The 144179-nt window shown below is 46.4% G+C and overlaps 5 protein-coding genes and 1 pseudogene across 5 annotated transcripts; 4 read left to right on the top strand and 2 right to left on the bottom strand.

Annotated features, from left to right (window-relative positions):
• Positions 1-19657: 19657 nt before the first annotated feature.
• Kplce (KPRP N-terminal and LCE C-terminal like protein) lies at positions 19658-20618 on the bottom strand. The gene has a single exon (XM_021730561.3). The coding sequence runs from the start codon at positions 20616-20618 to the stop codon at positions 19776-19778; it is 843 nt and encodes a 280-aa protein (XP_021586236.2). The 3' UTR covers positions 19658-19775.
• Positions 20619-54707: 34089 nt separating this feature from the next.
• Positions 54708-70821, top strand: LOC101968448 (late cornified envelope protein 3A-like; annotated as a pseudogene).
• Positions 70822-74259: 3438 nt separating this feature from the next.
• Positions 74260-74556, bottom strand: LOC101968150 (late cornified envelope protein 3C). Its single transcript, XM_005331242.3, has one exon. It carries the CDS (start codon positions 74554-74556, stop codon positions 74260-74262), a length of 297 nt encoding a protein of 98 aa, XP_005331299.2.
• Positions 74557-91603: 17047 nt separating this feature from the next.
• LOC101967873 (late cornified envelope protein 3C) lies at positions 91604-91940 on the top strand. Its single transcript, XM_078024962.1, has one exon. It carries the CDS (start codon positions 91615-91617, stop codon positions 91894-91896), a length of 282 nt encoding a protein of 93 aa, XP_077881088.1. The 5' UTR covers positions 91604-91614; the 3' UTR covers positions 91897-91940.
• An 8368-nt stretch (positions 91941-100308) lies between these two features.
• On the top strand, positions 100309-101883 carry LOC120890567 (late cornified envelope protein 3D). The gene is made up of 2 exons (XM_040287580.2): positions 100309-100823; positions 101321-101883. Exon 2 carries the CDS (start codon positions 101341-101343, stop codon positions 101623-101625), a length of 285 nt encoding a protein of 94 aa, XP_040143514.2. The 5' UTR covers positions 100309-100823; positions 101321-101340; the 3' UTR covers positions 101626-101883.
• A 16534-nt stretch (positions 101884-118417) lies between these two features.
• Positions 118418-119329, top strand: LOC144367816 (late cornified envelope protein 3C-like). Its single transcript, XM_078024963.1, has 2 exons — positions 118418-118494; positions 118998-119329. Exon 2 carries the CDS (start codon positions 119018-119020, stop codon positions 119327-119329), a length of 312 nt encoding a protein of 103 aa, XP_077881089.1. The 5' UTR covers positions 118418-118494; positions 118998-119017.
• Positions 119330-144179: the final 24850 nt, after the last annotated feature.

A 144179-nucleotide genomic window follows, 5' to 3' on the forward strand; every position in this document is an offset into this window, starting at 1 on the left:
CATATGTGTAAACAATGCACAGTAAAAATTCTGCTATGTGCAATAGGAAGGCACCATGACGCAAGTGTGCGCTCCTAGCGAGTGTGCCCATCAGGACAATGTCATGCCTGTGTGCGTGCTTTTCTGCTTCTCCAGATGGAGGACCTGTGAGGGCAGAATTCATTCATCTCCGTATGCTGGGAATACCATCAACAGAACAGGTAGCCTCGGAAAAGGAATGAATTAATTGACCGACTAAATAAAGGAATGAACAACTGGGTGCTTTTTAGACCCATGGGAAGAGGCTTGGAACACCTTCCTTTGGGCTTCAGAAGCTCCTGCAGCTAGGTCCAATGGGATGCGACCCAGGGATGTCATTATCTATCAATGTCCCCACAATATGAGATGAACCGAGAGCACAGGCAAGGAGACAGCCTGGGGAATTGTAGCGCCGTGTTGGAGCAGGTGCTCTGAGGGGCGGTGGGAGCTGGGGAGGGCAGGAGACAGTGCCAGAGGGGACCTGGTCATGAGAGAGTCTGCTGGCCTTTGCTTGAAGGCAGGGTTTAAGTGTAGAGGATGGTCAGATAAGTGAAAATCCATATTCTTGTCTCATTGGTAAATTTGAAATTGGAGGCAAAGAAGGCTTAACTAAGCAGACAGTTAATTAGTTTCTATCTCTATTAAGTACTCAGGTTATAAGAGCAATCCATTTCTGAAGAATTTAGGCTGGTGGGGAAGACGGAGGGGTACACACGTGGTTTCTCTCCCAAAAAGCTCTGGGTGCTGCTGGACCGTGGAGGACACATGACTCAAGACCAGGGAGGATCATAGGGACAAGGGGGAGGCCATTGTGGACACCAGGATCAAAGACAACCGGGATTCCAGGCTTGAAATGTGGATAGAGATGAGAAGAGGGGACAGGCACCGCCTAAAAGGGTCAGCCTTAGTCTAGGAGAAGAACAAGATCAGGACAAAGAAAAGCTATTATTCAGAGGAAGAGAGGATACTTGAAGATGACCACCTTGGTCAAACATTCCAATGAGCCCACTCCACTTGACTATTTTGACCTTGATTGCGACCTCAGAGAGGCTGATTCCAGAGGAGAATGACGAGCAGGAGCCATTATTTAATCTCTTTATTAATGAATGGGCTTAATGAAGACGTAAATAATCCAGGGGTAAAATACAACTTTACATGGGATTAAAAGGACAAATAAAATAAAGGCACTGTTTCTTGAGAGTTTAAAAAAAAAAAAACCTTTAATGGACTATAAAGCAATATCCAATGGAGTACCCCCAAAATGTAGAATTTATTGCAAGAATTTCAAATATTTCAAAGGAAGTGAATAAGGAGGGTTGGGTTAGTTAAAGAGGTTTGCTCACAGAATCAAGGTCACCGTTGGGAGTGGCCGTGATCACGGTGATGATGCTCTTGTTAATGATGATGATGATCTGAATAGGGTGGTGATGTCAAAAGAAGTGTACCCTGTGGAATAAATGTATTTCTTCGGGCTTTAAATTACAATGATGGAAAAACTTACACACACACACACATACACACACACACACACACACACACACACAGAGTACTAGGTGTTTATCCTGGTTCCTGGCACAGAGCTCCAAAATTCTTAGATTTCCTTAGTCGTGGGCGTATCTTTTGTTATCCAGAGCAAATCCCTTTAGGCCTTACCTGAGTTTATGGTCATGAGGTGCCTTAGGATGCAGCTCTGGAGAGCTTCAAGATTGGGGCTGGCCAACGCCATCAGAAGGATGGGAACTGCAAGGTCAGGGATTTAATCAATGATTAAGTAAGTAAACCTGGGTAAACTCCCTAAAGCACAGGGTTCCCTCAGCTTCTGGGTTGAACGCGGTCAATCACTGGCAGAGTGGACTGATGCAGGAAGGCGTAGGAGCTCGGCACCCCTGCCCCCTCATGTACAGGCCCTCATGTGTCTGCTGTGGTGTGGGTAAATGTCCCTCACAGGCCCATGTGTTAAAGGCTTGGTCCCCAGCCTGAGGGACTGTTGGGAGGCGGGGGACCTTTAAAAGATGGGTCCTAGTGGGGGATGTTAGGGCACTGGAAGCCTGGCCTTGGAGGGAATATTGGGGCCCTGGCCTTTCCTTTTTTCTTTCTTTTACTTTTGGCCAAACGATGAGGATTGCTGCTAGGTTCTCCTACCATGATGTGCTGCCTGGCTGCAGACCCAAGTTCAATGGGCCAACCAAACACGGACTGAAAGCTCCAACACGGTGAGCCCAAATCAACCTTTTCTCCTTATACGTTGATTATCTTGGGAATTTTGTCACAGTGATTGAAAGCTGACTAACACAGCGTCTCTCCCACGGGACTGCTCCTGAGTGGTGTCCTTTATAATAAACCTGTAAATAAGTAAAACACTTTCCTGAGTTCTGAGAGTCATTCTCCTGAATTGTTGAACTAAGAAGGGGTCCGTGGTAACTCCTGAACTTGTAGTCATCCAGGCAGATGTATGGGTAGCCTGGGAACCCCTTTTGCAGCCAGCAGCTAAAATGAGAGGCTCTTGAAGAACTGAGCCAATAACCGTGGGATTTAGCCTTGCTCTGGGAGTTGGTGTCGGAATAGTATTGAATTGTGGGACCCTCAGTGAGTGCTAGGGAATCGCAGAATTGGAATAGAAAATCAACATGTCTGTGGTGTCAGAATGTACTTCTCAGCTGTCCAAAATCACTCACACACATTTATTCATTTAAACTTCATAATGGCCTATGACTTAGGCAACTACACTTAAATAACCCCCAGCCCCCGCTAAAAGGAGTATTTTCTAGTGCAGAGAAGCTAATAACTTACTTCAAGTTCACGTAACCAGAGTTTTACTGACATAAGATATACTCTAATTCATGTGTATCAACAATGAAAACCCATTTCAGTGATGTGATAAAAGGTCCATTCCCTGTGTAAATGGAATAATCATTATTTTGTAGAGCAGCATTTTTAGACAGTGGCCTGCGTGTCATTTGGCTTAGTAAAGGCACAGTCTCTTCTTGGCCAAAGCAACCCACAGAAAGAGGTCCACACAGAAGCTCTGAGCTGGGCCCCACGGTGCTCACCTGCAGTCCCAGAGGCCTGACATGCTGAGGCAGGGGGATTACAAGTTTGAGGCCGGCCTCAGCAACACAACTTATCCAGACACTGTCTCCAAATACAAACAAACAGATAAAGATGTCGGGTGTAGCTAGGAGGTGGAGTGTCCCTGGGTTAAATTCACAGTGCCACAAAAAATAAAGCCCTGAGCCCAGGCAGACCAGAGAGGCCCTGTGCAGGCCCAGCCAGAGTCACAGCTCTGGTCTCCATCATCTGATATTCTTTTGCAATGCCCATAGAATTATTTGCTTCTGGAAATAATCCGGGTTATCTTTCTCTTTTTGAAATTCTCTCCCTGCATCGCCCCACATGGGAGAAGAGCCCTCTCACCACGAGTCAAAGAAGGGTTTGCTGCGAATTGCAGTCTGCCGTCCTGTTCCCCTCCCATCCGAGATTCCTGGGGCGTCTTGATGACAGGCTGGTCACACACAAGATGTGCCCCTGGAGACTGTCCCTTTAGCCATCCTCGTGGCTGTGTCCAGTGGGTTCCTAAATCTCTCAGAAAGAACCAACAGCACAGCAGAGGTGGGGGCCGAGTGGAGACCAGGAGGGAGTCCAGGGCTTCCTGAGACTTTCCTGAGACGTGGTGGATTAGGAGGACACGGAGCCCTAAAGCCTGCACACTGGCAGCACCAATGCGTCACGTGCAAAGAACCCCCAGGCCTTCGGATCCTTGAGCCGTGAGAGATGTAAAGCCTGGGACTAATGGGTTCAAACGGATGCTTGGAAAGATTGTGGGCTGCAGTGTCGAGACAGATTGGAACAGAGTAAGACCACAGCCAGGAGACTCCTCTTTAGTGTTTGGTGGTTTAGGTGAGGGGTGGGTTATAAGAGACAAAAGAGTTCAGAATGTGTCTGGCTTCTGGACTAGACAGATAATAATGGCATCATTCACTAAGCTGTAAGTGAGCGCAGGGAAGGCTTACTGAGTGGATACCAGGAGTTGAGGTTCATTTTGTAAAGTTAGAGTTTGAAATTAGAATGAAATTCTTGACTGGTGAAATCTAACTGGCAGCCGGAGGTATCAAACAGGAGCTCAGGGACTTCATTGTTGACGTGGAAGCCATTGAGTTGAAAATAGCTTTTGCAACCCCAGATAAGCCTGCTGTGGGGGCTAGAAAGACTGCAGGAGGCCGGACAGCAACGCCCCTTACTCACATGAAATTGACATTAGAGTTGAGAAAGGCGGAAGGAAAAAAAAAGTAGATAAGAAACCAGTAATCTGTGGTAAGGAAATTAAAATAAATAAAACAGAATGAAGTGATTAGGAGTGACACCGGTGTATTTTAGACTCTAGGGCACTGAGTTCTCTCCGCCATCCGCATGGTGGTGTTCACCGATACCGAGGAGTAGGAGAGAACGCTCAGGACAGAGGAGGAGAGTGAGAGCCGAGGGAGCCGACAGTAAAGGGCAGATTCTGACAGGCCCAGGGTCTTGCTCTTCCTGTGTGAACCTGGGCAAATTCTTTAATTTCTGAATCTCAATTTCCTTGCATATAAAATTAATGGAGGATCAAAATAATACATTTTAAAAGTCGTGAGAACTAGTTGAGAACATTATATGAGGGAATGCACAGAACACTTTCTGCAAAAGCCGGGCCGTGGATGTATAGCATTGGAGAAATCAGGATTCCTGGACCGTGACAGAGCCGTCACTGGTTCATGCACGGTCCCCTTAACTTTTTAGTTAGTTAATCCTCCCATCCTTTCATTCATTCATTTGAAAAGAATGGGAACCCACTAAACAAAAGCTGGGATCTTGAGAATAACCCCCATGCCCAGCCCACTCTCCATCTCTGCTCCTTCCCACCCAATGGACTTATTATTTGGAAACAAATTTTCACCCACATTTTCTTTTTCTTTTCATATAGTAGTCATATATGTAGCAACATAAAAAGAATCATTTTTTCCTGGTTTAAATGTATGAATAGGCTGCCATGCTTTACATGATCTCTCAGGAATTACTTATTTTGTCTACTCATGTTGTTTCGTGTTGATTCAGCTGATTCATTTTAAATGTTGAATCCATCTGCTGAGTGCATATCTGATAATGAATCGTCGGCCTCCCACTTAATGGGCAGTGGGTTTGTCCCCATATACGACTGTTGTGAGGAGTGCTAGCAGTGTCTAAGTTTCCGCTCATGTTAGAAATACTATTGTTGTTATTATTAAGAAAATAGAGTAATAGGCCTAAAGTCAGAGGAAATGCACATTACCCAGAAGAAGACAATGTCCTCCATGGGCACTAGACTGGTCTCTCGGCAGGAAAGGGAGACCACAGGCTGGACTCTGCGTACCCCGTGCAGGGTGCCTGGCCACCCAACCCACACTCCCAGGCCAGGCTTCCGTCCCAGCCCCGCCAGGCTGAGCCCTGGGGGCTACAGGAACCTGTGGGGGTGACGCTGGTGACAATAAGCGAGGGACGCTGAGGTGCAGTAGGAAGACTTTATTATTCTGTGACACAGCAGGAGTGCTGGGGAAGGGAGAAGCTTCTGCAGGAAGGTTTCAGCGTCTCAGAGCCCAGGACCTGGGGGACGAGACAGGGACGGAGGACAGGAGGCGGCACAGGTCTTCTGCACTCGGGTGTCTCGGGGTCCTCAGGGCCCAGGTTAGCAGCAGCCCCCAGACTGCTGGCCACCTCCACTGCTGCTGCCGCAGCAGCCACCGCTGCCACCGCTGCTGCCACCACTGCCGCAGCAGCCACCGCTGCCCCCGCTGCTACCACAGCAGCCACCGCCACCTCCACTGCTGCAGCAGCCACCGCCGCCTCCACTGCTGCAGCAGCCAGAGCTCTGGTGTCGGCGACGGAGAGACCTGCGGGGCCTGTGGTGGCTCAGGCAGCAGCCCCCACCCCCGGAGCTGCAGCAGCTGCCACCGCCCAAGCTGCAGCAGCCCCCGGAGCTGGAGCTGCAGCAGGAAGAGACTTGAGGGCTCTTAGGGGGGCACTTTGGGGGGCACTTGGGGGTCTGGCACTTTTGAGGGCACTTGGGAGGGGGCTGGCACTGCTGGCTCTGCTGGCAGGACATCTTTGAGAGGAAGGCAGTGAACCTAGAGAGATGGTTGAGAAGCCATCAGCACAGTGGCAAGCGGAACTATGTCCCCCTGCACTCTGGTCTCCAGATCCTCGCTCCACAGCAGCTTATTTGTGAACAAGGTCTGCAGCCAAAATCTGGAGGCTAATGTAAAGTATGATGAAGACTCTCCCTCCCTCTCTCGCTCTTTCTCCCCTGACCCCCTTCTCATGGGCCCCGGTCAGGCCCCTGGTAGGCTGCCAGCTCTGCAAACAGCCAGCCTGGGGCTCAGAGCCTCCTTTGCTGGATGGACCACCCTGTGCCTGTCAGGTGGGTCCTCTGGGAGAACTCACTGGAAGAGGGTTAGAGGGGAAGCACCAGAGGCGCAGAGGTCAGCAGGTAACCCCAGGGCTCCTGTGGTCTCCTCCTGACTCCACTGTCCACAGAGCAGTTCTGCTCGCTCTCCCACCCCAAGCTGGGACCCTCACAGCCTGTTTCTCCCCAGCTCCTTACCAGACCACGAGAAGTCGGGAGAGGAGGTCACCAGCCTGGGCCCTGGTCAAGCACAGTCCCTCACACGGGCTGCCCCTACCTTCCTCTGCCCTCCCTCCACGCAGTCCCATCTGCCTTCCTCCCTGTCCAAGGACTCACCTAGTCAGCGGAGGACGCCGGAGCTGTCACAGGCAAGGCCGAGGACTGAGGAGCCTGGCGCTGGAGCCCTTTTATCTGGCGGTCTTTCCGGGAGTGAGGCACAGCCTGTGCATGAAGATCAGTCACTTTCCCAGCCCAGGAGGAGGGCGACTCTCTTACACTCCCAGCCCCGGGGCGCCAGGATCTCCCTGGGCAGGTGCCAGGAGGAATTCCAGAAGCCAGAGATTGCCCAGATATCTGCTCCAGAGGCCTGCTGCAAGCCAGCCATTCCACCTTATCCACTCACTCACTGCTTAATTCCATAGATATGCAATGTCTAGCTGGGGCCCATGATTTTGCAAGCTATCAGTGACACAAAGATGACCTGCTGCTCTGAGGAACTTAGAGTCTTCAAGCATGAACATGGAAGTAATGATCTGCACGTTTATGTGCCAGCTGATCTTGATCTTTTGTTGAGTTCCCTGTAGCTAGCTCTTCCCTTGAGTGTTTGATGATCTGTCCAAGTTATGAACCACTTGAAAATAGCATATGTTTTGATTGCGTCTGCATTCCAAGTGCTTGGTGTAGCCTCGGGCATAGTCATCTTGAGAAGCAGGCAGATATTTATAAATCACGGAGGCAAAGACTCGGGCTGTGGCGTGGAGGGCGTGAGAGTAGGTGGGCAGAGTGCAGACCCACAGGGATCTATGGGATGTGGAAGCTAAGGCCTTGGAAAGCCGGATGACCCCTGGAGAGCAGGGGGCACATGAAGGGGTGGTGCCCCCATCACAGGGAGGGGGAACTCGAGCTGTGGAAGAGTCAGGACAGACAAATATTATTTTGAAATTAGAAGTTCCAATAAGGTTTTGCTTCAGGAGAGAAGAGGCCTGAGAATTAGAACAGCTTCGGCATTGAACTATTATACATCTTTGGGTAGCTATTCACAGAGAAGAGGGGTTTTAAAGTCGACGTTAATTCAGCACCTATCAAACGGGGTCACATTGCTGTGAATTAGGAAATATCCCTAAATACAATGAGCTCGTAATGTATTCAGGTATCGCCAGCTGGCCGGACTGGTGATATGACCTGGGTTCAAAGGAGCAGCGTGTATCAATAACTAGGAAAACAGTGAAGAAACCTCGAAGTACTGAACTTAAGTCTCTAAGGCAGGACGGCTCCATGACCCAAGGGTCAGCACAGCACTGGAAGAAGCAAGAGAGCGAGCACACCCGAAATCTTCTATTTATTGGGGAAAAGACATTCGAGAAAGTTCCACCCAAATAAGGCAAGGGATTGGGTTTGGAAGGGTGGAGTCTTGCTTGGTGATGTCCTGTGGTCAGCAGGTTGACCGACATCTTGCAAAGCCACACCCATCTCAAGTGCTTGTGGGATCACAGGCAGAGCAAGAGAAAAGTTCCCATATGTCCCACAGACCAATCAGGCAGCAACGTCAGGCCAGTCCCCTCATACGCTCAAATGCGCATAGCTCACACACACAGCCCACGGCTGGCTCACGACATTCAGGGTGTTTTTTCAGAGAACAGAATAAGGAGCTGAGGTTGTGGCTCAGTGGTAGAGCGCTCACCTGGCATGTATAAGGTTCGGGGTTTGATCCTCAGCACCACATAAAAATAAATGAAGAAAATAAAGGTTTTGTGTCCATCAACAACTAAAAATATTAAAGAGAGAGAGAGAGAGAGAGAGAGAGAGAGACAGAGACAGAGACAGAGAGAGAGAGAGAGAGAACAGAACAATTTTCTGAGAGACGTCTGCCAGAGTCTAATAGGTATATATCTATAGAGGGCATCACCTAAAACAAATCTAATTGCCTTCTTGATAATTAAACAATGAATTGAAGAGGTACAGAGGTTGAGGTCACTGAAGGAGAGTGTGCATGCTAAGAAAAAGAGACAAAATGGGAGCTGGAACTTCTAATGGGCAGGTGGGAGATGTATCAGTCTGCCTTCTGTTACAATCACAAAACACCGGAGGCCGGTATTTTCTGTTACTATAACAAAATATCTACCCTAAAAGGAACAGAGTCTTCCTTTGGCTCACGATTCTGGAGATACAAGGTTTAGGGGCCACATCTGGTGATATCCTCTTTGCTGGCAGAGTCCCAAGGCAATGCAGGGCATCCCATAGTAAAAGACGGAGAACACACCTGGTTTTGTGTGGTTTCTCTCCATCTCTCACAGAGCCACGAGGACCTACTCACGGCTCTACCCTAACGACTTTAATGCTATCACTTTCCAAATGCCCTGCCTGTAAACATCACAGCTGACTAAGTTTCCACCCTCTTAGTACCTCACAACAAAACATAGGGGGGAGATGTAAAACTGAAGCAGTCTGAGAAAGAAAGTTGAGATACTCACCTGAGAAAAAATCAGAAGAAAAATGTGACATTTTAGAGAAACATGGGAAAAGAGATGATAGACAGCAAAAATAAGAATACTCACAATGTCCAATGCTCCAGAGACAGAGTCCACTGCAGACATTGAAATACTGATTGAGTGGTGAGGACTGAAGTTACTTTATAATAATTTTAGAAAAGACTAGGATATGTAAAGCAGAGACGATCATTTCAAGGAGTCTATGGATAAATAAATGATGAGTTTTCTGAAAAAAATACAGGAACCACGATTTTTATACTACACAATGCAATTTTTCCTATTATAAATTTGTATTAGGGCTAGGGATGTGGCTCAGTGGTGGAGCACTTGCCTGGCATGTGTGAGACACTGGGTTCCATCCTCAGCACCACATAGAAAATAAATAAATAAATAAAACAAAGATATTGTGTTTATCTACAATTAAGAAAAATTTTTTTAAAAATTGTATTATGCATGATCATGATGGCCAACTGTCCATTAGATTGTGGTATTGTGTGGCAATTCAGAAAGCTTAATGTTTGAAAAAAATATTTTTCTTAAAACTTGATTTTTAAGAGTATAGGGAGTCTTAGAAATGATTATTCAAAAGCCAATAAGTGATGAAAGTGGTGATGACACCCACCCTGATTATATCTGTAGTGAGAAGAAGCAGGGTTGACATCAGGGAAAGAGAAGATTGAAAAAGAGCTGAGTGAAACAATGAGAAGCATTTCAGAGATTACTGCTGATCAGTATCTCTTCACATGCTTTGGTATTTAAATGGGCATCATTCTGCCTAACAAGATTCCTTGCCCCAGAGAACTGGTGCCACCTGAGGTGATCAGAAGTCTTTGTTTTGTCCTGTTTTCCTTGTTGGACTCAACAGAGGCCATAGTGGGTATTTATGAAGATAAAGATGGCAAAAGAATGAGGGTTGGGTGTGCCGATAGCTATTGAATGTTCTACCTGCAGAACATGATTCTGGATAATCTGGAAGTTTTGGAGAGATTTGACACCACCCTCACCTTCAAAGATGACTTTAGAAGTAAAGTTTAGCATTTAGGAGGCCAAACAAACAGGTACTCTACTTTTATATCAGGCAGACAGAGCCTAGTGCACACAGGTTATTTTCTGTGAGATCCAGCTGTGACTCTCTGGAGGGAGAGACCATGCAATAAAAATGAACACGGGTGCAAACAGAGATGTGCGAGAGTGAGACGGAGGGACGGGTGCATAAAGCATCCAGGGCAAGGATTTTATACAATTAGAGTGTTAGTAATATGAAAACGGTGAAGAAGAGATTGTCATATAAAGTAATAGGGGGAAAAGAGGTAAAACTCTTTGAACTTAATAGAAACTAGAGAGCCACACGATACTCTCTAATTGAATGACCGATTCTGTGTAGCGTACAAATTCACAGAATATTATCCTATGTGCAAGAAAAATGAAGACTCGTTTAATGGGAATTATAGCTAATAAATACTACAGTGGAATCAATATAGTGGAGGTTACATGTTCTTGATTCAAGGGACTCAAGGGATTGTATCAAATGAGTTGATAATAATCTCCGTATTTTCACTTTTTCTTATGGTAGTAAGGATTGACTCCTTTCTAGATTATCTATTTGCTGGCTGTAGGTAGGAAGTCTGGCTTGTTAGCCACAGTTGTTTTCTTTTTTATTGTATTTGCTCTCTTTGCATATACATGACAGTAGAATGTACTTTGACCTGTTATACATACATGGAGTATAACTTATTCTAATTAGGGTCCCATTCTTGTGGTTGTTCATGATGTGGGGTTTCACTGGTGGTGTGTTCACATATGAACAAAGGAAAGTGATGTTGGAATCATTCTGCTGTCTTTCTAATTCTATCCCCACTCCCTTCCTTCATTCCCCTTTGTCTAATCCAATGAACTTCTACCCCCACCCCCACCCCACACACTCCTTATTGTAGGTTAGCATCCACCTATCCGAGAGAACATTCCACCTTTGGTCTTTTGGGATCGGCTTATTTCACTTAGCATGATAATCTCCAGTTCCACCCACTTACCAGCAAATGCCCTAATTTCATTCTTCTTTATGGCTGCGTAATATGCTATTGTGTGTATGTATATCACATTTTTTTTTATCCACTCATTTGTTGAAGGGCACCTAGGTTGATTCCATACCTTAGTCATTGTAAATCGAGCTGCTGTAAACATTGATGTGGCTGTGTCACTGTAGTGTGCTAATTTTAAGTCCTTTGGGTATAAATGAGGAGTAGGATAACTGGGTCAAATGGTGGTGCCCTTCCTGTTTTTTGAGGAATCTCCATGTTGCTTTCCAGAGTGGTTGCACCAATTTTCAGTCCCACCAGCAATGTTTGAGTTTACCTTTCTCTCTGCATCCTCATCAACATCTACTGTTACTTGTATTGTTGATGATTGCCATTGTGACTGGAGGGAGATGGAACCTCAGTGTAGTTTTGAACATTTTTCACATGTCTGTTGGCCATTTGAGTTTCTTCTGTGAAGTGCCTGTTCAGTACCTGCCCCGTTGGGTTGTTTGTTTGTGTCACCACTGCTTTTCATAGACAAACCACAGCCTTCTCGTCCTCAAGGAAAACTCAACAGCTGGAGAGCTGTACAAACCACACACAAAGGGCAGGACTGGGGATCTACGGAGGAGTCCCTGCTCACCACCCACCAGGCTCCTCCAGCCCATCCTCAGAGCAGCCTCAGGTCCCCCAGCCTCCCCTTTCTCCTGGCCCACCCACACCTGCCCACCCACACCTGCCAGGTAGCCTCTTCTCCTGAGGTCAGACTGTGAATTCCTGCGCCCACACGGGGAAACCCTGCATACCAGGGGCAGCACCGCCCTGGGTCCCGCCTACCAAGCAGGCATCCTGACCCGGGAGGACCAGGGGATGGCAGGATGGCAGGAGTATGGGACCAGAGGGTCCTCGTCACCCACAGAGCAGAGAGCGGAGCCACCCAGCCCCACTCAGTTCCAGGCACTCATTCCTGTTGATCCCGGAGCTTCGAGGAGCTGGGGACAGGAGAGGGTCTTGAGGGTCTGCCAGCCTGCCGCTGGGAGAAGCCACACTTCTCTTTAGACTGATGACTCGCCTTCAATTTTTAGCGAGGTTCATTGGTGACATTCTCCAACAACACTCAGGGGCTGACCACACTTTGCACACATTCCACACACTGTGACATTCACCACGTTTCTGGAACCTTCAAAGACTGCCAAGGAGGAGTCTCCTTCTGGGCCTTCACTGAGTTGTAAATGGAGCTCAGCTTGAGGTTTGTTCTCATAGGTCGCTTAAATACTTGCTCTCTTAGCTCCTTCATGGAAATTTCCGTGTTATTTTTTCTTTGTTCTTTCTATTCCTTTGCACTAACGAAGATAAGGAGACCACAAGGCTGGAGGTGATATGGTACAGGGTGGAGTTTAATCTAAAACCTGTAGCTAACTTGTGATCTTGCCTTAGATTGGACAGTTAAGCTTGCCCTAAAATGAAGAGAGTAGAACAGCTAATAAAGACTTCTTCAAAACTAACATTTTAACTCTATAAATTTCATTTTCTTTCAGATGAATTCCTCTTCATATCTCCCTCAATACTCAGCCCTCCTTGAAGCCATGCCCCCCAACAGCACAGTCCCAGAGGTCATGCTCACGCGGTCAGGAATGTAGGTCCCATGGCATGTTCCCCGCAGGGGACAGCGCCATACTGATAGCTCTATCCCAAGGCACAGTAGAAGCTCAAACTGGGCCTGAACGCCTTTGTTCATCTTCCGTGGTAAAAGGAGAGCAGCCCGGGGGAGTGAAGAGCAGCACAGTGGTAAAGATGGGGTGCCTAGAGAAAGGGCGGGGCTTGAATAAGAATGTAGGGGAGCTGGATGCTGCTGGGTGATTTTTCTCAGTTTCAAATTTTCTTCTCTCAGCCTGGTGACAGGGACTTCTCTCCGTAGTTTTGCTTAATTTTCTAATGTGTGGCAGAAGTCATGTTTTTTCCCACGTGTTCTATACACATCCTAGAATTCTAGGGGCCAAAGAGAGGCAGAAACGCAGACTCCAGCAGTCTTCCAAGTTCTGATTTTCCTGTTAGGCTATCTGTCTTGTGTACAAATGATTGACACCAAGAACACCCATTTAATTAGAGGGAGTGTCCACCTGTCAGTCACAGGACCATGGATAGCTCACGGCTCCTTCAAGACAACCGCATCAGATACCAGACTCCAGTCTCAATCTGCTCATCCCCCCTGCCCCCCTCCAAAAAACACAGAGCAATAACCAGGAACCCATTAGTAGTGCAGACCCCAGACTAGGTCCTAAAAATTCTTCCTGTAGAGATTCCAGGATATAAGCTTTCTGCATAGGAGATAGAATAGAAAAGGGGAAGGAAAGAGATGTTACGCATCAAGGACACAAATGACCATCAAAGATGGCGGAAAGATAAGAAAACACAAAGGTTGAATGTCCACAATGGCTGGTAAAATCCCCATGTGTCATTTTATCTAACCCTTACAATAGAGCCACAAAGCCGCTACTGATATTTCTATTTTAGAAATGAAGACTCAAAGAAGCACACCCCTCCTGCCTGAGTTCACTGGACTTGCTGTCAGTGGTAGAAGTGAAGTCAGAACCTTGAGGTGAACAGAGGAACACGAGAACCAAAGGGATCAAGAAGCAGACGGACGAGGAAAAGAAAGAGAGCAGAAAGAACCAAGGGGCACCAAGTGTCATGAAAATGAGAATGAGAATGCGATTTGTGTGCATAACTCTGTTCTGGGTCCTGCCCCCCACCATGTGGATCTGGGTCCCATCATCTAACTTCTCTGAACTCCAGTTTCCTCATCGGTTACCACAAAGCATTAATGATATTGATCTTTCCCTTACTCTTGCCTACAGCTGCTTTTTAAATGGGATAACAGACTTAAAATTGCTTTGTGATTCCAAAAGACCGTGACAACTAAATTTAACCTTGCTGCTCCCCCTAATTTCAGGGGGATTTTATTCCAACAGGAAAAGCAAAACAATCAACCGATGAATGTGGAACAAAGTATCAGGTAGTAAAACAATCAGGCCGAGTGGCCCCAAGGCAGGGTGAGGGACAGTGCTGGGTCGGGGTGATTGAGGAGGGCTATGCAGAGCGCTTGGCACCACGATGGCTTCGTGACAGTAGACAGGATCTAGCTTGGTGTCTTCTGGTCTCAGAAAGCCTTAGAAGCTGAACCCATGAGTGTTCTCCCGTGTCCCCTGAGTAATCAGAATGGAGTCACACAACATGGGGAACCTTCCACAGGACAGACACAGGAATGGGCGAAGATTCCGTCCTTTATTCGGCAAGAATATATCAAGTGTCACCTTGTGCTTGACCTGGGAGACAACAAAGCAAATGAGGCCTGGCTCCCAGCTCGCGCTGTGCCCAGGCTGGTAGGTTAGGATGAACGGGTCTCCCAGCGGGTCGTCCATGTGGGCCAAACACGAGGCTGGCCACGGGGATCTCTGCCAATATTACTCACCACCGGCCTTTCTCAGCCGGGTGCTGCACATGCTATTCCACCCCCTCTCCGTCCCTCGGGGCCCACCCCAACACCCCAACACCCGTCTGTGTCACCCGGCAGATGTGTAATCAGGTCAGCGGCAGCCTTCCAGGGGCGGAGCTGCCGACGGGAATCAGATCTGATCGGGACATTTTCTCCACCGACTCCTGTCTCAGGACTGTTCAGATTCCCCTTCCCGCCCAGCACCGGGCCCAGGAGAAGGGCTGTTCCCAGGGATGGAGGAGGGGACCCACCAACCTCTGCCTATCTCCAGCATCTCAGGAAGACACCTCTGAACTCTGAGGAAGATCCAAGGAATTGACATGGAGGCTGTGAGAGCTGGAGAAGGCTCCCGTGATGGCGTCCCCCACCGTACCCATTTTACAGAGGAAGAAATGGAGGCCCAAGGAGAAAGCGGCTTCTTCAATGGGATAACAGGAATTTGTGGTAGAGCCGGGCTAAGGAAAAGTTGGGAGACAACACTTTTTATCTGACATGATTGTCACTTTTTACCAAGTCACTTTTCATATTTATTGGCACGATCCTTCCAAGTGAGGATAGGAAAACTGTGTCACTTAGCTAAGATGTGCTAGGCACTGTTTTAGGCAGTTTTGTGGGACACAGTTGACCTACGTGCAGAGATCACGTTACTTGTCTGGAGTCGCAGGCTCAGTAAACACGTCTGTCTGACTCCAAGGTTCAGCTTTACCACGGTGCCAGCCATCTGTCCCCCCATCCCCAACTTGCCAAGTAGTGCAGATCAATCATTTTATTGCTCAGGTAAGAGAATATCACATGTGAAGGGAGCAGTGATGTCCAGCACATGGAAGGCCCTCAACAAATAAAGGGCTCCTCTCTCTGTTCTTCCCTTTAGGTTTCAAGAATAGATTGGAGGGCTTGGGATGTGGCTCAAGCGGTAGCACGCTCGCCTGGCATGCACGTGGCCCAGGTTCGACCCTCCAGCACCACATACCAACAAAGATGTTGTGTCCGCCGAAAACTAATAAATAAATAAATATATTTTTAAAAAAGAATAGATTGGAGTCATTTTTCTTACAGGTACTTAATAACATTGGCTATGTGTTCATACACAATCTATTTATAATAGGTGTAAAATAAAAATGTAGATTACATGAGTATGCTGTTCACGATGGATTTGGGTGGAATAGGAAGTCTACCTGTATGCATTAGCCTTATTTATCAGAAATTATTGCAGAAGCATTTTCCTGGAAGAGGAAACATCATAAAAACTATCCTACTCAGGGAAGGGCCTTAGAACTCTACTCTGCAGACTTCTTCTACCACTTCAGAAAAATTGTGGGGAAGCGCACTCATTCTCAATTCCAGAGAGCAGCCCCTCAGCCTGTCCAAGAGAACTCTCCTCCGTTTCCCAGGGGCTGGATTTCATCTTCTGGACTTACCGTTCTTTCTAAATCACTGGTAGTTCAGTCTTGTACTGTCCATACTGTGGAGGGACCCAGAATTAGGACGTCTGGATTATTGAACCTAAGAAATGGGGCATCAAATTTTTTGAGTTATCAAAAGCAGGCTCATGTTTAACTTTTGGTCAACCTAAAAATGTCCAGAAATGGAATATTCTGAAGGGTACAGCCATCAATTTTGGAAATAAGCATCAGTGTCAAGCAGCAATGGCCTTATGCTGGGAGGCAAAGACCACCGGATACTGGCACTTGAAAGCACCTTATTTATAATAGGGCCCAAAGAAGGGGAGGTGCACCTGGTGGGAGCCAGGAGGGAGGAGGGCAAACGGATGCCATTGGGCCGTTGTTTTGGACTATCCGTTAAATATGCTCTAGAGATATGAATTTCTTTTTGCAGAGAGAACTGTTAAAAGGCCCAACTACTGGGCTGGGGATGTGGCTCAAGCGGTAGCGCGCTCGCCTGGCATGCGTGCAGCCTGGGTTCGATCCTCAGCACCACATACCAACAAAGATGTTGTGTCCGCCGAGAACTAAAAAAATAAAAATAAAAAAAAGGCCCAACTACTGATGTGCACCACCTGCCTGCTGGACACTCCTCAGGGGCCATTTGGATACCTCTGCAGGGGCAGTGCAGCACTTGGCAGAACCTCAGGCCCTCTGGCCCCGTCGCCTTGTCTGCCCTTTTTTCCTGCCACATCCTTACGCTTGTTGGTCCCCCTCCATCCACAGAATCTGCCTGTGCTCTGACCTCTGCCTGGAGAGCGTTCTCCCTCACACTCTGTCTTGACTCCTACTCCACCTGGGGGTCAAGTTACCCTTCCCCTCTCCCACGTCGGGGGCACTCTGGATTCTCCCCTCATAGTTCCAGTCATAGATGCATCTTCACTTTGTTTATTGTTTATTTCTTTATTCTCTTCTCTCTCTCTCTCCTATAAGCTCCAAAAATGGTAGAAATAGTGCTGAGAACAGAGTAGATGTTCTGTACCTACTTATTAGGTGAATGAATGAAAATCTGACACAAGTTGCTTATCCTTCTTCCAAACTGCCCAGGCTCAGGCCCCTCAGTCTCCTGAAGCCCATAAAAGAGAAGGTCCCCACTGTCGGGCGTTAGGGTTCGCTGGGGGGTGCTCCTGGCTGCCTCCAGCGTCTGGTTCCCTTCGTGGCCACATCTCTTTACACTGTCTTTTCTACCTGTCTCCTAAACCCACGGCAGGGCTCTTCCAAAGGTTTGTTCTCCAAACTCAGACCCCCACTTCATGGGGATGGGGGACTGTATTTATTTTCAAAACGTCATTAACTTTCTAGGCTCTAGGTGGTGGTCACACAGGTGCGTTCATTGAGTACTGATTTATAATCTGTGCACTTCTCTGGGAATGTGTTATATTGGAAACATTTTAAAAGCCTTAATAGCCACTCAAATAACAAAAGAGAGAGATGGAGAAGGAAAGAGAAAATCATAAGAGAAATAAATGAAAAAAGAAACATTAATAAGGGAATGATCAGATAAATCATCGACTAGACACATGATAGAAATGATAGAATATCAAAAAAAAGGTATGATTACATGCACTAACCAGAATTCATGCTCAACATTCATTTATTGTAGAACAATATATATTGTGATCCCACAAAATTAAAAAGGGGAATATTAAGTAATCGATTGAGATTTATTAATGAGTCGGCGTTCATTCCCTGCTCTCCCTCACTCCATATTCCTAAGCAACCACAAGAATCTCATGATTTTGTCTTTAAGCTTTACGATTCCTTCCCTTCCTCCCATACAGAATCAATACAATTGGCTAGAGAGAGAATTAGGATAGCGGGAGGAAAGAGGAGAGGTTTTTGTTTCTAGGTCTAGTTCTGCAAGACAGAGACGCCAAGACTGGGAAGAGAATAGAGAAAATGAAGAGGGAGCTGGAAAGATGCAACCCGCATGATTAGGACCAGAGCCTTGGGCAGCAGAGGGCAGGAACGCGGTCAGTGAAGAGAGAGGTGAGAGAAGCCGCAGAGCCTGGATGTTAGGGAATATTGGGGAGTTTAATGAGGAATCACTAAGCAACCGTGGAGGTTGAATAATGAGAGGAATGGAAAACGGGATTTTTAAAAGTATGCGATGGGTGGCAGAGAGGGTTCCCTACAGCATTCTGTGACACACCAGCGCTGGGCTGGACTGCTCAGATGCCATTCTCTGCCGACTAGACCACAGAGGGCTTCAGGAATTACTTAGCTCGTGAGTTCTATGTATAAGCGATACTTAGACCAGGGTCTAGACGGATAAAACCCACACCGAGGAAGGCTATCCCTAGAACAAGTACGGAACTAGAAGCTGACCAGCTTTAATTTTGACCTACAACCTCTGTATGTTCTAATGACATTCTTACATAGCTCTGGCTGGCTATATGATTTTAAGCGATAAGTATAAAAACATCTCATGCTCATGTAAGTTGCAGAATAAGCACATTCCACCTTCCCACTTGGGAATTCAAGAAGAGCACAAGGTCCCCAGTAGGGCTGTCCCTGACTCTGAGGGGGCATCCAGGCGCTGGGCCGCCAGTTTAAGCTGTCTGGATGGGCAGAGGGGTATGATCTGAGCAGCTACGTGTTTTCAGATATCCAAAGGCAGCAAAGGACTCAAGCTGACTTTCTGCTGGGGTCCCAGCACAAACCAGAGACTGCTTCGGTAACACAGTCCCCTTGGCTCTCGCTCATTCTTTTATGCATTTGCCAAACATGTGTTTTCCTGTGCATCAGGTCTGTGGCGTTGTTTAAAATAGTTGTGATCCCACTGCCCAATTTTTAATGTGCGCATTTTAGAGTCTCTTGTTATAAAAGTCCACCCAACAGAACCCTCCACAGATAGCCGTGCAAAGGAGAAAGAAATGCCAATAATGATGAGCAACTGGCCGGGGGGAGCTCTTCCCCCACGTTCAGCTTCCCCGTGGAGGCCCCTCACTGACGGCCAGAGCCAGCCTGGGCAGTGTCTACCCACTTCAGGAGAGCTGTAGGCTCTTTGTTAGGCCTGGGCCCTGTGGCCTAGGAGATAAGAAAATGCAATCTACCAAAGTCCCCTGTGGGTTCAAGCTACAGCCACAGCAGTGGGACCGTCATCTGGCAATGGTTCAGAGAAGACTGGGTCTCCCAATCCCTTCAACATCCAGAAAGATAAACCGAGAGCTTACATATGTTAGTCATGCGGCCATGACGGCCGGTTCCTGGCCGGACCTTCTCCTAAGACCCATCAGAGGGCAGGAAAGAGGCGGCCCCAGCCCAGATCTTCAGCCTAGATCCTGCTAACTTGCCTAGAGGAGCTATGCCCAGCCCTCTAGAAGGCAGGAGGGCCCAGGCTGGGGGTTGACCGGGTTGGTCTGCTGGCTCGTGTTGATGCAGATCATTCTTCTTAATTGAAAAACAAGAGTGAGAAGAGAGAGAGAGCTTTTCGGACAGAAAAGCACAACAATGTGAATGAAAGAGACAGGAAGCCACGGGGCATTGCATTCATGGTTTTATTCTTGCCAAAGTTTGGGGTTTGCGCTGACTTTGGCAGGCTGCCTTGATAAAGAAGCAAAGGACGGAGGTGGAGTGAGGAGGTTGGGCATCACTGGGGTGGGGGCCGGGGAGGGACAGAGCTGGTGAGGGTCTCAGAGGGCAGAGCGGGGCTGTGCGCTCCGGAGCAGGCCCATCCTTTTCTATTTAACAGCAACAGTCATCGTCACGGTCACAACACGCAGGACCTCGGGATCTCATGGGGATGATTCCCAAACAGCAGCACCCAGAGCCGCAGCCCCCGGAGCCGCAGCACCCGGAGCCGCAGCCCCCAGAGCCACAGCCCCCGGAGCCACAGCCCCCAGAGCCGCAGCAGCCAGAATCCTCACAGCAGCCCGACGATCCTGTGCTGCAGCCCTGAGGACGCTGCACCCAGCGTCTCAGGGGACTGACCCCGAAGGTCCGGGGAGCCAGACAGCAGTAGCTGGTGGAACAGGGAGCAGAGCAGGGGTCAGGGGCACAGCCCTGCGAGGACGAGCCACCCCCAGAGGCCTGAGCGTAGTAGGTCTGGGAGGGAGAAGACTGGACGTAGTACGTCTGGGTCTGGCAGGGAGCTGGACATTTCACGTAGGTCGTCTGGCAGGGAGCTGGGCACTTCACATAGGTCTGGCAGGGGGCCGGGCACTTCACATAGGTCTGGCAGGGGGCCGGGCACTTCACATAGGTCTGGCAGGGAGCCGCGCATTTGACAGAGGTCGTCTGGCAGGGAGCCGGGCACTTCACGTAGGTTTTCGTCTGGCAGGGAACTGGATACTTCACGTAGGTCTGGCAGGGAGCTGGGACCCTCACATAGGTTTGAGCTGGGACTGGAGCTAAGTATGTCACCAAGGTCTGAGGCTGCGAGGGAGCAGGGCCTGTCACACAGACAGTCTGGGTCTGGCCTGGACCCTGGCCCTGAACAGCAACACCACCGGACCCTTGGGCAGACCCCAATCCTGAACCCTTCACACAAGACGGAGCAAACTGTGCCTGCTTCTGCTGGTCACACATCTTGCTGTGGCTTTGTGAAATCTGAAAAGAGAGGTCTCATCAATACTGTGAGCCTTGGAGGGCTTCCAGAGAAATATGCAGCTTCCCCTTGAGACAGAGGGACGGGCAGGCGGGGACCTCCCAAATGCTTGGGCACCCAAATGCTTTACCCCTGGCAGCTGCCAACTGTCTCCAGCCAGGGAGCACCCCGAGAAGGAAAACCCATGTCAACAGACCCTGAGCTCACTCCATGCTCGAGCTGAGCCTGACAGGAGCCAAGAACCAGGACCAGGTTGGCTACGGGTCTGCCGTTTGCTCCCTGATCAGTGGACCTCATTTTACTTCCTTCATCCGTGGCCCTAAGAGAACACCCCACAAGCGCACTCAGAGGAGGGGTGTGGGGAGCACAGGTCTCTGGATTCCCTTCCCACACAGAACCACCTGCTGCACCTGTCCCTGGACTCTCGCGTCCCCGGCTCCAGGCTTCCCGCCGGCTGTACGGTCGCCTGTCTTCACGGCTGTCCAGGGTCCAGTCCTGGCTCATCCTTGGTCCTGGGTCTCTGCACCCCAACCTCACCCGCTCTGTTTCTTGACAAGTCCCTACCCCAGGTGGAGAGACTTACCTTCTTTCCTGGAAGAAGCACGACGGCAAGGAGGCAAGGATCTGAGGAACCGGCAGTCGGGAGACTTTTTATAGGGCAGCAATGAGGCAATTTAATGGCATCTAATGAAACACCGCGGACATCACGAGGAGCAGGGCTGATGCTGCATTGGCGAGATTCCTCCCCAGTACGCCTGGCTCCTCAGTCACAGGCAGGGCATGTCTCGGCTGGACTTTGAATTTTCCCAGACAGATAAAATGATTCCTGCTGCCTTCTTCATGAAACAAGTCTACCTTCTTTTCCTAGAAGTTATGAGTGATGCTCATGCAATCCGTCCCTAATGGGGCTGTTTCTAGGCCACGGGAGTCTTCAAAGACTTGTCCAAGATACAGCTAGATCCGCCATGTTGGGTACACTGTGTGTTGCTACCTGGATCTGGGTCTTTGTTCAGGGGGCTTTCTTGGTGGTTTATGCTGGCCTAGGTTTCGGGCACAAGAATGTAGTCCAGTGTTCTCTGGATCAGAATAGCAACAAGCCCCCATGGATCATCAGGTTATTCCAAGTACGTTTGAGAAACTGGGTATGCACTTGGTGATCCTCAGACACCTCTCTTCTAGGACCCCCTCCTCCTTCCCTTCCTGGGTCTCACTTCCAGGATTAGATTCCCAAGAACCCGGAGTAGGAGGAATCACAGCCCAATGAACCCTGTGTGATCACAGTAATAGTAGCATCTAACACCTAGCTCCATGCTTTTTAGGTGTCAAACAATCGACTAGGTGGGTACATTCACAGATGGATGTTACTGAAGCTCGGAAAGATTTAGGGAGTTACTCTCCTCCAAAGTAGGTAGGTAGAGAAACCAGAATTCGTATGCAGAAAACCTGCTTTCACAGACATGATCTTTATCACTACCGTGTGTTGGCTTTTCTGTCTGGGCAGAGCACCATCCTGGAATCCTGCCACCTTTCCTTTCCCCAAAGCAGTAGATGTTAGAAGGAAAGGTGGGATGATCGCTCTTGAGCACTTAATTTGTACCATGAGCTCTCTTAGCCTTTTTGTCCGTGTTTAGTCTTTGCAGTTAGCTTGTGAGCCGGGTTATGTCAGCCTCATTTTTACAAAAGAGGAAACTGAGGGGCTGGGGATATGGCTCAAGCGGTAGCGCGCTCGCCTGGCACGCGTGCGGCCCGGGTTCGATCCTCAGCACCACATACAAACGAAGACATTGTGTCCGCCAAGAACTAAGAAAAAATAAATAAATGTTAAAATTCTCTCTCTCTCTCTCTCTGTCCCTCTCTCTCTCACTCTCTCTTTAAAAAAAAAAAAAAGAGGAAACTGAGACCCAGTGGCATGACCGTCTCAACGGTTAGGTGATGGAGTATCACTGGAACCCAAACCTGTCTATTCCCAGAGCCTGAACTCTCCTTCCTGAGCCATCTTGGGTTGCTCAGGGTAAGAGGCTAGTTTTGAGTCTGTGCCTAACACTGGCTCCAAATGTCACGTAGGATCAGCCAGAGCCTCTCAGGTAAAAGATGCTCCTGTATTTGTCCAAAATAGATCCTGGATTCCCCTGAATCCAAAAGCTTTTAGGCTCACAAATTTCCTAAACAATAATAACAACAACAACAACAACAAAACAAAGCCCACTATTTCAGCCAGGTCTTGTCAAGTACGCTCCTGAACAATTTGGAAGAAATAAAAACAGGAGGTTCTTCCCCAGGCTTGGGAAGTGTCCTGCCTCCTCCTGTCATCCCTGCCTGATGGGCATGTCACACTCCATAACCTCCTCTACGGAGCCCACCAGTCCCTCTCCCAGTGGGAGGGAGGAGTGGGGAGGGACTTTGGTCCAAGTCCCAATCCATTCCTGCTCCTCCTCGAAGCATCTCTCCTCGGGGTGATCCAGGCCTGACGTTCTGTTAATGGAAGGGGAAAGCAGCAACCTCTTAGTGGGGTCAGCTCCTTCCCACGAATAGCTTTTCAAATTTAGTCTTCACAGTGGTGTCTCAAAGAAACAAAAGAATAGCTTGCCCAGGCTCACATAGCTAGAAGTCACAGAGCCAGAACTTGAACCAAGGCATGAGGGACTGCAGATTTAATTGGCTGTTCACCATGACATATCGCTCCTGGCATTAAAGTCCGTCTTGTCTTAGGAACCATACTTTTCAGTCCCTCAGCAGTCGGTCACTAAGAAGCGGGCTATGTTGTATGTAGGATGCAACAGTGCACTTCACAGGAGGGTCCACAAAATAGAAAATAACTCAGGTCCACAAAATAGAAAAGAGACTGGGGGTGCAGATAGGAAGAGGTGAGCTCTTCTGATTCTACCACAGCCCCGTTCTGTGACTCCACAGTGTCCTGCCCTCTCTGGGCATTTCATTTTCCCTTCCAGCCATGCTATCTGTGATTGTAGGAGGCTGTTGTAAAAAGGAAAGGCAGACTGCCACAACCTAGCTCTCCATGGAGCTGTTCCCACTGTGGTTTTCATTTTCAAGCCACCCTCTAGCATCATAAGACCAGGGACACGTTAACTGAGTGAACGAGTTAATGGATGGATGGATGGATGGGTGGATGAGGGTGCTTTGCACTGAGAGTGACTCAGACCAGGCTCCATCCATGTAGGAAGGGCTGTCCTGCAGTGGCCAGTCTGTACATCTCACATCATCTGGGAAGGCTCACTTCCTGCTCTGTGGGGTCAGGATCTCACTAATGGTTTTGACATCTCCAGGCAATGCCAACATCCCTGGTGAGAGACGCTGCCTCCATGTGCCACCTAAACAGGTGGGTGGGTTGTGCTCCACCCACTTTACAGGAGAAGTCAGATGACAGGAGCCAGCTCCAGGATGAGTCACGGGGTTATCTCCAAAAGTCCCTAGAAGTTTCCTCCCATTTGTTTCTTTGGACACCAGCTCATAGAATCACAGACTTGTGAATCCATGCAACAATAGTCCAGCAGATCCACAGGATCACAGCTGCAGACACTCATCTCTGGAGGGAGGGGACTAAAACAGGACCTGGGGATCTTGTCTCTGCCAGGGTGCAGGTGAATACCAGTGTCATTTAGCCCTAATGAGCTGCTCTTCTTAGGAAGATCTACTGTTTTTAAAAGCTCCCTGTAGCCCTCCCAGTTAATTTGTTCCATGATACTTAATAGTTAAGAATATATACTAGATTAACACTCAGGTCCCTTACAGCATCAGCATCCGTGAGACTGAAGCGGGTGGACGGCATGAGGAATAGGGCTCTTCTTTCAATTCACCTGGACTGTACTCTAGAAAGGTTGTGACCTGTCCGTCCAGCCCCAGCCATGGCAGCCACTGACCTTCGCCCTTTCCCACCCCCATTATGTTGTTGGGTGAGCTCCAGAACCAGAGTTTCAGATAGTGTCCTGTGAGTGGTCCCAGCAGGGCTCTCTGGGAGGGCGGAGCAAGAAGGACTGTTTGTCTCTAGCATCCTGAGCCAGCGCAGCTATTTGGCAGGTCCTAGGACCACAACAGGAGTTTGGGTGATGCTGCCGTACCCCTGATGCTCCCAGATCTCTGAGTATCTCCAAGAATTCCTTTTACTTCTTCAGCCCCTCAAAACCCTTGAGGGTAAATAAATCCCCTGCATGGACCTCACTGTATTTCAAAAAGCCAGAGTGTCTGTTTTCATGGCTGACACTGCTATCCTGAAGCACATACAGTTTGTCTAACATAGAGAATAAGGTCCACTCTTCTCCAGGAAGAAGAGAGGCACTTAGCAAGTGAAAAGAAAAGAGAAAAATATGTGACTTTAGCTGGTGGTGAGTGTAAGAACAGGAGCAACAACCAACCAGGCTCATTTCAATGACACTCTGATACCCAGCTCAGTCCGTCTGAACTTGCTCTCAGTAAATGCATCTGAGCTTCCTGCAGGACCACATGCAAAGACAGGTCTGCAAGACCAGCTCTATCAAACCCAATGCTTCTGTCCTGGAAGAGAGCCCTCAATCAGCAGAGCTCTGTGGTTAGAGGGCTCTTTACCTCGAGGACAGAGAATGGAGAGAAGGAAAATGTTTTGCTGGATTCCAGTCCTGACTACTGGGTCTCTGCAGATGGGTTTTCTTTAAAGATTGGGTCTCCACAGTGTTTAACTAAACCATATATCCACAGTACAACCAGTGAGAGCAGCGACAAAGACCAGTGCTTTTCCCCATTCCATTCCCAGATGGACATGGGCAGCTCCACTGCCTTAACCTCAATCTTTTAGCAGGGGGGTGTTGCCTTAAATTGTGAGTGTAAAGCTACAAGTCAACTTTTACTTACATAGGTAGGGTTTTCTGTCTAAAGAATTTGAATGGCATGTCTACTTCATGACCAAAGTATTTTTTAAAGTTAAATTTGTCTGGAATTATAGTCAACCCTTATTTATTAGTTTCACAAATAGCGCAGAACTTTTGATTTTATTGAAGGTATAAACACATGAAGAATATTCCCTGCGTGTGTGATCACGTCAGAATGAACCCCACTATTTCGTATAACTGCAGTGCATTAATAAACGCATTTTAAAAGAAGTCATTTATTAATGTTTATTAGACTGATTTTCCACCAATCCAGTTTTAAAAAAAAAAAATCTCTTTTCCTATCCAAGAAGCACTAGAATTTAGATAAAAGGAAAAAAGTGATTTTTTTTTTTAAGAAAAGTCGTATTGAGGCTTAAAGTAAACTGACTGTTGTGAAGCACTTGCTTCAGGATATTTTCGATGATCTTATGAATGTAGATATTGGCATAAGGCAAAAGAAGACAAGTTCACAAAATGCGCAGAGCTGTGGTGGCCTCTGAGAAGCCAGCCTTGCAGGGTTATTGGATGGATGGAGACAGAGGAGAGCAGAGGAGGGAGGCGGAGGTCACCCTCCAGGCTGGGATAGTCCTTTGCCCTTTAGGTGAGTCCTGTTCTTCAGGGATCTCCTGGACCAGCTCAGCAGCAGCCTCCAGAGCAGCCGCCCGAGCCCCCACACTGCTGGCCACCGCCACCGCTGCCGCCACAGCAGCCACCACCACTGCCGCAGCAGCCAGAGCCCTGGTGTCGGCGACGGAGAGACCTGCGGGGCCGGTGGTGGCTCAGGCAGCAGCCCCCACCTCCGGAACCGCAGCAGGAAGAGACCGGAGGTGGGCAAGGGGCTGGGCACTTGGGGGGACACTTAGGGGGACATTTGGGAGTGGGACATTTGGGAGGGGGCTGGCACTGCTGCTGGCTTTGCTGACAGGACGTCTTGGTGGGGTTGCGGGAGACCTGAGTGGAAAAAGAAAAGAAAGGTACACTGTAACTCAATGTTCAAAGCGGTTCAGTTTTTCCCATTTTGAAGTCTCCCCGCAGGGTGACGGGGGGGGGGGGAAGCTGAAGAATACACTTCTACAGAAGCCTCTCTGAGACAAGGAGTGCGACCCCTTCACTTTTATCTCCAGATCATCTCCATTCTTCATCGACAGATGGTTAATTAGTGGTTCTTAGCTACTAAATTGAGGCACTGGAAGTACTGGAATGGACATCTCGGGCCATTGCAAGGACACGTTTAGTGTATTGCAGTTCTACCCACGTGAATCTATGTACAAATGGAGTCTAGAAATTGGTAGAGAATCGCGTACAAAAGAAATCTGGAATATGCCTAGTCAGAAAAAGCTTCCCTCAGAACAACGGGCCGGGGGCAGCAGGCCAGCCTGAGCCCAGGGACAATCCGGATCACTTACCACCTTCCTTCCTGTAAGAGCTCAGAGGCGGCCCTTCCCAGTGGGCTCCTGCTTTGTCCAGAGCAGACCCTTATTCCCGACCTTTGGCCTTCACTGTGGGTCTCCACCCTCCGCCCTCCAGCGCTCCTTCTCCCAGAGTCTCTCTCCAGCCCCGTCTCTCTCCTGCTCATCCTCTCCCCCACTGGATTTCCTTGGAAACTCTCACCCGGCTCCCAGACACACTGCAGAGGCTTCCCTGAGGAGCCAGCCACAGGGACACATTTATAGGGACCCAGGGCTGGGCTTCAGGGTGAGCCAGGCCTCCGGAAGGAGCAGGATGCGCTGTTGCCTAAGTGGAGCGCGTCGTCGGGGTCACTCCTGACATTCCCTGCCTCTCTGTCCTCCCGGGAGAACAGGGTGTGGGAATGCGCAGGCTGCTTGTCTGGGACAACAGGTGGAGTCGGGTTGGGATGGCTACGTCGGGTGACTCACATTCTTCCCTCAGGCCGGGTCTCCCTGCACCACATGGGAACTTGGACTTCAGGTCGAGGGTCCGATGTTGGGGTGTCTTCCTTCCCAACCTCCCTCCGACCTCTCAGTCCTTTAGGAAGACCTTTGGTACCAGGAATCCAAGACCACCCAGGGTTAGCTTCCACATTTCCAGCCAGGTTTCAGCCAAGGGCGGTGGGTTTTTACCAGATGGCCCACCCCAGGTCTCGTGTACCCTTCTCCACACCTGTAGACCACATCAAGTCTCCATTCCCACCTGGGGACAGAGACACCCTCAGGCGAGGTGCCCTGTCTTCATATTTCTCCTCTGGTAACCATTCAACCTGGAATTCAAATATAGTATTAGATCCTAATGTCAAGTCTTAGAAAAATGGAATATAAACGTGATCTATAACATAACCCATGTCCTCATTCAAACTGGGTTTTTTTTTTGAAGTTTAAAGAAATGTAATAAAATCTAAAAAAAGATACATGATGATTAGAAAGTAGAAAGTAGATACATGGTTATTATTATTTTAAATGTATTAGATTCAGATAACATAAAATATTTCAATGTGCAAACTCTTGGTATTATTAAGAAAGATTTCCTAATGAGATACCATATACTAGTATAACCTAGATTAAAATTAGGAACAGAAATGCCAATTTACATAACAACACAAAGCTTAAAATTAGAAACCATCTTCATAAAAAGGATCAGATCCCAAATGAATAAGAACTACAAAATGTTCCACAGAGAGTTTAATAAGTAGAGAGACATACTATTCTCTCAAAAAGGATGAAATTAATTTTTTTAGACTAATTTAGAGATTTCATTACAAAAAAAAAATTCAGATTTTTTTGTTGAGAACAAAAGTTACTAAAATTTTGAATACCCTTTAATATCATTCATAGTTTTTGGAATTCTGCTGTAAAAAAAAATTTATGTTTTCCCACGTGTGTTATCTTTCTGTTGCTGTGACAAATACCTGAGACAAATCAACTTGATGATTATTGTCAATGAATCTGACTTAAGTGACATTTGACATGGGCCTTTGGAGGAATACCTCATACCCAAATGATAGCACATTTATTTATTCACTCAATCATTGATATCAGTTGGAGCTCATGTATATTTATTTATGTTATACTTTGAGTTATAACTCAATGCTTCATTATCTATTTTTTTTCTGAAAATTTTTCTGCTTTGGCCATTGGAAGCTCTTTCCGTTTGACTTCTATGCCTGTTTGACAAACCATGTGGTTAGTTGTTTTTCCAATAGTTCTCATATCTTTTCCTGGACAACGTCATTTCAAAACTAGGGTCGGATGACACTATTGGGATGTCATTGCTTCCAGGCCTCTCAGCAGTCAGAACGAGGTGATATGCACATACGTCCTCCTCGTTCCAGGCAAGCTCCCCACCATGAGCTGCATCTCCAGCCAAAGCCCATTCTTTTTAAGTGCACTCGACACATTCGTTAACATCGACCTTATTTTGTGCCTTGAAACAAACCATAACACATTTAAAAGAAATGAAATTATATAAAAGATGTTTTCAAACCATAATGGAATAGAAACAAACCAATAACTGAAAGATATCTACAAATTTACAAAACATATGGGAAATTAAACATCACGCTTCAAAAGATCTGTGAATCAAGGAGGAAGTCACAAGCGCAGTTAGAAATCATTTTACATGAATAACAATGAAAGCGCAGGGCACGAGAGGGAAGGACTAACGCAGTCCTTAGAGGGTGACTAGAGCTTTAGAAAAGCTTTAGATGTGTCTCAAGTCAATGATGTGACCTTCTTAACAAAGAAAAGAAAACCACATTAAGTCAAAAGCAAGAGGAAGTCAATAATGGAATTAATAGCATAAATAAATTACCTTGGAAACAGAAAAACAGCAAAGAAAATTTGATTTTTAAAAGCTGATTCTTCTTTTTGGAGGAAAAATAAACACAATTGGTAAACTTCTAAAGAGTGACCAAGAAAAAAGACACAACTACACGTATTATTTATACGAATCCTTTGAGCAGATGGGCTTCTGGCAAATCCTCTTTGGGGCCTTGATTTCCTCCGTGGGAATGCCTTTTCCAGCGCTGTCTTCTGTTGGAGTCACTCACTCCCTGTTTCAGGTCCCTCAGGGCTGCCTCTGGCAGGGACTGTCCCTTGGCCTAATTAGAAATGCAGCGTGGACCAGGGCCAGGACTACCGCGTTTCCTCAGAGGCCATTTGCTTTTCTGACTTTCCCTTCCCTGTTTACCAAGGGAACCAGGAATGATCCAGGAAGGAGAGGGAAAGGGCCCATCATGACATCCCAGAAAGACAGAGCCTGCAGAGGAGGCATGGAGGGAGGGCAAATCAGCTGTAGGGAAATGCCAATTACAACAAAACGCGGTCACATTTTTCCTGGAAAATATTTAGGACATTCGATAATATCTATAGGCCCGGACAGGAACTTTATCTTATCGACTACTGGAACAACTGTGAGTGTGTGTGTGTGTGTGTGTGTGTGTGTGTGTGTGTGTGTGTGTGTGCTGCTAGTGAGAGTTTAAATTAGCACAGTCACTGAAGAAGACAATTTGTGGTTTCTTTCACAAGTAGAATTTTCATACCATTTCCCCTATGAGCCAGTCACCTAAGCATTCCCTTAGGATTTAATTTGTCTTAGTTTTGGGTTGCTGTAGGAGAGGACCTGACTCTGAATCATGTTTAAAGAAAAGAGGTTTTGCAGTCCTTTGACAGACAGACAAAGCAAGAGGATGAGTTGGGAAAGCCAGACTAGCTTCAGACCAACCTGCTCTCATAACCAATCTAGCGCCCTGATGTCTACCCCACTCCTGGAGGTAGTCAGTAACCCCTTTTGGGGGTGGTGTCCCTGTGACCTAACCACCCCTCACCAAGCCCCACCACTTCCCAATGCGACTGCCCTGGGAAAGCCCTGAGCCCTTGACCCTCCGGGGCACGTGGTGTGTGAAGCACAGCAGAGTCCTGTCTCCACTACTTCAAATGCCGATCACAGGTATCACACTCAGGTGATCCTATGGCCTGTTATAGTGCTTTTTGTTCCATGGTTTCCTTTTCCAATATTTGTTTCCTGTATTTTTTTACTTATACATGGCAGTAGAGTATATTCTGACACGTTCATACAAATGTGGAGTCCATCGTATTCTGATTAGGATGCCAGTCTTGTGGCCGGACAGGCTGAGGAGAGTCCCCGTGGTGCACTCATCATTAGGGACGTTTGTCAGAATCATTTCACTGTCTTTCCTCCTCCTGAGCCCCCTCCCTCCCCTTGATTCCCCTTTGTCCAGTCTCCTGAACCTCTATTCATCCTTTCTCCCCTCCTTGCTGCGTCTGAGCATCCACATATCAGAGACAACAGTCTACCTTGGTTTTTGAGGACTGGTTTATTTTGCTTAGCACGATAGTCTCCAGATCCATCCATTTGCTGGCAAGTCATAAAGTCATTCTTTTTTTAAGGCTGAATAATATTTCTGTGTGTGTGTGTGTGTGTGTGTGTGTGTGTGTGTGTGACGTTTTCTTTATCCATTCATCTGTTGAAGGGCACCTACATTGGCTCCATAGCTTAGCTACTGTGACCTGAACGGCTGTAAGCATGGACGAGGCTGTGTCACTGTAGTATGCTGATTTTAAATCCTTTGGTATATATAGAGGAGTGGGATAACTGGGTCAAATGGTGGTTCCATTCCAAGTTTTCTGAGGAATCTCCATACTGCCTTCCAGAGTGGTTACACCAATGGGCAGTCCCACCAGCAATGTATGAGTGTGCCTTTCCCCCCACATCCTCGCCAACACTTATTGTTACTTGTGTCCTTGAATTGCCATTCTGACTGGAGTGAGATGGAATCTCTGTGTAGTTTTTATTTTCATTTCTCTAATTGTTAGAGATGGTGAACATTTGTTGACCACTTGTATTTCTTCTGTGAAGTATCTGTTTAGTTTCTTTGCCCATTTATTGATTGGGTTAATTTTTTTTAAAGTTGTTGATGGATCTCTATTTTATTCATTTGTTTATATGTGGTGCTGAGATTGGAATCCAGTACCTCACACATGCTAGGCAAGCGCTCTGCCATTGGGTTCAGTTTTTATATGGGAAACATTCTGTACATCTCCTAGTATTTCCTATAAATTTTTAAAGCTTGTAAATTTATTATTACATAACTTGACATTAGAAATGCAAAGTTTTTCCTTTTTATTATCTCAAAATTTTCCTAGCTGTAACTAAGTACTGACCTCTTCAAATAGGTCTAGAAATCAGCTTTGCAAACTGTATTTAAAAAATTGGCTTTGATTAAGATTGCTTTGGAATTTTACATTACTTTACATTTATATTTTAATGCATTATCCACAAATAAATGGTATATTTCTTAACATCCATTCCTTTTTTTTTCTTTCAAGTTATAAGTAATGTATTTAAACATTCTTCCCAATTCTTCTTGGGTTTATTTCAATGTTCTTGACAAGAGTTAGTAGTTGTATTAATTGCCTGTAGCTGCTGTAACAAATTACCAGAAACTTGGTAGCTTTAAACAACAGAAATTCAACCTCTCACAGCTCTGCAGCTAGACATATGAAGTCATGTAACTGGGCAGAAATCCAGAGAACCGTGAGTTCTCCCAAGGCCCTGGGGGAGAATCTTTTCCTGTTCTCCTTCACTTTATGGTGGTGGCTAGAATTTGCCCCTTGATCCTCCTCAGTCCAGTCACTGTCTCTGTGGTTGCATTGTCTTCTCTTCCTTGGGGTAACTCTCCCTGGTCCCCCTTTCATAAAGACACAGGTGATGCCATTAAGGCTCATTCCCATAATCCCAAGTCATCTCACTCTCTCAAGATGCTGAATTTGATAACGGCAGAGGCTCCTCTTTGCTAAAGAGGGCAACATTCACAGGTTTCAGGATGAGGACGAGGACATATCTGGAAGGCCATTTTCAGCCTAACACAGTCATATTGGAAGTGGGTGTCTTTGTCTTTAATTTTTGAATCTTCTAAAAAAATGTTAATATATCCACTAATTAGAAGATAGCTATGCATTAAAGGAGATCCATTGATTTCCATTGATCATTATCTCTATCCATTTCCTGAATGTTTTCATTAAGTCTAGTAGTCTTTCATAAATTTTCCTATGTTCCCTAGGTGGAGAATAATATCAAAATGGTAAACTTTTTGGGGCTGGGGATGTGGCTCAAGCCGTAGCGCACTCGCCTGGCATGCGCAGGGCGCTGGGTTCGATCCTCAGCACCACATACAAATAAAATAAAGATGTTGTGTCCACCGAAAACTGAAAAATAAATATTAAAAAATTCTCTCTCTCTCTCTCTCTCTCTCTCTCTCTCTCTCTCTCACTCTCTCTCTGTCACTTAAAAAATGGTAAACTTTTCCAATTTCTATGGAATATTTTTGCGTGGTCGTATTGCTTCAGAATCTGAATAGCAGGGTTGCTTCAATGCTGACCACAGGTTTCTTCCACTGGCCTCTTCTACTTCTTCGTCTTTTTAATTCATTCTTCTGGTGACATATGACAGGAGGATGTATCCTGTCGTGTACACACATGGAGCATGGGCGCCCATCCCGTGGTGGCACACAACGTGGAGTGTCACTGCCATGTACCATGTGTGAACCCAGGAAAGTGACGTCCGCTTCCTTCTAGGGAGCCTCCTTCTGTTTCTCGTGAGTGTGCTTATTAGGGGTGGGTCTGCCCAACACTCTCTGCTCCCTTCACACTGGGTACAACCACTTCCTGCTGTGGTTGGCGCGGCCCCGTCTGGCCCTCCTGGCCCTTATGACTCACTTCCTAACCCTCTTGTCCGGGCCGAGGTTCTGGCCTCTGTGCTGCACTTGCTGATCCCCAGACAAACCAAGGATGCTTATTGCCCACAGCCTTCGTGCTAGCTTTTCTAGCTACTGGAAAACTCTCTTCATTGTATTATTAGAAAACTAATAATTCTGCCATCTCCTCCAGGTCCCCACTTAGACGGCATCGTTCATAAAGCCTTCCCCTTTTTCTCTACTACAACATAAACTAGACATGAACATCATTATTCTCCATCTCCACTTTATTTCCTGCAGCTTTATCATGCGTTACAAATTCACCTATTTCTTTTCTTTCTTTGCTACTTGAATGAGGGTTCCATGAGAGCAGAGAGTAAATCCTTTTAAAACACTAATGTAGAGAAATGTATTTTCTCATGATGATACACCAACCTTGCATTTCTAGATCAGTCAGTGACTGGACACAACACGTTCACTCTTTGAACATTCTACTGAGCGAATTCCTCACATCTGGTTAATGACTCTCACACAGATGTTTATAATTGATATGAGTTTAGCATTCTTTTGAGAGATCCTAGTCACGGAGAGCAGCAGGGACCAGCCCTGGCAGAGGAGTAGCAGCGGCTAACCAGAATCTGGGTGAACAGGAGCCGTTGGCCCAGGGTGGCGGCTGCTGCCTCCTCCCAGGGACCACGTCTTTGTCACTTTGCTTCTCTGGGTTAGAAAAGAAAGTTTTCTGACTTTGGGGAAATAATTCCTTCGGACGTTGCTTCCTTAGTTCTTCCAACACTGATTTAGTGGTTCTCTGTCTGCCAGAGCCACAGTGGTTGGCTCTGCTTTCTGGACTGGACCTTAGGGGAGGTCCCAAACCAGTCCAAGTCAGTCACTGTCACGGGAACATCTCTGTCTCCAGGACAAAAATAAAATCAAAAGAAGAAAGAGAGAGGGAGGGAGGGAGCGAGGAAAAGGAGCACAAAGGAAGGAGGGAGGAGGGAGGGCAGAAGGCAGACAGGCTTCCCCTCCTGTGGGGCCCTCCTGTGGGCTGCAGTCCCAGTCCTCTGTAACCCAAAGTCTCATGATGAGGTTAACTTCAGCCATTAACCGTTTCAGCTTAGTCCCTTGCAGACCAGCAGGTGCCATTAGAATCATAAGTGACTTGGAGAATGGCTTGTCCCTGCTTCTCTCCATTATCTTCCCTGGAATGCAGAACCCAGACGAGGAACGGCAATCCCAGGCCTGTGCCCTTCTGTCCACCCAGGCACCATGACAACCAGTTTGCTGAAAGCCCTTTCTTACCCTTTACATCTACAAAACCAGACTCCTCAGACACCACTCAGAGCACTTGTGTTTGCAGATAGTCACACTCACCTACTCAGGTAAACGCTTCTTACAGAATCTTCTGTGTGATTCTATGTTTTAATTTGATATTTCTGGTGACCTTGAAAGGACCTTGGAGCAATCCGCCCCTTGACCTTGGCAGCTCATTCCAGACTCCGTGTTAAGGGCTGGCCTCAAACCCTTTGTGTTCCCTGACTCTGGGGAAGGGGCTGAAGCAGAGGGTCCTGTTTCTCCTGAGGTCCAGCCCTCCCGGAAATTTTTGGTAAAGGTTGGACTTTATTTGCGATGCCATCCTGTAACGTCTCATGAAGGAGAAGAGCTGGGTTCAGATTATATCTTTAAGAGGGGACTAAAAACTGCCTTCCTTTTTCTCCCCAGAATCAGGGTGACTTTTTTCTTACTGGTAAGGGTTGTCATGTGCAAGTTAAAACAATTAAAGGGCTGGAGGTGTGGCTCAGTGGATTGCCCCTGGGTTTAGTCTCTGGTATTAAAAAAAAAAATGCTGCTGTGAATTTTTATTAGATGTCTCCTTAGACAGTGACCAGTTTTACTCATCGTCAATACCACGTGACAAGGACAGCAGATCCAAAGAGACCTTGTTCTTCCAACTCAAAAAGATGCTCTAGACTAGGGGAGCCTTAGCGGAAGTATTGGGGACATTGGTCTGTGACAAGCAGAGGTCTCAAAGGAACTTCAACCAGAAGAACATGTTAGGGAACTTTAGATCATCTGGAGGCACACATGAAAGCCAATGGCTGGGCACTCTGAGCACACTCCTTATGTGAGACGATTGGGCTTCGGAGACCCATAAACCATGTTACTGGCTCAAGGGTGACACCTGGAGGCGCTATACTCCTTAGCAACACACTGACCTGACACACTTCTAGGCTTGGTCACTTTCCAGGGAACCTAAATCATGGAAAACCAGCCTTCCAAACACAATCTCCTTTCTAATGGGCAGTCACCAAGGGCACTCCGGCTTTATTTTTTCTCCACTCATGTATTTGTTCATTTATTTTTATGCTTTGTAGGTAGAATAAAGGTGGGATTCTCCGTGGTATATTTATACATGCATATCGTGTAATTTTGTCAAATTCACCCCACATTTCCTTCACCATTCCTCAATCCGCCTCTTCTACTCCACTGACTTTCCCTGTTTTTATGATATTCCCCATCCTCACCTTATAACCCCTTATTTTACTATAGCTTCTGCATATGAGAGAAAACCTTCGACCCTTGGTATTTTGAGTCTGGCTTATTTCGCGTAACCTGATGTGCTCCAGTTTCACCCACTTACCAGCAGATGCTTTCATTTCATTCCTTATGGCCGAGTAAGACTCCATTGTGTATTCATTCCACATTTCCTCAATCCGCTCATCTATTGGTGGACACTTGGGCTCTTTTCATACCTCGGCTGTTTATAGTTGGGTTGCTATAAACATTAATGCTGTGTGTCACTGTGGCATATAGATCTTGTTCTTTGGGATAAAATCCAAGGTGTGGCATAGCCAGATCATACAGTGATTCTACTCCTAGCATTTTGTGGAATCTCCACACTGCTTTCCAGAGTGCTTGTACTAATTGGCCGTCCCACCAACAGTGGATGAGTGTATCTTGTCCCCACATCCTTTCCAACTTTTATTATCGTATTCTTGAAAATGGCCCTTCTGATTAGAGTGAGACAGAGTCTCAATATGGTTTTGATTTGCATTCCCCTGGTTGCTAGAGATGTTGAACATCTTTTCATTTACTTGTTGGCCATTCATATTCTTTATTTTGAGAAAAGTCTGTTTAGTTCTTTGCCCACATAGTGAGTGGGTTATCTGATGTTGGTGTTAAGCTTTTTGACTTCTTTATATGTTCGGGATATTATCCCATCAGGGAAGTCGCTGGCAAAGGTTGTCTTCCATTCTGGAGGCTCTCTCTGCACACTCTAGAGCTTTTGCTGTGCAGAAGCTTTTTCTCAATTTAATCCACCCCACTTATGGATCCTTGGTTCTGTTTCTCAAGGGACTTGTTTAGAACGTTGGTGCCTGCACCAGTACGTTGGAGTGCTGAACCCATGAGTTCATCAACATCTGTAACGTTTCTGATCTTATTTGTAGGTCTGATCAACTTTGATTGGGTTTTTGTGCAGGATAAGAGATGGGGATCCATTACCATTCTTTTACATAACCGTTTCCCCAACACTTGTTGAAAGGCTACCTTTTCTCCAACACAGAGTTTGGAAACTTTTGTCAAATATTGTGTTTATATGGGTTTGTCTCTGTGTCTTCTATTCTGTTCCCTTGGTCTTCATGTCTGCTTTGATGCCAATACCATGCTGTTTATTTCTACAGCTCTGAAGTATAAATTGGAATTAGGCCTCGTGATAACTCAGCATTGTTTTTTTTTTTTTTCTCAGAAATGCTTTGGCTCTTCTGGGTCTTTTGTCCCTCTATATAAATTTTAGGTTTGTTTTTCTACTTCTGTGTCATTAGTATTTTGATGGGCATTGCATTAAAGCTGTATATTGCTATGGTAGAATGGCCATGTTGGCAATATTAATTCTGCCTATCCAACAAGGACCTGGGAGGTCTTTCCATCATCTAAGGTTGTCTTCAATTTCATTCTTCAGTGTTCTATGATTTTCATTTTAAAGATCTTTTACTTCCACGGTGAGATTAATTCTCAACTATTTTATTTTGATGAGGTTATTGTGAATAAGATAGCTTTTCTGACTACTTAGCAGAATACACTACTGGAGTATAGGAAAGCTATTGATTTGAAAGCTATTGATCTTGAATCCTTCTACTTTTTTGAATTTATTATTAGCTGTAGAAGTTTTCTGGTGGTGGTGGTGGTGTGTGTGTGTGTGTGTGTGTGTGTGTGTGTGTGTGTGTGTTTGCTCTTCTAGGACACAGGATAATGCTATCAAACAGAGATCATTTGTTTCTTTTCCTATTTGTATTCATTTAATTTCCTTCTCTTGACTGATTACTCTGGCTAGAGTTTCAAAACTATATTGAATAGAGCAGTGAGAAGGGACTTCTCTTTCTTGTTTTTTATTTTGGAAAAAATGCTTTCAGTTTTTTTCCATTCAATATGATGTTGGCTTTGGTTTTGTCTTATACAGCCTGTTAAGTTCATTTTATCCCTAATTTCCCCAAATTTTTAATATGAATGAGTACTAGGTTTTTATCAAAGGATTTTTCTGAATCTCTTGAGATCATATGAGTTTTTTTCTTTAATTCTATTTATGTGTGAATTACGTTTATTGATTTGGATATGTTGAACCAAACTTGGATGTTGGGATTAAAACCCTCTTGGTCATAGTATATTGTCTTCTTTGTGTGTTTTTGAATATGGTTTGCTCATATTTTATGAAGACTTTTTGCATTTATTTTCATCAGGGATATTGATCTGTGGTTTTCTTTCCTTGCTGTGTCTTTGTCTGGTTTTAGTATTAGGGTTACAGGGCACTCATCGATTGTACTTGGGAGTCCCCCACCCCCACCCCATCCCCACTTTCAACTTTATGGAATGATTTGAAGAGAAATGGTTGTAGTTCTTCTTTAAAATGTCTAGCAGAACCAAGCTAAGAAATCATCTATCCCTGGATTTTCTTCAATGGAAGGCTTTTAATTGTTTCAATTTCATTACTTGATATAGGTTTTCTATATCTTCCTGGTTCAGTTTGGGCAGGTCATATGTATCTAGAAATTTGTCAATACCTTCTAGATTTTCCAGTTTATTTGAGTGCAAAATTTCAAACTAATTTGAATGATCTTCTGGATTTTAGAAGTGTCTATGGTGATATCTCCTTTTTAATCACTAATTTTGTTAATCAGGGTCTTCCCTCTCTTTCTTTTGGTTGGTTTGGCTGAGGGTTTATCCACATTTCTTATCTCTTCTAAGAACCAGTTCTTTGTTGCATCCTGTGTATCTTTTTTCATTCTCAGTTTCATTCACTTCAGCTCTGATCTTATTTCATGCCTGCTCCTCCATCTCTGGAGTCTCTCTGTCTAAGCGTCCATCTCCCAATTTCACTCCCCTTCTCAGTCACTTCCTTCTGGGAACACTAGGTCAGCAGAGACTTCTACAGTAACAGCTTCTTTATGGGGGGAGCCACCGGGCATTGAACTCAGGGGCACTGGACCACGGAGCCACATCCCAGCCCTATTTTATATTTTATTTAGAGACAGGGTCTCCCTGAGCTGGTGACAGCTCCTTTGAAGGATAAACTTGTCACTGAAAGAGGAGAGCCAGCTGAATCAGTCTATTAACCTTGAACCAAATCCAAGGTTAACAGAATTGTCAAAGAATTCCCTGATCTGCACCAGAATCTTTGTAGATTTGCTAGGGAATTGGATCTAAATCTTTGCACTTACAATTCTGGTTTCTCTGAGCTTCATCAGTTGTTCATACTCTAGTGTTAGAAATAAGGGATGAAGAATAGATTAAAAATGGCAAATGATAATAATAGGTTAGAGTTTTGGGCAAGATAATAGAACCAAATTGAGAACAAGCTCACCACATAGCAAAGGCCCGCCTTGATTTCATACCCCAGGTCTTTCAAAAGGTTGTGTATAGGAGTACAATCCAGCAATGTAAACAGAATCCAAGTGAGTCCATCACATATTACTATTAATTTTTTAAAAGAAAAAAAAATGGCAGAGACTGGCTTCCAAAATGATAGCCTCTTAAATTCTAACATTTTAAACAGATTGGATGACAACTTGGTTTTATGTTGATCAAAAGACATCAGCGTAGTTGTTCAGCTACTCAAACCCCAAATTTTATCCATCTTTCATGGACTCCCCAAGAAAAGCAAAGAAGTAAGTCTTCCAGAATAATAAATTCACAACTTCAGCAGTCGAGTTGCCAGAGCAGACATTTTGGAAAACCCAAGCCACTTGACAGGAAGACAGTTTCATCCAGGAGAGGATCAAAAGAAAAGTCTGTTGCAACTGTAAGATGTCAGGCACTTTAAAAAGGATTGTAAAAATCTCCAACAACAACAAAAAGAGGCATAGGGCTATTCTGAGAAAACAAAAGGGGGTTTCCCCACTTGTTCATGCCAATACTTTAGGGAAATAAAAGTTTTATAAATGGGGAACACACAAGTGCATTAATAGACCCTGGAGCTACTCCCTCTGTTCCCCTTCCTCAGATTAATGAACTAGAACAAACAGTGGGGATTTCTCACCAACCTCTGATTGCACACACATCTCAACCTAGAAAGCTCCAACTGGGATTTTGATGGTCACATTCTTTCCTATTTCTTCCTTCAGCCCCCTATACCTTCTCAGTAGAGAGGTCTTAAAACCTACAACACACACACTTCTTTCTCTCCAAAGAGAGAAATGATGTTGGAAATGGCACCAAAGAAGCAAGAGCAAGACAGTTAGGCAAGAAGAAAGTGAAATCAAAGAAATTCAAATCCAAAAAAGTTTTTTTTTCTGAGTTTGAACTGATAAATGATACTCATAATTTATTACAAACTTTGCCAGACCATTTGAAGTATAAATCATTCACATTTATTGGAAAAGTTTCATTCAGATACCCCATCAAAGTCTTATTACCTAACATAATACTACCTAAAAGTAGAAACTATTAGAGCATTTGGACTAATAATAGAGAAAAAAACTGAAAAAAACAATTTTTCCTTGCACTAGTCCTTATAACACTCCAATTTTTCTAGCAAGGAAACAAATTGGAAGGGTTGGCACTTAGTACAAGATCCGAGAGCAATCAACACTACTATGATTCCTGGTCATCAGTGGTGCCCAGCCCTCTGATATTCTTTGATCCACCATTCCCACGGAGGCAAAGCCTTCACAATTACTGACCTACATAGTGTTTTCTTAACATCCCAAGAGATCTGAGAGATCAATATTTGTTTGACCTGACCTGAAACAACCTTCAATATATGATGTATTATTCAGCTTTGCATCATTGTGACAAAGTACTGATAAGAGATTCACTTCAGGGAGGAAAGATTTATTTTGGCCTGAAGTCTCAGAAGTTTCTGTGCATGGTAGCTTAAACTGGTTGCTTTTAAGCCTGTGGAAAGCCATACATTATGGTGGACATATGTGGCAGAGGACAGTCACGTATACCATGGTGGCCAAAAAACAGAGAGAAGAAGGACCCAGATACAAAATATACCCTTTAAGTTCAAGCCCCCAGTGACTTACTTTCTCCAAATAAGGTCCCAACTCCTAAAGTTTCTACCACCCCCCCATTAGCCCATTAAGTTATAAATCCGTAAATGGATTAATCAATCCATGATAGGATCAACTCCTAAATGCCCCACTTCAAAACACTGGTGCCTTAGGGACCAAGTGTTCAACATGTGAGATTTGGGTGGGCACTGAAGATCCAAATGATAACACTTGGAATATAATATTCCACAACTCCATAGAAGGCCTCACTTTCTTTCCTTGAACATGGAAATCTGTTTAAGCACACTAAACTTCTGAATGTGATCCACACCAATTCACTATGTAGCTGATCTCCATACATGCTCTCCAAATTTGTAGGCCTCTCAAACTGGCAGCATATATCTTTCGACTCCGTTTTCTCCAAAGGGACACAAATTTTCCAAAGATAAACTTGAATTATGCCAAACTCAAATAGTACTTAGGGACACCTAACTTCAGAATAAAAACTGTTAATAAACCCAGATTAAATTTCAAAGGTGCTTCCTTCCCTGAGCCCCCAACAAAAAGTCAGCTTCTTGGATTTCTAGGATTAGTCGTATACTGCCATAATAGGGTACCAAACTGTTCTCTGATGACTCAACATTGATATAACCTCTTCAGAGAATCCTTCAGAGTAGACTCTTACCTCCTGGTCTGCAAAAACACAGCTGACTCTAAACACCATCAAGGAACGTCTTGGTAATGCCCTAGCACTAGAACACCCCAATTATAACTTTTTCCTGTACATGAAAATAAAGGAAATGCTTTGGGGAGTTCTTGCTCAGAAGTGTAGTGAGCAGAACAGGCCTTTAAGATATTAGAGCCAATAATCAGATGGAGTAGCCAAAGGGTGCACCCTAAATGGAAGCTATGTCGCCCACAGTTCAGTTTCTAAAGATGAAGAAAGAGACATGGCCTCTCCTCTAATTCTTATACTCTTCCTTCTGTTGAAACAGCTTTGAACTTCCATGATATGCAACAATACTCTATCAGCGACACGCGTCCCATGAAGTCCTACCCTTAACGTCACTCATGTCATTATTTCTCATGGCGATATTAGCCCAGCTACTCTCCCACCACTTCCTTTCGACAAGACTCCTCCTGTGTGTTACTTGGCTCAGCTTCTCACTCCCCAACCGGAACTACAGGAAACACCACTGGACAATGCAGACATCATGTGGTTCATGGATAGATCTGATTTAAGAAATGACTCAGGGAAATACAATGCTAGAACTGCAGTTGTCTCTTTTGTGGAAATCATATAAATCAATCCACTTCTTGATGCAAAATCAGGCTAGCAAGCTAAACTGATTGCCTTAGACTGGGCCTGCCAACTGGCAGAAGATAAAATGGCTAATATCTACAAAGACCATATGGATGCATTTGGAGTAGTCAGAGATTTTCAGACGCCCTGGAAGCAACCCAAACCCAGTTTCTTAACCCCTTCAAGACAGCAAATCAATATTAAAAATGGCCCAAAAGTTCCAGATATTTTAAAGGCAACTCAAGAAAGTTTCTTGAACTGAGCTTACGTGGTACGGCTCTCATTCAAAAGAGGTACAAGAAAGACCCTCAGATGGAATTATAAACATGGAAAAGTGGAGGAGTTATATTCTCTCCCCAAACCCACGTATGGTGTGGACCAAATGACAGACCCATTCTGCCCGAGGGACTTCAGTTATCTTTCTTACACAGCAGTTGCCCCATGGAAAGCTGATCCCTATAAAATGATGGCCGGGGAAGCACTATTGAACACCGTCTCCTCCTGTTTCTCCCAGTGTGTATCCCCAGTGCACATCTGACCTAACCATCTGGAAAGGCCCGGATGGATGACAGCGATGCTTCCGTTTTTTTGCCCTTGGATCCGCTTGAGATGTGCAATTAGTCTTAGTCTAGTTGCCGTCTTCTCAGGAATGCAAATATATTTTAAGACAGGACTTGGTGTTCTTTCATTGTGTTAAAGCGTCTAATGGCAGGGAGATGGTAGGGAAATCAAGTTAGGAAAAAAAAATTATTTCCTTCTGGGGATTTCTTTCTAAATTCTACGACAACCAGGGAACACATTTCACTCACCAACGATTTTGTAATATATGGCCACTGTTCCAACCCGTGCCCTATGCCTATCACCCTAACTCCTCGGAATTAGTGTGATGTATCAAGGGAACAATAAAGATACACCTGGCAAAACTGACAGAGGTTTTGTTTGGGTTTTTTTCAATTGTTTTTAGTTATACATTATTTTTATGTGGTGCTGAGATCGAACCCAGCGCCTCACATGTGCGAGGCAAGCACTTGGCCACTGAGCCACAGCCCCCAGCCCCCCGACAGAGGTTTTTAACTTTCCTCTGGTCTCACACAACCTTTCTTCCACCCTGTTTGAAAAACACCATCTTTTCCCCTTTGAAATATTAACAGGAAGTTCTGGGTGCCCAGACGTAGGAAGCTATGAATCCTCTCTCCTCAAGGGAGATGTTCTCCACTATTGTCCGGGTCTTATTAAGATTCTTACCCCCAAATCACAATTAATGAAGGACTCTTTTAATAATGATCTCCTGGAAGGTGAAGATATCCTGGAAATCCTATTTCCTGGAAATGACATCAAATGAAGAACTTCCTTCAACCACATAGAAAGGGATCCTATCAGGTAGTATTAACCAACCCTTGTGCAACAAAATTAAAATACACTGACACAAGTGTCACCTTTCTCATCTTAGAAGTGGACCTCTCATTGGTGTGAACCTTCACATCTATTTGGAGACCTTTAACTAAAATTGAGTTACAACCCAGTTCTACATCTTCCATAGCAGGACAGGAAGCCGTGAGAATCTGGAAGGCCCACTATCGCCATGACGCAGGACCAGGTCAGGACATATTGTATGATGTTTTTGTTTGTGTTGCTTAAAACTCTGTGCCACTCCTTCCAGGAGGAAGGGCCATGTGCCTCTTAATCCCTCCCCCCACCCCCCACCATACCCTGAGACACTTGACAGACAACCTATAAATCTGAATAATATCTCTTTAGGAGAGACTCTGATTGTTAATTATTTGGATAGATCGGGTTAATTGATAGCAATTAGGTAGAAGGATGCTAATGTACTCATTTCATTCAATTTTTATTTTTTTAGGATATTTCTATTGAGAAACTGACATGACTCCATTTTTGAGAAACCAGCCTCTAGCTCAGAGCAAAGCCTGTCCTAAGGAAGGGGGCGTGACCCTTGTCCTGGGAAAAACCCACAGAGCACTCCTAGGCACATACCCATCCTGCTGAGTTGTTTGTCTGTAAATAACAGGAGAGATCTGCTGCACCAGGTGTCCCTGACTCAGTCAGGCTAGGTGAGGACCCATAGCAACCCCCTAGCAGCCACCAATCAGCAGGAGACAGGGAAATACCTGGGATGCCAGATGACCCCCAGTAGTTTATGGTGGTTGATAACATGTTGGAAAACCATGTTGTTCAGCACGTACACTCCTCATGGCTTAAACCAATCAGTTCAAACGAATTCCCCTCTTGTAGTAACCAATCACCCCTCCCCAACTTGTTCCCACCAGTGAATGCCAATCAATGTTAAGAGTTGTTGTTTGATTTTCCCGCAGTATGGAATGATTTGCTGTGTGATGTAGTGACACATAGAGTATCCCCCAAAACCTATAAAATCTCAATGAACAAAGGACCGGATCTTACTCCCTGGGACCACTGTGTCGGGAACAGTTGTGAGTCCAGGCTTGAGCTTGCAATAAAGACTCTTGTGTGATGATTGCATCGGATTCGGCTCCTGGAGGTCTATTGGGGTCCCACGAATCTGGCATTACCCTATTACAAAGGTCCTAACTTAGGAAGGAACTTTCAAGAAATTTTCCCTATTAGAACTCCTAACTGTATGGTACATAATTCTTTTCAACTGGACCACTGTGCTGCTGTTAATACTCCTTGCTTAGAAAAACCCCAATGCTATGGAAAATCTCTAGATATGACAGTCAAAAAGTTGTCACAGCACGCATGCCATGCCATAGCATGCTTTTCCCCCAAGCTGACCACCCTTGTTTTTGTGGATGGAAAACTACTACACAAGAAAAAAAATACTACACACACACAAAATACTACTACACAAAAATAAATATAAAAAATGAGTAAAAGACAGTTGGAATTACCTGGTGGATTAAAATTCTCACGACAGCTAATCAGCAATCAGAACTGCTACTGAGGACATTAAGTTTCCCCCTCCGTTCACAGCTGAAGTTGAAACTAATTGCAAATCCTAACATTCGGAAAGGCAGGGGGAATGGAAATATTGCCTAAATGTACACTTATGAACTTATTTTTTTTTGCTTAAATAGAATATTCAGCCCTATGTATTTCAGAGTTCTATCTGGTAATATTTTCCTAGAAGTTTGAATCATATTGTAATTCTAACACAACCCTATGTGTATTTAAATTTAATTCATTAACAATCCAACGGTTTGTTAATGTTTAATTAAATCAATTGTTAATTGTTTAATTAAATCGTTATTCTCCTCCAGGTAGCAGAAGCTGAAAACTTGTTCTCCTACCAAGGAGAAAGGTTAGGATAGAGTCACAAAAGAAGAGGAGTGAAAAAAACCCCAAAACCTCAGATGATGACTTGACCGTGAGTTTATTGCTGTGAATCCCATACTTAGAACACTCTCCACAGCCTGCTGAAAACCAGTACTGATGTGAGTCCCCGAGCAGCCAGGTCCAGCCCCTGCCACGGGGCCGGCCTCAGGAAGCTGACCTTGCACATCTGTCGATGGGTTGGGTCAGGGAAGGCTGGATGAGGAGGGGGCTGGACTCCAGGCTGCCTTGTGTCTCTGGTCCTCTAATTCTTCAGTTCTGCTCTTCAACGCCCAGGTCCTCAGCAGCAGCCAGAGGAGCCCCCGGATTGCTGACCACTGTGTCTACAGCAGCCGCAGTCGCTGCTACAAGTGCAGTTGCTGCCACACGTACATCTGCCACTGCTGCTACCGCAGCAGCCACCACCGCCCCCACTGCTGCCGCAGCAGCCCGAGCCCTGGTGTCGGTGACGGAGAGACCTGCGGGGCCGGTGGTGGCTCAGGCAGCAGCCGCCACCCCCGGAGCTGCAGCAGCCCCCGGAGCTAGAGCCACAGCAGGAAGAGACTGGAGCTGGGCATGGGGCTGGGCCCTTGGGGGGACACTTGGGGGGACACTTGGGGGGACACTTTGGAGTGGGGGGACACTTGGGAGGAGGCTGGCACTGCTGCTGGTTCTGCTGGCAGGACATCTTAGTGACGCTGAGTCAACCTGAATGCTAAGATAGAAACCTATTAGATATTCAATATCCACAGACATCAAGATTCTTCCCTTTCCCAGGGCCACAGGTCAAGATATAGATATATATTTAATGTGGATCTACAGAAGCCTGCTTCAGGCAAAGAGTATGGATGTCTTCACTTTGTACTTCTGGAATAGTCTTAGCATGTAATGAGCTGGCAAATCTAATGGTACTCAAACATTGGAACTGATGTGCTATTTTGGGGATAAATAAGTCCATTACTGACACGTGTATATCCATAGGCAACAAATTCAAAACTTAGTGGGACCATCATTTTCTGATGTGTGTTTGGGTCTGTGTAACTACGACAAGCTTCCCTCCGAGTGTTGAGCTCAGCCACCAGAAGGAGTACAGAGCACCTGCCCTCATCTCTCAGAGGGCAGGGACAGCCCTGCCCAGGTTGGTCCCCGCTTGGTCCAGAGCAAACCATACGCCCTGTCTTTTGTCCTCGTCCATCATTTCCACTTCCTCCTCCACCCTCCACTTCTCCTTCTCCCAGAGTCTCTCTCCAGCCCCGTCTCCGTCCTGCTCAGCACCCCCCTCTGGATTCCCATCGAACACTCACCGTGGTTCAGACGCAGCCGCAGACGCTTCCTGAGGAGACAGGACAGACGAGGAGCCAGCCGCAGGGACAGATTTTATGTGGGATCCCAGGGCTGGACTCGGGGTGAGTCATGCCTCTGGAAGGAGCAGGGTGTGACTGCTGCATAAGTGGAGTGTGTGTGGAGCTCATGTGAGGCCTACTGTGTGTGAATCATGCTCTTCCCTCAGTGAGACCCCAGTCTGGGAAATCCAGACCCTCTAACCGACTGTGGTCGTGCCGTGGCCGCTGGCATCCTTTCTTGGAAAGTCATGGGTTTCTTCCTTTCTAATCTCCCTTCGGAACCAGCTCTTCTCTACCACAAGACAGAGCCTTCAGGCCACATGGGGTCCAGCAGGCTCAGGAAAGTTGTAACAGAATGCTGTAGTGCCTTCTTCCCAACGTCCCCAAACGTGTTTGGTCTGTTGTCCCAAGTCCAGGGGTGAGCCGTGTGCGTATCTTCTCAAGTCTGCCTTCAGTATCCTTGACTTCAGTCGCTGCTGGTGGGAACGTTTATGCCAGTGAAACTGAAAACATCGTGTCCTTTTCCAGCAGAAATCCCACCGTGGAACATTACCCACAGCCCATTTTCCAAGTCTCAGTCCACTCCCTGGGACTACATGTGTCCCTTACTTTGATTAGGTGGATCTCTGCCTGTCTGTGGGAGCAGACCCCTTTAGTCAGTACCTCAGTTTCTCACATAGCTGCCCAGGAATCCTCAGATTGGCCGGGCACAGTGGTGCCCGCCTATCATCCCAGCAGCTCAGGAGGCTGAGGCAGGAGGATTGCAGGTTAAAGCCAGCCCCACAATTTAGTGAGAACCTATTTAAAATAAATAAAAAGGGCTATGGATGTGGTTCAGGGGTTAAGCACCCCTGGGTTCAATCTCTGTTACAAAAAAAGAAAAGAAAAGAACCACTCAGGTTGTATCATAAGAGATAGCAGATCATACACGGGCTGGCCTCTGGAGTTCAGGGTACCGAATGCTCTCATGTGTGGGAGCACCTGGTTTTTACTGACTGTTGTTCTGTGACTCTACCCTTTCTAACAGAGTCCACAGTGAGACCCCTGGTAGCCCTGTCCATGTTTTTACCAACCTTATAAACATTCTTAGGAAGTTGTCTCCCACACTTTTCTCCAAACCATTGCTCTCTCCGCCTCTTTCCCTCCCGCACTCCACCTCTCTGCCTCCCAACCTCCTCACACATAAATGTGTACACACACACACACACACACACACACAGATACGCACTCAGACACAGACACAAGCGCACATTAGCTATGGTAACCACTAAGAAAATAATTGAGATCTTCTTAACATGAGAGAGAAGGAAGCAGAGGGCATCTGAGAAACCACAGAGCGAAGGTCCTCTCTGGTCTGCAGATGCTAACACACAACACGGTGCGGGGAGGGAAGAACAGAAGTTCACTGGACCGCACAAAGGGGAGTGAGGGAAGCGGGGATGGGAATAGGAAAGACAGTGGAATGAAGCTGAGGTGACTTCCCTGTGTTCATACAAGCACACCTCCTGTGAAACTCACATCACGTGCAGCCACAAGAATGGATGAGTTATCGTCTATATACTATGTCAAAACACACTCTACTATCATATCTCTCTAAAAAGAGTCAAAACTAAAATTTGATTTTAAGAATCAAAAGCAAAACAAAACTTTCCTTCTACTTCAGACCGTAGGCGCCTACGATGAGAAAAGCAGTGCTGGATATTCTCCCATGGAGAATGTTCCCTTTAGTAGCCAACTCTTTTCATATATTTTCATAGGGAAGCATATTTGCCTTCTAACAAGGTCCTTCTAGAAACATCTACTATAGAAAATAAACACCAGATGCTGACAACGTTGATGCTAGTGTTGAGAAATCCGGGAACTATGATAAGCATGATGACTGAATTCCCAGCCTACGTCTCCTTCCTTGACAGACCAGGAACTGGCTGCCATGACACTAACTTCTGCTACCAAGTCTGAAAGCAGGTCTTGGTCAAAGAGTCTCTGTTAGATGAAGACGCCTGTTTTTATGTTAATTATTTTGCTCAGCAAAACAAAATATTTTTATTTTTTGTTACCATGTTTTATTAGTGCATTACGATTGTACATAATAGTGGAATTCATCAGTGCACATTTGTATATGCCCACAATATAACAACAAATATCATTATCATTCCCCAATATTTCCCCTTTCCCCCCCTCCCTTCCTTCCTCTTCCTGGTCTGCTACCTCTTCTCTGCAGATCTCTCTGATTTTCACGGGATACCCCCCTCCACACTTCCTTTTATTTTTCCTCTTTAACTTCCACATGCAAGAGAAGACATAATCCTTGACTTTCTGAGTCTGGCTTATTTTGCTTAATACAATGTCCTCAAGTTAATCCATTTTCCTGCAAATGGCATGATTTTCTTCTTCTCCAGGGGTGTGTAAAAGACCATTGTGCATATATACCACACTTTCTCTGCCCATTGCCAGACATCTAGGCTGGTTCCACAGTTGGTCCTTGTGAATTGTGCTGCTATAAACATGGGTAGGTATGCACTGCTATAGCTCACTGGGGAGTGGCAGAGCTGGTTTATGTGGGGGTTCCATTCCTATCTTTTGATTTCCATCGTGGCTGTACCAATTCATAATCCCACCAAGAGTGTAAAAAGTGTTCCTTTTTCCTCATGTCTTTGTCTTTCAAATATTGAAACTTGAATTCTGTCTTGTCCAATAGGCAGGTAATGACCTTTGTTTCTTATTTGTGTTTTACTGGGTACATTTATCTAGTCCTTGATTCTAGTTCCTGAATAACTAACAGCCTCTTGAGTATAGCCCACAGTTGAATTTTCTTTGTGAACTAATCTAAATCTGAAAACTTTTTTGAGGTGAATTTGTTGTATTTATTCTTTTTTTAAATATCACAAGTATCTAATGCTTTATTTTCCAATATTTCTGAAATATAGCTTACAGACAGCTTCTAGTTATCCTGCTTACCCAGTTTTTCCACCAGACTCTCAATATCAACTCCTTCCTGATGGATACTACTGTACAGGCTCTCACCTCAACAACTTCACTCTTCTCTGTGTACATGTAGTTGTGACTGTGGAGAAATAATAAATCAGAAATCGGGCTGGGAGACCTATCAGTCCTGGGTCACATTACTTTATGGAAATGCTACTTGTCACTATTACCACCACCGCTGATTGGGTTGAACCCGTGATTCCCAGCTGACCCATTTGTTTGCTAAAACTCCCCACCCTCCCCCCATATCCTTGGGGGCTGCCGATCATCTGGTAATTGCTTCAGAAAAAACTCAGCAAGACGTAAACCACTGAGATCCTGAAAGTTCAAGCTGTTTGCTGCTTTTCCCACTTGAAGACTGGCCAAACCGAATCAAGGTTTCTTGCTCGCTCTCCCGCTCCTGAAACGTCTCCTGTCTGTTACTCCCTGTCCTCTGGCACGGACCATCCCGGAGAAGGCTGATTTTCCCTGCCTTAGAGTGACTTGCCCTTTCTGTCTCCTCACTAGAAGATTCTCACTTTATTCTTAAAGTGCCATCATATTACGAGGCTGTGTCTCGTTATTTGAACCTGGTATGCCCCCTTAAAATAGGCACTCAAATCCTTTTGAGAAATATTTTTGAGCTGTATTCTAAAACACCTGCTTCCTTCATGGTTTTGACTCCGACTATCTATGTAACTGGATGTTTGCTTGTCTTGTCTATCATTTCTTTATGATTTTTTACATAATTTAAAATGTCTGTTTTTCTATTTTTTTTCATTTCTAATCTCAATGTTTCTTACTGTGTCTTCCATTGGCTAGTCCTCTTTGCTTTTGCAATTTTGTCTTTATTTCTGAAATAGTTTTGTCATTTTTATTCCACGTTATTCCTGTTTTTATTCCTATTTTGACCTAAAGTGCTACCACTTCTATTTGACCTAAAGTGCTTCACCTCTATTTTCTAGTCATATATCCCCTAATTTTCTAATTATTATCATTAGTATTATTGTTATCATTATCATCGTCATTTGTAGCTTTTCTTTGTAGTTTCAATTGTTTCGTGGAATTTCGAATGCTCACGGTCAGTGGTAGGTTATTCTTTTCATCTGCTTTGTGACAGCATTCGACTCCTCTGCGTTTTTGTACACTGGATAATTTAGTGCACTTTTTCGCAGTATTTTTGTTTTTCACAATATTTGTGTTTGTTCTTTCTGTTGTTGTTGTTGTTGTTACAAATATGGGATTCTTCTTGACAATCTTTTACCAGTCTGTGCAAGAGACTGAGACAGGACGAGAACCTGGCTCGGCATGTTTCTGTGTTTCTCTGTTCCTGGGTGGAGGATGGGTGGCCACGCTTCATCTGACTCTCAGCATCTAGGTGCTTCAGGAGAGGCCTGAGGGGAGCCTGGGTTCCCGTCACTCACTGCCAACTCAGGACCCGCTCTGCATTCCAAGGAGCTCCATTCCCTTTCCCCAAATGCCGATTCTTCAGATGTGCTACTCCAGGGTGCCCTGAGCCATCGCGGCAGTTAGAGTGCCTGCAGACACCCCAGTTCAGCCTTGGCCCTGTTCACAGATGCTGCTGCTCAGAGCCCTGCCCTGGGAGAGGTACTCTCCAGTGACTTCTGAGAACTGTCATTGCCACTCCACGGGCAGAGAGGATCCCTCAGGAGGGGATCTGCAGAGCAAGGTCCTGGGGTGCACAAAGGCGAGCCCCATCCCCATCCGCATCCCAGGGAGAAGCTTTAGACTTAGGTTGTTCTAAAGATTGCCGCTCTGGAAATCAGCAGAGCAAGCGCACGGGGAGGAGCGGGGAAGTGATCAGACCACGTGCAGGTAGAATAGAGTGTGATGAATTCCACCACTGCGAGTAATTACAATGGAACAATAAAAAGAAGGGAAAGATTGCCCCTCTGAACCACTTCTGGCTTGATTTTCCCAGATTTCGCACTTATCAAGAGATCCTTGAAAGTGTGCTTCTGGGGCCCTGGGCTTAAGGGATTTGAAAAGAAGGAAAGGGTCCATAAGAACCAGGCCACTTCACGAACAGGCAACAGAACTCTGTTGTTGCAAGAGATGAAGGACCAGCACCTGGGTCAGCAGAACAGACAGAACCCTTCACAGGCCGGGTCTGCCCCACGGAGAGACGTGTCACGCTGGGGCAGGTCCTGGTGTTGAGATGCTGCTTAGGGGTTTCTCTGGGATGTTCAAGGCCTGGGGCAGCAACAGCCCCCAGAGCCAGAGCTGGGGCAGCAGCCAGAGCCCACGCCTCCCAGGGCTCACAGTCACAGCACTCAGGACTCAGGACTCCCAGGGCCTGTGCCTGTGGAAGGGGCGGGGCCTGTGGTGGCTCAGGCAGCAGCCCCCACCCCCAGGGCTTCAGCAGCCCCCAGAGCTGGAGCCACAGCGGGAAGAGACTGGAGCTGGGCACGGGGCTGGGCATGGGGCAGGGCACTTGGGGGGACACTTTGGAGGGCCTTTGGGAGGAGGCTGACACTGCTGCTGGTTTTGCTGGTAAGACACTTTGATGGGAATTTTCCAACCTGGAAGTTAGTGATAAAACTTTAGCTTTTTAGCAGTATAAAACTAAGGATGGTAATTGTGTCTCCTTAAAAGTAAATCGTATGGGATGGTGAATGAAATGCAACATGTATATGTGTGTGTGAATATATATATATATATTATATATATATATACACACACATATACATACACGCGTGTGTGTGTGTATAACTTGTATATGAGCTGTATACACACTCCTATAACATTTCATTCACTGTCCTGTACACACACAAATGAAAGAGAAACAGCTTAAATCTTACTAAATAACATATATTGTTGAAAAAATTTATGTAATAAGAAACTTTTTATTTATACAGAACCAGGCCAGGCACAGTGGCACATGCCTGTAATCCCATGGCTCAGGAGGCTGAGGCAAGAGGACTGCAAGTTCAAAGCCAGCCTCAGCAAGGGTGAGGCACTCAGCAACTCAGTGAGACCCTGTCTCTAAATAAAATACAAAACAGGGCTGGGGATGGGGCTCAGTGGTTGAGTGCCCTGAGTTCAATCCCCAATACCCCCCCCCCAAAAAAAGAACATAACAGTATTTCTTAATCTTTATGAACGTAAAGCATTCACACTCCAATGAGGTATCCATTACCTAAATAGAAGAATAGATCCTGGTGAAGTTGTGAGAGCCACACTTTTCTCAGCTCAAGACAAGGTGTCCAGAGACCCGAGTCAGACGGACTCTTATTCCTGCTCTTACAGCCCAGGGTCAAGCGTACAGCTCCCCTTTCTCCGTCTTCCTTGCCATCCTTCTGTTCTGCTCAGCTCTCTCTGGCCTCCCACGTTCCCACTCACCCTGCACACACAGGGGAGTCCCTGGGGAGTCAGAGAAGACGCGGTGCTACAGTGGGCATGTCCATCATAGGGCCTGGGTCGGCTCTGGGATGGACAGGCATGGGCTTGGGTCATTCCTGACATCCCCTGCCTCTTGTCCCTGCCTTCCAGTGGCCTTGGGAATGCCCAGGACTCTGCTCTAAGGCTGGGGGTTAGAGAGGCGTTAGCCAGTCCCACTCCTCCCTGCAGCGGGTCCCTCCAGTGCTGCCTGGGAAATCTCAAGGAGCCGATGCCTGGACAGGATCTCAAGGAGCGACTTCGAAGGAAATCAGAGATCCACACCACAGCTTCTGGGGCCCTGGCTTAGGGATTTGAAAAGAAGAAAAGAATTGCTAAGCACCAGGCCACTTCACGAACAGGCAACAGAACTCTGTTGTTGCAAGGGACGAAGGAGACTGGGATCCAGGACCAGCACCTGGGTCAGCAGAACAGACAGAACCCCTCACCGGCCGGGTCTGCCCCACGGAGAGACGTGTGGCACTGGGCAGTCTTATTCCAGTTTCTTCCATTCCCAAGGATAATCTTCCAAGTTCTGATTCCAAGGCCAGGTAGATTTTCTGAGGCATCGGATCAGGGACCATTCATTCGTGACCCATGTAAGATTATTAAGTGGGTCAAGGTGGGTTTCCTCGGATCTGGTGGTGTGCCTAAAATTCTTCACTTAGAAAATCAAAATGCCTATTAGGTAACGGGAGTTTTTATTGTAAGGAAATAATTTCTTGAACTGGGATTAGGAGATCAGAGTTCAAATTATAGCTCTGACTTTAGGAGCTGAGTGACCTCAAAGACTTCACTTAGGACAACAGAAATGTGCAACTACATGATGGGCATATCAGCACCTTCCTTTCCGAAACACTGAGATCAGTAAGTTCTTCTTAGCACATGAGAAGACACAGGGAGACGCTTAAACAAGGCCAGTTTTTAAAAGAATATGTGATACATTTAGGCACTTTGCTTGGGCATTGTGAGATGGACAATATTTAATTCCTGCCCTCAGTAATTCCATTTAAAAATACAAGTAGGCTAGTGTGAGCTTTTAAGGATGTGCAATATGTCATCGGGATTCTGAGAAGCACAATTATTTCAGGTCAGAAGGGCAAGGGGAATCAAGAATTTTTGAATCTTGTTAGTGAGGAAAGATCAAGGAATTTTATGTCATTTGGGATTAGGTGTGTGAGTGTGTGTGTGTGTGTGTGTGTGTGTGTGTGTGTGTGTGTGTGTGTCCCTTCATCGTTTCATTTCATTGATTGATCAGAAATGGGTTTACAACACAACATGAACTTGGAATATAGCTTCTGAAAAAGCTAGCCATCCTTCCTTCTCAAACCCTTTGGCCAACTAAGGCACGCTCCTTCTTTGATTTGTTTTTCTTCGAGTCTCTGGATGTATCTCCCTACCTTTGAGAGTGTTCAGGTCAAGAGTGAAAACATTTTTGATATCTGAACACAGAGCAACTATTCAAGATACTGTATAATCCCCTGTCAGGTGCTCGGTGCACTTCTGTCCAAATCCGTAGGTCTATTGAGGCAAATGGCATGTCTTGAGACCTAGGAACTCCCAACCCAGCGGGCAGTCTGAGGGCCACTGTGACGCCCATGTGCACACCCGGTGAGAATTGGGCTGGGAATCTCCTGAGTCACTGTTTCCCAAGGAGAGTGTTGGGACACTGGGTCATCTGATCATGCCCTAGGTGACACCAAGTGAGGTTCCTCATTCTCATTGACAAAGACGGTAATGACCGTGAAGGAAGAGACCAGAGAGGCGGTGCCTGTTGGAGTGTGCTTGAGCCGTGGCACCTGCGTGAGCACGTTAGCAAGGCCGAGTACGAGCACAGAGGGTGGACGAAAGCTTGGATAGAAGACTGCGAAGGTGATGGCACCTTGCCCCCTTGTCTCAGAGGATGAAATGTTGCCTGCGTTTCTTTCTGTCCAATATGGGCGGCCACTGTGAGGGAATCCGGCTCTGAGCTGTTGATCCCAGTGCACAAGAATTCCTGCCATTCTCAGGTCTGTGTCCCCAGGCATTGCATCACCAGAACATGAGCACTCTGAACGGGGTCTTTTCCCTGTTTCTTGGTCTAGGAATTATAGCAATTGCCTGCGTAACACTGATAACATGAATGGAGGGAGGGTGAAACGTTATTAGAAAAATGACTTGGGAATCATTTGAGACACTCTCTTTACATTGCCTCCTCGTCCCCAGAAGGTCACTGACCTGCAGGCTGCTCCTGTTAAATGTCTCCCAAAGACGCAAAGGGGACTGGGATTGCAGCTCAGTGGCAGAGCACCTGCCTCGCATGTATGAGGCCCTGGGTTGAATTCTCAGCCGCACATATAAGTAAATAAAGTTTCCTCAACAACTAAAAAACGTTAGAAGAAAAAAAAACTATTAAAGGTGCAAAGGTTTGGGTGTGACCTCAAACTAACTCTATCACAAAACCTACTCACCACCAAACCACGATCTCTCCTTGTGGCGTTACCTCTCCTCTTCACCAGACACAGGACTTCACCAACGTCACTCAGCCCTGTGCTCCGTCTTCTATGAACAAGAGAATCTTTTACAGTTTCTCCCTGGAAAGTTCATCTCTTAGCTCATTCCAACCTCTGCTCTCCAGTCCTGAGCTCCCAGCTCTTGATGCAGACCTAGAGGTAAGGGAACCACCTGTGGTTTCCCAAGAGGCGGTGGCCGCACAGCAAGCTGAGCCCCTGCAACCACCGCTCTGTGTCTAGATCCTTCCTGAAGTCATTGTGACTCTGGACACCAGTCTGTTAGACGGCTGGGAGTCTCTGGTGGCCTTTCAAGCAGGGAAGAGAGGAGGAGACAAGAATATCAGGATAGCCAAGCAGGCACCCTTAATGTGTGGGTGCCACTTCTTGCTCCTCTAGAATCCAGGAGGGGCCCTGGAGCCTGCCCCTGGTCCCCTCAAAGGCACCCCTGACCCAGTTCTGCCCCCTTTTCTGCTAACTTCAGAGGGACTTGACCTTTTCCTTCTGCCATCATTGTGTTTCTCCATGGAAGCCATCAAGGGGCTCTGAGCAGGGGAGACAGACAGACAGCCCCATTCAGAGACTGTGTTTTAAGGAAGGACAGAGGGACATGGAAGAAAAGGGCTTGAGAAAAGGGGGTAGTTTGTGCGGAGCAGGAACTAGCCCAGCAACAATTGTACGTGGGCCAGAAAATAAGAGCACAGCGGCTCCGAGCTGATGGAGAACTTACCCTCAGCCGTCTGAACTGCACACGCTGTCAATAGTACAGCCCTTCCTAGCTCCCTCCTAGAGAACTAGCAGAGAACACAGACTCGGAGGCCCAAGCACCTAGGTTTGAATTTTAAAGAACAGGAACTTGCCATTGAAACCCGAGACAAATGTGTTCAAGTGCCTGTGCCGCTGTTTTTCCATCTGTAAAATGTGGATAGTAGCTGTAATTACCTAATAGCAACATCGCTAAATTAATTGCTCCCTTTGTTAATTGAGTTACACATAAAACACTCAGAAGAGTGCACGCCACGGGTGAAGTATGTGTTTGGGATTATATATTCCCATAATTGCATAGCTCTGAGTTAGGCGCGGCAGAAGGAGATGCAGCTTGCATGGTGAAGAGCTTGAGTTGAGATCCCACCTAATGCCTATCTGCAAGGTCAAAGAGCAGCATGAAATGGTGGCAAGGATATGAAAAGGTGTCCGAGTGTTAGGGGCTTTTGACCATTATTATGAGCAGAGAGATAGTTGTCTAGAAAAAGCAGAAGCATCCACGTTCTATGTTTAAACACAGGCTCTACTGTTTAATTGACTTTCAACTTGAATCAATTCTTGTGGAGATAGCGGTCGCAGCAATCCCTCAGGGAACCTGCCCATGTGCCCACCCTATGCCCAGCTCCAGTCTTCCCCTGCACTGTCTCCATAGGCACCATGGGACTCGTCCCTGTGAGCCACTAAATCTGCCACCAGCGTCCGCCTCGTCTCTGGGGGACTGCTGTTGTTCTGAGGGTCAGTGTTGGTATAGGCAAGGTCAAGAATCCATCCTGACTGAGGTCTCTTTTCCTTGTCCACCCTTCCTAGACTGACCCTTTGGGAATTCTCTACTTGATGTGGATTTGAAAGTGCTCTCTGGAGATTCTGGCCCCAATGACCCGAATCCCCTTTTTGCCATTTGTTCTGACTACTGTTGACCCTGCTCCAGTCGGGTCCTATTTCCAACAGCCCAACTCACAGTAGCCCTTCATGGCCCTCTCACCCTCCCACTCACCTGGGCTTCTCCCAAATACAGATTCCGGTATCAAAAAATCTGTCTGCCTTCCCGCTGCGGTGCCTTTCTGGGCTCCTTCGGAGTCCGGGGCTGGAAGGAGCTGGGTTCTGGATAAATGGCCCTTAGTCCAGACTCACCTCTGATTAGAGGCTTTATGGGGAGCCCACAGCACCATCCCTCAGGGGTCCTTATGCCCTTGCTCCACACAAGGGCTCTTCCGCAGCCTGGCCCACACGCTCTCTGAGACTCAGCTGAGCCTGGTCACCACTTCCACGTGATCACCCCTCCTTTCCCACTTGCTTCCCACAGCACTGCTTCCTCTCTCCTCCCTCTGCCTCCAGGGAGTCTCCCAACTCAGCCTCCCTGGAGTCCTGATGGCAAATGGGCACCACTGATTGGCTGCTGGTATTTGGGAAATTCCTTCTCCATCCATTTGGCATTGACTCCATTCCAAGGAAGACTCTGATATCACCTAGGAACTCGGTGACCTTACATTTTGTTCTCAGGTTGGCCTCAGAATGGAATAAAATTGGAAACAAAAGAAAAAATAATTTCTACACGAATTATCTGGAAGTGGGACCAAATCAACAGTATGTCTTAAAGGCTCTCCCAGGTGGTGCTGAAGGGCAGCCGGCCTTGGAACCCTCCAGACTAGACAAACAGCAAGTTCTTGATGCCAGAAAAATTGACCTGGGAAGGCTCTCTACAGGATGGCAGACTGAGGGTGGACTTGGAAAGCTACAGAGGAGTTCCAAATGTGTATTCTTACAGAAAACTGGTATCCTGTGCATATAAGTGTTAGTGTCTAAGAATTAAAAAATAAGTCAGTGTTTACCCCCATCCCTCCAAAATCCCTTAAATCTTCATTTAAAGGTGTTAATTGGCTGAAATATTTTTTCTTAAGTCTATAGTTTTATTCAGTAAAATGACTAAAATGCAAGCATTTATAAAAACATGTTTTCCCACTATACAATTTCTTGGTAGTGGTTTCAAATCTTTCCCAAAGGATTAAAGTCAGCATACTACACTGATTTTTTTGTTTGTAGCAGTTCAATTCACAATATCTAAGCCAGGGAGCCAACCTAGGTGCCCTTCAACAGATTAATGGATAAAGAAAATGTGGTACATATACACAAGGGATACTCAGCTCTAAAGGAGAACAAAATTATGGCATTTGTTGCAAAATGGATGGAACTGGAGACTCTCATGCTAAGTGAAATAAGCCAGTCCCCAAACACCAAAGGACAAATATTCTCTCTAATATGTGGATGCTAACAAGGAAGGGCAGGGAGAGGAAGTACAGAAGTTCATTGGCCTAGACGAAGGGGAATGAAGGGGAAGGAGAGAGAGTGGGAATAGGACAGACAGTGGAATGAACTGGACATCAATTTCCTCTGCACATGACCAGTGTAACTCCACATCATGAACGTATAACTCTGAATTCTTGCTATAAGCAGCGGGAGCCATTGGACTTTCTGAGCAGGAAGAAAGGGAAGCTTTAGAAATCAGTATTCCCCTGGAAATAAAGAGAACTGTGTTCAAGTCTCAACCTTGCCAATCTTCTTGCTTGCAACGTTTTTTGTTTTTGTTTTTAAAGTCACAGAAACAGTTCTGTGGCTGTTTCTTCATCTAAACTTGCCTTGACTCCAATAAGAGTCTATGGTTATAATGGAAAATGCTATTTTCCCATTGATTCACTCACCAGTCCATTGTTTCAGCTAATAATTGTTGAATGCCTACTTTCTTCTTTGTGCTCTAGGGAGCAACAGAAAGCAGACAAAATTCCTGCTTCCCCAGAGCCAACAGTCTAGAGGACATGGTTATCACAGCTTCTCTAAAGAGAAACTTGAAAAAACTCAACACTAAATAAAAATCCACAAGAATAAGCAAGAAAATCCTTGTTTAGTTAAAAAAAAAAATCTCAAACTGACCAGGCACTATTACATAATAGAAAAATAAAGTTTGAAGCTCGGAGGGAAAATTATATTGTTAATAAAAACAACAAATACCTAGAAATGATCTCAGTAAAAATCATCTTAAGAAAAATTACCTTGGGCTGAGGTTGTGGCTCAGAGGTGGAGCACTCTCCTAGCATGTGTGAGGCAATAGGTTCGATCCTCAGCACCACATAAAAATAAAATAAATATATAAAAGAAAGAAAAATCACCTTAATAAAACCTTGAGAACTTATGTCAATGATACTACAAAACTTTTCTTCTAACAGATGTAAAATAAAAGAATAGAGAGGTAGTAAGTCTTTCCTCTGGAAAGGAAGAATAAATGCTGTAAAAAAAAAAAAAAAGTCAGTTCTTCCCCAAATTACGGCTTTGTAAAACTGAAAGCAAAATCTGAGCATCTGAGTACATGAAAAGGTTCCTTAATTTAATATGGAAGTGTAGTTATGTGAATGTGATGTCTATATTTGTAAAAACAATAATGAAAGGACAGGCATGTATCCCACTAGACTTTTTAAATTTCTGCTAACATGTATTGATTGTACATACTGATGGAGTTCAGTGGGATATTTCCATACGTGCAAACAGCATGCACTGGTCAAATCCAGCCTCCGGTTCCTACCCTCTCCACCCCTACACACACCCTTCTCCGCTCTCTAGATGCTTTTTAAAGGTCTGAAGCTATACAACTAAGCGTGCTTGCGCAGTTCTTCTCAGAACTGAATACTCAGGTTCTGCCTCACGTTCTTCTGGCCCCTGAGAGGCTGACGGACACCCTGGTCCTTGGACCTCCTCTGGGAGATGGGTGGAGTTCAGGTGAGAAAGAGGCAGAAGACTGAGTCTGCTCAGGTGTTGGTGTGTTAGGCTGTGTGCCTTCTCCAGGAACTCCCCCGCGGACCTACCCAGGGGAGGTGCTAGGTCACCTCCTGCCTAATAGACCCCTCCACCCACGCGTGCCTTGGGGCATAAGTCTCGGACCCAGTGTGAGGCATTGTGGGCTTGAAGGTCCGCGTTGGTATTTTTATGTAGATGCTTATGTTGAGAGCAGCCCTTTCACAGTTTCAGATATGAATGAAGCACCCCAGAACAGTCTGTGGCACCCTTTCCAGATGACCAGTAACCGGCCATTTCTTCCTAGAAGGTCATGCTGTGCCAGGAACTAGATACGTGCCCGATATCCATACCTTTCATTCTTTCTTAGATCTTTGAATTTTGTCCAGAAAAAAAAAAACGTATGTATTGTCCAGATGTCAAGAGCTGCGCTTCTCCATCCCTGTGGTACAAACAAGCAGCCCATAAAGAAGATGCAAGAAGTTATTAGAACTTTAGAAAAACTCAGTAAAGAGTTTTCCTTCCTGCCTAAACCACAGCTTTTAGGATCAGAACTCACCTGAGGTCCCTGAGCACCTTCCCAGAAAGAACTGGCAGCAATGGCAAAATAACAAGACCAAAGGGACATCCTCTCTGCTGTGACATGAAGCCACCACGTCAGCCAGGAACCAGCTACCTGATTTCACAATATCTGAATGGAAATAGCCTTTTTCAAACAAAATTGCTCTGATTTTGCGTTTCCATTAGAGTAAGAGAATTGCTAACCCACAGCACACAACCAAACACAAGGTAAGACAGACCCAAACTTAATTAGATTTGAAGATACCCTGAGTGTGGAAGGCCAGATGGGGAAGAGACTCTGCTCACCATGAAAGGAAACCCAGCAGCCCAGGTAGCAAAGCCCCTGGGGAAGGGAAGGGCAGGACAAGACCCTTACTTCAGGAGGAGGCTGAAGCTCGCCAAGACCCACCTCCCGAAGCCCACCTCCCTTGAGGCTGGTCTCCCTGCGTCCAGCCGGAGTAACGCAGGCTCCCTGCTTGGTGGTGTCCTTTCTATACTGTTTTGGGGATTAATTTAGGGGATTGTTTGTCTGTTTTAATTTTTTTATTGTTTAAATTAGTTATACATGACCGTAGAATGCACTTCTGACACATCATATATAATGGAGTATAGTTTCCCCACTTCTTGGTTTATACCCAAAGGACTTAAAATGAGCATGCTACAGTGACACCGCCACATCAGTGTTTAAAGCAGCTCAACTCACAACAGCTGATCTATGGAACCAATCTAGGTGCCCTTCAACAGATGAATGGATAAAGAAACTGTAGTGTGTGTGTGTGTGTGTGTGTGTGTGATGAAATAGTACTGCCTTAAAGAAGATTATTTGTTTTTTTAGCTGAGAGGTAGGACAAGGGGCCTGGGGTGTAGCTCAGCGGTACAGTGCTTTCCTAGCATGTGCAAGGCCTGGGGTTCAGTCTCCAGCACTGAAAAAACAAATAAAGAAAGCAAAAGCAAAAATAAAAGCAGCAAACATGTGGACAAGGGAAAACACTATGGACAAGGACATCCATTCATTATTCATTTATTTGAAAGAGCTGTATTGAGGATGAACTTAGAAAACATCATGCAAACTGGAATAGGCCAGCCACAAAGGACCCCAAATTGTACGACTTTAGCTACAGAAACTATCTAGGATTTGCAAATCACACGGAGAGGAGAGTGAGGGTCTTCCAGGTGCTTGGGAGAAACTGAAGCATAATTGCTAAAGGTACAGCATTTCTTTTTTGAGTGACGAAATGTTCTGAAAGTAGTGATATGAGAAGATCCTTAAAACCATTGAATTTATGCTTTAAACTGATGAGCTGTATAATATGTGAATTATATTTCAGTAAATGTCACACAATTAGAGATTTAAAAAAAAGATATGTGAATACTTCTGATTAAAACAGAGACCCAGACCTTGCCCTCGCCTGGTATAAACCTTATTTGGTGTGGGCAGGGGAGATTGGGCAGAGTGCAGTCTGCCTCTGCCTGCTTCTAAATCACAGGCTATTCTCTTCTATGTCCAACCCTATTTTCAGGCCTGGTTCCTGCATTGGGGGGCTTTTAATTCAAGGAGAAAGTCAATCAACCATGTGACCCGTGCATTTCATTCAAAAGGCATCTGTGGGAAACCTACCACATTCTCAGAGCGTGTTTTCTAAACACAGGGACACAGAGGGAATAAGTGGCCCGTGAGCTCCAGGACTGCAGGATTTGGTGGCCTCTCGGAAGATGACTGCAGAAAACCCTGGGCATCCAAAACGAGCATGCTTAAGCCTTACCTCCTGAGTCACCGTGTCACAAGGAGACTGAGATACAATGTCAGTTCATTCCACTATCATGGTGACGTCATCCTCAGCTCCCTCATTCTCTTTGAGAAAGATGTTTGTAATGATCGGGGAAGTGGGGAAGTGAGGGAAGCTAGGCTGTGTGTGTGTGTGTGTGTGTGTGTGTGTGTGTGTGTGCACATGCACACTCGCTCACACTGTATTTACCATCTACATGAAAGTGCAGGTGAACATGAACTCTCGTGCACAGCATGAGAGTCTGCATTGAGGGACTGGATACGAGGTGCAAGACCTAATGGGATAAGCAGATCTGTAACATGCAGCCTGTGTCCCTTTACATCTCAGAAAAACCTGAGATTTGTTCACAAATTACTGCAGAAACACCTCCCTGTAGGCTTTCTTGCCTCTGCCTCTGCAGTCCTCACATCATCGGGTGTGAGCTCCCTCATCAGCCCTTTCTATGACTTCCTGGTGTTCCCCAAGAGTTCATGGGTTGCAAACCTGATCCCCAGATTCATATGCTGATGGTATCTGGAGGCGGGGCCTTTTGTAGGTGATCGGGGTTAGATAAGGTCGTGGGGCTGGCCCTGTGATGAGACCACGGGCTTTATAGGAAGAGGAAGCGATGCCTGAGCTGGCCCACCCGAGTGGGCACACCCCACTCTCTCACCACGTGACGGCCAATGACCCCTGAGGACAGAAAGAGGGTCCCACGCTGGGAGCAGCGTCGGCCAGAGCCACCACTGGTTCCACTCCTGGAGCCACTGGGTTGTGACTGCTACTGACCACACCTGTCAGGAACCAAACTGCCAAGGCCCAGCTCCTCAGCCCTGGGCTTCTCCCCTGCTCCTGCCCTCCCAGGGTTACAGCCCTGTCGGGACTTGGGGGCTGCCAGGTAGAAGTTTCTGTTTCCCCAAGTGCTCTTCAAAGGTCTGTGCAAAAATTCGCCTTTGCCCTCAGTGACAAGAAACTGTCATTTCACGTTCCCAGTGCATTCTCACCCCCGCTAGCCCCTCTCGAGTCTCTTGGGCCATACTTCTAACATCCTTCACTTAGCTTTTCAGGCCCTGTTGAGGCTCACTTTTATGAGTTAATTTGACTGGTGGTACCCAGATTTTTAAATAACTGTGTGGCTCTTGCTGTGTACATATTTTTTCATGTGATTAACTTTCCATAATGTGATGGGCCCCATCCAATCAGCTGGTGCCCATAAGAGCAAAGTCAGATTTTCTAAAGAGGAAGGATTTCTCCTCAAAACGGCAACATAGACACCCTATCTGTGTTTCCAGAATGCCTTTCTGCTTGTGTCTATTTATATCCCATCTTCATATCCGTTTAGTCACTGGAATTGCAAGATATTTTCGACAGATAGGGACTCTGTAATGAACCATTACCAATCATTGCATACTCACGCTCTGAAATGTTCTTCAATCAAGGAACTATTTCCAAAGATTCTGTAGTGAGCAAATTAGGTAACTATGAAGCAGGATTTATGAGAATAATTGGAGAGGAATACACTACGGTGATTTAAAAAGAGCAAAGCATTTACAAAGGGAAGAATTTAAGAATTGTCTTGGGCTGTCCCCTGTTAGTAAGAGCAGAATCCATTAATCACTCTGTCACACACTTCAGAGGTAGTATCTGACGATGTAGCCAACTCTGGAGACACAAGTCAATATAGAAGAAATAGAATCTCTGCCTACCTTGTCCATACTCCAAAGGAGAGACGGAGGGTTGACAAATAGAGTCTACCTGACTGTTAGCTGTAGGCATTCAGGTAGATGAGGCCATTGCACTGGGGGTCTTCAAGTGGTACGAGGAATCCCCTTCAGACCTCGCCGTATTTCTTAGGCCTTATCTCAGTGAGCATTCGAGTGGCCCAGCAAGGGTGGGTCCTGAGATTGACTAGTAGTTCATCACGTCCCATCCCTCACCTTCCGGGAGCTGGTGGAGCTGGCTCTGCGAGACATCCTGTCCCAACATCATAGAGTGCGGAGGACAGTGCAGATCCTGTGGCCATCCCCCCCTGGGTCCTGCAGACCTGTTTTAATGTGTGGATGTCAGCAGGGCGTAGTGGAATTAGCTTTTCCTGTGCATAAGAAGGCACTAAGAATCCAAATAGGTGCCTCTGTTCCCCTCCTCTGAACTCCAGGAAGCCAGAGCATTCCCTTGCACACGTTCTTAAATAAGAACTAACTTAGCAGCGAAAACTGAGCACAAATTCATAGATTAGTCCAAAATTTGACTTAAGGGTGATTTATTAAGCATTGTCCAACTTTATAACCTTTTTATAAAAAATGACATTTCTGTCACAGTTACCTAAAGTTGATTATTAAAGGAACATTTTCAGTACACTTTTGCTGTAGGATTCTCCTTGATACACCGTTATACACCTACTTCGTGTGTCTCAGCAATGCATTCACATTTTAGGTCTATTAAATCAAAGCACAGATATGAGGGGAGCCACTCTGAATGATTCCCACCTTCCATCCTGAAGCAAGAGGCTTTGACGGTCACTACATTTCCTAGTGACCTGAACGTTGTTCCAGTCCAGGAAATTGAAGGTGTGTCTTCAGATGTAGGCATGTCCCCCCTGGGGTTGAGCTACACTCGATTCCTTTGTGATATTACCCCTCGACCTGTTTGGGATAGACTGTTCCCTGGAAACTCCCTTCCTGTGTCCCCTTCTCTCGCTCTGCCCTTGGGTGTGGCCTTCCTAGATGTCAGTCAACCTGCTGACAGTGGACATCAGGAAGCTAGACTCAGCCCCCTGAACCTGACCCCCTGCCACATTTGAATGGCTTCTCCTCAATAAAAGGGGTCAGCAGGGCTCTCTCTCTCTTTCTCTATCTATCTCTATCTCTATCTCTAACTCTAACTCTCTCTCTCCAGACCCTTAAGGTCAGAGGAGCCGTCACAGGACCTCAAAGAAAAAGGTCTCTCTGTCTCTTGTGGGGTTATTCCGTGCAGCCCAGTTCCCCTGGAGTGACCCTGAGTGTTCTAGTCGCGAGGAATGTGACATAGATGTATTTTTAAAAATTAATTCCCTTATGTTTGAGAGATTGATTTTCCTCCCGTTCAGCCAAAGTCAGAAACCTAGGATCCGTTCAGAGAGGACTAGGACTTGGCAAGTGGTGGAAAGACAAACCTGAAACAAACAAAAGGTGACGCGGGATCAAGGAGGTCTCACAGGTTTACTGAGGTGAAGCAGCTGTTTCACGCAGTCGCCTCCAGACATCAGGAGGGAAGTGGGGAGCCAGCCCAGGTGCTGTGCAGTGGCCACCCCTGACACAGGCCTGGTGCAGCATGTGCTGCGTCGGGAGCTCGTCAAGGGGTGAGGGCACAGAGACTGGCCCACGACTGGTGCAGGCCTTTGGCCTGTGGGTTGTTCAGCTGACGCTCGCTCGGTCCCAGGCAGGCGGCAGCCCAGAGGCAGCAGCAGTAGCCAGAGCTTTGGCATCAAAGCCAACGGAGGCCACAGCAGCCCTGGAGCTGAGGCCACTGCAGGAAGGGACCAGAGCGGGGTGTCTTGGGAGGACATTTGGTGGTGGGCCCTTTAAGAGGAGGCTGCATGGCTGCTGGGTTTGCTGGCAGGACATCTTGGTGGGAGCCCAGTCACCCCAAAACCCAATCCAGATGTTTTATAAACTTGGGAATCTGCAGCCACTGACTTCTCCTTTGGAAGCTCCCACAGGCTTCCTAGTATCTTCAGCCAATCAAACTACACACCTACACACACATTCTCTCTCTCTCTCTCTCTCTCTCTCTCTCTCTCTCTCTCTCTCTCTCTCTCTCCCTCCTAGTATAAGAATTTATTAAACCATTAAGTCCAAGTTTTCGATTCTGCCAATATTTTAACATAATTGACACAGGTACATTAAAATAGGTTGGAAATAATAATCTAGAGCTTATATATACCTATATGTTATCTCGATATTATAAAAATGATAATTATATCTTTATTATTATCATATATTCTATATTAAATTTAAATGTTTGTAGTTCCACATCTGGGGTAACGGGACAAAATGGGTTTAGTATCTAGTACATCACACTCTGGGGCACTGGGAGAGGGTCTGGTTTTCTGTCAATGGGCTTCTATAAGAATTGGATACGTACATTCTTTCCCCTTACAGAATCTTCCCACTGTTAAGGAACCATAAACTTTGCTCTATGTGACACATGAATATTTAACATTTCAATACCTCTCTGATAGCAAGGGCTGGCAGATAATAAAGTGAAAAGGGAAATTCACAAGTGTTATTTTTTAAACTATCAAGTAAAATTTTTTGAAATAGGTAGACTTATTTTCACGTCACATTTTGTGCCAGTAAAATTGTCACTAGTTCACAATAAGGCATGGGTACACCCAGGTTTCAGATATTCCTTTACCTCCCGGTTCCACCCTATGGACCTGCTAGAGATCTCATCCGTGTAAGTCCAGGAAAATATCACTCACATTGACAGACACAATGAGAAATGGGGGAGACAGGTGCTGGAGAACGGGAAAGACAGATGGGATTCTACCATGACACCAGCCGCTGTTTCCACGCCTGAGCCTGGGGCCAACCTGGGGGTTCTGGGAAACTGGGAAACTGGACAAGGCCCTCTGCAGGGCTGAACCTGGGCCTCTGAGAAGGGCCCTGGCTAGACCTGCTGGTGCTCCTGTGAGAAGGAGACGATAATTCCAGACACAGGGGGAAAGGGAACCAAACCAGCTGCTGCAGCAGTTTTGAGGCAGGAGGGCGGGCGGATTGCTGGAGGGGCGCTCCCGGTCCCCTTCTCCTCCCCGGGCTGCTCCTTCCCTCTAGCGCCCTCTGTTGACGGATTCTGATGGACAACCAGAGCAAAGGAGAGGGAGGCTCCCAAAACCCAGGCAGGGTCCCAGGGAATGGGAGGGCAGGTCTGGAGCTAAGGACTAGCATTTGCAGGTCAACAGAGAACCTGGGTGGGAAGCAGGGCAGGGAGGCCAGCCTGCATCCGTGCTTTTAAAATGCAACCTGGAGTCAGAAAATGAGAAGTAATGCCTGTGACTCCAGTGGGGTCCCCATTCCTGAAAAACGGGAGTGGGGAGGTGATTCCGGAAAAACAAGTTGTGGTCAAGAGACGAAGTTGAAACTTAGGAAGATTTTTTGACAGATCTCCTAGAGTACTTAGGAGTTACTGGTTTTCACAATAAAGGAGTAACTATGTCACTCAGTAGTAAGGGGACCCTGCACAGTTTTGTGTGAACCTCAAAGTTGGTTAAGGCCCAGCACTAGATCAGGACTCAAAAAAAAAAAGTGGGTTCTAGCCTGGCTTTGCAGCATTTTCATCTACGACTTTGGATTAATTTCTTTGCCTTAATGAGTATCAGTCTTGGGTTCATCTGACATAAAAATCTTATAAAGGCAATGTACTCAAAGCAGTTTTATCAATGAAGTGCTTACCTATTGCTCCAACAGGGGAAGAATCATCATCCTAATGAATTTGAAAATGTGTTTTGATAATAAAATGATTGGATAAAATTCGTTTAACAGCTAAAATTAAGAAGAAGAAGAAGGAAAAAAAACTTAACTTTGGGACCTCCTGTTCAAGAAGGCTGACTGAAGACACCCTGCAGGATTTTACTAGTCACTAGTTAGTAAGATAAGAATCGTCTGCTCAGTGACATGTCATCTGAGGTTTAGATGGAGAATTGCTAGTGAAGTTTGTCAAATGCTTTCTTTACATCCATTGAAATGGTCAATTTGGATTTCTTTATAAATCACTGAATTACATGGATAGATTTTCTAATAACGAAATATCCCTTGCCACCTGTCACTGTTGGGTAGAAGGAGGACTAGTTCTTCCAACTAACACAACTAGGAAACTCTGATAAACCACAAGTTGTAATTTGGAAGGCAGCACAGAAATGCCAAGCTGATGTGAACCAAAGGGGAAAGATTCCAAAAAGAGGAGCTGACTTCTGGCCCCACTTTACCCAGGACCGTGGATCCATGCTGGGCAGGCAGGACGAGAACACAACTGGGAGGCAAAGAAATCAACTGAACTTTTAGCAGAGACTTGGTGGCCCTGAAGCAAGCGGTTGGCTTTTCCCTAAGGGTACTTGCCAAGGTTGGCGCTGTACTACAATAAGCTCAAACCTACTGGAAAAATCTAAAACATTGCAAAGCTTCTGGTGATTTGTGAGACAAAGAGTAGTGCAGCTCCCGTCCAGCGTGGGCTACTGAACCAAAGTCACTCGAGTGAAATTTGGGGCAATGCAAAAAGACAACGCAGACACGGAATACCTTTTTTCTGAGCTTCAAGACAACTTCCCCAGCTCCCGGCCTCAGGCTCCCACAAGGCAGGCAAGAGAAGGAGAGGCTGATGGGGGGCCTGGGGTGCATGTTCTAGAGCTGGCTTTTATTGGGGGACGCTGTTTCTTAGAACATTCTATCCGAAAAAGGGCAAGGGGTAGGACTACAAATGAACAGGTGAGTGTAGATCAACCCCACCTGGTGATGCCTACTCCTGGAGCCAGCCGTGCCTCATTATCCGAGCTGGGGTAAATGTCCTTGTATTGTGGGGTGCAATAATTGTTCAGTACCTCTTTACTCAGGGCTTAAAGGTGTGTACACAGCTACTGTCCAGAGCGGCTCCCCACAGATTAGAGTTCAGGAATACGTCAGTTGAATGTGGCTTCAATTACAGCAACAACAGAACTCCCTTCCTGTACTGTCACTTGTGGTTGCTGTTGTCCCCACAAGTGACGTCACACTTTACATGGGCAGCTCCTCCACCAAGACCCACCTCGTCTCCCCTCTCCCACCCAGCACCCCGGGATGCACTTCAGGTGCCATGAAGTTCTCCCAAGAGCTTCTCCAGCCATGGCCCAGTCCCTCTCTCCCACCCAGCTCTCACTCACATTTCATTCTCCACGTCTACCAAGTGCAGCTCCAGCAACTCCCCAAGACTAGAGCTGATTGCACCACCTCCCTCCCGGGGGCTTCGACAAAGCAATGGTAGTGGACACCCGCAGGCAGTGACCCCAGGGCTGCGGCCGTGGCAGGCACCTGTGCTCCACCACTTAGCTCATAGGATCAGAGCTGAATGTCCAGCTCTTTCCTGTGAGGCTGTGAGCTACTCAAGGGCAGAAACGCATCCTGTTTATTTCAATATTGCCAGTAACCACAAAGGACGTGTTCTGAATTCAGGGTGTGCGAGCTGAACAGGTAAATAAAATTAGGATGGCAGCCAGAGGGTTTGAGCCATGGTTGATGGGACTGTCATTGAAATTTCCTGTTTACCCTTTGTCATTTCTCAAAATATGTGCAGCACATTGTTGAAAGCTTGGTTGTGTGTGTGTGTGTGTGTGTGTGTGTGTGTGTGTGTGTGTGTGTGTGGAGAGAGAGAGAGAGAGAGAGAGAGGTGGGGGAGATAGAGAGAGGAAGGGAGAGGGAGTATGGCACTGTCACTTGGCGTTGGAACAAGGACCCCCACTTGAGCCGCACACTATATAACCCAGCTCAGCACAGAGGGCTGGGTCCCGTGTTTCTCAGCCCACAGCTGCCTCTGGAAGAGCCTTCTCTTGCCCCCACAGAACCAGGTCCCCCTGGGGGGAGGAACAGAGCTGGAAGGGGTGAGAGACACGTTTGTTCTGCAATAGAGAGAGGGAGGTAGGAGACAGGGTGGGGTGGTGGAGGGGCTGGTGGTGGGCAGCAGGACCATGACCAGGAAGAGCCAGATTGGGAGGAGGAGGAAGCTGAGGAGCCCGTGAGCAGCCGACCTCAGGATCTCCTGCTCCCTGTCTGCTCTCTCCCAGAGATGTCCTTGCTGCTTCCCCAAGCCCTCCCTCCCTCTCACCCCTTCCCTCTGGTTCAGTGATGGGAACTGGAGGGTGATGGAGCTCTGTGTGTTGGGGGCACTGGATACCTGCAGGGGGCGCTGTTCACGTGGGGTCATGGGATAGCCTGTGGGGACCTGTGCAGAGAAACTCGGAGGCTGGCCCAGGAGACTTGTCATCTGTCCTCCTGGCAGGAGGGAGAGAAGGGAGGCAGGATAAATCATCTCTTGGGGTCCATGTAAATCCAAATCAGTCTTAACTTTCTTTCTCCACCTCCTACTGAAGGACTGACTGGGTTGAGCAGGAAAGAATCTCCAGCTAAACCCAAGAATGTGGAGACGCTGGCCAGAACCTCGGCATCGACACGCATTTCGTTTGGGCTCTATTTTGCCCTGGCTCACTGACTCCCGTGGAGATGTCCTTCCAGCAGAAGCAGCCCCAGTGCTAGCCCCTCACCCAGGGACCCCCCCCCAAAAGCCCAGCACAGTGTCCGCCTGCAGCCTTCTCCGGCCGTGCTCCGAGCTCTGAGGGCTGCGCTGTCCTCAGATCCCAGGGCGGCTGCAGCCTGAGCCACCGTAGTTCCCACTGATGCCAGTGCCAAAGCTCAGACTCCCGTGACACGGCAGTGGTCAGCAGTCTGGGGCCCTGGGTGTGGCCACAGCTCTGGGGGCTGCTGCTGACCTGAATCCTGATGCTTAGGTGATTTCAGAGGAAACAAGGATTCCAAGATCCGAGGAAAAGCCCCAGCCTGATGCACCCCTCCTTAGGAATCCCAGTTTCTCCTGAGCTAAACAGCCCAAGTGTTCACGCATGTTATGATTTGGACCTGGGATGTCCCCAAATGTCTCGTGGGTTGAAGACTTCGTCCCCAGGAGCCATGTCCAGAGAGTGGGGCCTCGTGGGCAAACTGATCCATTCAAGGGATTGATCCTTGAACGCGAGGAGGTGGGAACTGTGACCAGGTGGGGAATGACTGCAGGAAGCAAGTCACTAGGGGCATGCTCTCGGGGACAGTATCTTGTCCCTGGCCCCTTCCTTTCTCTTCTCTCTGATTCCCCACTGCCGTGAGCTGAACAGCTTTTCTCTGCCCCATCTTGCCACCATCAAGGTCTGCCCACCTCAGGCCCAGAGCAATGGCGCCCGCTGGCCGTGGGCCGAGACCTCTGCAACTGAGCCAAGGTCAACCTTCCCTCCCCGGGTTGTGAGGTAATATGTCCACAGGGAAAAAGGCGACTAACAAAGGTACTGTGAATCCCAACATTACATTTTAAGTACGGGGGGATAAACTTGACACAGACATCCTTCAGAGTGCGAACTTTCCCACTTAATGGAGCTTGGTACCTTCATTTTCTTGCCCTGCCGTCAATTATCAATTTTCATCCTTTGTGAGGTTGGCCTCGCGCTCTAGGGGGAATAAACTCAGCCGAAACAAAACTTTAAAGCATGAAAAGATATTTTTGTGGGGTGGGGGTGGCTAAGAAAGGCATTTATTGACCGTTGTCTCCTCATCTCAGCAGGCCAATACCTTTAGAGGGAAGAAGATATGTTATTAATGAGAGAAAAATAGCGGGTGTCCTAATTACTGCTGTTGCATAACCAATCACCCCACAAGCTTCTTAGTGTAAAAATCAACAACTTAGTTTTCCTACAATTTTTCAGATCAGGTATTCAGGGTGACTCTTGTTGTAGGCCCTTGCAGTCACATGTTCTCTGCTGCTCTGGTCACCTGAAGGCCTGGCTGGGAGGGACATAGGAGAAGATTCATTCAGATGATTGGCAGTCAGTGCTGGACAGCTGGAATATATGTCCACAGCATAAGTTGGCCACGTCATTCCAACATTCCTCCCATTTTCTGTCTTCTCCACTCTCAGTGCTATACTCCACTGACCTCCCTTCTATTTTCATGGGATTCCCCAACCCTATCTTTCTCCCTTATTTTTCTCTAACCTCTGCATATGATGGAGGGCATTAGCCCCTTCACTTTCTGAGTCTGGCTTATTTCACTTAGCGTGATGTTCCCCAATTCCATCCGAATTGCCGTAACACAACAGGAAATGCCATAACTTACTTATTATTTATGGCTGAGTAAAGCCCCATTGTGTATATAGACCACATATTCATTATCCATTCATCTGTGGATGGACACGTAGGCTGGTTCTCTAACTTGGTTGTTGTGAATTGTGCTGCTGTAAACATTGATGTGCCTATACCACTACAGTATGATGATTTTAGTTCTTTTGGATAAATTCCAAATAGTGGTATAGCTGGGTCATATGGTGGTTCCAATCCTAGTTTTTTTGAAGGACTCTTCATATTGCTTTCCAAAGTGGTTGTACTGATTTATAGCCCCACCAACAATATATGGGCATGCTTTTCCTCACCTCATCACCAGCATTTATTATGATGATTTTTATTCTCATGATTGTAATTCTAACTGGAGTGAAATGAAATGTCAATGTAGTTTTGACTTGAGTTTCCCTGATTTCTAGGGATATTGAACATTTTTTTTTCATTTCTTTGTTGGTCATTCGTATTTCTTCTTTTGAGAAATGTCTGTTTGATTCTTTTGCCCACTTGTTGATTGGGTTTTGTTTGTTGTTGTTTTTTGTTGTTGCTGTTATTGTTTTGGTACCAGGGGTTGAACCTAGGGTCACTGAACCACATCCCAACCCTTTTTATTATTATTATTAGTTTTCAGACAGGGTCTCACTAAGTTGCTTAAGGCCTCCCTAAGTTGCTGAGGCTGGCCCTGAACGGGCTATCCTCCTGCCTCAGCTTCAGAGTCACTGGGATTACAGGCCTGCCCCACCATGCCTGGCTGATTGGGGTGATTTTGGTTTTTGGTTTTTGGTTTTTTAATGCTAAGTTTTTTGAGTTCTCTATATATTCTGGACATTAATCCACTGTGAGAGGAATGGGTGGAGAAGCTATTCTCCTGTTCTGTAGGATCACTCTTCGTGCTGTTAATTCCTCTCTCTGCTGTGCAGAATTTGAGATCAGGCACTGTGCTGCCTCTAGCATCCCTCTTCTTTCTCAATATTGCTTTGGCTATCCTGGATCTCCGTTTCTTCCATTTGAATCTTAGGACTGCCTTTTCTAGTTCGCTGAAGTTTGTCATTGGTATTTTGCTGGGGATTGCATAGATCTGAACACTCCTTGGTAGTGTGACCGTTTTAATAATGTTAATTCTGCCTCTCCAAGAACATGGGAGGTCTTTCCAGTTTCTAAAGTCTTCTTCAGTTTTTCTTTTTTTTTTCTTAAGAGTCCTATAGTTAGGATGGTGATGCAATGCTAACGTCTTGTCAAAAGATAACAAAGTTATTTGCATTCATCATATTAAATTGATATCTCACTCTATTAAAATAAAATGCAATGGGAAACACTACTCAGCTGATTTCTACCTCCTAGAAACACTGATGGAGTTTGATCACTTACCACTCTTGTCAATCATGTTCTTATCACTCCCATCAGCTTTCATTCTGGAGGACACAGGTGCCCCGCAGCTCTGGGGCTCTCGGCCCAGGTTGGGAGGACCACGCAGCACTAAGATTGGAAGAGCCCGAGGATCAAGGACCAGGGAGGCTGGAGCTTCTCCTCTTTTCTCCTCTCTGCCACACCTAGGGCTGAGCTTCCGGGGTGTTCTCTGAAGGATCCAAACTGGCCCATGAGGCCTATTACCTGTGAGTTCCAGGACTCTTTGTCAACTCCCAACTCATGCCCCTGACTGTGACCATGTGAAAAGCCACCACTCTATCCCCCGCCCCCGACCTACAACCCCCTCAAAAGGGTCGCATGCACTGAGGAGCGTGTATGACTTGCTAGGTGCCAGCCTGCTGCAGGCTCCTGCACCCGATGTCGGTCAGCCCAGGAGTGACAAAGACAGGGACGTGTTCAAGGCCGCAGTGAATAAGGACCGCTTTATTCTTCACAGGAACACAAAGGGAGATGAACCCCGAGTTCCTGGAAGCCAGCAGGATGAACTCTGGGGGACACTCTGCTCTTCCAGGAACATCTCAGCAGGAAACAGAGGCAACAGCAAGACCAGGCCAGGACCGGTGCCAATCATTTCAGAACTTCCTTTTCTCAAATGTTTTCACTTAGTTTCATGATTCAAGTCATTAGCAGCCCCCATATTTGTGGCCACTGCCGGAGACTCCAAACTTCTGACCGCGGCCGCCATCACAGGAGTCGGAGCTCTGGCGACGGCATCGGTGGGACCTGTGGTGGCTGTGGTGGCTCAGGAAGCAGCCGCCCTCGGAGCTGGGGCCAGCACAGCCCCCGGAGCTCGCAGCGCAGCCAGAGGCCGCAGGCGGACACTGTGCTGGGCTCTTGGGGGGGCACTTGGGTGAGGGGCACTTGGGTGAGGGGCACTTGGGAGGCGGCTGGCACTGCTGCTGGTTCTGCTGGAAGGACATCCTGGCAAGACTTTGACCTTGAACAAAATAATGCAAACATTTGAGCACAGAGTTCCAGACCAATGCCTTCCCACTCTGCTTGTCAGACCTCCCCTCCTCCCAGAACTCAGCTGATTTCTAAGCAAAGACCAGTCTAGGAGAGACGTGGGAGCTTGGAGGGACGCTTGCATTTGGATAAGGCATCTTCGAGGATGTCACATGGATCCGTGTGACAACAGGCTCAGAACAAGAACAGGAAAGGATCGTGAGGTCCTGTGGCTCATGCAATCTGTGGCTCCCTGACTCCTACCCCCACCTCCCCCCTCGCCCTCATCTCCCCCCGCTGCTCCCTGTGGGCTTCTTCCTGAGCTTCTGTTTCAGGTCTGAGCTCGTGTCCCCACACACTCTGAGCTGCAGATCTGTCCCTGTGGGGCACTCACCGGGTGCAGGAGGCAGAGAAGGCTGTTTCTGAGGAGCCCAGAGCAGGAGGCCTTTTATCCCGTGCAGAGTGGGTGACACATCACCTGAGCATGCTGCTGCTTCCACAGCCAGGGGAGGTGACAGTGCTGGACACTTCAGAGTTACCTGCCTCCAGTGTCTTCCTGGGCACGTGCCTCAGAGTCTCATAGGTGGGGCCAGGATGTCCTGGTAACCACCCAGGTACTTCCCTCTGCTCCTCCCTGACCGTGCCGCCCCGCCCTTGCCATTCATTCCTTCCCTGCCCCTTTTGCTTCATTCAACAGTAGTAACATGAGATGCACATGACAGGTCTCTTCCCTTGGAGTACCTTGCAGCCTTGACCATCACTCAGAAAAATCAATATATTGGATCTGGTGAGATGAGCACTCTCAGAGGTGCTTACAAAGACTCAAGCCTCAGGGCCCAGCCTCGACTGTCAGTCCCCCATGGCACTCCAGGCCCCAAAGAGCAATAGAGCCTTCAAGTGCTCGCTGGGAGTGGCAGCCGGAGAAGGCCATTGGCCTGAAAAACTATCAAGTATGGGGTGAGGGGACCATCATGCCCCCCATGTGGCTGCAAGTGAGTTGGCAAGGATAAGGCCCTTAGAACTCTTCAGTGATAAGACTTAAAACCAAGGTCGTTAAGAAGGACGAGGAGGAGAATACTGTGTCCCTGTCTTCCTGGCTGCAGGATGTGGGTATCAACTAAAAGAAAAAGTGGTTCGTGTGTTTGGAGAGATGTGGAAGAAATCTGCAAAGAAGTGATGAATGGCATCGAGCTTGTGTTTGGATGGTTGGTAATTGTGAGGTGGATGATGGTGGAGGGGGTACGTGTGCCCCATTCCACAGGTTGGCCAGGTTTAGTGTGAACAATGCCATTATCCCATTGGATTTCATTCTGAAATTACAGTCGCAGTCCTCATAGAATTTCAGCTCAAGCATGATAATAAAGCATATTACAGATATTTACCAACAAGAAATAATATTGAAGGGGACTTTAATTCTCACATATTAAAATTTAATTAGTTCAAATAAACCTTACAGTGACTATTTCAATCCGTTGTAAATTTGAAAGACTGGCAGCCTGTTTTTAGATGCTAAATACATACTGAATAGAAAAGGCTAGTGTTCTTTTCCTCTCCAGTCTAAAAATTACTCTTTTTGAATCAGTGATTCCAAAAGTTCTTTCTGATGTGTACAAGAGCACAAACGCCCCTGGGACATAGATAAAGGGATTTCTGGTGACAGCAGGGACAATCTGGGAGAGCCCGTGGTGCACATATGCCATATTTTCTTTATCCACTCATTCGCCGAGGGACACGCAGACGGATTTCACATCTCGTTATTGTTAATGAGGGTGCAGTAAACCAGGAGATGCAGAAACCTCCTCAACATACCGATGTCCAGTGGCAAGACTGACGGATCATACGGTAGTTAATTTTCCATTGTTTGTCCGACTCCACACTAGGATAATGTACGTGCTTCTGTCCTTACTCTATGGTGATGGTTGTACCAACTTACAGTCCCACCAATAGGTACAAGTGTTGCCCTTTGTTCCAATTCCTTACCCAGGGGTGTTCTCTCTTGTCTTTTGAATAGAATCCGTTCTAACAGGTGGGAGGTAATATCTCACGGTGGCTCTGATTTGCATTTCCCTAATGATCAGTGATGTTGAAACTTTTCACACACCTGTAGGACATCTGTGTGTCCCTTTTGAGAAACGTCTAAAAGGGTCCTTTGCCCACTTTTCAAATTGCATTATTTGTTTTCTGTTACTGAGCTGTTCTTGTTCCTAAATACATTCTGGCTATTAGTTCATTGTTGGATGTAAGGTTCATAAATATTTCCTTCCATTATTCAGATTATCTTTTCACTCTTGCTGTTTCCTTTTCTGTGCATAAACATTTTATTTTGATGAAATCCCATTTGTTTTTGCTTCTGTTGCCTTTGCTTTTGGCGATCAGAATCCAAAACTTTTTTTCAGGCCAATATTGAGAAACTTTCCTCTTATATTTTTTTCCTGGTAGTTTTATACTTTCAGGTCTCATATTTAAGTCTTCAATCCATATTAGCATAGAGAAATGTTTGTGTACACTAATAACAAACTATCCCAAAGAATGAAATCAAGAAAATAATTCCATTTACAATATCTCTAAAATAATACTTAGGAATAAATTCAATCCAGGAATTGAAAGGTCTGTGCACTGAAAATTATAAAGCATTGATGGAAGAAAACAAAGATGATACAAAAATGGAAACATACTCCATATTCCTAGATTGACAGGATTAATCTTGATAAAACCCTAGAGGTGGTGTCAGCAAGATGGTAGAATTCCTCAGCTCCACTCTCCCTCACATAAACCCAACTAGCAACTATCTGCAAACAAGAGCACCTCATGAACACCCCAGAACTCCAGAATGAGGCTGAGACACTTCCTTGGACCACAGAACTAAGATTAGCTACAGGCAAAGGGTCAGCGACCACATGGACCCTCTCCCTGATGGCCCAGCTTGAACACAGGACTCGGGGAGACCCACAGTCTGGACAGGAGTCAGTTAGACGTGAACACTGGGCTCCCTCGCCATTCTAGGCCCTCTTCCGCAAAGCATTCTCCTGTCTACAGGAAACACCGGAGGTATCAGCAGGGTGACATTACCTGGTGTTAGTTAGAAGCAAGGGACACGTGTAGTGCTCAAAATGACCAGCAGCGTGATCCTTTGGTTGCTCTACATTCCAGCCAACAGGGGTAAACTGACGGAAAGTCTAGAAGACAGCACTGTGTGCAGTAAGTATGGCCAAGAGGACTCGCAAGGTTGGCTCTCCGGCTGACCTCCCCACACAGCTCTGGTGCACTCCCTGAAACTCCACTGGACGGGAAATTAAACTTCAAGGGCACCACAGCTATTACTTACTAAAGGAGCAACTGAACCCATCTGATCTCAGCTGCTGAGCCTCAACCCAGATAATCCTGAGCATCCGCCTTAACCCTTCCCCAAGCCGAAAACCAGGATCAAGGTTGCACTTAACTACAGAAAGACATCGGGCCCCACCCAGGCTTCTTTCTCCGTAGCAGCCAAGTGGCTAATATACCAAGCTCAGTGCTCCACTTAAGGTTACTGTAGGATGGGGCTCAGCCTGTGTGCATGCAGACCTTTTTAACACATTCTCTAAATCTCTTCACTCTGAAGAGCAGTCCAAGATAACTTACTCAGTCTTTGTGACCAGCATGTAAATTGCAAACTTTAGTCCTCGCTAATAAGAAACACAACTTACCAAAATGCCCAGAAACAACCCCAGAGCTCAGCCAACAGCCCTGCCTGACTTCAGAGGTGAGCTAGTGGTCTCACCAAACTGGGGAGGACAGCCAGCAATTCCATTCAGCTCCAGAGCACAGCTGACATTCCAGCTCCACTAGAAAATCCTACAGCCAGGGCTGCAGCAGACTGACCCAACTGGAATCCAAGGACAGACTAAATAGGGAATGCCAATCCAACAAAGAAGACCAGTGAAGGCTAGAAGAAATAGCTATTCCTCAAACACACAGGCACCGATGCAGGGCATAGGGTTATGGGAATATCAGGGGACAATCACACCTTCAACGAGAAACTAATCAAGTTCCAATAGTGGACCCTGAAGAAACAGAGACACATTAAATGACTGACATGAACCCAGGACAATCTTCTTAAAGAACTAGAAAAAAATAAAGATCAAAAATTAAATTCAATGTGGAAAACAATTTATGAAGAAAATGAGAAGTTTGACAAATAAATACAAACAATAAAAAAACAGAAATACTAGAGAAAAATACAATATGGAACCAAAAATTTAATACAAAGCTTCAATAGGAAACTTCATCAAACACCAAAAATTTAATATAAAGCTTCAATAGGAAACTTCATCAAACAGAAGAAAAAAAAATCGGTGAACTTGAAAATAGAATGTTGAAATTATCCAGTCAATGGAGCAAAAAAGAAAAATAAAGATGAAAGAGAATGAAGAAGGCATATGGAAATTGTGGTATATCATCAAGAAACCCACCTTGGCATAGTGGGAACATTATCAGAAGGGAGGAAAAGACCCAGAAGACATAGTTAAGATAATAAAGTCTGGAAATTTCCCAAACATGGAGAAAGATGATAATGACCCGCTATAGGAAGCTCGGGGTGCTCCAATGAAATTCCACAAAAAAGGAGTCCATCACGACACATCATTATCAGATGATCGAAAATCAAAGACAAAAAAATAGACTGAAAGCAGCCAGAGAGACATTGCTCCACTGAAGGTGGTCTCCATACAGCTGGAGTAGATGTCTTGTCGGACACACTGCAGCAGTCCAGGAGAAAGTGGGGTAAAACACTCAAAGGGTTGAAGAAAAAAACTGCTAGCCAAGAATACTTGATTCCACTGGTAAGTTTGTCCTTAGAAATTAGGGGGAAATAAAGATCTTCCCAGCTAAACAAGTGCTAAGGGAATGCATTACCACAGGCCTCCTGTGCAGCAATTGGTTAGAGGATTTAGTTCAGTTGAAACAAGAGGATATCAGCTAATAACATAAAACATATGAAAGTAAAAACTCAGTGGTAGAAGTAGAGCACTGACTTATTCAAAATTCCCTACCACCGTAAGAGTAGCATATAAAGCAATTTTAACCCTCTCTACCATGAGTGAAAACTATTAAAAACAAGTATAGCCACAATAAATGTGAGTCCCTGCATTAACAAGGTCAAGAATACGAAGCACGTGACCCTCTAATTGATGCATAAAAAGCATTTGACAAAACTCAATGCCATGTCATGATAAAAGTTCTCAACAGGTAAGTAGAGAAGGAATGTATTTCAACACTATAAAAGCCATAAATGGCAAACCCATATCTTGGTGAAAAGTTGAAATCTTTTACTCTAGTACAAGGTACAAGCAAAGACGTTCACTCTCATCACTTCCTTTTTAATAGCTCTCAAAATTCTGTCCAGAGCAATTAGGCAAAAGAAAAAAAAAAAGAAAAGAAATCCAAACAGGAAAGGAAGAAGTGATTGTCTGCACTAATGACGTGATCTCGTATAGCAAAAATCCTAACGGCACCACCAAAAAAAAAAAAAAAGTTAGGACTGAAAAATTAATTAAGTAAAACTACAGAATATAACATCAACATACAAAACACCACAAGATAACTATCACTAATAACAAGTTGCTCAAAAGAAAATTAAGAAAAAAATTTATAATAGATAAAAATGATAAATATTCAGGTGTAAGTTTAAGAAATAAAATTCATATAGTGAAAAATTATAGAGCAATGATGAAAAATTGAAGAAAATGCACATAAATGGAAAGATATTCTGTTCTAAAGAATTGGAAAGATTGATATTGTTAAAATGCCCTTACTACTCAAAGTGGTCTCATATTCACGGCAATCCCTACCAAAAGTACAACACCATTGGTCACGGAACTAGAAAAAGGAATTGTATCATTCATATAGACCTGCAAAGAGGATGGAAAGTCAAAAAAAGTCTTGAGCAAAACTAACAAAACAGGAGAAATCACAATGTTTTACTTCAAAATATATTACAAAGTAATTATGGTCAAAACAGAATGGTACTCGCCTAAAACAAACTCATCAATCGGTGGAGCAGGATAGAAAGTCCAGAAATAAACCATTTGATCACAGTGATTTATTTTTTACGAAGTTACTAAGAACACACAATGGGGAAAGTGCAGTCTGTCCAATAAATCATGCGGGGAAACCGGGTATCTACCTGCAGGGGAATGAAATCAGATGCCTATCTCTATCCACTTAAAAGAATCAATTAAAAATGGATTGAAGAGTTAAATGCAAACCCTGAAATGGTAGAGCTATCAGAGAAAAACACAGGCTGCAGCTCTGTGCCCAGCTCTTGCTCTGCTAACCATGCCCTTTGCTCTGTGGTGGAAGCTTTTCAAGTTGCTGCACCTGGCTGGTTGACTCTTGCCATTATTCCCTGAACTACTGGCATCCTATTCAGGAATTCATTGCCAGTGCGTGTGTCCTGAAGTGTTCCCCTGTGTGCGCTTCTGGCAGTCTCCGTGGTTCAGGTCCATTTGAGCTGGTTTTTGTGCAGGGTGAGAGAGGGGGTTCTAGGGTCACTCTTGCACATAGGGGCATCCAGTTTTCCCAGCACCATTTGTTAAAGACCGATTTCCCTCCAAGGCATGATCTTTGGCTCATTGACCTACCAAGAACCAGTTGCAGTAGCTGCATTGGTTTGTCTCTGTGTCCTCTTTTCTACTCCATTGGTCTGTGTCTGGTTTTATTTCAGCTCCATGCAACTTCTTGTTACTCTGGCTCAGTCGTATATTTTGAAATCAGTATTGTGATGCCTCCAACATTGCTCTTTTGGCTTGGATTATTTTTAATTTTTTTTTTTCATTTTGGATGTTTGGGGTTTTTTTTCTTCCATCTGAACTTTAGGATTGCCTTTTTCTATTCTGTGAAGACTGTAAGTGGCATTTTGATAGGGATTACATTGATTCTAGAGATCACTTTCAGTAATACGGTCATTTTAACAATAGTAATTCTGCTGATTCATGAACATAGGAAATCTTCCCATCTTTCTGTGTCTTCTTTAATTTCTTTCTTCAGTGTTTTGTAAATTTCATTGTTGAGGTGTTTTACCTCCTTAGTTAGGTTTCTTCCCAATCCTCAGTGTATACCCAAAGAAATTAAAGTCAGAAAATCGTACAGATGCCTGCAGACCTATAGTTATAACAGTACTATTCAATAAGTCTAGGTGCTCATCAACAGATAGATGAATAAAACATATGAGGTATAAATACAAACAATGGAGTATTTTTCAGCCATAAAGAAGAGAAAAATTATGTCATTTGCAGGAAAATGGATATAACTGACATCATAATGTTAAGAGAAATAAACCAAACACAGAAAGACAAGTATCACATGTTTCATTCATATGTAGATCCTGGGGCAGGGGTCTGGAAAGCAGGACATGCTACTTTCATGGAGACTATTAAAGAAGAGGAGGGGGATGGGAGGTGGTAGGGGGAGGTAATGGGGGGGTGGACATGACCAAAGAATGTCATTTGCATGTACAAACATGCTGTAATGAAACCCATTATTGCATTAACTAAAACACTAATTAAAAAGAAAACTATGACATTGCTCTGGGCAAGATTCTTTTGGATATGAAACCTGAAAACTCAAACAACCAAAACAAAAAAAAAAGCAAGAGTGCCTCAGACAAAGAACTTCTGCAGAGCAAAGGGAAACGTCAGCAGAAGGAAAAGCAACCCACAGTAGGAGATAAAATGTTGGCAAACCATATATATGATAAGGAGTTGACATCCAAAATATATTAGGAACACAAATAACTCAATATCAAGAAAGCAATCCAGTTTTAAAATGGAACAGGGCTGGGGATGTAGCTCAGGGTGGAGTACCTGCCCGGCATCTGCAAAACCTTGGGCTCAATCCCCAGCACTACCACAAAAGAGTAAAATAAAACAAAACCAAACAATTAAAATGAGCAAAGGACTTGAATAAACATTCTCAAAATAAAATATGCAAATGATCCTCAAGTTCATGTAAAAAGTACTGAGCATCACTAAACATTGGAGAAATCACATTAAAACCACAAGATATCACCACCACACACCTCTTAGAATGGTTTTTACCAAAGAGGCAAAAAATAACAAGTATTTCTAAGGATTTTAGGAAAAGATGACTCTTTACACTCTTTGTGGGAAAGTAAATTAGAACAGCCATTATGGGATATGGTACGAAGGTTCCTCAAAAATTGCCATACGATCCAGCCCTACTGCTCTTGGGAATTGTGTGTCAAAGGGCTTCTGTAGTCCTGTGTTCCTTGCAGCATTGTTTACAATATCCAAGTATGGAATCATCCTAAGTGTCTATCAACAGAGAAATAGATAGAGAAAATGTAGAATATATACACAGAGTGGAATAGTAGTCAGTCTTAAAAAATGAATTCTGCAAATTCTGTCTTTGAGACATGGATGACATTATGCTAATTTTAAAAAGGCAAATTTCATATGCTCTCACTTATAAATGGACTATTTCAAAAATTTAATTCATAGAAGTAGAATAACAGTGATTAGAAGAGGTAGGTCAGGAAAGAAAGGCAATAAGCATTTACTGGTCAATGGATGCATAGTTTCAGCTACACTGGGGAATAGTTTTGAGATCTATTGCACAGCAGGGTAACTATGGTCAAGAGTAACATAGTATATATTTCAAAATGAATACATTTTAAATGTTTCATCAAAAAATGTCAAGTAAGTGAGGTGATGGATATGCTAATTGGCTAAATTAAATATATATATATATATATATAATTGTGCTCAATAACTATGATAGGTATGATTTTTCAAGTTAAAATAATATAAACAAATAAATAGAATAGAATGTCCATACTACTCAACACAGTCTATAGATTCAAGAAAATATCAAAATTCCAATGACATTTTCACAGAATTAGAAAAATCAATCCTAAATTCATATGTAATTTCATAAAACCATAAATAGCCAAGGTAATATTAAACAAAAAGAATGAAATTGGGAAAATATACTGCCTAATTTTAAAATATATTCCAAAACCACAGTAAAACAATATAGTACTTGCACAAAATCAGATATATAGTTCAATGAAACCAAATACTCCAGAAATTTGGTCAACTGATTTTTGATAAAGGTATCAAGCATACACCATAGAGAAATCACAATTTCTTAAGAAAATGGTGTTGGGAAATACTTGGAATCATGCATTAAAGAAAAGTTTAGCACATCACCAGCTTTATTTAGTATGCATCTACCAACACAATTCACCAGAACTGAGCAGTGTACAGAGACATAATTTTAAAAATCCTCCCATCAAATTATGTGAAACTTGTATATGCTTGATCTAAAAACAGGGTACCTGAGAGATTTATAGTGGTACAAGTTGAAGGACTGCAAAATGTTAGGCAAAATCACCCGGGATTTTCATTGTCGGCACACCCTTGATCAGGCAAAGGGGAAACTTCAGATATGAAGGAAATATTTCAAAAGTTTAATTCGTAGAAGGAGAGTGATTTTTTATACATTTTTTATACATTTCACCGTTACGGATAATACTCTACATTATATAAGTGAATAATGATTGGGGAAAAAAGAAAATGGCACTGGGAATCGGATATCTGCATGCAGAGAAGAGTGAGACTCAGCCTCCATCTCACCTCATATGGAGAAATCCTCTAGCCCCACGCGGGTGAATTTTCAGTTTCAGGCTAACGGCTGCCCTGGGAGCAGCCAGTAACGGCTCTGGTGTGTTCCCAGAGCAGAAGTAAAGGGCATGTTTCATGCCAAACTGGAGGAGAAGGCTAAGGAGGGACCAGGGCAGAGGAAACGCGGCTTTGCTGGTGGCGTCAAGCCTGCAGCCTGGCAGACTCGGGTGGGGCAGCCTCGGTGGGAGGGTGCTCTCCAGGAATTCCCGGGGCTCCGTCGGCTCTCCTCTGGCCCCTGAGCGGTGACCCTCCCTGGAGACCCCACTCTGTGACTTTTCTCCTAAGTCCAGGGTTGGATCTGAGCCTGTGCCCTTCCTAAGAGCCACCACCAGACCTTATGTCCTTCAGTCCCACAACCCTCCACTTGGGAAGCCCAAGCTGAGTAGGAGCTAGATCAGTGAGCAGTTTGCTCAGGCTGAGGTTCAGCAGAGAATAAGAGGCACAGTCGTGGCCTCCGGGGACCTGACAACCTGGCCCAGAAGATAGACACTCGACCAGCGTTCACCTGTGATCACTGAGCCCTGAGGGAAAATGCAGGCACTAACGGGAAATGAGAGCAGAGCTGACTGTGACTTGGGGTTCAAACCTCGTTGTAGGAGAGGATGATTATTTTTCCATGAAGAATGATGTTACGGTTTGGCTACAGGGAATCCCCCCAAACCTCCTGTGTTGATGCAGGAATATTTAAAGGTAAATGACGGTTAGGTTGAGAACTGTCACCTCATCAGTCCATCCTAGTTTGAACGGACTAGCTGGGTGGTAAATGTAGGTAAAGTGGATTATGGCTGGGAAAGGCGGGTCACTGGAGACCTATCCTAGAAGGATCTCCACCATGCCCTTCCGCCATGATGCTCCCCTTCACTCGGGCCCAGAGCAATGGAGTTGGCCAACCATGGACTGAACCTGTGAAACCGTGAGCCAAAAGAAATATTTGCCCCTATAAGTTGTAACTATCAAGTGTTGTGGTCCCAGTGATGAAAAAAATGAGTAACACACGTGGTTTCCTGGAAATGATACACAGCCCACTTTAATCCCAATGACATACACTTTTGAGTTGCTGTGAGCAGAGTGACTGGAGCCCTTCAGAATCTGTCCACAAGATGATGTCCTTTTCCTCATGCATCAGAAGCTGACTTGCGGGTGGATTCTTCTCAACCCCATCTCTGAATGCCTGCCGGAGTTCCTGTTTCCACATCCTGGTGTTCCCAATTTTTTCCTTCTTGAGATGGAGCTCTTTAACTCACACTTCTCTTGTGGAACTTCTTCTCCCACCTCTAGACCCCCCCATTTGTTCTCAGATGCTACAGTGAACCTGAGGTGATGGGAGAAGGTTATTGAACCCTCAGCCAGGTTACTTCTCCTAGCCTGGGTCAAATGCTCTGCAGTGAAATTTGGAAATGGTCTGCACATGCCGAGGACCTGGGATAACAATGAAGGAAAAACTTACCCGCCCAGCTCCAAATCAGGGTGTTATGACCTAATAACATGTGCTTCTGCTAGTCCAGGAAGTGTTTTATCTGAGGTGTAGTTCCTGGGCGAACCGTCTAAGCAGGCATATAAGTAATAAATGAGCAAACGGTTAAACAAACAAGGACATCCATTCTCCTTGGCAACGTAAGACTGGTGCTATGAAAGGCAGCTGAGTCGTTCTTGGAGAAGATCAGATGAAAATCCAAAAGTGCCCCTGGAGAAGAGATTTATTCCTGGAGTTGATAGTTTCCTACTGTAGAGTTTTAGGTGCATAGACTTGGGTTAACCTGTTGTTCATAATAGATTGCTCATCATCAGTCCACACTGGATCTTCTTAATTAATAGATCTATCGGCGTAACTACTTGCCCATTTTTTAAATAAAACACACACACACACACACACACACACACACACGCAGGAACCATCTAAGTGAAAACTGGAATTTGATAGTAAGTTATATGTACCTTACACCTGACCTGTCCCATCTGAGATAACCATGATCCTAAATCTTGTATTTATCATTCTTTTATTTCATTTTTTTCATGTTTTATCATTTTTTATTCCTAAAAAACTTTTTTTGATTTTTATGTTTCTATTTTAAGTGGATTTCCTGAGGTATTTTGGTATACAAACCAAAAACAAAAAAAAAAAACTTTAAGTCCCAACAAACACCACTACATGTGAACACAGTTTCCAGTTTGGATACAACAGTCCTATCACCCCAAAATAGTCCCTCATGTGCCTTCAGAGAGTCTCTCCACTCTATCAGCCGTGGGCGATTACTGACCTACTTTCATTTTTACAACTTTGCCTTTTCCAGAAAGTCACGCAATTGGGATCGTATAATATGGTGTAAAGTCTGGCTTCTTTCACACTGTACATATGATGCACTTGAGATTCATTCCTCTCGTTCTGTGCATCAGAAGTTCCTCCTGTTTTACTGCTAAGGCCTTCTATTGTATACACACACCATGTTTTGTCTTGTGTATCCATTCAGCAGGGAAGGCCATTGGGTTGTTCTGAGTTTGGAGCAGTTATAAGTAAAATCACCACAAATTCTGGCCTCGGTTTTTATGGGAATATAAATTTTATTTCTCTTGGGTAATTATTTAAGAATAAGATTTCAAGGAAATATAGTAAATGGATGTTTAAGGTTCTTAAAGAAACAACTAATCTATTTTCCAAAGTAGCTGTAATGATTTTGCGTTCCCACCAGCAAAGAGTGAGAATTCTAGTTGCTCCACATCCTTGATGGTACTTGGTATTGGCAGTTATGGTTTTTTATTTTAGCCATTCCAAGATCTGTGGAATGGAAGCTCATTTTGTTTTTAATTTACATTTCCCTAATGATTAATGACGAGTGTCTTTTCATGTGCTTACTTATCGTCCATGGGACTTAAGTAAGCACATGAAATGTCTTACTTAAGTCCAAATATTTTGTCCATTTTTAAATCAGATTGTCTATTTTCTTATTACTGATTTTGGGACATTTTTAATATTCTGGATAGAGTTTCTTAATCACGTATGTGTTTTTAATTGGCTCTTTTTAGTTATACATGACTGTAGGGTTCATTTTGACATAATCATTATTATGGCCTAGCTTAGTAAGCACCCTATAGATTATAGGATGTCAGTAAATAAGACACAGTAAAATTATAGGATCAGTAATACTAAGTTATTCTGGTTGTAAGTTAAAGAACTCAGCCTAAGTAACTCCATTTAAAAAAGAAACCATCTTGATTAGAATGGGCAGTTAACCTAATTAAGAAACTTTAATTGCTGCAACCCCTACCCAACCACAAATGTCACCCCACCCCTAACAAAAAATCCACAATGCTTGCTATAGACACTGACAACCCTGTAGAGGTTCACCTAATTGCTCATTTTAGCTTCTGTAACTGAACTTGCTTTGTAACAGAGCTTGCCTGTTCTGTGCGATTGCAGACCCCTACGCATGGGGGAAGTGGTGTTTGTGTATACAGGAAGGTGGACACTGCACCCTGAACAGCGTCTTGCTAAGGGGCAGTCGCAGGCCAGCTAAATAAAGACTCTCCAGTTTGGACAAAATTCGGACTCAGAGTGTTTTCTGAGCAGTGGGCACCCAACAATTGTAAAAGTGCAGAATATGATTTGTTCTCATTCAGTCCCCACTACTTTCCCATTGCCTCCCCATCCCTCTCCCCCATTCCCTTTTCCCTGCTGCTCTTTCAAATAAAACTATAAGTAAATATCACATATGTGTTTTTAAAATATTTTCTATAAGTCTGTAAGTTTCATTTGCATTTTCTTAAGTGTCTTTTGAAAAGCAGAATTTTTAAATTTTGATGAAGTCTAATATTCTCTTTTTGAAATATGCCTTTGTCATAGCTGAAGATTTTTTACATAACCAAAGTTATGAAAATATTTTCTCTTGTGTTTACACTAGAAGTTGGGTGTTTTGTGTTTCACATTTGGTCTATTATTGAGTTAATTTACATATAACTCCACCTTGAGCTGATCTCTATATAGTAATAGGCAAGACCTTTTTAAGCATATGGATGCCCAAGTGTTTCAGTACCATTTTAGAAATGACTATTGCCTTTGCTTAAAATAATTTAATCATCTATTCTGGATCTAGTTTTGGACTCTGTATGTCATAGATTCACCTCTTCTTTGGGAAAAGCATCTTTCTCTCACTATTTAAGTACAAGATTAACTTGTTGTTGTTGTTGTTCATGTCTTTATCACATTGAGGATGTTTGCCTTCTATTCCTTGTTTTCTAAGAGTTTTTATCAAGAATTGTACTGGATTTTGTCAAATGCTTTCTTCTGCTTTTGTTAAGATGATTCCATACTTGTAGTTTCCCTTTATTCGATATGAGCGCAGTATGTCTCCTTAGAATCGCTTTCCTGTCTGAATTTTTCTAAAGTTACAAAAATGGGTTTGATTTTACAAATCATGCATATCTTTATAATGTGTGATCTAGCTGATTTCCTCAGCCTCTGAGTCCAAGATGAGATCACCATCACGTCCCTTGTCCAAGTCACCATCGCTGAAAGGACCAACCATTCAAGCAGTCACAAGCCAGCTCCATGTGATGCTTTAGAATCTACAAAGGGATGTGTGCCATGTCACAGAAGCCAGTCGGACAGCTCTGGTGAGTCACAGTCCATCCAGCGCTGCCTCTCCTGCCCCAGCTCACAGCCTCCACGTCCACCCTTCTCCTCTCCTGAGTCACCCAGAAACTGGGGAGCTGACCCACCATGGAGATTGGCCTTGCTCTTCAGATATTGTTGCCTGTTGACTCAAGACTGTGCCTGTTTAAACCAAAAGGAGTCTTTGTGTTTGCTTCTCTTGCACAGTATAGAAATGCCGTCCGTTTCAGCAGATAGACCCGATGAGGTCAGCTTCGTTCTTCCTCCACAGAACCTGTCATTTGTACTGCACGCACACCACAGTGGCAATTCGTTACTTGCTGTGTCCCCTGTTGGCTGGTTGCCGTCACCCTTGTGCGGGCTCGTGGTACCTCCTTCCTCCACACCTGCGTTCCTGTGGCTGAGCACGGTGGCTGACCCACAGGTGATACTCTGACACTCGGTGTTAGTGAAGGGTGATTGACTGAGCGAGAAGAAATTCAGGAGAACGGGTGGATGACAGCCAAGCGTAGGGTCTGGTCTGTGGGAGAAAGGAAATGGGTGATATCCCCATCCTGCCCATTCCCGGAGGTTAGCCGAGACTTTCTTGAGGAAACCTGAGTCCTGGCAGCAGCACCTCCATTAGGCTGGTCTCTGCCTCCTGGTGACCATCGACACCAAAATGCCTTTGGGTAACTACGGTGGACACAAATTGTAAACTAGGACCCTCTGGGTAAACCGGGAGACTCACCCCATCCATAAGGCATTGTCCAAGCCTTGCCCTGCCCAACGAAGCTGACCAGGAAAAAGAGAGGCATTTCCACTCTTCTCTCCCTGTTCACCCTCATCATAAGTCTGCATGGAAAATGGTGTCCATCTTCCTGACTCACAGTTTCTCCTTTCCAATCAAGAACCTATTTACGGGCTCTTCCAACATGAGGGAAAGGGTTGACAAACCAACAGGAGGCTGAGGCTGCACACAGGGCCCCAGGGGATCAGGACAATGTCAGGGTGCAAATCCCCTCCCCCGCTGTGCTCCCCACCCCTCCCCCTGAGCTGCGTCCTAAGGTCACCGCAAGTCCTTCCTTGTGGGGTCGTGAGATAACTCATAGGATCTCTCGGTTTCAGAGTGGGAGAGTCCTCGGATGGAGTGAGAAAACACAAGTGTCTGAAGGTAGGAAGCTAGTTCTCTAGGTTTTAATGTCATAAAAAATAAAGGACATTTGCTATAAAAATATTTCACTCAAAATATCATACAAAATAGTATTGATAGTGTAAAAATGTAACCAGTTGTGTCCACTGCTTATTACCTGCTTTTCACCAAGTAACACTAAGCCATCAACGTTTTTATCCACAAGAAAATATAAACCCAGGGTAGGATATTATTTTAATAATAAAAGGTATTTAAATGACAGGTGAATTAAAGTTTAATTTAAAGTTTAATTAAAGTTTAATTACAGCCTTAATTATATTTTTTCTTTGACCACAGCATGATGTGACAATTATTCAGATAGGCAAATAGATTTTAGATTACATGGATTTACTAAAATCAAACAGAAGGTTTTTTAGCTCTGAATAATCCACTTATTTGTCCACCAAACACTAAGTGGACTCTGCCCCTTGGTGCTCAGAAAATCAGGCTGCGTCCTGGATGGCATGAGGGGCTTCCACCAAACAAGCCCACACATTGCCCACGGCTTCCCCACTGCCAGGAGCTCGCAGGCCACCGTGGACGGCACCTGGAGGCCACGGCCATTGGTTAGCCTGGAGACTTTGTGCACATTATATTACAAAACTTATCGCTGGGAATTTAAAAATGACAATAGAAGGGAGATCTGTAGGGCACAGGAAGGGGATTAGAGGAGGGAAGAGGGAAGGGAGAGGGAGGAACTGGGGAATGGCCCACAGATTATGTCACGTGCATGGATGAATGTGTCACAAGGAACTCACTATTGTGGACAACCAAAGTGCACCAATAAAGAGCATTACAAAGAAAGAGAAGGAAGGAAGGAGAGAAGAGACGAAGTGAGGGGGAAGGGGCAGGCCCTCGGGTAAGCCCGTGGGAGGTATTGGGACAGTCCCGCTTCCTGGAGGTTCCAGGAAGAGGCTGGAAACCTCGTCCTGGGCATGTGCCCAGCTGTCACCTCCCCTAGTTGTGAAAGCAGCAGCTCAGGTGACGCATCACAAACCGTGTGTAGGATAAAAGGGCTGCTGCCCTGGGATCCCCATCCACAGCCTCCACAGACCAGCCTCCTCCTGCATCCTCTGCACCAGGTGAGTGCCCAGCAGGGAGTGGGCCCAACTGGAGATGTTGGAAAGTCAAGGTCACAGAAAGGGGAAGGGAAATGGTGAGGTCTAAAACAGAAGAGTACTGAGGGGGCAGAAGTGAGAAGAAGTGAGGTCAGGAACGAGCCCCCGTGGGACATGGCAAGAACTCTGTGACCTGAGAGGCCATGGGAACTCCGCTTCCCTCCTGTGACATCCGTCCTCCAGAATGCTTTTCCCTGTAAAGAGACGCCATCCACCAGGGTTCTTTGGAGATATGGAAACTTGGGTGTCCAGTTAGATTGACAGCAGCCGTCCTGGGTGGAGAGTAAAGTCTGAGGCGACTGCTGTGACCCAACCAGCCGCGGTCACAGCAGCGTCCCTCGCCCTCCTGACGCTCCTGGCTGGGAGGCAGCTGGCCTTCCAGGAGGGGAGGGGTAGCCCAGAGCTGTATCCTGACCTTGTCTTTGGTCCATGCAGGCTCGCTGACTCCCGTGGAGATGTCCTTCCAGCAGAACCAGCAGCAGTGCCAGCCCCCTCCCAAGTGCCCCTCACCCAAGTGCCCCCCCAAGAGCCCAGCACAGTGTCCGCCTGCGGCCTCTGGCTGCGCTGCGAGCTCCGGGGGCTGTGCTGGCCCCAGCTCTGAGGGCGGCTGCTTCCTGAGCCACCACAGCCACCACAGGTCCCACCGATGCCGTCGCCAGAGCTCCGACTCCTGTGATGGTGGCCGCGGTCAGCATGGGGGCCCTGGCTGTGGCCACAGCCCTGGGGGCTGCTGCTGACCTGGATCCTGATGCCAAGACAAGGGATTTCAGGAAACAAGGATCCGGAGGTCCCCGTCCTGACGCACCTTCCCAGACACCCTGCCCTGGCTCCCACAGGCTGGGCGGGGGGCTCCTGTCCAGGGTCCAAACTTCCCCAGAAGGTCTTTCTGTCTCGTGTCCAGGGTCCCACAGTCCCCCACCCTTCCCCTGCTGGGTACACTAATGCTCTGCACTCTTCCCTGTACCTGACCCTGTCCTAAAATAAAGCTCCTGCTCCCCATCACCACTGGTGGCTCACTGTCCCTCACTGCGCCTCCCCCAGGTGGCTGGCGTGTGCCCTCCCCTCTGCCCCTAGAATCCAGAACTTCCCCCAGGGGGTGCAGGGCCATCGCTCCAGACTGTTCATAAAATAAAGTCATGTCATTTGCTGGCACATGGATGAGACGTGAGGACATCAAGCTAAGTGGAAGGAGCCGGACGGGGAAAGTCGAGGGTCTATGTTCTCTCTCCTAGGCAGAGGCTGGAGAGAACAGGGAATTTTAAAGGGGGCTGGGGGACGGGGGGTCCCATGAAAATAGAATAGAGAACAGTAAAATAGCAGAAGGGTTCGAGGGGGAGGGAGGAGAGATGGGACAGGGGAGGAACGACAGGATGAAATTGACCAAATATGCTCTGTGCGTGTGTGAACATCTCACAGTAAATCCCATTTTTATGTTTCTCTATAATACACCAATAAAAATGATAAACTAATAAAAGATCAAAAGAGTTCCAGAAGGGGACCAGGGAGAGGGAGAGGGAGGAGGGGGAAGAAAGGGGGAAGTACTGGAGACTGGAATGGAGCAGATTATACGCAGGTATGAAACGGCCGAGTGAACCCCATTGTTGTGTACGACTGTGATGCACCAATAAAAACAGGGAGAACTGGGGACCTGCCAGGCCTTATGTGCTGCATCTACGTGCAGCAGGGGAGAGGAGGATGGACTAAAGCCTCCAAAAAGGAGTGACGTATTCTACGAAAACACATCCCATAGTGAACTTCCCGGGCTCTTATACAGAGCTTCCATTCACTTTCAACTGTTGCATGATCAAAAACTGTTAGTGCTTATCATGTGCTAGGAATCCCCGAGAGACTATAATGAACTCATTTAATTCTCTGTAAGCAATCTGTTCTCTTAATAACTACCTTTTACTAATGGGGAAATTGTAGATTCTAATAATTTTATACCAGGATCCAGTAATCCAGGCTCTGGGCCACTTGCCATTCCCCTTCCCTTGAACTTTTCAAGACATCGTTAAAACCGTTGGGTCTTTCCACTTAACATTTATTTTGGCTGTTGAACTTTGTGGTTTACTCGTTTTTATTTGATTTTTTTAATCTGCAGAACTAAGAGCTCAACACATGAGTCATAACTTCAGTAAAACTTTTTAAAAAGTTATTTTTGTCCCCATATTTGGGAAGTAAAATGTGAAACTTGAATGCCTCCTAGGCTGAAATCATCTCCTTAGGGGTGAGCCTCATCCACTCCACCTGCCAGGGGTTGAGACACTGGAATTAAGGAGTAGTCCATCGAAGGCAGGCAGAACAAGCCCAAGGAATGTCTAGAACTGAATTAGATTCCAACACTGAAGCTGTGGGAGAAATTGATACGAGGCTGGTATACCACGTGAAAAAAATAAATCTATGGAGCACTTTTAGGATTTGTTGAATCCAAAATCAGAAAAGTTCCTTAAGTCTTTGGAAAATGTCCAACCATTTTCACTACAACATCCAAAGACTCAGAACTTCCAAAGTATTTGGAGTGTAAGAGATAACACTCTGACCCACTGTCCGGTCACCGTAATCCCCTGAGTTGGAAACCACAGCTGCCAAGCTTAAATTCATTACCACAAGCTGCCTCTCACTTGAAACTTGAGGAATTCCTGGGCAGCACTCCACCACGGGACAGAAATTGGGTCAAGTAATGTTGAAAATGTACCTCAAAAAACGACCAGGCTGGGTGAGGGTGACTGGGAGGTTGGACTTGCCGCCATGTGTGGGGTCTTGCCAGATGACCCGAGAGTCACGAATCCCACCGATCTTGACAGAGCGACTTCACTAGTCCAGAATTGAGGGTCAGTTTGGAACTCATGGACTACGCTGCTGACTGTGCATTAGCTACAACCATCTACCGAGGATCACAGAACAAAGGCTGAAGGTTCAGAAGCACCTGCCAAATCTACGCTCTCAAGGCCAAAGTGCGATTTTTGCAGTCGGGGGTCCACTAGGAAGGGAGAAGAAACAGGAGTCAGACCAAGTAATAAAGTTGGGATCTGCAACACCAGGACAATCCAAGACAGCCATGAGTCGTGCCTTTCACACTGCTCTCTGGACCTCGAAAGGTGAGAGAGCTCTGTGAGTGAGGAGATAACCCGGTTCCCATCAGGAAACCACCTCCGCCAGTCCAGGACCCAACAATTAATAATTCATTCATTCAAAAACCACTGCCAAGTATGGTGACCTGTGCTAGTAGAGTAGGGTACGTTCATCCCTATTTCTATGGATTTCCTAGTGGAAATTGGAGACAGAAATGCAAGTTTGAGAAACACAGCGAAGGACCCTCGCCTGGAACAAAATTGAGTGGCTTTGCTGGTGGCAAAGGCTCCTGTGATGACATCTTGCTTTCATCCTAAGGCAGCAATGAGGGGACACAAGGGTGACAGAGGATGATGGTGCATGCCCTTCCTCTTCCTCCAAGTCCCAGTGTGTGCGTGGGTGGGGTCACACCTGTACCAGGAAGGCCATCAGCTCCCTACCTCAACACGGGGGCCAGAGTGTAGGACCCCAGAGCAGGATAAATCGATGCATTTAGTGTAATAATAAATTGATCACAACCACGTTTTAATTGCATGTGTCATATGAGAGATTTGTCCCAGTCTTAGGTTGATTGTGCCTTAGAAGAAATGCTTCTCTGCTCTACAGTAAAATACAACAGGAGAATCCTCCATGTCACCTTGAATGCAGTTCCACAACATTAGCCCATCACCCCAGGGCACTGCGTCACTTGTACACAGTGGCACTCCCAGGTCTGTGCACGATGATTCACCTTCTAGTAAGGACAGTTCACCTTTCAGCTCAGTTCTCCTGGCCTCTCCAGCCTAGATGGGTCATCCCCACCTCTGACCTACTCCTGAAACTTAGAGCAACCGACTGACGGACAGGTCTCTCATCCCACCCAAGTCACATTTCCACTTTAAGACCGATGGCTCCTTGTGCTTCTTCATCTCCCCCAACTCTTCCACCCTAGGACAGCCATCACCTGAAGGAAGAAGGAAACCAAGGGAGGAGCATCTGATCCCCAGCCAGTACGCTTAGAGAACATTCCGGACCCTTGATCCGCCCCATCCTGCCCTCAGACACCGGCTCTCTCTGCCACCACCCCTTTCCAGGACACGGCTGCCCTGGGCTTCGGGAGCTCCCAGGACCAGCTGACCTTGGAGAGGTGGGGCTCCTCACCCCGTGTCCCTGCTGCATGCCATCTCAGCTCCGATGCCACGGACCTCACCTCAGCCACTCCCCAGCGATACCCATGACAACCTCCCAACACACTGGGCGACAAAGACCGATACCCCAAAGCCTGGCCCACGCCTGAGGACTCCCCCCGTCTCCATTACAGCTCTTATCACCTCGGGTCACGGACACGGGACCCCCGTCTGTCTGCCCCAGCAGGTGGGGAGCCACCGAGTCAAGACCACTCACACTCACACCTGCCACCTCGGGGACTCTGTGTCTGCGACGCGGCCTGGTCTGCACTGATACTAGGTTTTGAAGGAATAATAGAGAATAAGAAGGAGGAAGGAGTTTAAGAAGAAAGGAGAGGCAAGACGGAAGGCACCAAGCGACGGCGGGGTGAAGGAAGGGCGTCTGCACAGTCGGGGCCTCCTCGATCCCTTCTCATAGAGAGCCCTGCTCTCCCCCCTTCCCCTCCCTGCCCCCCACTGCAGCCTGTGTAGGAAAGACAGGAACCTCAGGCAAAGCCCTGTCCACGCTCTGGGGCCAGCATCCCTGGGACACTGCGTCTTTTCCCAAGGTGCTCCGCCAATCCTGTAAGTACTGGGCATCAGTCGATAAGGTGCACTCCTGCCTAGGCACAAGCAAAGTCCTGGGCCCTCCGTGAAGAGTCAGAGAGTTTAGGAGAACACCGCAAGGGCTGAGACTAGAGAAGGCAGCTGGTCCCTGTCCAGAGACTGGTTACTGCCGGCTAAGGAACTGTGGGGGGTTTCCTGTGGGTGAGGGGACTACAAACCCAGGCAATCCCATCTGCAGCCTCCAATTCTCCCTCTGCCACCTCATGTGATCTGATCTGCTCAAACCTGGCTGTCCGTTAAAATCACCCAGAAACACACTAAAACTCCCTGGCTGCACTCCAGACCAAGTCAGTCTTTGCGGGAGGAACTCAGAATTCAGCAGTTCTTAGAAACTTTCCCAGATGGTTCCAATGAGCTGCCCAGGCCCCAGCTCCTAGCTCTCCTTTGTAGCTGGCTGTGGCTTTCTGCAGTAGCTCGATTTCTTCAGCTCTCTCTGCCTGCCCCTACCCTGAGGGTTGAGCCCTGCTCAACAGTGAACACAGGAAAGAGCTCAGCTGACAGGTCCCCCTACGGCCTCCAGAGAGGGCTGTGAGGTCCTGTGGAGTCTTCCAGACACAATGTTTGTTGGCGTCGACATCGGAAGCCTTTCACCTCCCTTACCCCAAAGGCCTGAGTTTACGGAGCAGTCATTAATGCCAAGAAGGAATGTTTTCCTGAAAGCTGTTTGGGAAATGTCACACAACTCATAAAATGTATTATAAATAAATAAATGATCTATTTACTGACTGAGAGTGGGAAGAGAGAAGGAACCAAGAAAGATCCGTGCTACAAAAATCTTGTAAGAGCCTTTTAACAAGTGTATTAGGCGGTCAGAACTCGGTGGGTACGATTTCTTTTGCCCCTCTCTGTGTTCTCCTGTGCTACACAAGCACTCCTTTGATGATATCTCGAGTGTATTCCAGAACTTTCTAACCATTTTCAGAGATTCAGTGATTCTCCCCTAGTGTCTAGAAGTATATCCCCCAGATATACTCAATTCCTGCCCCCCACCCCTGGTCCAGCATAGCCCAACCATCTCCTAAAGGTCAGCGTGGGAAGGACGCATGGTCAGTCTGTCACCCACTCCCCACCTTCCCCTCTACCTGGTGGGTCCACTGTCTCCTTCACAGAGGAATTTTAAGGATACTTTGAGGCGAATGAAAATGAAAACACAATATGTCAAGACTTATGGGAAACAACCAAAGGAGTGCTCAGAGAGAAACCGCTGTAAGGTCCCGTATTAAGCAAGAAAAAATCTCAAATCAATAACCTAAACTCTTACCTTAGGACTGGAAAAAGAAGAGAAAATGGAACCCAGGAAAAGGAAGGAAACAATAAAGATTAAGTTCATAGCTACACTCTTCATAATATCCCCAAATTGGACTATTAAGTCACTCAATTCCCTCCTCCTCTGAGGGCTGTTAGGGTCACATCGTCCACATCTTTCTTCATTGGAAGGCCGTAGCACAACTTTATAAGTATTGCTTCATGCAGTGGTCTTTTAAATCACACAGGAGAAAAAAAGACTGGAAAATACAAAGTACATTTACCCTATACTGTATATTTGTCTATGTACTCCATCAGCACTCCTTAGATCTTTATTCCAAATGTTCACTATTCGGCCATGAGAAGGAATGAAATATGGATACACACCACAGCATGAATCAACCTTGAAAAAAATATGCCAAGTGAAAGAAACCCAAACAGAAGACTATATATTGTGTCATTCCATTTATATAAAGTGCACAAAATAAGCAAGTCCAGGAAGCAAAAAGCAGACTAGTGATTTCCAGGGATACAATGGGGAGCAGAGAGTGGGGATGAGGGTACAGCCTTCCCCTCCAAGAGTCATCAAAGTGTCTGAAATTAGTGCTGATGGTGTTTAGAATCTATTAAAAATGACTAAATTGTACACGTTTAAAAGATGGTAGTATTCTCCATTCTCGCCTCCCATCTTACCTATGATTCAGTTAGGTGTCACCAAGTCAACCTTGTTGGGTGACAAGAAAGTCTTGACTTGGCCATCCGCGCGGATCAGTTGGAAAGGGCGATTCATCACTGACGTATGAGTTATGTCACTGAATCAAACTGCACCCAAGGAAGTTAGCCTGAAAAGCCACACGCCTACCTGCATAATGCCAGTTCACTGATGAGTCAACAAGTCCCGCTAAGATCGTGAGTCCAGACGGGCCGCCAAGTTTCCTCCGCCACCCAGGATGGTGGGATGCCTATTCTCCCTGGGATGAGACTCAGGCAGGGTGACCCTGCAGCGCTGCCCTGGTACTCCCTCCTTGTCCAGGGAAGAGCTCCTTCTCCAGGATCAGAGATGAGAGACGAGGGTGTGCAGCAGGCAGAGGAGGAGAGAGGAGGCCTGCATTTCCCGAGGAGCAGAGAGGACTGCTTGCTCACTGCTCGCTTCTGAACACTCTGACTTGGAACTTGACAAACTGGGATCAGTTACTTTCCAACCACTCTCCACGGCTGACTCAAAACTTCATCTGTTTAATCAAAAAGGCCCCTGTCCTTACTTCTGGAGCATCGGGATACATGTAAAATAAAGACCCACTTCTTCAGGGCGTCTCAAGCCCCAGACTGGTCTAGACAAGGTTCACAGAAATGGGAGCGCCACCCTGGGAATGGTGTCCTTCCTCTCTTGTCCTCTGGGGTAGGCCATAAACTCTCCCTTGTGCCCTGTGTATTCCCAGTTGTGTCCACGGTGCCTGGCCTTGGATCAGGCTCCACAAAACCGTGCTGAATTCAGACATGCAGAAACGGATGGCTTGAATGAGAGGAAGTTCCAGGAGGAAGGGTAAGGGTGACAGCTGGAAACCTGCACTTGCTTAGATTGTTCAGGTTGCTGTAACAAAACACCATAAACTAGGCAGCATGAAAACAAAAAAACACAAAAGTTTCTTACATTTCTGGAGGCTGGAAGCCTTGCGATCAGGTGCTAACCTAGTCAGTTTCTAGTGAGCACCCGCTCCTAGGCCCTAGTTCTGATAACTTAGTTTTATATCCTTATACACAGAAAGAAGACTAGAATGATCTCTGGGGTCTCTTTTTTGAGGGTGCTAATCTCCTTACACGAAGGACCCGCCCTGATGGCTCAATCACTCCCCAAAGTCCCAACCTCCTAATATTGGGGGTCAAGATTTCACACATGAATTTTTGGGGAGAGACGAGCTTTCGGTCCACAACAAGGCCTGGGGCCCTGTGGAAGTCAGGCCGCGAGTGGGTTCTCCTACAGGATCTCAGACCAGAGGCCGGGTGGGTTTTACATGTGACGCTGGCTTCCCTGGGCGTGACTAGTGCACCAAGCTGTGCCATCACGCAGTGCGGCGCCCTCCCAGGCCTGGCCCCGGTGGCAAAGCCCGTGGGTGGGGGCCGTGCCTTCCCTCATTCTGCACCTGCCTTCAGCCTTACCGCGTAGCGGGCAGAGAGGCCTCCCACTGTCCCTCCTCAGGAGCGCCTTCTCCCGAACAGCGTCCACTGGGGGGGGGGCCCACAAATGTGAGTGAAACGGCGCGGAGTCTGAAGGGAGCTGAAGGGCTCCCCAGCCCTCCCCACCGACCACCGTGGGCCACCATCTCCTCCCACCCAGAGCGAGCCATTAGTCCACGTCTGTGAAGAGGAATGACCACGTCTGTGTGTTCAGGGAAGACTTGGGAAGGGAGAAGAAGGGAGAGACCGACCGAGGGACGGAGGGAGGGAGGGAGGGAGAAGGAAGGAGAGAAAGGAAGGTGGAAGGAATTAAGCCCCTCTAAACACAAGTAGACGATCGTCTGGTCATGGTTAATGCTCACTGGAGAACAGGACATGCTGTAACGCGCTGCATTTAGAATGTCTTATAAATGATCCTTCTGTCCTTTTATCCACCGTTACAGCAAGTTATGAATAAGCATGAATAGATCTGTCTGAAAATAAAATAATATGATTTGATAGGAAAAAAAATAACTTCAATGGTATTTTTAAACTATTTTTCTTTGAAAATGTAGCAAATACACAATAATCATTGGTAAACTCCAATCAGAAAAGCCTCCATCTTCCATAGGAGATACAAACTTCACGGATTTGCTGGCTTTATTTGTTCTACACGACAAACACCAAGTCAGCACCACTAACTACTTCCCTAGGAACCCCACGATCGGATCCTCGGGTGACAGGAGACTTCTCAGTGGGCCCTGCTCCACCTACAGAGCTCTATTTCTCCATTCTACACTCATCCCTCTCATCAAAGACTCTCAAGAGGGTAGTAACTGCTCCTCTGGAGGTGTCAGGGTGGGGGTTACGTGGAAGTTGGACAGCTCACACCAACGACGGGGCCCCAAGCCTGCGGACACTGTGCTGGTTGCCCTTCAGCGTCTTGCACCTGACACTTGATCATACTGACAAATGTGAAGGTCTTCAATGTCCATCTCTCTTTCCTGACAGATTGTGAGCTACCCAAGGTCAGAAAAGTGCTATCTTGATCCTTGTAGCTTCTTCCAGCAGAGTCCCTGGGGCGGAGTCTGTGATGAGAACCGTGAGCTGAATGAAAGCTGGGAAGGGGTCCAATGGCCACCTCCTGCAGGCCCCAGTGAGTGGAGGTGGTCAGTCATCAGAACTCCCCGGCTCCCTCCTGCCAGGCATCCTAGTGAGTGAGTCCGAGGGAAGAGGATGAGTGGGTGGACTTGGCCATGTCCCAGCTGTCACCTCCCCGGGTTGTGACGGGTTGTGAAAGCAGCAGCGTGCTCAGGCTGTGCAGCACCGCCCTGCACTGGATAAAAGGGCTGCTGCCCTGGGCTCCCCATCCTCAGCTCCTCCAGGCTCAGCCTCCTCCTGCTCCTGCTCTGCTGCCTCTGGTGAGTGTCCAGCAGGAGGCCATCCTCATCCAGGAGGGGGTGGGGGCAAGCACAGGCTCCAGTGCAGAGGAGGGAAGGGGAGGTGGAGAAACAGGGCGGGCCTTGGAGGGCCTCGGGGACAGGTCAGGGGTCAGAGAGCACAGAACCTCTGGGGGAAGTTAGAGTCCTGGCTCTCGGCTCCTCCCTGCTCTGGTCCTTCTTGAGAGACCACGTATGCCCACAGGGACTCTGTGGAGTCACAGCCAATGAATGCACGTGCTGGTGTTTCTGTGAGGACAGAGGGGGTGGGACTCGGGGCGTCCCAGCGTTCTCCTCTGGAAGCAGGGCAGAGGGGAAGGACGGAGGTCCTCCAGGTCAGAGGATGGAGATGGCTCTCCATGTTCCTTCCTGCAGCCACAGCCCAGGAGGCAGAGGGCCTGAAGGGCCAGGCTGACACAGCCGGTCCCAGGGGAGGGGTGGCCAGAGCTGTATACTGACCTTGTCTTTGGTCCATGCAGGCTCGCTGACTCCCGTGGAGATGTCCTTCCAGCAGAACCAGCAGCAGTGCCAGCCCCCTCCCAAGTGCCCCTCACCCAAGTGCCCCCCCAAGAGCCCAGCACAGTGTCTGCCTGCGGCCTCTGGCTGCGCTTCGAGCTCCGGGGGCTGTGCTGGCCCCAGCTCCGAGGGCGGCTGCTTCCTGAGCCACCACAGCCACCACAGGTCCCACCGATGCCGTCGCCAGAGCTCCGACTCCTGTGATGGTGGCCGTGGTCAGCAGTCTGGGGGCCCTGGCTGTGGCCACAGCCCTGGGGGCTGCTGCTGACCTGGATCCTGATGCCGAGACAAGGGATTTCAGGAAACAAGAATCCAGAGCCCACGGAAGCCCCGTCCTGACGCACCTTCCCAGACACCCTGCCCTGGCTCCCACAGGCTGGGCGGGGGGCTCCTGTCCAGGGTCCAAACTTCCCTGGAAGGTCTTTCTGCCTGAAGTCCAGGGTCTCACAGACCCCAGCGCCTGCTAAGGAGTGGTAGCAGCTGTCCCTGATTCTGTCCAGAAATAAATGTTCTTCTTCTATTACCATTGCAATGTCACTTGTCATTTTACCCGTCCCTCCCCTTAGTTCCTAGCCCACACAGCCCAGCTCTGGCGCAGATGATTAGCTGTGCATGGGGGGAAATTGCTGATCTTCTTCCTCTATCATGGAAGGGCTGCAGAGAGTCAGGTTGGAATGAGAGGAAGAGAAGGATTGCAGGCTCGAGGCCCTGCAGCTCAGAGCGGAAAGACTGCATTTCCTCTGAAACCTGAAAAGACCCTAATTTGCAGGCTCTGATATAGGAACTTTCTGGATAAAGCATTTCTAGGGTTTTAATTAAGAAGCAGTGGATCAGGAGGTGGGAACACAGACACTAGGCAGATGAAGAGCAGAATAAAATGACAAAGGAAGGGAAAAGATGGAGCAAGACTCACGGAGGAAGGTTAAATTAACTCTATGAAGATCCAGGGAGATGAACGCTTAGGGAATTATTTAAATTAATCAGGTTAATTGGTAGAGACATGGCTGGGAGTGATGGGTATACAAAAATAAGAATTCTCAGAAAAAGGAAAAGAGAAAATGAGAACTATTGCTGCAACTGTAAATAAATATAATTAAAGAAGCAAATTATTGATTAATTAAGCAAATATTTATTAATTTTGAAACTCTACCAACACACTGAGGTGCTACAATCTTAGACAGTAGCATGTTTCGGCTTAAATTATAAAATCCAGGTTCTCTTGAGGTTGAAAACAAAATGCTTCTACGTGTGAACCCAGACCAACATCTCATTTTGCCAGAAAGCCAGTGAGATGGCACCCAGCTCCCGCCCCAGCTCAATTGCAAATGTTAAGAGGAATTGATGTTAGAGACTGAGTAGAGCAGGCAGGAAAAAAAACTATAGATAATGCTCTATGGCTAAAAATCAAGAAAGAATTTCCCCCAACTGTAAAGTGATTCTGATAAGTTGGGGCATCAAAAAGACCAGGAGAGAACAAACAAAAGTCAGAGAGACCCTGAGAGGGACCGAACATCAGACCTGCACCAACTGGATCCAATAAGCAAAATGTTTGCTGAAGGAGGAGCCACAGGTTTGGCCTTCAGTCCAGATTCAGTTTACAATCCCTGGAGAGCACTTAGCCAGCTGGGGACAGGAACCACGTGACCCACGTGGAGCGGGTGGGCGGGCCAGCTCCCAGGGGCCAGCTGTGCACCCTGAGAGAGCCTGCAAGCTTTCACAAGCTGGGTGCAAATGACAAGGACACACCAGAGACTGCGCCACAGGCTGGACAGAACCGGAGGATTAGAACCTACACCCCCCACACCCCCCCATAGGGGCTGCAGAACATGCTCAGAGGCTCAGAGGCGCCTCACACCACCACTAGGAAGAAGAGCAGAATTCCCGCTGTGGTCAGTCTAATCTCATTGAAGAGAAAAGGGAGCAGCGTCAACCCGGGAAGTGCCTGACTCTTCAAGTGCTGACACACCAAGCTGAGAGGAACAAGAGCCTCTTAAAAATGGAGCCCAAGAGGAGGTCCCGGCAGAGGACAAAAACTAATCCCCCAGACCTCATGTGGGTGACAGAAAGTCCTAAGCCCTGGATCCATGTATTCATTCAACACATTTTTATTGAGCAGCTGCTATACACCCCAGTTCTGAACACCAGAGATTCCGCAGGAAATCAGAGAGACAAAGTTTCTTCTCTTGGGAATTCAGCATTCAAAATGGGCCCAAGGGAGACTTTTCCCAATTATATGTGCAACACAGAGAGCGAAGCATCATGATCCAATCTTTTCATTGCCCTTTCGTCCCTTGGTGGTGAATAGACCCTGGCATTAATTTAACTAACCCAAAGAAGACGCCCAGCTCGCACAAAGTATTGCAGCTTGAGACAGAGGCTTCAGCAGTGGAAGAGGGAAAAGCCCCATTTACTAGCGGGCACCCAGAAAGACAAGAGCCAAAAGGCAAAGATACTAGATACTGTGAGACACAGTGTGCAAACAGGCCTCTGGCCCCGCGCCCTTCCCCTCTCCTCAGCCCAGGGAACCCTGTCTCCCAAGCGCTGTCTTCTTCCCATGAGTGTTATCACCGACAGGGGACTGCGGACCCTGCAGCCTTCCTGTGTCAGGTGGCCAGACCCTGAACAGTTATGAAGCAATAATACCACAGATCCCCTGCGACTGATGTTTGTGATTTAAAAGACTAGTTCCTCCATCCTGGTTTCCACAGGAGCTGTACTAACTCAGATCCCCACCAACAGCCTGTCAAAGTCCCTTGTCCCTTCTTCCTCACCAGAATTTGTTATTTGTGTGCTTGATGCTTGCCATTCTAGCCTCAAAAAGCTAAAAATAGATCTAACATGTGATCCAGCTATACCACTCCTTGGTATCCATCCAAAAACCACCCAAGTCAGCACATTTCAGAGACAGATGCATACCCAGGTTTATTGCAGCACAATTCACGATTGTCAAGCTGTAGGTCAGCCTAGGAGTCTGTCAACAGATGAACGGACAAAGAAGATGCCTTGTCTCCACACACTGGGATTTTATTCAGCCCTGAAGAAGAACAAAATCATGTAATTTGTAGGAAAATGGATGGAACTGCAGACCATAATTTTGAGCTAAAATAAGTCAGACTCAGTGAAAAAAAAAGTATCATTTTTTTTTCATATGTGGAAGCTAGAAGGAAAAAAGTCAGGGAGGGGGTCATTCCATGAAATTAGAATGAAAGGTTAATAAAATAGGTACTTGTCACTCCGTTTTTCTGTATGCTTAACAAAACACTGTTGAAATCCTGAGAACTGTTTGCTAATCTTGTTCCCAGAATGTGCTGTCCCCAACTGCCAAACTGCAGGATGCACTCCCTCACTCGGTTGCAGGCAAACTGCCCACTCCCCCTAACCCGTCAATGTAACTTCTCTCCCTGCCCTCTCCAAGGAAAGTATATAAGCTCTGCTTAAGCTGTTCTCAGGGCTCTATCTCTCTTTGCTCTAGTGAGCTCTGAGCCCCAGCATGCTGGTCCCCAAATAAACCCTTTGCTGTTGCATGAGGCAGTCTCTTGGTGGTCTCTTCCTCTGACGTTTCGCCGGTCCCTTACAAAGGGAAACTAATAGGTAGGTGAAGGAGGTCAGGGAAAGGGAAGAGGGCAGGGTGGAGGACGTATTACAAAGTGAAGTTGATAAAATTATGTTTTATGGACACAAAACCATGCCACAATGGACCCCACCATCCCATATAATTAACATGCACCAAAAACATTTTTTTTAATTTTAATTCATTATATATGACAGCAGAATGCATTACAATTCATGTTACACAAAAAGAAATATTTGTCTCATTCTTTAAAATGTTGTTTCAGAGAGCAATACACCTTTAATGTCAGGACAAAACACACTGGAAAAAGACTACACACCTTACAGTATGATTGCAATTTCTGAGCCCTCAGTCAGTCGCGGCCAAGCTTCCCCATTATGGACAAACCATCGCCACACCCATGAGGATTACCCACAGCTCCACTGGTCTCCCTAGCCACGCTGGCCAAGCTGAACCCCCCCTCCCCTAAACTACTCCTGGAGACCTTAGAATAAATATCCACATCCCTGGGATCCAGGGTCTCAGTCCTCGGGGGGGGGGGTATCCAGTTTTCCAACCGTGGCGCCCTGCTCAGCCAGATTTCTTACTCCCTCTGACTTACCCTTGGCCTACTGTGCCTTTTCCACTTTTAACTCTTTCTCTCCCTAGATAACAGCTGTTCCCTGGAGAAGCAGGACACACTGCATCATGTTTTATAGTTATTTCAAAATAAGTCCTAGTGTTATATATAGCTAGAAAGAACCCATTAAAAAAAAAAGGCCTACAGGAAGTTTGAATCGTAGGTATTTTTTGAGTTATAGGCATATGAGGGTCCTTTCCTCCCAAGAAAACTCTTGGCACCTGGCCAGGAATGTACGAAGGGCCTTAGAATGGAGATTATGAGGAATTATCCACTTTAGCACGTTCTGAAGAAGGAAGGAAGGAGAGAGGGAGGGAAGGAAGGAGGGAGGGAGGGAGGAGAGAGGGAAAATAAGAAATGACCACATTTATAAGAGCCTCCAATAACTTCTTGGCTGTCTCTGGGATCTCATCCTCTCTGACTCCAAACACCCATCCCCTCCCTCTTTGGAACTCTTAGGTCCACTATCCAGCTATAAGATAAAGGTTATTGTCCTGAATGTGGTTTATCTTGAAAAAAAATTCTAGAAAAAAAATTTACTATTTCAATATTAGAGATTAATTGGATGAGAAATTCATCTCCAAAATTAAAGTGAGATTCACAGGGAAAATAGCATTTGCTTGCATCCATTCATCAGACCCAAAATATGGACACTGTCAGATCCCCTTCACTAAACGGGATTCACCCAACCTCACCATCACCCTGATCAGCTGCAACCCACTCAACAAGATCCTTTTTACCAGTTGCCATTCATGTTTGCAAACTTCCTCAGCCAGGCCAGGCAGAGGGACCGCTCTCTCTCCGCAGTGTTAGCATCTTTCAGTGAAGCACACTTGTCCCCTGGGGTCTTGACAGTAACCCTGTTCCTTAGTAACATGCTGCCTACCTCTCCTCACTCCACTGTAGCTCCCTTAGCTGTATTCACTTTTCTATCACCTGCCAATCCACTCCTGCCCGGGGCCCATGTTGCCTCCAAAGACCGCAGACTCTGTGGTTAGTCACAGAGAACAGCCTCCTTAGTCATCCGTCTGTCCAGTTACGCAGTTCATTACTCCAGAGCCAGTTACGGAACAAGGCCTCTGTAAGGGCACATGTGGCCTGAGTAGAAGCAGGTAGCAGGGCTTCCTGGGTCCCTATTGTCATAGGCAATGTCCTGCATCCAGGAGGTTAACCAAGGCCTGAAGCTGGGCCTCGGGTGAGTGGAGCCATCCCCCTGTACCCTGCAGCCCACCCCTGCTGTGCATGACAGACTGCGAGTCCTGTCTGGGACTTCTCAGCCCACAGACTCCTCAAGTCAGCTTTCTCCGGCTTCCTGAAATCAGACCAGTGTTTAACTGGAGGCAGGCCCTGAACTGGAGGAACTGGGGAGATGAGAACAGGCCTCCATCAAAGGAGAGAATCAGAGGGTCTGGGGTGGAGGCAGCAAGGGAAAACGGAGTTAGTGAGCGCCTTCGGGGTTCTGGGACTGCAAAGGCCGTGGGCCCTCGGCACACCCTCGTCCTTCGCCTGTACGTGTTCCGAGAGACTTGCTCATCCTGCTAGACCTCCTCAAGAGAGCTCTAGGTTTGATCTCTGTGATCTCATGGAGATAAGATGCCTTGGGTGCTCAAGAGAAAAAGCATCTCCTTCCCATGAATCAACTCCACATCGGCCTTCCTTTCCGAGTGCAGAATTAGAACATGAAACCATCAGAGAAGAGACGCTGACCAGAAGCTGGGCCGCGGGTGTATATACCAAGCCTGTTTGAATCTCTCCAGGACCCTCTTGCTGAGATGCCCTGCCAGCCAAAGCAGCAGCCGTGCGGATCCCCATATCACCCCAGAGTGCCTACCCCGGTGCCACTCCCATGCCCACCTCAGTCTTGTGCTGTGGGCCCAGCCCCAGGGGCCCATCTTTTCCACTGGCACCAGATCCAGAGCTAGAAAAGTGAGCCTCGGCACACGGGGGCTGAGGCTGAGGTTGACCTGCAAAGTGTGGTTTAGATGAGAAGATTTAGAGGAAACCTTCTAGACCTTCAGGAGTCTCGTCTGAAGTGTCTCCCCACCTCCTGCCAGTGGTCTGAGCCCCTGAGCTCAAGTCTTCCCCAGAAGTCCCCGGGCTGCCCCTCAGCTGTCCCCTAGGCATGTTCTTGTTGGTGCTCAGCATCACTCATGTCTGACTAAGGACCAGGGCTCCTCCTTTCCACCTCTGTGTGGACTTGGCCCCTCCTGGGCATGTTCTGCTGCTCTCCTCTGCTTACCTCCTGGGTCAGCGCTGCACAGGACTGGGATTAGCAGACCACACTTCCCGCCGTCCCAGGGAGGCTGAGGAGCTTGCCTAGTGGGTCAGGAAAAAGGTGGGGTGGGTAAATGGCTCTGGTAGGGGACGTTCACTTCATTTCTGTGGACAAGAGCTGAGTGTTGATGAGGTGGAAGGGACTCTGACAACTGGATAGACGATGGCTGCAAGGAGAGAAAAGGGGAGAGGATTGCAAAGGATACCCCAAGAGAAACGTAGGGAAAAAGAAAGGTAAAAATGAGATCATTGCAAGGGTATATTCATAATCTCCAAGATTTGTTCACTACTTACTGTGCACAGAGGCCTGACATAGAGTAAATAATTGAACCCTCACTCTGATCTTTTGGGGTCTACACTACCCTTCTCCCATATTACAATGGGGGCAACATGGAGTGGTGGCCCACGGTTTCATAGCAGCTACAGCATGAACCCAGATAGGTTAACTGAGGAAAACAGGCTCCTGAACTCCATGGTTCCTGAGTCACTCTACAATGTGCTCAAGAATTTTAGCAAATGGTGGATTTCCTCTGTAATTCTTTAAGTCCTCAGTATTTTGGGTCACGAGCCGTCCATGGGTTACTTGTGTGTCACCACACGTCGAAGCCTAGTGGATAGAAACTTCTGGTGTCTGAGAGTGACCATGGACATCTCCTCTGGTCAACTTCCCAGGGACATTGTGAATTTCTATTCTGCTCTGCCACGTTCCGCGCAGCATCTGAGATGGGTGTGACCTGCCAAGATGCCCATCAACCTGCTGACTGCAAGACATCAGGAAGCAAGACTCTGCCCTTGAATCCTTACCCCTGCCTTCAATGTACCCCCTCAAATAAACCACTGAAGCCACCTTTCCTTTGTCTAGTTCCAGCTCTTGTACGTCTGGCTCTTTGTATTTTGTTCTTCACTAACTACTTTAGACTCTTAAATTTTCAGGTAGCTTACACCCTCTTCAGCAGGAAGAAGAATCCCCTAATGAGACGCTGGCCGTCACCCCCACTGATTTTGCTTTTTAAATGTCATAACACTAAGACTCCAAACCACACGAGCCTTTAAGGAGTTGTTCTTCCAGAGTTTCCACCCAGAATGTGGCACTCAGCGGCACCAGGCACTGGAATCACGGTTCTTGAGGTGCACTAACGGCACCAACTCATTTTGGGGATGGCGGTGCATCGGGGGAAGAGTCAGCCAACATTCAGGCCAGAATGTTTATCAGGAAAATTCAGAAATCCATAGACATATTATAAACTCTGAGCTAATAAAGTAAATATTAAGAGAAGCTGGTTTAGGGCAAAATACAACAGGGAAATTGGCGTATCTGGTAGTATATGAAAGAGGTAAATTTTAAACTTCTTTTTAAGGCCCTAAGGAAATAGCAAAATGGAAATTAGTTCCCTCCCCTATGTTCATAGGCCTTCGTTTCTTTAAGACCAAAAGGAGACCCAGAAAGGAGCTGAAGTCAGACAGCTCCAATAAATTTGGATTCACTGCTCAGCTCATCAGGCTATGAAAAGATGTCTTTTAGAAATTGCTAGTGCTGTGGGAACTACTGATTCACCGCGGCACACCATTCAAAGTCTGAGCAAGCTCTTGGATGGAACCAGTCCAAGGACATGAAAAATGTTGAGCTAAGATGCAATTATGACACAGAGAAGGAAAAAGGGTGGATAGTCTTGATTTCTGGAAAATAATTTGCCATGGGTGGTAAAATGGATGGTAAGTTTGCCTCATGGCCTTAAAAATAGTATCTCAGGATGGACATGACAGAGATTTATGGGTCAGGTTTACAACTCCACATGGGCAAGGAAAGAAACAGATCTCAGCCTTTGGTTTGCCCATTAAAGCCTGCAACATGTCATCATCTACCAGGAATCTCTAGAACCAGGCGTAGGGACTTAGCAGAGCCCTTCCAGTGAGGTGTAAGCTCCAAGATGCCACCAAATCCCTGCTGTTGATGAATCCACTCAGAAATGTGTATAAATGAGACCAGAATCAACCAACAGTTTGGATTTGAGACACGGGTACAGTCAGGGGAATCCAGAAGTCACGTCTGTTAGGGCTCGCCACCTAAAGTTGACCCAGATAACCGAGTTCTCAGTAGTTATAGAGAAACAGATTGTTCAGTCCCTGTCAGGAGGCTCCTAGACCAACCCCTGAGTTCATTCATTCAACAAGGGTTTACGTGGTACAGGTCTAGACGCTTAGTGCAGAACAAGACCACGTGCTCTCTCCTGGACCTCACTTCCAGTGGGACTCTTGGGGACAACTTCTGATTTTCCTTGCAAAAGAGCAGATTTAGATGAAGGGGTTTCTATATTCAGTTGGATTCTCATTCTGGGGTATTGGGTGGATACACAAAGGGTCTCTAAACTCATTAAAGGCATCTGTCATGGGCAAATTTTTGAGAATTGGATATCATTGTTTTGGTGGATGCAAAAGGGACATCTAACTGTGTGCTTGGTTTCACACCAAAGGTAAGAGCTCAGCGAGTCAGGGATAGATTGAAGATTCCAAGGGTGGCACTCAGCAGCATTGTTCATTTGAAAGTTGATTTGTTCCTGTCTCCTACCTCTCTCCCTTTCTCAATCCCCAAGTCTCAGTGAAATCTCCACTTTTACCCCCAAGTGTCTTGAAAGAGCTTCAGTTATCCACTGAAACTCTTTCAAAATAAAATAAAATGGTCATACCTACAGTCTTTCCTATATCAGAATAATCAGACAGACACATTGAATATAATGGCTTATTAAAATTTGTCATTTTAATATATCTTTGAAATTTAAATGGCTATCTTTTTTTACACATTTTTAATATATTGGTTCAGGATGAAATATTTATCTACTATTCTACTAAATGCAACAGGAAAGCACTATAGAGCTTATGGAACTGCACTTACCACAACTTTGGTCCACCTGATGTCCCGTGATCATAATTATCACCGTACTGACTTTGTTATAATCACCTCCATTTCTGTCATTCATTGGGGGGCTAATCTCTTAGCCATATCAGGCCCATTTGGATATGTCTCTTCCCTGGCTCTCTCAGAAGTAATACTACAGGCACCAAGATATCGACACAACATCATTTCAATGTCCATTGATCTGTAAGTCATGTCACTGCAGCATTTATAGATCTCTTATCATCTGTGATCTTACCTTGACATTTCAGGTCAGTGTGCCTCTGTATAAATAGTGCTGTCTTTCCTCAGAACTTTCTACCTTAAAACGACTCTTAGGAGCAGTATGGAGGGATTCGAGTCTCCCTGAAGTAACAGCAGCACCCAGAGCTGAGGCTCACCAGGAAGAGAACGCAGGTGGCACAGAGCAGGATGTTGGAGTAGGCACTGCGGGAGATACTCGGCGGGGTTTGATACGACCCGAGTTTTACTTCCAGGACATCTTGGAGGAAGTTTAGTGTCTTCCTTTACTTTTACTTTAGTGACAAAGTAAAAACGGCAAATAATGGCACCTGAGAACATTTGTTTTAAAACTTGCCTATTTCACATCTCATAGCTCTGAACACAAAGTTTAGAAAAACTTCCTGAGTAGAGGGGAAAGGAAAATGGAAGGTAACTTGGGTTGAAGGCCCTGATTCCAGTGAGGACTGATGAAATCTTGGATGGAGTTCTTTTCCTATGTATGTTTGCAAGCAGGAGTGCTCTGAGTGAACACTTTATTCTGTCCCTGAGATCTGAGATCTTGGGTGCCCCCAGAGCTCCCTCAGCCCCGTTCTCCGTCAACCCCAGAATTAACTCTCCCCCTGGTGGCCCCTTCAATACGTCTCAGGTCTCCAAGCTCCTTTTAGTCTCCGCCCCTGGTTTACTAGCCCTCGACAGGTACAGGTTCTGCACCTTGCTCGTCCCATTCCCCTTCCCTAGAAATGCCGGGTGACAACGTCTGGATTCACCACTCACTTGAGTCACTGCTGGGCCACCCCAAAACTCTGACGTCAGGCCTGAGGACTCCCACATATGTGAATTACAGCAACGTTAGTGATCTCATGGTCACCTAACTGCTTCTCTCTCGACCCCACATTGTCAGCCTGAGGACAGGAATGACGACTTCTTTGTTGTTGAGTCTCCTTTGCCCAGAGCAGTGTATAATATTATTTTAATACAAATTGTTTGAAAGAATGAATGATTTTAATGAGTGGAAAATCAAGAATGCCAAAGCTACAGAAAGACTGAAGAACTGACGTTTGAACAGTCTTGGGGTTTCCTGGATTCCTTCTCTCTTCAAAACCCGTGGTGTCTGCCATGAAGATGCAGAAGGCTGGAGTCAGGGCTGCCCCTAAACAAGACTTACCTCCCTCACCCCTTCCCATCCCGCTACCCACTTCCTGCTTGAAAACTAAAATAAGAGAAGAACTCCGTCCAAGACTTCATCAGTCCTCACTGGAATCAGGGCCTTCAACCCAAGTTACCTTCTATGTCCCTTTCTCCTCTACTCAGGAAGTTTTTTCTAAACTTTGTATTCGGAGCTATGAGATGTTAAATAGTCAAGTTTTAAAATAAATGTCCTCAGACGCCATTATTTGCAGTTTTGTCCCTAAAGTACAAGTAAAGAAAGACACTAAACTTCTTCCAAGATGTCCTGGGGGGAAAAAAAAAAACTAGGGTAGTATCAAGGCTGTGCCCAGTGTCTCCCAAGTGCCTGCTCCCACGTGCTGCTCCGAGCCCCCTGCATTCTCTTCCTGGGGAGCCTCAGCTCTGAGGGCTGTCAGAGCCTCAGTCCTGGAGAATGTTCCTGCTTGATCCATCACAGACGTCGCCTGTCCCACTGGGCATGGTAGCAGAGCTCTGGCTGCTGTCGCTGTGACAGTGGCCAAGGCCCTGAGAGGCCTACAGAAGGAGGATTGGATGACCACCACGTGAACCAATGCCTGGGCCAGTCTGTTGCTTGTCCTCCTCCCCGTCGCTCTGCCTCCGAGGCCGAGGAGGCCCTGAGACATTGCTGAGGACCATAGGAGGAGTTCCCTCACAACATCTGCTGCTCAATCTGGAACTCACATATGTCCTAAGTCCTCATCGTTTTTGTTTTTAAAGCATATGCATCCGTATCTGGTTTCCAGCTCTCGGTGTATCCTGGTCTTTGTAACCTTAGGTCTAATTTCCAGAATGACTCTCGGCAGAACCCTCTGGTGTCTCCTAGTCACCCTACTCTCGTGGTGCCCAGTCCAGATTTTCCCTGTCCAATGTCACGGGGTTCCTTCAGTGCTCCCGTGGACGTTACCTCCCGACCACTCTGCTGCTCCTCATTCCCTAATGAACAAGCCTGAGTGCATTCCAGGTGCGACCTCCCTGAAATCCAAAGCGGTTCCCTTGAAGACCTGGTGGCCGTCCCTGAAAGGAAGCACCTGCCCAGGACCTAGCACAGACCCCCCCCCCACGCCCCAGTGCGTCAACTCCTCCCTCACATTCAACGTAGACGGGAAGTCTTAAAAAACTAGTAGAAGAGAGAATTGTTCCCAAGAATCCAAGGAGGAGAGGGCAGGTATCACAGCCACAGACCTGTCCAGGTCAGGTTGGTCAGTTCCCCTGCCTCCCAGAGAGTCTTCCTTGTCCTCAGGGACCTGCAGGTAAGCAGCACACAGGTGTTCCTACCATCCCCCACACACTTCCTCTCCTCCGCTTCTTCACTTTCTAAGATGCTCCTATCCTTAGGACACTTCCTCTCTGGACCCCAAACTCCCGTCCTGTCCCCCACCCCCAGTAGCTTCCCAGTTCCCACGTCCCAGTGCCTGCTGCACCTGTGTGTGGACAGAGTGAACTTACCTGAACCTGTGTCCTGACTGTCCTTCGTGAACTGGAATCCATCTGGAATCCATCGATTGGAATTGATACTAGAAAAACCAATGGGAATCTGACTGCTCAGATCTTTCAGATCCGAGAACCTGATCTTTGTAACAAGATGCCCGGTTGTTAGGAAGGTTTTCTTAGAGCCTTCTAATTAGTATATTAAACACCTGAACTCAGCGTGGTAAAACACCTTCCAGCCACGGTCTTTTCCATGAACTGAGGCAAAGCACAGCTGGGAAGTTCCACACTTCTTCAGGCATTTTAATGGATAATTAAGTCCAGATCAGTCTGAATCAATCCTGAACAAAACTTTAAACTCAAATCCTCCCTCCCTAGGCACTTCGATTGTTATGGATATGGGAGGAAGTGAGGAACTCTGAGTCGTAAGCAAAGAGAAGAATTTTGTGTCTGTTGGTTCATCCTAGATGGCAGAGATGCCGTTTCCAAAATACACCCCAAAGAACCAAACCTGAGATCCTGCACTGCCAGTTCCTACAGTACCAATTAGAGTGACTAAGTCATAGTATTCCCCCAAGATTCACCCAGCCAGACTGTTTCCTTCAGATCCTGAGCCTGCAGAGACCCAAGGCTCCTCAGAGTGAGACCCCTGGAGGAAGTGGACAGATCATCACCTTAAAACCAGTGTCCATCACAGGACGGAGGCTTTGCACATGGGATCTGCAGAGCACTTGATCAATGAGGAAAAGGAGGGTGAGGAGGAGTGACTCATAAAGGTGGAGATGATGATGAGCTCCATCTCCAGGTCTCGTGATGAGACAGGCAGACAGTGACGGGGCCAAAGGAAGAGTTTCTCAGATGTCCCCTTGTGTTTCATAAGAGAGGTAAGACTACCCACTGAACGTCATCGGCAAGGAAGTTTGGACCCTTTGAAAATGTTCATGTTGTCAGTTACCTCCCCCTCCCTCTGCCCCTCCTCCTGTGGCTCAGGGTGGCAGCCCTGGGGGGACAGGGCTGCCATGCTTGTTGCTGACAGTAGACAAGACTCGCCTCTCATAACCACAAAATAGAGAGACACAAAGTTTGTTTTTGCAACAAAATCTAGGCCCCAATACCCACAACTCCCCCCCTTTTTTGTTTTACATGCCCATGTCCTTAGAATTCCTGTTGGGAGCCGTTATTCCTGGTATAATTGGTACTTGGTCTGCTAGACGGTAAACTCACTGAATAGAGATATTGAGTCTCTCTGTCAGTTGCTGTGTGTCTACTCCTGTCCATGACGTCTGGTCTGTAACTGTTCCCAAGAAAAGAAGGAGTAGACCCGGAGCGCTGCAGCAAACTGGCCTGTCTCTAATAGGTAGGCTCTGATGCTCTTCACTGAACACAAATGACTAACAGAATTTCAACACCAGACAACATAGCTCTATGACCGCGAGGAAGCAAAGCAAAACAAGACCACTCTTGCATCAACAAAAACAAGAGCATCGTCCAGACCACAAAAATAACCAACATCCCCTTTTCTCTGTGAGTGACTGCTATCTCCTCACCAATCACAGAATGAGCCCTACTTCATCAACCCTGGTTTCTGGTTAAAAATTAAAATACCAAGTTATAGAAACACCCCTGATTCCTTACAGCTTCCAATCTAGAGCAAAACTTCACTCCTCTGAACCTTTGCCCCAAATTACCTAACACATGCTCATACCCTATAACAAACACTTCTTCTTTATTATTATTATTATTATTATTTGTTCTAATTAGTTATACATGACAGCAGAATGCATTTCAGTTCATTGAACACAAATGGAGCAAATTAAAAAAAAAAAAAATAGAGGTACTACCCTGCATTCTATCAGACCACAATGGAATGAATTTAGAAATCAATGAGACAGTTAAAAATAGAAGCTACTCCAACACCTGGAGACTAAATAAAATGCTATTGAATGACACAGGGATAACAGAAGACATCAGGGAGGAGATAAAAAGAAAAAGTTCTTGGAGGTGAACAAGAACTCCAATACAACTTACCAAAAGCTGTGGGACACTAGGAAGGCAGTACTACCAGGAAAGTTTCACTGCATCGAGCTCATTCATTAAAAGAAGAAAAAGCCAACAAATAAACGACCTCCCGTTACATCTCAAAGCCCTAGAAAAAGGAGAACAAATCAACACCAATAGTAATAGAAGACAGGAAATCATTAAAATCAGTGCTGAAATCAATGAGATTGAAACAAAAAAAAAATTGAAAAAGTTGACAAAACAAAAAGCTGGTTCTTTGAAAAAATAAATAAAATTGATAAAGCCTTAGCCACCCCAATGAAAAGAAGGAGAGAGAAAACTCAAGTTACTAAAATTTGAGATGAAAAAGAAATATCGCGACAGATACTTTTGAAGTACAGAAGATAATTTAAAACTATTTTGAAAATGTATGCTCCAATAAAATAGAAAATCTAGGTGACACCAATAAGTTTCTGGAGAAATACGACCTGCCCAAACTGAATCTGGAGACATATACAATTTAACAGATCAGTTCTGAGCAATGACACAGAAGATGCCCTCAAAGGTCTACCAACCAAGAAAAGCTCAGGACCAGATGGATCCTCAGCCAAGTTCCACAAGAATGTCAAAGAAGAATTAATATCAATACTCCCCGAATTATTTCATAAAATAGAAAAGAAGGGAACCCTTCCAAACTCATTCCATGAGGCTCGAATCACCCTGGTACCTAAGGCAGACAAAGACACATCAAGGAAAGAAAACTTCAGACCATATCCCTGATGAACATAGGTGCAAAAATTCTCAATAAAATTCTGACAAGCACTTCCTAATGTTCCCAGAGAGGGTAGTGTCTCCATCACGGCAACAAGCCAAACAACATGATTTTGTTCTACTACAGGGTTTTCCTGGTGCTCTCTGGATTTAGGAACATGGCTGATGCTCAATGGAAGCTCACTAAGTGAAGGAACATGGGGTGAATGACTTGACGGAGAAGGAACTTCACTGGGGAGGAACACTGGCGGTGGCACTCAGAAACGGGCTGTACTCAGAGCAAACACTGGGATGGTGAGGAGAGGCAGGAAGAGGGTGCCTTCAACCGGAGTCACAGTCCAGGAACCAGGATGGACACTTCAGAAGGCCCAGAGCTCCCCACCCAGTAGCATGCCTTCACCAGACTGGCCCGCTGCCCATCTGACGTCCTCTTGGCCTCTATCACCAGCAAAACTGGGGGAAAGAATGATGGTTTTTAAACACTGTGTCCTTCTTCATCTTCACCACGCTGTCTGGGATGAAAAAGTATCCAATTTGCCTTTAGATAGCAGTGAGTAATTCCTTCCACTAACCATGTCTGAAACAACAGGAGACGAATGGATGCTTCAGCATAGTTGTGGATTTAAGCTCTAAAAACATTCCCTGAGCAGGAGATTCCTCGAGTCACAGGATTCCTGGAGCCAGAACATTAGCTCTAACCTTTCCCCCTTCCTCCATTCCAGCCACATTCCTTAAGAGCAAGTGCCATTCATTCTCCTTGGACCTCTCAAAATAAATTATTGAATATTCATGCTTTAAAGTGGGTATATTGGAAAGTTTAAACCTTATAGGGAATGTTGTACTGAAAACCATGAACTATAAAGCACAGATAACAGTCACATTTACCATACATTTATCAAAAAAAAATTTCTAAAAAATCATCATATTTAATTGTAAATAGTGTTTCATTATAATTCTGACCGTAAATTTCTGAAAACAAATAGCAAAATACAGTTATTATGATAGTAAACAAGTTCAATGAGAAATTTATCTCTAATGCTAAAATAAGGAAAATAGGATCCAGATTTTTTTAAAAAATTATCCTAATTGTGACTCACAAGATATCAATCACTACCATCATCAATTTCACCATTAGCAGTATATTGAAAAAAAAAACATCTTTAGGACTCCAATCGGTTATCTTCAATATTCTATGCTCATGGATCATTTTCTCTTCTTATTCTTATGTGTGTGTGGTTGGCGGGGGAGTTACTGAGGATCAAACCCGGGGCCTTGCAAGTACTAGGAGAGCAAACTACCACTGAGCTATATCCACAATACTCATTTTATTTTCTTATAATCAATATCATTCAACTCTCAGAAAGTTAAATATGGGCAAACTGACTTTTTTCACCTTAGTTATGAGTCTCTAATCTCAGTGCCGGTAGGTCCTTCCAACAGTTTTTTCCATCACCCATTTAATACTCCCCTCAGTTCTCTTAGGAGCCCACTTGTCTCAGGGGCTGAGATTCCATTCCCTATCCATTACCTAAAACATCTCATTCCCAGGGGCTAATGGTCTCAAATCACCCAACTTCCCCGAGAATCAGATGCCAATTGCATGTGAACACATCGTTCTCTCTTGGGAATACCCAGAGCAACAGGGACATTTGTATTGCAGGAAGAATCACATGATATCAGACAAATAGGTGTAATCTCTGTCAGTCCAGTTAAACTTGAAATGCTCTTGGTCAGGAAATGTGTCATATACATCTCCATTCTCACTGTCCAGCAAAAAAAAAAAAAAAAAAAACACAAGGCACAGAAGCCAAGCTAAAGAATACGAGCAGAATGCATGAAAGAAGGAGTAACGGCGGGGCCTCAACATGCATGAAAAGCACTCACCCAGACTTCCTCGTTCCCTCTTGTCAAGGTCAAGGAAGGAAGGAAGGAAGGAAGGAAGGAAGGAAGGAAGGAAGGAAGGAAGGAAGGAAGGAAGGAAGGAAGGAAGATGGTGGACCTGGAGGGGAGTGGTTGGTCCCCGGGTTGTGAAAGCAGCAGCGTGCTCAGGCTGTGCATCACCACCCTGCACTGGATAAAAGGGCTGCTGCCCTGGGCTCCCCATCCTCAGCTCCTCCAGGCTCAGCCTCCTCCTGCTCCTGCTCTGCTGCCTCTGGTGAGTGTCCAGCAGGAGGCCATCCTCATCCAGGAGGGTGGTGGGTAGGGACAAGCACAGCCTCCAGTGCAGAGGAGGGAAGGGGAGGTGGAGGAACAGGGCGGGCCTTGGAGGGCCTCTGGGGACAGGTCAGGGGTCAGAGAGCACAGAACCTCTGGGGGAAGTTAGAGTCCTGGCTCTCGGCTCCTCCCCGCTCTGGTCCTTCTTGAGAGACCACGTGTGCCCACAGGGACTCTGTGGAGTCACAGCCAATGAATGCACGTGCTGGTGTTTCTGTGAGAACAGAGGGGGTGGGACTCGGGGCGTCCCAGCGTTCTCCTCTGGAAGCAGGGCAGAGGGGAAGGACGGAGGTCCTCCAGGTCAGAGGATGGAGATGGCTCTCCATGTTCCTTCCTGCAGCCACAGCCCAGGAGGCAGAGGGCCTGAAGGGCCAGGCTGACACAGCCGGTCCCAGGGGAGGAGTGGCCAGAGCTGTATACTGACCTTGTCTTTGGTCCATGCAGGCTCGCTGACTCCCGTGGAGATGTCCTTCCAGCAGAACCAGCAGCAGTGCCAGCCCCCTCCCAAGTGCCCCTCACCCAAGTGCCCCCCCAAGAACCCAGCACAGTGTCTGCCTTCAGCCTCTAGCTGCGCTGGCCCCAGCTCCGAGGACTGTGCTGGCCCCAGCTCCGGGGGCTGCGCTGGCCCCAGCTCCTCCGAGGGCGGCTGCTTCCTGAGCCACCACAGCCACCACAGGTCCCACCGATGCCGTCGCCAGAGCTCCGACTCCTGTGATGGTGGCCGCGGTCAGCATGGGGGCCCTGGCTGTGGCCACAGCTCTGGGGGCTGCTGCTGAGCTGGGCAGTTGCAGTTGAGAAAAGAAAATTTAAGAAAAACCGAGAGTTCAGGACTGTCCCCACCTGCTGTGCTGCAATACTCCAGTCCCCTCTAGCCTTGAGCTCTGGGCTTTCCCCAGAGACTCTGGGGTCTCTTCTCCAGTTCCTGACAGGTGGCCCACCTGGTGTCTTCCAGGGCTGGCCACATGGGCCTGATCAGTTTCACTCCCTACACCTGACCCTGTGAAAAAATAAAGACTTGTCTTCTCGGCATCTCTGGGTTGTGTCTGACTCTGATGTGGCCTCTGCTCTGACCCTCCAGCCGGCACAGCCTCACATGGGGATCAGGCCTTGTCTCTAGAGCAGAACAGCAGCAACTCTAACTCCTCCGAAGGCACAGGAAGAGAAGGGCCACGGGTTTGGATCCCACCAAAGAAAGACCTGGTTTCCCCGTAGTATGGTATGGGGAGTGCTTTAAGTGGTGCCCAGACCCTGTCGGAAGGTGACTGCCATCATCTGAATGTGACAAGGTGACCTGGAATCCCCCGCTAAGAGGCAGGGAATGGGAAGGCAAAGGATCTACAAAGAGAAAAGCTGCTGGACACCAGGAGAGGAAGAAAGACTGTTAAAGTTAAAACTGGAGGGGTTTGGACAGAAGGGCGGAAACGTGGCTGGGGTTCTCTAAATAGGAGTCTTGGGCCAGCAAACAGGAAAGAAGAAACAAGTCCAAGTGAGAAGCTGTGCTGCTTTTGTAAATGAATATGTTCTTTTTTAAATTCTGATTTGTTCTATATGACAATGCCACGCATTACCATTCATATTACACATATAGAGCACAGTTTTTCATACTCATGATTGTTTACAAGGTCTATTCACATCACTCATGTCTTCGTACATGTACTTTGGATGATGATGTCCATTGCATTCCACCATCATTTATAACCCCCTGCCCCCTCCCTTCCCCTCCCACCCCTCTGCCCTATCTCCCTCTCCCTGTCCCACTATGATACAGCTTGCTGCTGGTTGTTTTAATGAATCATAATAATAGCCAAAAAGAAAAAAATCAATTTTGATTCTAAAATTATAGGAAGTTTTAGAATTAGTTTTATGATGCTCTCTGAAAGCTTGTCATAAAATAAAGGTTACTCTTTCCTTCATAATTCATTAGAAAGTGAGAAGTTCTTTAATTAATCTTCCCAGCAACCCTTTGAGGTGGGCATTTTTATTAGCTCATGTGACAGATATGGAGACATGATTGTATCGATTGTCTGGCTACAAAGATGATCAACACAACTATCAGGCTGTTTTGATTTTCTTCAAATCAAGTGAAAGAATTCTTTTTAAATTATCTTTAGCTTATAATTTTAATATGTAACATATACAATTCAGCTTATAATTAGCTCAAGGTGCTTAGCATTGCTTTTTGAACTCTATGCCACCAAGATGCCAGTGCACATAAGTCAGAGCTTCCGTAAGTCCCCACGGGGTGGGAAGGTCCTGTGGCAGACCTTAGGCAACTGTGCAGCAATCAACTGACCACCTTCATCCAGGACTGAAACCATCGCTTTGCCTGTGAACCCACAGTGGCCCTTTCCACTGAACGTGACTGAAATGATCATAAAGCAAAAATAATCCAGGTCTAACCCAGGGCGTTCCTTAAAACAAAACTAAAAAATCAAAAAGACACCACAGAACTCCTCTCCTAAACGTATACCCTGAAGAACTGAAAGCAGGTGCTCAAACAGATATTTGTACACGTCGGTCCATAACAGCACTGTTCACACCACCAAAAAGGGGGAAGCAACCCAAGTGTCCATGGAAAGATGAATAGAAAGAAAATGGTGTGTGTATTCTATATGTCACACAATGGCGTTATTCAGCCTTAAAAAAAGAATGAAGGTCTGCTACGTGCTACAGCATAGAAGATCCTTAAAAACAAACCTTAAGTGAAATAAGCCAAATGCAAAAGGACAAATATTCTGTGAGTCCACCTATAAACGGTACCAAAAGCTGTTGAGTTCAAAGAGACAGGAAGTGGAGTAGAAGTGTCCAGGGGCTGGGGAAATAGGCAATGGGGATTTACTGTTTACTGAGGACAGAATTTCTGTTTGAGACGATGGAAGTTTCTGGAACTGAACGCTGGTGGTGTCTGCACATTGTGAATGTGCCCAATGCCACTGGGTTACACACCAAAAGCAAATGGATAAAATGGTGAATTTTAAGTTCTATACATTTCATCACAATAAAAAAAGAATTTTTAAAAAAATATTATTAGATCCTGAACTAAAGTAAATCCAGTGAGTGCCACATGAGTTTACAGAGTTTAAAGTTTTTTTTTAAGTCCCTTGAGAATTGGTAAACTTCCCAAACTTCAGTCAGTTTCTCCTCCAACAATCATGGACACCAGGTTCCTTAGACTTAAGGAACAAAAATGTACCGAAGCAGTCCATGAAACAGGACAGGTTGATGGCAGATGACTCTGAGATGTCATCTGGCTCAGACAGGATCACTCGGGGACATGGCTTCGCTGTGGGATACAGCAGGCCTTGGGTTCACAGCCATAGGTTCTTTATTACCCCAAACTATGAGGGATTCTAAAACAGTACTTATCCAAAAAACATAAGGATTGTTGAGTTATAATTAAAACACCCCACACACATACACATACATGCAATGGTATCCCAGGGTATAAAAACCTGGCCTCAAAAAAAAAAAAAATAAAAAAAAAAAAATAAAAAAAAAAAAAAGAAATTAAAACTTAAAAAAAAAAAAAAAAAAAAAAAAAAAAAAAAAAAACAACCTGGCCTCAGGAAAGATGTATTTCTGCTTCTATGAGAGTTTTCAAGACCTAACAGGAAAATTATTTGTGCATTTATGGCCAAGAAAAAAATACTGATTTCTATGAGACCATTTTACCGCCTTAGAGCACTTATTGGGATTCATAAACCCAATTTGTGATTGCATGTGAGCAACCAGCAGTGTTCAGTCTTTGGGTTCAAAGTGGAAGAATTGTAAGGAACCATCTACCAGGAGTCATATTTGGTGGTGACCACCAACGTACTTAGTATGTACTTCTTTTCACACCAAACATGACATCAGAGCCCAGAAAGGGATGACATTACTAACACCGATGGGGGATTAACTTGTCACCCCAACCCCTTCTCAGGCTCCCTTACTCATTCTCCAAACCTGCCTAGAGAAAGTGTGTTTCACCCCAAATATTGAAAGAACCCAGTTTTCTCCATGTTTTTAGAGTTTCTAAAAGGTAGAGGCCACTTCTAGAGATTTTTATAAATACACTTAAAAAGTAATCCCACCTAAGGTAGCACTAACGTTCACTCTCTCAAGAGCTAGCATTTTAATTTATATACGTCCTGTAGAAGAGCTTTGGGGTGGTTTTGGAGACACTGTATTTCAGGGAGAAGTGCACCTCTAATACAATGAATTCATTCTAAGGCCATGAAACAGAGTGGGGAAATGTCCAATGCATCTAAGTCCACTATCCACAGACCTGGGGTGTGGTGACCAGTTCACTGGTGGGGGGGGTCAAAGGTGAAGCACTAAAAGGTGTGAAGAAGATGACGATGATGATGTAAAGGTGGCGCTGTGGCATAGGAAACAAAACACGGCCGATCATGTTTTCTACCTAAGTTTTGTCAAAAGCAAGCATCATCCCACTTCACCACGATCCCCTGCCTAAAGTCATTTGGTAGATGACAGAAGAGTCACACCACTGAATTCCTGTGGTGGGGACATTCTCCCACCCCAATCAACGTGTTGGAGGTGGGGCGATGACTCTTCTGGGAGCTAGAGCCAGGCCCCCCTTGTGGGCAATGCCCAAGGACTTGATGGTATCATCTGAAGCAGCATGTGGCCACGGAGTCCACAGTGGATGTCGATGCTGTACTTCATGGTAGCATTGGGGACAGTTTCCAAGTCCAGGAAGCAAAGATGGAGGAAGAACCTCGTGTTCCCCTCAATCGACATTCACATCTGCATTCACCTCCCTTAGCTGTTCCAGTCTGTGTGAGTTACTCCTCTCTCTCTCTCTCTCTCTCTCTCTCTCTCTCTCTCTCTCTCTCTCTCTCTCTCTCTCTCATATTCCTAAATCTCTTAGAATCGATTCCACAGCAAGCTGGATATTCAGATTTCCTTACATCTGTCCCTTTTCCTGTTTTGTCATCTCAACACTCAGAGACTCCTAATATCTAGGCTTGACTCAGCCTTAGTCATCTCTAAGTGCTCCATGGCACTGCAGTCACTTCATGGTCACACCCCTCTCTCAAATCCCTCTCATTACCAGCCATTAAAGGAACAAGCAGTTGTGTATCCAAGGTCATGCTAACTGGCAAGCGGCAGAGTTGGTGTGTGTGTGTGTGTGTGTGTGGAGAGAGAGAGAGAGAGAGAGAGAGAGAGAGAGAGAGAGACTTGGGTTGTACTAATAATTCATAGCTGTTACTAGCAGAGTCAAAAAAGGTTCATGAATCTAATTCAACTTAGGAACGTCTGACCCCTGCTAAAAGCCAATCCTCCTTGTGAAAATACTATTCTTCCATGAACTCTGCACCTTCCTCTGGCTTCCCATTCTCCCCTCCAAAGGACCATTAGCTTTCTTCCTTGTGCCCCACTCATGAATTGTCCCTGCGGGTCCCAGTTGGGCAGCTGCCCCTGTACTGAGCTGGGCTCTCCACCTCTCTCCTGCCACACGTCCAGGTCCGTTGTCAAAGACCTTATCTTGTTCAGCATCCCAAGTGAGAGCAGATAACAAGATCAGGACTCATCTCATCATCCCTCGGTGTCACTGTCACCCACAGGCTCTTACCAACACCTGAGGGCTTCCCACATGTGCATGTTACATGATCCACCACATGAGGCCATAACTGTGCGGGCGTTTGCCTACCTCACTGCCCTGTCGGTTACTCAAGAATAGAAACTTAGGGGCTGGGGTTGTGGCTCAGCGGTGGAGCGCTCTCCTAGCACGTGTGAGGCTCTGGGTCTGATCCTCAGACCACATAAAAATAAATAAAATAAAATAAAGACATTGTGTTCATCTACAACTAAAAAAAAATATCTTCAAAAAAAATAGAAATTCAATGTCTTTCCTTTCTGAATCCTCTTTGCTCGGAGCAGTGTGTGCAATACCAGGCAGGCTGGGTGCATACTGGATGAGTGCGTGAACAGATGAATAAAAAGCAAACCAGCGCCCCAAGCCTCCAGTAGGCCTAAAGGACAGGAAGTTACGCCACAGAGAGAACTTCCTAAAACTTTTCTAAAAACTCTTCATAAAAAACTCTAGGCATCTTCTAAGGAGAATCAGGGCCTTGGACCTGGAGGTGGAAACACAAGGAGCTTCCCCTCAACACGACTCTGTCCTCCCCCTGCCTGATCCCACCACCATCTCCTGCCCATAAACAGGAACAGGGACAGAGAAGTATGTGCTGGCCACCTGGAGCCAACCCCAGGGCCTTGTCTCCTCCCCTGCTGGGAAGGGTAGGCCAGGAATTTCCCCCAGCTACGACCACAAGCTCTCGAATACGTTGTGGAGACAACTGGCTTTTCAGTGGCCGCCACCACTGTGTCCTCGTCATGTCAGCCCAATCAGCAGCAGCACCAGCCCCTGTGCTGTGCCCCACATGCCCTCTGGGGTCAACCCACGCCCTCCTCTGTCGCTCTCCACGTGGCCCCAGCTGGGTTCACTCTTCCCCCTGAATGCGCTCCGGCCTCTGAGCCATCAGAAGTCAAACCAGACTATCCCAAGCCCGGACAGTGGTCCTCAGGTTCCAGCTGCGACGAGGACCCCTTTCTCCACTAATCCACGTGGCACCTTTGAGTGAATCACGAAGGTGGACACAGACTAGAGCTCACTAGAGCTGAATCTGGGACACTACGGCTACATTTCAGTCCCGGGGCCTCAAAATACGGTTCAGGGGCTGCCACTGAAGGTCTATCTGAGGACCGCAGAGGAACAACATGGAGAGACACACAGGGCGATGACCTCCCCCAGCCTGGTGTCCCCTCCAACCTCCTCTCCTCCACTATTGAAGCTGAGCCCCCAGAACGTTCTGCAAATGGATCTAAATGGGCTCCAATAGGGCTCACGCAGTTTGTTTTGGGGGCTTCTCATTCCACACATCCCGCCAACCCCCCGGCCTTAGGGGGTCAGCAAGGTGGCCTCCAGGAGGACGCACACGCCTGCCCCTTCTCATCTCCAGGGTCAGTGCGCTTACCCAGGGCCTTCGGATCTCTGGCCAGACCACAGCCTGCTTCCCTCCCTCCTCTCTGTGTTTTCCCATTGGCCCTAATGAGAGAGAACGCTTCCAGTGACGCAAGTCAAATCATCATCAAAAACACCCAAAGAGATGCCACAAGGTGGGGACAGGTCCAGCATGATCCAGAGACAACAAGGAGGCCACCCTAGAGAACCTGGAGGGAAGGGCAGAATAAGGCAGGCGGTCACCCGCCGTGCAGGCTCCTGAGGCCAAGGATGTCATTCCAAATGCCACTGAGTGTTTGAAAGCAGAGGGAGGTCAGGCTTGATCTACGCTTTTCCATATCACTTAATAATTCCCCATGGTCTCCCTCGTGTGCAGAAGCTAAAAAGGATTTAGAAGTGGACCGTAGAATAGAGTAAGAAGGGGAGGAGAGACGCTGAGAGGGTGGACAATGGGTACCAAACCCAACTAGAGGGGAATCACTCATCGTGTCATGCAGAATAACAGGACAACTGTACTCCTACAACAGTAAGTCCCACATTTCAAAATGAGTAGAGAAGCCTTTGAAGGTTCTCAACACAAATAATATTTGAGGAGACAGGACTGTTGACTCCCCTGATTTGCTCGTTACACATTATACACAGGCATCGGATACAATACGTTATTCCATAATAAGTACAGTATGATACGCCAATCTAAAATTAAAAACATAGAGACGAAAAATAATAACCTATGGGCCCAGTGGGTGAGTTAGAGGCATATCCGTGACTCCCGCAGGGAGAATGAGACAAAGGGAAGGAGACCAAAGTGGAAACAGGACGCCACTTGTGCTCGAAGGAGCGGATTGTGACCGAAGCAAGGCAGTGGAAAGAGGAGGCGGAGAGACACGGCCGATGTAGGACTATCTAGAACGTGGACTGCACAGTCCCCGCATACACTGATGGATGCTGTTTGGATTGGATTGGAGACACAGGGAAGACAGCAATGAAGACTGAATCCTCTCCCTCCTCTTCTAAGTGACAAATGCTGTTGGGGGACGGAGTTGGCAATCTCCCTGTGTGGAGGCTGCCAGATGCCACCCTGATGGTGATTCCAAGCCAAGTTCTGTGCTGGGTGCGTCTGAGAAGACGGATGGTGGGCATCTGCCTAAGTAAGAGCGACCGAATCCCGCCCAGGGAAGAAAACCACTAAGCCACCGAAGGACGTCTGCCTCCTACCCAATAATGCCCAGGTCCCTCAGTATGCCCCCCAGTGCCCAGTACATCCGGCCTTACCTGCCTGACCGCATTTCCAGCCTCCTACTGCCTGCTCCAGCCCCAGGAACTGTGCATTTCTTGGAAGACATCCCACCCTCCGAGCCTGGCTTGTGCGACAGGTGCTTGGTCTGAAGTGTCCCCTTGGCCTGGGGCGATTTTGCCCTTCCTGCGGGACCCAGATGCCAACTCCATGAAGTCCCTTCTTCCCCGGAGCTCCACACCTTCTTCCTCCCACCCATGACCCAACAGGACTCAGTGCCTGTACGTCACTCTCCCACCCTTTCCCACTAGAAAGGAAGCCCTGAGGCCACCCTTGCATGCTGCTCCTTCTCCCCCATTCATGGTTCTGCATGGTGTCACTGTCCTGCCCGTCACCCTACCAACTTGCACTGAGGACCCTGTGCCACTTGTCTCACAGGGTCAGTGTGTGCCTACCAGTGTGTCACCAGAGGTAGGCTGGCTGGAGCCCTGTGGGTGGAGAGCGAGAATCTGTGCTTTCAGATCACAGGAACCATTGCACGGATATGCCTCTAACTCACCCACTGGGCCCGTAGGGACCCGAAGCCCAGGTTGGGCCTTGAACAGGGCCTTGAACCGTGTAGACTATATTCATGGATACGAATATTCTTACGTACTATTCGTTCTACACAATCCCCATGTAACGCAAATGCCAAAAGTTCCAACATTAATACAAAAAAATCATCACCCAAATTTTGAAAAACTGATGAAGAACAAAAGAAATTCACAAAATAACTGTAACTGGGAAAAATGCATTAAAATAGATTAAACCTTTTCAGAAAATCAAATCAAAAAAAAAATCCCATCGATATAATTTTGTAACTTCCAGCTTCTGGGCACTTAAGAGATGTGTGGCAGTCGGAGTGACAAGTCAGACGGTGTGACCAAAGACGTTAAAAAGTAAAATGATTTGACAGAGTGGTAACTCTTTCTAGGAAAAAGTCCCCAGCTAAATCATTAGAGATCTTTTTTTCTTCTTCTTTAAAAAAAAAAAGGACGTGTCACTCTTCAGAAGTGATGAAGTAGAACCAGCCTCAGGGTCCTTAATAGGGAAGAGTGAAGTAGAATAGTGTGCATCTGTAAAACGGGTGAGATCCTGCTGCATTGCTACAACAGCTGTTACAGAAGGGCAAACTCTCACCATGAATATGAGAAAGCAAACTACGCAGAACTGAAGTGTGGTCTCAACTGTGTGTGCAACACCCTATTCTCCTGTTCTCATTGTCTTCCAAAATTCAATGATCTAACTATCAGACAGTAACTTCTTTGTTTTTCAAAGGAAACACTTAGGCAGGGCTAGATGCCTAAGAATCAGGAGTCCTGAGGCTGCCTGGCCCGGGCAAGAAGGGAGCTAGGGCCTCAGCTCTGGACAAGCCGTCTCTCCTGCTCTGACACAGAAGAAACAGACGTCCCTGCTCTTCCCAGGTCACAAAGCAGTAGCAGTCTCCAGCGACCACTTCAGCAGGACAAAGCCAGCCCCTTGCCCCGAAGAAAAGATGACCAGGACTGCGGCTCACCTGCGCAGTCCCCAGCTCCCCACACCTGTGGCAGCTGCGCTCCTGGGACCGGTCCACTCTGCTGGGCACAGCTAAGGCCTCCCACCTGCCCTGACCACAGGGGGATTGCCCAGGTCCCACTCACAGCCTGCTTTTACCGCCTTCTACTGATGATTTACTGCTTTGATTGTTGTTTGAAAATAACTTAACTCTGTTGTACTTAATTCTGTGAACTCCTGGTGACTTTGACCAATTTTATCTCAAACAAAACCCAGACCGTCCAAGGAAGCGCCCCTGGGTCTTCACTAAGCCAAGAAGGGCTGCTGAGGAGGTCGGAGGTCCTGAACCCACTTCCCAGGTCCATTCTGAGCCTGCCTCCCGCCTCGTTGTGCAAAAGTCCTTCTTTGCCTGCAGGTGCCTCAGGACACAGAACTGCACCAGGGAGGGACCTGGGCGGGTTGAGGCTCACCTTCCCATTGGAAGCCACCTCTGTCCCACCCAGGGGAGTGGAGGGGGCGCAGAGGAGACTCTTTAGTGGAAAACAGCATCATAGGCGTGTCCAGTTAGGATGTGAGAGAGAGAGAGCGAGATCGGGGGTTGAACCCGCTGGCTTTATTGCCAACCCTTTTTGATTCATTGATTTTTTGAGAGAGGGTTTCGCTGGCCTAGAACTTGTGGTCCTCCTGCCCCAGCCTCCCAGGTCCCTGGAATTCCAGGAGGGCCCCACCGTGCCTGGGGGGGGCCCAGTTAGGAATTTTTGTTGGGGAAGTTGTCCTTATTCTCTAATGTTCAATACAATTTAAAATTAAATTGAGTTATAAAGAGAAAAAAATCTAAACTGTCATCATCTCAACTTAGAACATCTCACAGATTTTTGTTGTTAAAAGGACAATTGAGACTTCAAGAAGTTACAATGGTTCCCCGAACTGTCATCCTCATTCATTCTAAAACGACTCTCCTCTTGTAAATTGCCACCACACTCGCCTCACGGGTGACTGCAGGGACAGCGCCATCCTGTGCCCCAATCCCACGTCACTGGAGCAGGCGTTCCAATGACAGCCCTTAAGAGTGGTTGTCCCCCCAACAGCACACGCCCGTGCGCTTAGTCAGACATATTTTCCTACACACTAAGCACCACCTGGAGTCCAAAAATAGCTCTCATACTTATTTCACATAATCCTGGAGGAGGTGGGCCGTCCCTGAAGCTAGAAGTCTTTAATTTGGATGTCAACCTAAGGGTGAACCAATGGCTGCTTCTCTCTGAAATCCCCTGAGGCGTCTGTAGAGGGCAGCACCGGGCAGGGGAAGGAGCCCTGGGTTGGCATTCCCCTGGCTGGCGTTGAAACCGGCTGGTGCAGCTCCCTCTATTCCCTACCAAGGTAATAAGCACTTTCCTGCCTACCAGAAAAGGTTAAAGATCAGATTGAAAGATAACGACTAAAAGAAAATGTGGGCTGAGCCTGAACCTAATAAAATTATTACCTGTGGACAGAGAGGAGGGCGGAAGTTGGGCTGTAATGTGCCTTGTTTGTTAGTTTTTCCTGGGGATTAATACAAATGTGATTTACATGAGTAAAAACAAAGTGACAAATAAAGTTTAAATCTTTAAACATCAAAAACAAACTAAGACAAATGGGTCTAACCCGATATCACGTTGATGGCATAACCATACTAAGAAAAGAATGATCTAAAGTAACTTTAAAGGAATGTTTTTACTATACCTCTCTTCACCAAGGACCAAATGAGTTCCAAAAACTTACCTAGCATTGAAAGATCCTATCAATCATGATCATGTAAACCTTGTCACTCGGAAAGTGGCAGAGTCCTAGTGTAGATTAAAACGAGAAAGACTGGATTTTTCAACCTAAGAGAAACAACATACAAGTAGAGAATCCAAGAAGTTAAGCAGAGAGCCTGAAATGCTAAATCTGAATTGGAAATGTCATTATTAGTTAATGATTTTCACTTTAAAAATATTTTTTCTAGTTGTCCACTAAAAAGACCTGGCGACAATAAAAACTTAGTAGCATTTTACAACCATAGTGCCCATAGGAAGGCCTCTAAATACTATTTCCCCACCAAAACAAAGTAGGGATCGTTGGAGAAATACCTGAGTCTAGTTCTGAGCTAGGTGACATACAAGGTGTGCTGAAATACCTACCGTACCAGAAAGCAGGGACGCTAAGGCAGACCATTACAGTTATGTCACAAACACAGGAGAAATTTTTCAAGGATGCCCACTGTCTAAAACGTGGGACTGATCAATACATATTAAAACAGAGAATTCATGAATTCATAATGATTTTTTAAGTTATCCTTGAAAATCACTAGGCCACCTACTCATTATTCTGAAAATTAGCAAGAGAAACAACTTAGCATTTATTAAATCTGTCTTTTCTGTGAAATTGTTACTTCGGGCCAGCAAACGGTTAATGAGAAAGGTCTTTTGATTTTAGAAGGAATCTATTCCAGTTAATGAAGAGCAAGGGATAGAATTGGAAAATTGCCATTTAATTAACTCCTAATGAAATAATAGCTCTACCAACAATCAGTGAGATATGTTTATGCCGTTAATTGAAAGGTTTCTGGGAAACTCTAAAATGGGTAGGTGGACAGTACTGACAATACTCCAGTCTCCACATCCTAGCATCGCTTGCATCCCAGAAGTAGAACATCCAGACAATATTTGTCCTCCTTATGGTCCAATAACAATTGTACAATGACACATTTGATATGTTGCCAAGAAAAATTGAACCTGCAAGCTTCTGGATCTAATTACAAGTTTACAAGAACACCAAAAATAAAAAGCAATCAAATTCAAAATTTGAGAAATTTCTCTAGATGAATAAGCCAATTCCTTTTTTTTATGCAAAACATCTTGTTTATTCTTGTGTCATCAACAAAAATACATTTTATAATTATTTTAATATCAAGTAAATATTATAAAATATAAAGTAAGTTTAAGAGTATACAAAATAAACGATGTGGATATATTTGCTGATGAGCCCATATCAACCAAATATGTGGACTTTGCTTACAGCTGATTCAAATGAACCAACTCTAAAACCACAATTTGGAGATCATTGTGAAAAAGGGGAGCACAAAATAGATGTTCTGTGATAGTAAGGAAGTATTGTTAATGGTTAGGAATAGTAATGACTTTGAAGTTATGCAAAAGAGAGAAATGTCCTTATGTGTTAGAGATATATACTTCAGTTTTTATGAATGGTAAAAGATGTGATTTTTGTATTTTGCTTTAAAATAATCCAGGGGATGGGGGGATGCCAGGATAGATGAAATAATTATTTCCAAATGTTTCCTTTTTTTTAACCATCTGAGGGCTAATTGATGGATCATTGTCCTATTATTTCTGGTGTTATAAGAATTTGAATATTTCCATAATAAAAAATAAAAAATGACATGATTACTGCATTAGGTTAGCACGTGAAGCTTCTTTGTGAACTGTCAGGCTGCGTGCATGTGAGAGGTGATATCGCCAGTAAGCAAACAGAGGACAGAACTATGGCCGAAAAGTAGAAGCCAGGCTCAGGACAGGAGAGTGGCACAGCTCAGCACACCAAGCAGGCCCTCCACCGTGGCCGGAGGTTGACCAAGCACAAAATGCAGTGATTTTGTCTGTACAGGTTCACGTAAAGTTTATCCTGTGGCTATGTGACCATCTGCCTTCCCTGCCTGAATTATAGACTCAGCCTGTTGCTCTCTATCTCATTGCCTGGATTTATTTTTTCATAGCAATTATCACTGTTTGTGATTATAGCATCCACAGTCAGTTGCTAATTTTCAATCTCCCTGTCCCACATCAGAAGGAAACACTGAGGCCAGGAACTTTTTCTCTTTCTGAATCCTCAGCTCCCAGGATAGTTTTGGGCAAGTTAAAGGGCTTGATTAAATATCTGTTGAATGAATAAATTATGCGAATTACATGCAGATTTATTTATACTGGAGTACTAGAGGCAAGAGTATGCCCAACGAGAAGGAGTTTGTTATATACACAGTGGCCCATCCATCAAATAGACAATTATTCAGACATGAAAACCAGGCTATGGGTGAATGTTTGCTGTCATGAAAACATTCCATATACCAACCATAGTGCCGAGGTATTATGTTATTGGGTGGAAACTTCAGATAAAGAAATAACATTCATAACCTGAATATGATATTGTTAAAAGAAAAAAAAATTTTTTTTCATTAAGAAAAATCTCTACAAATACATGATAGGTGATAAAAATTATCATCTAGAGTTATCTTTTGCTTATTTTATCTTTTTTCTGCAATGAATATAATTATTCAATAATAGGAGAAAAAGTTAACTTTAATCTAAAAACTTAATACAAATATTTTCTTTAAAATTTGTTTTCAAAATAAACTATCATGTGAAGCAATAAACTCACATCCTGTTGCTAGAGGTGTTCCACATTAACTAGGTCACTGTAGAGCGACGTTCTTCTGAACTGACTGAGTGGTAACATTATGTGGTCTCTAAGAACCCCCATCAAAGTGTCACAAATTTAGGACTCTTGACTCTTTAAAGTTTTTGAAGCATACTTTGAACTAAACAAGTAATACGTTAATCACTTCCACTTTATTATTGATTATAAATCAGTTCCGGAATGGATATAATGTCAAAAATGAGCCCAGGCATTTTTCGTATGTTTCTGGACTGGGTGGAGTACAGGGTTGGTGTGCTCCTTTATATTGAAATGCACCACACCTTGGGGTAATTTTCTGATGAGTATAAAGTCTAAAGCAAGGATTAAATTATATAGTCTGTGCTGTCACAATCAATCAGCAGAGGCGTTGAACAACTTCTGTATACCAACCACAGTGCCAGCCAAGTCGGCTGAGAAACTGCAAAGTGTGTAAGATGCAGTCTCTTCTTGTCCTCACGAAGCTTAGCACTCACCAGTGGTATGGGAGATCTGCCATGTTTAGCGATGGGATGAGAATCAAGAGTCGGCCCCAGGGCCTGGCTTTCCTTTCTTTTGGGATTCATTGACATCAGTACCAGTGTTCCCTCCATAGCCATCCTCCGGGCATACTTGCCCTTACAAAAAGCAGAAATTCTTTCATTTCCTTAACACAACTTAGACCATTTGGATCTTCCAGAGCATCAACAACTGTTTCTGACAGTGATTTTTATTAGAAAACTTTAAAATCTTTATACAATAACCCTTTCAAGTATTAAATAATATATAACAAATATCTTTTAATGCCTATGTATGTAAGCTTGCAAGAAAGTCAGAAAGATGTCTGTGTTCCATAAAGGAGGGGAGAACGGAAAACCCAAACCAAATAGGAAGCCCATCAGTTTCTATGGCAGCTGCCTGAAGGCCATATTCTAGGATCTAAGAGCAGGAGGAGAAGGAAATAGTTTGGGAGCCATCAAAGAGACCTCCTTGCTGAAATCGATGACCAGAGAAAGAATGCCACGAGACACAAAGAAGCTGCCTGTCTCCTCTCGGGTTTATGAAGAGCAGAAAGAAGAAGCCCTTGAAGTTGGTGACCGTGACCAGCACCTCACACCTGCTTGACTCTCTCCAAAGGGCACTGCACACGTGAGAATCCCCACGCTCGGTAACTAACATGAAAACTGATCTCAGACGTACGACAGCTTACCTGGGACACCCGACAGAATTAATCTAGAGGGACTTGTCTCCAGCGTAAGCCCCCAGAGGACACCCACAAATTAAGTCTCACTGACATGGATTTTTTGGTCTACTTTTTATAATTTTGAATCATGTGTTCAGCTTCACAGAGAGTCAATAAATAATACTATAAACAATAGGATCAGACAACCAGGAAATTCCAGACTTAAGAACTACCAGATAAATATTGTAAAAAATATTTTCATTGCAGATGTAACAGACTTTGAATGATTATGCTGTTTTGATGTGAATTCAATTGTAACAAACGTGCCACTCGGGTGGGAAATATTGGTAATTGTGCACAGGTGGGGACAGAGAGTGTATGGGAGATTTCTGTGCCCTCCTGGGGAGCTGGGGGGGTGGAGGCGGAGAGGAAGGAAGGAGGGAGGGAGGGAGGAAGACACAGTCATCCCTTGGAATGCATGGGGGATTGGTTCCAGGATCCCCAGGATATTCTAGCCAAGGATACCTAAATCTCTTACATAAAATGGTTTAGTATTTGCATATAACCTACATTCATAGTTTAAATCATCTCTAGGTTATTTACAACACGTCATGCAATGTGAATGCATTGTAAATCGTTGTTCTACTGTATTCTTTAGGGAGTAATGACAAGAAAAAATTCTGTACGTGTTCAGTACAGATGCAATTTTTAAAAAAATATTTTCAATCCATGGTCGATTGAATCCATGAATGCAGAACACACAGATAGATAGAAGGCCCACTGCATGTTGAAATGATTTAATATGCAGTGGATTCTGGGATATAGAACGTGAAAGTCCTACATGCAGCTAATGAGAGTTCTAGAAAGAAACATAAGAAAGAATGAATGAGAGGCATTATTTGAAGAGATACTGGCTGTAAATTTTCAAGAATGAATGAAAGTAATGAATCGTCAGAACCACACATCTTAAGGGAATCTTGTAAAAAGTGCCAGAAGATGAAACAGATTACCTCCCTTTAAAACAGGAAAACTAGGCTGGAGCACCCTTCTCAACTTTTAATATCAGAAAATAGTGCAAGAATCTCTCAAAAGTGAACTGAGGCAGTATTTGCCAACCTGGAATTCTATTTCCAGCTAAAATATCATTTAAGGGTGGGAACCAAATTAAGGTATTTTCAGATGAAGATTGATCTTACCGCTGACAGATAGTGGCTCTAGGCCTACCAAAGTATTTAGTTCAGGAACAAGGAATCGAACCCAGAAAGAAAAAAGTGACCTAAATCAGTGGGGGGATGAATGCGGATAACATGATAAGCTGACAGTATGCAATAGTTTGCAGGAAATTCCATGGCTAGGGATAGAGATTTTAGGGACATCCACAGAAAGGAATCACCCAGTTAGCATCTCCCTATTCGAAATCCTAACCAAGGAGATTAGCACATATTAGGTCCTCAAGTAAGTGTGAGACATGTGTGAATAAATGGACGAGATTTGTCTGTAGGAAGGAAAAGAACCTTAGGAATAATGGGCACTTAGAGTTGGGCTAGGACAAGGACGAGCAGAGAAGGAAGGGTGGGGGACTCAACGAGTTGGGGACCACGGAGGGAGGAACAGTGCCCCGAGGGAGGCCTGGGGTGGTGGGCAGTGGGAAGTCAGAGGGCTGGGGTCCTGGGGACCGAGGAAGGTCACTCACTGGATGCAGAGCTCCCGACACGACTTTGTGATGGTCTCACAGAAGGGTCAGTAGGGTAAGAACTGTTCAACGGGGTTGAAGATGTAAGGGAAACGGAGAACTGAGAATGGCACTCTCTGAATTTAGACAGACACTAAGAAAAGAAGGTTGGGGACCATGGTAACCAAAGAGGAGCTTAGTGTGACCATTTCTTTTTTCTTTTTTTTCCCAGGACCGAGAATTGAGCCCAGGGGTGCTCTGCCTTTGAGTTACATTCCCAGCCCCTTTATATTGTTTTTATTTCTCACCAAATTGCCCAGGCTGGCCTCGAACTTGTGACTCTCCTGCCTCAGCCTCCCGATCAACCAGATTACAAGCATGTGCCCCAGTCCCAGCTAATGGGCCCATTTCTTAAGCTAAGGTTATCTTTTTAATCTTTTTGTTGATGCATATTAATTATACAAAATAGTGGGCGCGTTGTGGCATACTACACCCACCTAATGATTTGGTCAGTGTAGCTCCCCAGGATGCCCCTGCCCATCCCTCACCCCTCCCCAACCTTTTTCCTCTACTCTTCTATTTTCATGAGATTCCTTTTATTTCCCTTTTTTTCTTCCTAGCTTCCAAATATGAGATTAATTTAACACAAGAAAGAGACCTAAAAAGTTCCCAAGTGCCCTGTTCCACTCTGCTTCCAAGATACAATTCCAAAGGCTTTAGGGAGACACAAAAAGCCCTGCCCTGTGCATTCTCTGGCCTCCTTGGGCTCCGGCCGTGCACGATTGCTGGCTCACCACACACGTTCACCTCTCCCTGCCCTTTGACTTGCTGTTGTTTACTTTAACTTGAATATTTTTCTAAGTCTCAGCCACACAACCTCTACACATCCCTCAGGATTAAGTACAGACAATACCTTTTCCCGTCCCTCAGCTGACTGAGTCACCTCCGTGGTGTTGACTTCATGGGCTGCCTTTCAGCATTGATCACAGTCCACTGCATTATGACATGCAGCTCTCGCATTAAACCACCGGGGGAGAGTTACTTTCTTGTACCATGAAGTGCCCGGAATATAATAAATGCTCAATAAATTTTTAGTGAATGAAAGATTACAATAATGAATGGATAGTAAATGATTCAGAAGGTTAGGGTAGAGGGTGAAGTCTAATTCCTGGCTTTCAGGTACATATAATGAAATTTCATAGGGTACAAAAATGATCTTTTTGGAGAGGAAAAAAAGAAAAGATAAATAGTCTTTGGAGAAAATAGAAGAAAAATGGCTCTGAACATAGCAAATTACTTTCCAAACAAGCAAAGTCGATATAACTATTACATTGGAAATACAACTAATAAATTCTTAAGACTGAGATACATAATTAAATGAGATCAGTTAGAAGCCATCGCTTTTTAATTTACTCTAATTTGTTATATATGACAGCACTCTGCATCTCAATTCATATTACACATATAGAGCACAAGTGTTCATGTCTCTGGTTGTACACAACATAGAGTCACGCCATCTTCATACGTGTACTTAGGGTCATGATGCCCATCTCACTCCACTGCCTTTCCTACCCCTATGCCCCCTCCCTCCCCTTTGCCCTATCTAGAGTTCCTCTATTCCTCCCATGCTCCCCCCATCCCCATTATGAATCAGCCTCCTTATATCAGAGAAAATATTCAGCATTTGTTTTTTGGGGGAATTGGCTAACTTCACGTATTCACTTATTCTCCAACTCCATCCATTTACCTGCAAATGCCATGATTTTATTCTCTTTTATTGCTGAGTAATATTCCATCGTGTATATATATGCCACATTTTCTTTATCCATTTATCTACTGGGGGGCATCTAGGTTGGTTCCACAGTTAGCTATTGTGAATTGAGAGAAGGCATCCCTTTGGTCCTGATGCCATATTTTTAAGAGGAGATGCTTGCTTTCCTAGGACTGACTCTAACTTGGTGAAGGCAAGTGGACATATTTCAGATTTATCAGAGCCACATCATTTCCATCTACTGTAGTCTCCTCCGCAGACTCCAGGATGTCTTCCTCACTCACTGTGAATGCCAGTTGGCCGGTTCAACCTGTTCCACCTAAATCAGACGAAGCTGCTAGCCCTCCACCTGGAATTTCTTACTATAACTGTCCAATGTTTGAAAGATTCCTAGATGCACCAGGCCCTGGGCAGGGAGATCCTGTGTGACTAACTTGATCGGGTGACATCCTTAGTGTCTGCAGTCTTGCAGCGTCCTGGTTCACCTCCACCTGGATTTCTAAAACCTAAGACTTGAACTAGCCCTGTGACTTGCCTGGACCAAAGTAGTTTATCTGACACTATCATCATTGCTGTCTTCGCTTGGAACTCAGCTTCTTCCTTACTCTTCAGTTCGCCCCTCAGCCCACCTCTTAGGCCCATTCATTCATTCATTCATTCGTTCTCTTACCACCTATTTATTCCATGTCTCTGTTCTTTACACTGATTGCATTGGAATGAATAAGAGACCAGATCTGCTTCCCCGTGACTCTAATCGCACAAGTGAGACGACATCCAGTGTCAAGGACCAGGCCCCCTCACCTGTGCACAGCTTATTGGGTGTATCTCAAACCCCAGTTTCAAGAATTCTGCCGGGAGTCCAGTCCCGCTGACTCATGGCCATGTCCTGCCGCACTTCAAACCTGGCACATCGGGGCGGAACTCCCTCTCCCTCCCCCTCCAGTTCTTCCTGGAGACTTCTCTATTCTTCCCTCCATGACATCATCATTCCCCAGTCACCAGCCACCCAGCCTAGGAGACACCCCGGTTGCTTCCTCTTCCTCAGCCCTAAGACTGCGCCCAGTTCTATCCATTCTTCTTTCTTTGGAACAAATGCGTCTCCCAGCGTCATTTCCTTTCCTTACCCACTGCCATGGGCCAAGGTTCAAGTCCCCTTTTCAGAGCGGGGGCCATAGCATCTGCCTGCAGTGATGGCTTCCAGAGCATTCTCATCGTTGGCTACCTACGTAATCCTAAAGTCACATCAGAGGGCACCGTGGATTTCATAGGTGAATCCATCTTCCTAAAGTACTTCTTTCAGAGTCATTTTTCTACCACCATAGGTCACAAATATAAAACGGTTTCAATTCTTTGGGATGCCACTCCACCACTCCTGACCCGGACTCCTCTCTCCTCCTCTGAGGCTGCATCCTGCAAGGTCTTCCATGCCACCACCTCCACCTTGTGTCTCCTTTTTCCTCCCTCGATCCAATTTTAAGACTACTTCCCAGGAAACGCAGAGCATCACAGAGGGTTCAGAATGTCGATTTTGGAGCCAAAACTATCCTGCCAATGACAAGCTCTGTGACCTTGGGAGGGTGACCTAACAACTCTGTGTTTGGGTTTTCTTACCAAGAAAATTCCAAGACTGAATGGAATATGGCCAAACTCACAGTGTCTGACTGATCTTAGCAAATCAGTGGCCAAGCAGCTGGAATTCCAAGTCCCTTTCCTAGTAGTTAACGTGTGTGGTGGGGCCAAGAGAACCAGAAGTACCCCTTGAATGCTTGTCACCTCGGCCTGCCAGCAAGGGAGGAGCCCCGCAGCCGTGTGCTTTCCTGCTTCGTGTCTGTGGGGTCTCGGCCATCTGCGGGACTCCAGGTACCACCTTTCCCATGACTGGCCATTGGATGGAGGTAGTGTGCCTCCTGTCAAAGGTGTGTGTTCCCATTGGATTCCCGTCTCTCGGGGAGTCACCTCTTTTCTTTCCCCAATCGCAGGCTTCAGCTTCCTGCTTAGGGGTTGCCCCTGGCCTCCCAGTCCCTTCTGAGTCAGGCGATCCTCCCTTCCTGCCTCACTGTGCATCAAGTCCAGCAGCCTGTTGCTTCAACACACATCACAGGGTTGGAGAAGTCAGCCCTCCGTGGTGATATCATCTGTTTGTAAACAGTTTCCACACGTCACCTCCCATTGGGAGCCACAGAATCTCCCAGGCAGAGCTGGACTGCCCTTCAGCGCCTCCTGGCAGGAGGTCATGTGGCCTCAGCTGTGAGCAGCCTGAATGAATCCAGGGAGCATTTCTGAATTTGCTTCTGACCAAATACCTGGGCAGCTGGCTGCTGGGTGGATACCACGAGGACGCTCCCCAGTCGTTGGGTCACTGATGCAGCAGGAACCAAGAAGTCAAGCTGCGATTTTGTAAGAGCCTGGGTGTGTCTGCTCAGGCCTTCTGAAGCCGTGGAGCATGACACTGGGAATGAGACGTGGCCAGGTGCTGTGACACATGCCTGTAACCCCAGCCACTGGGGACAAGGAGGCAGGTATCACAAGTCTGAGGCCAGCCTCAGCAACTTAGCAAAACCTTGTCTCAAAATAAAAAAATAAAAGGGTTTGAGAGGCACTCCTAGGATCAATCCCCAGTACCAAGGGGGCAGGAGGGTGGGGACATGGACTCTGGTGTCAGGCAGCGGTTCAAGTCTCATCCCCATCACTCACCATCATGGGGAGCTTGGGCGCTCAGTAGTTGTACAATTTTGTGCCAAATCACTGATGCTCTCTGAACCCCAGTTTACTTACATCTAAAAGTAGGAGAATTAATGTCTGGGGGGGGAGTTGATAATTGTAAGGAATAAGTGGGATAATAAATGTGCCTGGAAAAAAGTTAAGCCTCAATAAATGATAGCCATCAATAAGATAATAATAATAAATACTATGAACATCCTTACTCTTCCTTTCTGAACTAAAGGGCACAACTCAGAGGGCTTTTCCTGAAATGTTTCCCCTTCCTGAAATCGAATGATGGTGGGGGCTGGGTTTCTGTCCTACTCAGCTATTTGGGAAGCCCCTCTCCCAAGCATGTGCATGTGAGTGCACACACACACACACACACACACACACACACACACACACACCCTGTCACTGCCACACGGCCATCTCTGCAGAATGACATCCCACATTTCTGAGCACAGCATGTGGCACTCCACAGGGTCCCAGAAACCTGTGGCTTTGGGCTGCACAGATGAGACCTGGAGAAGACGGTCCCCAGTGTCCTCTACAGCTTAGGAAGAGATCCCAGAACCCAGGGGTTAATGATCTTCCATGTGAAGAAGGAAAAGGAGGAGGAGGAGGAGGAGGAGGAAGGAGGGGGAGGGGGAGGGGGAGGGAAAAGGAAGAGGGAGAAGGAGGAAGAGAAGGAAAGGAGGAAGAGGAGGAGGAAGAGGCTAAGGAAGGGAGGAGGGAGAGAGGGAGAGGAGGAGGGAAAGGAGAGAGTCCGGGGCCCATTCCAAACCCCCCCCCAGGTGCCCATCCTACCCTTAGTCACAGAGCCCCCAACCCTGGTGGAGGATGAGCACCTCGTGTCAGGGCTCTGCAGGACTTGGGGGGACCGAGCAGAAAGGGCAGTTAGTGCACCTGTCACAGCACCCTTCTGCGGGTCCTTGTGGGAGCGGGAGGATGCTTGCGCGCGACACCCTTCCAACACCCAGGCCAGCCCGCGTGTGATGGCTGCTACCTAAGTGGCGACCGGAAAGCCACCTTCCCGTGGGGCATGGGGTGGAGTGGATGACCCGGGGATGGAGGAATGAATAGGAAGAGGTCTTCTGGGGAGGTAGAGGCTTTATTACCAAGTCTTCAAAGGACAGTCAAGTCAGTGGGCGTGCGCTGGGCACGCAGAGAGGGGGCCCCCCAAGGCTCTGGGTCCCCAGCGAGGAGACCACTTCGGGGTGTGGGGAACCCCGAGGGCTGAGACGGTGCGCTCAGGTCGGGCGGGGGCGAGGTGCGCTCCGGTCGGTGCAGCGGGGCGGGCGGAGCGCGGCTCGGAGCGCGGTCGGTGCAGCGGGCGGAGCGCGGCTCAGCAGCCCCCGGAGCAGCAGCCGGAGCCCCGGCTGTCGCTGGGGCACTGGGACCTCTGGCTGCCGCCCCCGCAGCAGCAGCAGCCGCCTCCGCGCTGCCGGCGGCGCCTGCGGGGAAAGCAGCAGCAGCCGGTGGAGCCGGAGCCGCAGCAGCCGGAGTCGCTGCCGCAGCAGCCGCCGCCGCAGCAGCCGCCCGAGGAGGAGGGCGCGGGCGCGGGCGCCGGGGCGGGGCAGGGAGCCGGGCCCTGGGAGGACCCCTTGGAAAAGCCTTTGGCGGAAGACATCGCGGACTCCTCCGAGAACCTGGGGAAAGACACCGTTTCAGACAGGAGCCGTGGAACCCGGGGCCTGAGAGATGTGGCTTAGCGACCTGTCACCCGGGCCCTGGGGGGACAGGAGTGGGTGAGGCACCCAGGAAGAGGGCGAGCGAATGCCCGATGCAGGTGTTCCAGGTGCGCTGGACACTTCCAGTGAGTGACACGTGGGGGCCAGGACACACTGGCAGAATCAGCAGAGGACACCCCAACGTGGAAAGCACAGAAGATGGGGCAGCAGTTTTTCTGTAGGATCCAGTCCAAAACCTACTCTTGGGTCTTCTCCTGTCCCCAGTTTTACTTTGATCACAGATGGTCAAAGCTCTGTTTGAACATCTCATGGGCTAGAAAATACCCAAATGGCACCTGTGTCCCTGCCTCCTGGGGTTAAAGTATCCAGGGACACAGAGGCAAGTCGGAGTCCTTCTTTCTTGCCTGTGTTTCTCACCCCCTGCCACCATTAGGAAGAAGACAAGGCATGCAGAGAATGGGGACATTTCTGTCCAGAGAGCCGAAGGACCTGGGTTCTAACCGTGGCTCTTCAGCAGACTTTCTGGATAACCTGGAAAAGTGCCCCCGCCTGCCATCTTGCCTTCTCTTGGCACCATGAGAGCCTGGCTCACTTGAAGCTTACCGTCTCGCCCAGGGCTTCTTCTGCATCTACCTGCTAGCTATGTTCTGCCCGCTCTTCCCCAGACCCTGCTTGACACTTACCAGACCCTGGCTCCACTGGAAGACTCACTCAGTTCTCCAACTGGACCGTGCCACTACCAGGCAGTGAACTGAGCAGTGAACAGCCAGAGAACCTTTTATAATATTCCCACTAAGCACAGGCTCTTGGGAGGGGCCCATTTCTCAACAGATGTGCTCAGATGACACTCACATCCCAGAGACATTCATCATTCAGGTAGCACCGTAGGTGGTGCACGTGCATATCCAAGTCACTTCTCAGAGGTGCCAGGATTGCTGGGCTGTGTTTACTCTCCAAACAGGACACTGTCCGTAGCTGGGAGGGCTGTGTGTGTGCCAAGAGAGGCACAGAGCTCAAGTGAGGAGAGGGCTGGGGCCCCCTTCCGTCCTCTTCTACAATGCATGCGTGCACGTGTGTGCATGGTCCCCCTGGCGCACACGTCCGTCCCTGTGTAGTCACCCACCTGGTAGTTGGTAGTTTACTTGTCCTCTTGATTCACTGCCTGCTCTTGGCAGCGAAGGCAGGTTGCGGGCTGTGTGTAAACCTGCTGGGTTTCACAGAGATGCTCTTAGGTGGAATTGAGTGAAGAATGAAGAATCTGGTGGTGGTGAGACTTCCAGTAGTGATTTCCCTCTGTCACTGGAGACAGGAAGAAAATCCTGGGCAAAGTTAAGAGACCGTTCAGACCAGAAAAGTTGTGAATATAGTCAGGTAACCATGTCCCCATAATACAGCCCTGTGGGTCCAGGAGGAAAATGAGTGTGGGCTGTGGCCCAAGTGCACAAGGGCAGGCCAGCCTGGGGACCTTCTGCTGCTTCCCCCACCCCCACCGCCATCTCCCTCGGAAGAGCCACTGTTCAATAGGGAAGAAAAGGAAAGCATAAGGAGAGGGAAGGAGGAAGGGAAGGAACGAGGGAGGAAAGAAGAGGAAAGAAAGGACGGAGGAAGGAAGAGGGGGGAGGAAGATGGGGAGGAAGGGATGGAGGAAGGGGAGAGAAAGGCTTTGCAAAGGCCCAGAGTGTCAAGGATGGCTGTTGCTTTTAGCATAACTAATTTTTACTTAGTTATTTAGTTGGTTTTGGGTACTGGGGATTGAACCCAGGGGCACTTTACCACTGAGCTTCAACCCAGCCCTTTTAATTTTCTTGTTTTGAGACAGGGTCCCAATAAGCAAAACTAACTTTTAAGAATTAGAGGAGACTTTGGCCATGAACTGCCTCAAAACTTCCCAGGCAGCACAGCTACCTGGCCATAAACTGGGGACAAGCAACCAGACAAGGCCGAGGTCTCAAGGGTTAATGGAAGAGATAAAGGGGGATAAGGGAGCTGGGAGTGGCAGGAGGAAATGGACCAGGAAAGGTAAGTCACAGAAGAGACCAGTTTCATTTAACGTGGCTTTGGAGCCTGATTAACAGGTTGCCTGTGCCCAGAGCATCTCTTGGCAAGTACAGGTGAGACATTTCAAGAAGTGAGGTCAACATTAGAAGTCAGAAGGAAATCATGAAGCAAAAAAGATGGATGGAGGCTCTCCTCTGGGAAATCCAGCAAAGTCTTTTGTAAAAGAAAAAAAAAAAAAAAGAGCGGAGAAGCCAGGTGCAGTGCCTGTCATCCCAGCAGCTTGGGAGGCTGAGGCAGGAGGATGGAAAGTTCAGAGTCAGCCTCAGCAACTTAGCGAGGCCTGAAGCAACTATGTAAGAAGACCCTGTCAGTAAATAAAGTATAAAAAGGGCTGGGGGATGTGGCTCAGTGGTTAAGCACCCCTGGGTTCATTCCCCAGTAAC

The sequence above is a fragment of the Ictidomys tridecemlineatus genome, chromosome 11 (assembly GCF_052094955.1).
Source record: "Ictidomys tridecemlineatus isolate mIctTri1 chromosome 11, mIctTri1.hap1, whole genome shotgun sequence".
Taxonomy (NCBI): domain Eukaryota; kingdom Metazoa; phylum Chordata; class Mammalia; order Rodentia; family Sciuridae; genus Ictidomys; species Ictidomys tridecemlineatus.

Excerpts from the sequence above, each read along its gene's own strand:
- LOC101968150 (XM_005331242.3), bottom strand. The coding sequence starts at position 74,556 with ATGTCCTTCCAGCAGAACCAGCAGCAGTGCCAGCCGCCTCCCAAGTGC.
- Kplce (XM_021730561.3), bottom strand. The coding sequence starts at position 20,618 with ATGTGTGACCAGCAGAAGCAGGCACAGTTTGCTCCGTCTTGTGTGAAG.
- LOC101967873 (XM_078024962.1), top strand. The coding sequence starts at position 91,615 with ATGTCCTTCCAGCAGAACCAGCAGCAGTGCCAGCCCCCTCCCAAGTGC.
- LOC120890567 (XM_040287580.2), top strand. The coding sequence starts at position 101,341 with ATGTCCTTCCAGCAGAACCAGCAGCAGTGCCAGCCCCCTCCCAAGTGC.
- LOC144367816 (XM_078024963.1), top strand. The coding sequence starts at position 119,018 with ATGTCCTTCCAGCAGAACCAGCAGCAGTGCCAGCCCCCTCCCAAGTGC.